This window comes from Melospiza melodia (assembly GCF_035770615.1).
Source record: "Melospiza melodia melodia isolate bMelMel2 chromosome 7 unlocalized genomic scaffold, bMelMel2.pri SUPER_7_unloc_1, whole genome shotgun sequence".
Taxonomy (NCBI): domain Eukaryota; kingdom Metazoa; phylum Chordata; class Aves; order Passeriformes; family Passerellidae; genus Melospiza; species Melospiza melodia.
This window is the reverse complement of record NW_026948497.1, coordinates 10929330-11051683: the sequence shown is the minus strand read 5'-3', so window position 1 is coordinate 11051683 and position 122354 is coordinate 10929330. Positions and strand designations below refer to the sequence as shown.

Sequence of the window (122354 nt, the reverse complement as noted above, 5' to 3'; positions counted from 1 at the left end):
GGCCCACCAGCATCTTCCACAGCCAAATGGTGATTGACTGGGGCAAAACCCAGGATTTTGGAGACAATGGAGTGGAAATCTTTCTAGAAAAGGTCCTTTCTACCCGCCCAGGCACACGGATACTCAGCCAGCATGGACACATAAATGCTTTTATTTTGGCCTTTATTTTCTTTCATTTTTCATTATCCTTCACCCAACATTGGGGTAAATATAAAGACATTCAACTAAGACATGGATGGTGACATTGTGGGACTTGGGTGGGGACATGGTAGGGATGGGGACAAGGACGTGGGTGGGGATATGGTGGGGATGGGGACAAGGACCTGGGTGGGGATGTGGTGGGGATGTGGACAAGGACCTGGGTGGGGATATGGTGGGGATGGGGACAAGGACATGGCTGTGGATGGCGATATTGGGCATGGGGGGTGTCACAGATAGAGATGGTGACATGGGGCTCTATGGCCATGGATGAGGAAATGGGGGACATGGCCATGGATGGTGACACAAGTGGCCTAGAGACAAGTCCATGGGTTGACATGTCCATGCCATGGGGTGTCCCATGGCCAAGGACAACACATCCCCACCACCACCATGATACTGTCCCTTTCATGCTGCCATTTATTCCCTGCTCCTCCCCATTGTCACCCCACTGTGAACCCAGCCAGGGACAGGGGTGACATTTGGGGACACTCCTGTCCCCACTCCAGCACATACCTGGGGCCAGCAGAGAAGGGGATGAAGGACGACGGGGACCGTTCCTTGCTGTTTTCCAGACTGAACCTCAGAGGACTGAACACCTGGGGTGACACCAACACAGTCACACCGAGGGGACACAGCTGTCACCACCATGGTGACAGGGACACCTCATAGGGTGGCCCTACCTCACGCTTGGGCCAGAGGTCTGGGTTGTGGTGGGTCCCATAGATGCTCATCAGGCAGATGACCCCTGCTGGGATGGGAATGGCCACTTTAGGGACAGCAGATGAGGATGGGTGGTGACACTGGGGACACCCTGGCCATGCCATACCCTTGGGGATGACACGGCCATCGCGCAGGGGGATGTCCTCGGTGCAGCGCCAGGACACAGCAGTGACAGGAGGGTGCAGCTGCAGGCTCTCCTTGATGCACGTGGTGGTGAAGGGCAGCTGGGACAGGTCGTCCCTGGAGACAAGCGGGGGTGGCATCGTGTCCCCAAGCCACATGACCGGGGTGGCCCTGGGGACATCTCACCATTCAATGTCTGCAGTGTCCCGGCCAGCCAGGAGCTCCTGTACCTGCTGGCGGCATCGCTCCTGGTGCTCAGGATGGCCGGCCAGGTTGTAGAAGAGCCATGCCAGGCCACTGGCCGTGGTGTCATGGCCTGTGGGGACACTGGGTGAGTGAGGGGACACTGGAGTGGCTCCTCCCCAGTGGCACCTGGGAGCTCGTGCTCGCCCTCAAACATGAAGGTGTCAGCCTCAGCCGCGATGTCCTCGTCCGACAGGGTGCGGCCATTCTCGTCCTGCAGAGGCAAGATGAGCCACGGGCCACTGGGGCCACCAGTCTGTGGGCCACCTGGGGCCAAATCCCATCCATGGCCACCACCCTATGGCACCACCATCCCACTGGCCACCAGCTCTATGGTCAATGCTGCCCATGGCCACCACTGTTCCCCTGTAGCCACCAGTCTATGTCCAAGCCTCCCATGGCCACCAGCATCCTACTGGCCTCTATGGTCAATCCTTCCATGGCCACCACCACTCTCTTGACCACTTTCATGCCCCATGGCCACCACCCCAGCCCCACCTTGGTGAGCAGCAGGATGTACTCGCTGGGCTGCCTGTACCAGGGACGATGTGGGGACACTGTGGCCACCAGCATGGATGATAGCAGGACCATTGGGGCCACCAGAATGGCCAACAGGGACAGTGATTGGACAGGATGGCCAGTGGGGACCATGGCAGAGCCAGCACAGCCACCAGGATGGCCAGCAGGGACAATGGTAGGGCCACCAGGATGGTGTCATGATCCGCTCGTACAAGCGAGGGTCATGATGGTTTGTTAACTGATCTGAGTGCAAAAGCAACACGGAAGGGGATTTTGGTATTAATCAAAACAAATGCACCTCTTGTTGAGTGCCCACAGCAGATGTGATGGAAGGATTAGAAAGGAGAATAAAGGAGAGAGAGAGAGAGAGAGAGAAAGAGGGGAGGAATAGCTGCCAGTGGAGAGATGAAACCCTTGTGGTCCAGCCAATAGATCCGTCTTGTCACGTCAGGGAGAATCTCAAAGTCTTGGTTCTGTTATAGTCCTCCACCAAGGGGGGGAGCAGGTAAGTCTATTGAAAGCACCGAGAAGGAACAGGTGAGTTTACAGACAGTCCATGTTCTCAGCAGTGAGTGAGACCAATTGTTTTCTTGGTCCAGGGAACACACCTGCAGGCAACACTTGGCAAACATCTGGCTTCAGTTCGGCCAGCCCCCTGTGTTAGAGTTATAGGGGTCTCAGTCTCAGCCCTTGGGAGGGGGCTTCAGTCTCCGTCACAGCGGTCGTGAGGCAGCTGAGGGAAACCTCAGAGTGTCTCTTACAGATGATCAGTGGGGACAGGTGTCAATCACTCCTGGCCGTGGGTCTCATAGCTGAAGATGCACTTCTGGAGCGTGTCCAGGGTGAGGAGGCTCAGGGGCTGCAGCTCCTCCAACTCCACCGGCCCCCACCAGCTGCCACTGCTGCAGCCGCCCACTTGGCCTGCGGGGAAGGGCTGGGTTGGGGAGGGAACAGGGAGGGGATCAGGGACATGGGATAAATTTGGGGGTGGGACAGGGGTGGGAGAGGGGGAGGAGTTGAAGAGAAGGTGTGGAACAGGAATGTGGTGATAAATGAGGGGTGGGGTTGGGGTTTGGGGGCAGCTTTCAGTTTGGGGTATGGGACAGTACAGAATTTGGGTACAGGACGGGGCTCGGGGTGCAGGACAGGACTCAGGATGCAGCAGTGGGTGCAGGACAGAATTTTGGGTGCAGGACTGTCCTATGGTGACGTTATGATGCCTGTATCCCCATCCATGTGTTCTGTTTATGCTGGATATTATGTTCTGTGCCTTCAAGACTGGCTCTGAAGAGCGAAGTTTTGTTTTGGTTTTGTTATCAGCCGCTCCCCCACGGCTGGCGGGACACAGAGACAGGGCAGTGCATGGTGCTGCTTTTGCTTTTTGCTTGGCTTTTTGCTTTGCTCTTGCTTTTGTTTCTGCTCATTACTTAGTTTAGCTAAGCACTCCGAATTTTTCCCTGGACTGTTTTTCCTTTCTCTTTTTTGGAACCACTCAAACCTGCTCCGGACTGGGACCTGGGAAACACTGAGAGTTTGCACCTTGTGGCTGCAGCAGCTGCCCCAGCACCAGAGGGACTGATAACAGAGCGACCACTCCCAAGAGAGACTTTCTGAATTTGTCATCTTTTTCAGAGTGGTGAAAGAGTGTTGTCACCTGGTATTGTTCATTTTGTGTGCTGGGGGTCCTTTGCCTGTTAAATAAACAGGTTCTTTCCACTTCTCTCCAGGGAATCCTTCGTGACCCAGTTGTGGGGAGGGGCAATGTGCGTTTGCTTTCTGGAGGAGCCCCTTTGGAGGTTTTCTCCCAAATTTGCCCTAAACCAGGACAAAATTTGGTGCCCAACGTGTGGGGCTTGAGAGAGAGTGGAAAAAACCCTGTTCTGACTGCATTTTGGTTGCCATTACTCTGTGTTGGTATAAAGCAGTTAATGGCCATGTTTTTTGAATTCATAATGTCTCTTGGGGTGGAGGCTTGCATGCATTTCTGGTCCCTAGGTGCAGAGGATCATTAATGGGACATCACACCATGATTAATATGATAAGGGAAACCAATTTATTACAAAAAGCAAGCCATATTTATATTGTTCTCTATTGTTCACCCCTCAAGCTGATACATGATTGGTTAAATCCTTTTTACGCACGCATTTTGATATTTCAGTTAATTTTAGTTAGTCTTTCTTCTTCATGCATCTCGCTGTGGTTTTCTTGTCTGCCTTTGCATCCTGAACCGTCTGCTGCTGAGCGTGTTCTCCTTTTGTGTCCTTCAAGGGCATGGTGACCTCACTCAGGTTCTATGAAGGCTGGATTGTGAACATGTTGCATATGTCCATTGTCCTCCAAAAAATCCTCAGCAATCCTCCCGGTGCTTTCTGGTCATTCAAGTGCCCTTCAGCTGACTGGTTTCATGCTTTGAGCTTCAGGGAATTGCCCAATCTTTCTGAAGCTGAAATAAATATCATATTAGTCAACATCTTAATTGTGTTTATATCTCACAGAATTGCCTTTTCTTTTGCCTTTGTCTAAAACTGTTCCTGTGCGGAAATCTCTGGGGGATGGTGGACATGTCAGATGCTGCTGGGACATCCCAGAGCACTTGGACCTTGGCTCTGCACAGGAGAGCTCTTCATCCCCTTTCTCTCTTTTCCTCCCTCTGGGCATGGAGGGAGCTCCTGACTTCAGTGTGTGACTCGTGTGTGCAAAGAGCAAATCTGGGCAGAATTGGGGCAGGGAGGGTTTGGGAGGACCTTGGGATCTGTGCTGGGCACAGAAGGTGCTTTCCATTTCTCTGAGGCTGTCTGCTGTGGAAAGTGGATTTAATATCCAGCAGAGGAATGACTTTTGCATTTGATGGAACTGTGTCTTCCCTTGGCTTTGTTGGCTGAAAAGATACAGAGGAGCACACACAGAGTTACCAACTGCTGGATTCCAGCAGTGTTCAGATAGAAATTACAAAAGGAGGCAGGGTCAAGATGTGTGCCTGCCTTGTGGTCAGTCTTCAATACCCCTTGGTCTCTCTGGGCCCTTCCCCCAGGTGGGGCTTGGGCTCATTTGGTCCCTCAGGAGCTGGGCTGGGGGCTGCAGAGGTGGCTGTGGAGCATTGTCTGTGCTGTGCCAGGGACTGGCAGCCACTGCTGGGCTGGGATAGAGGCTCTGGGGGGATTGGGGCTCCAGGGCAGGGCAAGGCTGGACCTGCCCCTTCCTCCCTCACACATTAAATGTTTAGAGCCAACAATCTCCTCCAGTCTGTCACAACAGGGAATGCTGGAAGTGAAATCCCTGTTGTGGCCATGGGCACCTGGCTGAGAAGGACAGTTTTGTTCCATAGGAAGGAAAGCACAGAGCCTCAGTGTTTGGAAGGCAGGTGAGAGTCTCACTAGGCCAAGGCCAGCCAGACTTGTCAGGAATGGCAGATTTTTTTTGGGAGCAGTCTTTGGATTTAGGGAATTCTGGAGGTGGAAGACCAATCTCAGCCATGCATGCCTGGAGAAGTAGGACAGTTCTTTCTCATAGGGAGGAAAGCACGGAGCCTTCCCCAGTGTTTTGGGGACAGATGGGAGGTGACTCTCCTGAAAACACTGCCTGCCACACTTGTCCTGGCAATATTCCTATGGGAAAAATTTGGAGTTGAAATCCCAGTTCTGGCCATGAGTAATTAGAAGAGATTGACAGTTCCTTTCCTAGCAAGGAAAGCACAGAGCCGCAGTGCTCCAGGAGCTGATGAAAGGCAGCCTTTGACATTCCAACATCAGCCAGAGCTGTCCAGTGGCCCCTGGGAGGCCAAGCCAGCCAGGCCTGTTCCATGTTCCCTCAGTTCCATGAGACCCAATGGTCCCTTGCTTCCATGTGTCCCTGAGGTGCCATAATGCCCCCTTGGTGACACGAGGCCCTGAAGGGTCCCAATGGTCTCCATGGTTCCATCAGGCCCCACAGAACCATAATGGTCTCTGAGTCCATGAAGCCCCGCTGTGTCACCAAGGCCCCTCGGTTCCATGGGCTCCAGGGGTGCCACAATGATCCCCTTGGTTCCATGAGGTTCCATAGTGCCACCACGGTGTCCTTGGACCTGCTGGGACTCTCAGTGTGTTCCCAGACACCCCCAGCATGGTTACAGACACTCCCAGTATATCCCAGTTGCCTTCAGCATACTCACAGTCATTCCCAGTCACATCCACTTGGCCCAGTAAGATTCCACTTTCCACCAGTATGATCCCAGTCACTCCCAGTGAAGGGAACGGACCGGGATGGACTGGGACAGGCTGGGATGGACTGGGACACCGGGATACACCAGGCAGGATACACTGGGACACACTGGGATACACTGGGACACACTGGGATATACTGGGATACACCGGGACATACCAAGACACACCAGGATACTCCAGGATACACCAGGACACCCTGGGATTCACCGTGCCCAGCACTGGGACCCACTGGGAGCAGGATCAGAGCACACTGGGACTCAGCAGGGCCAGAACTGGGGCAAAAGGGATCACAGTGGGACCCACTGGGATATACTGGGAGTGACTGCAACCATACTGGGGATGACTGGGAACACACTGAGAGTGACTGGAGTCACTGAGTCTACATTGGGGGCAACTGGGAAGACTGGGATCACAGTGGATTCCTACCGGGGTCATACTGGGAGTGACTGGGTCTGTGCTAGGGTGTCGTGGTTTTGGTTTGCTAATATAAGATCTCTTTAATTTTGAGATTTTTTTTGGCTAATGCACTAAAGAATGTGGTGGGTTTGGTGTTGGTTAATTACTAATACACTTATTTTTGGTTGTGAGATAGGATTAGGAGAAAGGTAAAGCAGGCTCAAAACTTTAAAAGGGTAGAAAGAAAAATTTTAATAATAGTAAGTAAAAAGAAAAAAAAAGGTAGTAAGAATCAAAGCAAACTTTTTAGAATACTTCTCCCCACAAGTTTTTCTTTCTCACTGACAATGTAAAGAAACTAAACTTAAGATTTCTAGTCAGTTTACTACCTCTCAAAGAGTCTTTTTTTAATTCACTTAGGGAGAGAAGTCCCTCTTGATAAAGTTATGGAGACTTTTCTACAAAAGGAAAAAAACAGTTTTCTCGTGGTTCTCAATTTTGTCATGAATAACAACTGCCAGGGGAACCTTGCTATCGTAAAATCTTTCTTATTTCTACAAACCTTCCCACAGCTTGGAGACGGGCTATGTTGATTGATGGGGTATTGTTTTAAAGATGAACTGTTCAAAGGCAAAAGTTCTCATTATCTATCTCTAAAATCATCTTCATCTCTGGGAGCACAGATCTTCATTTTTAGAAGCACAAGACTGTGCTCTTTCTTTGTGCAAACTTCTCATGAGATTACAGCTATTTCAACATCTGCTTACTTTAACATAGAAGCCTTTACCTAATATCAATTCAAACACTTTCATTTCCTTATAGTTTTATGTGTTATAAGGGAAAAGAGTCTTTTCTTTATAGCTTACAAGAGGATTTCAGCTCTAAAAACAAAGCATCTTCTCCCCCTCCCATCTGGGCCTTACTTACCTTCTTCTTTATTACCTTTAATATCTTCATCTTGTTTTTAATATACGTGCATGTTGTTCTTTTCTCTCACTCAGAAGAAGACTGAAGCACTGAAAAAGTTAACATCACGCCTGAAGCCTACCTAACCCACCAATAACTACTAACAGAAAGCTGTGGCTCAGTTGTGTTCAGATCAGCTTTGTAGTTAGTGTTTAGTTTTCTACACCAGCCACAGAAGTCTCTGGTCTCAGCCAGGCTAAGAAGAAGAAGCAGCAGCCTGACAGCGAGATCTTCGCAGCCACAGCCAGCCCTGCTCTGGCTAAAGCTCCGCAGCCTCCCCTGTCTCCTTGCCCGGCAGCTGCTGAAGCCCAGCCCAGCCAAACCAGAGCCCATGGAGAGAGAAGCCAGCAAGCAGCCCAGGAAATAGAAAAGAAGCCCAGCCTGCAGCAAGACGGCCCAGCCCAGCCCAGACACAGAGCTGAAGCCCAAACCGAAACCCAGCACCTCCCTGCCGACCAACAAAGAAAAGAAAAGTTTCTGAATTTTTTGGTCTTTACCATGTGTGTTTCACAAAAGCGTGTCTAGCTTTTCAGCAGCTCAACAGACTCTCAGATACACAAAAAACTTTGCATCACTTCCCTACATTTCCTCCCATTCCCAAACGTAACACAGGGGCCACTGGGAACAACTGGGATCAGACTGGGAGCAACTGGGAGCAGCTAGGACCAAGCTGGGAGCAACTGGGATCATCATGGCATCAGAGTAGGATCATACTGGGAGGGACTGGGTCTGTGCTAGAGGCAACTGGGATCACACTGGGAGGAAATGGGGACATGCTGGGGACCAATGGGATCATACTGGGAGCAACTGGCACCACACTGAGGGTGACTGGGATCCTTCTGGAATCATACTGGAAGTGACTAGGGGCAGGCTGAGGGCAATTGGGACCATGTTGGGGCAACTGGGATATACAGGAAATGACAGGAATCATGCTGGAGGTGACTGGGAGTGGCTGTGAGCAAATGGAATCATACCGGAAGCTACTGGGAGCAACTGGGAGTGAGTGGAAACACATTAGGGACAACTGGGATGTACTGGGAGAGACCAGGAGTGACTGGAATCACAAAAGAACCATAAAGGAAGTCACTGGAATAATACTGGGAGTATCTGGGATTGACTGGAATCCTACTGGGCGTGACTGGAATCCTACTGGGTGACTTGGAGTGACTGGGACCATACTGGGGGCAAATGGCACTGTACTGAGAGTGACTGGGTTCATCCTGAAATCATACTGGGAAGGACTGGAACCATACTGGGAGTGTCTGGAACTGTAGTAGGGCTGAATGGGAACACCTGGGATCATACTGGGAGTGACTGGGATGATACTGGGATCACACTGAGTGTAACTGGAAGTGACTGGGACCATCCTGGGGGTGACTGGGAGCCACAGGGCCCATGCTGGGAATGACCTGGGGGGAACTGGGGGAACTGGCCCGGCTGGGGCTCAGGGTTGTTCTCCCCCAGGGCTGCCCTGGCTCCTGCTGCCACCCTGGGCCCCACAGAGCCGAGGGACAGGGGACAGCTGAGGGACAGGAGACAGGGGCAGGGACGTGGAGAGGTAGAAGGGAGTTCCAGGGGGTCCTTGAGCCCAGGAAAGGGGAGTCCAGGGTTTCCCAAAAAGGGGGGACAAGAGTGGGGACAGCAGGGATGTTCGAGAACGAGGAGTTCAGGGGGTCTCTGGTTTTGCACACAGCTGGGGCTGGGGACTGGGAAAGGCAGGAATGGGGGACCAAGGCATTCCAGGGCATCCCAGGGTCAAGCCAATGGCCAGTCTGGAGGCTGGGAGCCATGGGATGGCCGGGAAAAGGGGAGCAGAGAGCCCTGATGTCCAGGAATGGGGTGTGAAAAATGCATGTATTTTATGATTGGCTTTTCACAAATATTAAAATGAATATTATATGTGTTGTATTAGAAAGCAATGCTGTATTAATTTTCTTAAGTACTGTGTTAAATATAGTTTTAGGTTATAAAAATTGTTAAAATAGAACTATGCTATGTAAGATGCTTTGTTTAAAAGAAAGGACTTGCAGCGAGATAACTTGCAGCCACAGGACACCTAGATCTTTCAGAGAAAAAGAATTTATGGCCTTCTTATCAGAAGAAACAAACTTCTTCCCACCTTGGAGGTGCTATTAGGATTAGAGGGAAGAAGTTGACACTGGTCAGACAGAATCCTGTGTTTGAATGGAATTTATGCATCATGTATGAAGTGTATGAATATGCAACGGGCTGTTGTTTTTAAGGGTTAATCCTTTGTTACCAGGGGTCCTTTTTTGGGCCGTGATGCCCAGAAAAAGGTACCTGGACGTCCATAACTCTTTGTTTTTATTGTCTCATATTGTCTTAATTCAATTTGTCCAAATTGTTATTACTCTAATTGTGTTACTATATAACCATCTTATTACTATTAAACTTTAAAAATTTTAAAAACAAGTGATTGGCGTTTTTCACAATTTGGTAGCAGAGGATGGTTACTAACTCCTCGCTGCCGGTGCTTTGGGAGAGTCAGAGTGGGGAAGGCGCGCCCTGCCCTCTTTGGCAGCCTCGCTCTGCTTCCCCTGAAGTGACCGACAGACGCAGGTTACGATCTGTGGACAAAAGGAGACAACAAAACAAAGAGAACGGGAAAAGGGTCCCTACAACTGCTGTAATTTGCCCCCTAAGAGTAGTAGTGCGCACGAAGAACCCGGGAAGGAAAAAGGATTGGTAAGTATTTCTCGGGGGGCAGGTACGGGGGGATGAATGTGTGTGAATGAGAGGCGGGCTGGTTGTCCCAGACCTGCCAAGTGAGTGCGGAGTCTCCCACGCTGCGTTTCCGACTTTTCGCTGGAAAAGCGGCCAGTAAAGAGACAAAGCGACTCATAAGAGAGTGAAAGAATCCCCGGGGGTGACTGGGACTGGGTCTCAGGGAGGGGTTGGACCCCTCGGTGGTGGGGAGCAAGGTTTCCTAGCCCAATCCACTAGGAAACAGGACAGGAGGGGCTCCTAAAACCTGCTGGGTTGAGGGATTTATATTCCAAGAGCATCCAAGAGCAGGGTTGAGCAGAATTCTGTCCGAGTGAGGATATGCCCGGGAACACTCAGGGTGGGACAACACAGCTAGATTGGGGGATAAAAAAATGCCCAAGAACATCCAGGGTTGGACAAGACAGCAGAACAAATTAAATGCCAAAGAGCATCTGTAGTTGTACCACACCGCTGGGTTGAGGGACAGAAAATGCCCAAGAGCATCTGAGGTTGAACAACACAGCTGGATTGAAGGAAAATTACCCGAGAGCATCTGGGGTTGGACAACACGACAGGATTGAGGGAGAAATTGCCCAAGAGCATTTGGGGTTGGATAACACAGCTGGGTTGAGGGATATCCAATAGCACCGGGACTGGCCAGTAACACCTAAACTTGTAATAGGCGATGTGAAAGTAAAAGGTACCTTATTGTTGTTTTGTGGTGTGTGAGAGTGACACACACACAGAGCCAGCCTCAACTTCCTGGGCAGGTGGGAAGGGGGAGGTGTGGAAAGAGCGAGTGACCTGCACACCAGGCTGCAGCTCCCGGCTGGGTGGGGGCTTCTGGGCCCAAGAGGAGCGAGTGACCTGCGAACCAAGCTAGCGTTCCCTGGGCGTGTGAGGGGCCGTAGCTGAAGAGTGTGAAAGACACGCAGACAGCCTCACAGGGGAACGGGCACCAGAGGCAGCCAGAGTCAGGGCCCTTCTAGGGGGCCTGGTGACACTGAGACCTGGAGGTAAACCCCAAAGCGAAAGAGGGGGCCACAAGGACCTGTGATTTCCTAGCAATAAGGATCCACTCTGTGTCTTGAGAGTGTGAAGGAATGTGTGAAAGTGAATGAGAAATAAAAGTGAGTGAATGTAGACGAATGAAAGTATAGGTAATGTCGATTGTGCATTTTAAGCCTTACCATATCTCCTTGGAGGGAGTTGGATTGTATTGAAAAGCAGTGTGAGAAAAAGGGGTTTTTTTGGGTGTAAGTAGTTGAAAGAAAAGTGGTATTTAAGTTGTTAGTAAAAAGTGAAAAACAGAAGCAGGGGACGAATAGATAGAAAACTGAAAAATGAGACAGAAATTCAGTAAGGTGGATACAGGAAAAGAAAAGCAGAAAAAAAATACCAACAGAAATACCCCAAGACAGCACTTTGGGAGTTATGTTAACAAACAGAAATACAACTCCTTGCAAAATACAGGGTATGCAGAAGTTGATGAGAAAAAACATGCAAACTTGTGAATTATATACTTAAAAACAGCATTAGAAAATTTAACACAAAAGAGTTATATATTGATTCAAGGTATGCCTTTAGAGTAGCACATACCTTAAGAAAAATTTTAAAAGGGAGATTGCTTAATTAAAGAAGAAAAAGATTAGTACATGAGAAACTTATTTTCGAGGTTTTAGAGGCATTACAATTACCTAAGAGAGATAGCAATAGTACATATTAAAGGACACCAAAAGGTAAAGACCTAGAAATAAGAAGAAATAAAATAAATAACTGGCAGATCAAGAAGCTAAAGATGCAGCAGAAAATAGAGCTGAAAGAGTTAATATTAACTCCAAATGAAGAAAAAAAAAGGGGGGGGGAATTAAAACAAGATTGTGGCGAACAAGATAAATCGGGGAAATAGAAACATCTTAATATGGAAGACAATTAGATAATAAAACGCTTACGAGGGAATAGCAGAGGACGTGTATCAAAAAGCCCGGTGGGATACACAGGCTAGGTGTGATCATTTTTTTAAAAGAACTATGGGTGCATTGAGACCTTTAGAGTAAAAAACAAGTACCTGAAACATGTATAATTTGCCAAAAGATAAATAAAAGGGTGATGAGAAAAACAATATGAGAAGGTCGTCAGTTAGCTCGTCGACCATTTCAAAGCATCCAAAAAGCAAAACGGGGAAAGTATAGAGCTGAGAACAAATTACCTCATCCATTCCCGTTCGTTCCCCCACTCGTTCGCACCAGCCCTCCCAGCCCCTCTGCCGGCTCCGGCACAGTCCGTCTGTCCCGGTCCGTCTGTCCCGGTCCGTCTGTCCCGGTCCGGCCGCCTGGCCCGCGTTCTTGCCGGGGGTGGGGGTCTGTCCTGCCGTGTGCACCGTGGTTACCGCGCTGATCGCACCGAGGGGAGTCCCGTCTGTCCCATCCCCGGCTGCCCTGACTCTGTCGGCTCCCGCCGCTGCAGCCGGGGTCAGTCCCGGCTTTGTCTCTGCCGGATCAGCCCCCGTGAGCCGAGTGAGGGCGATCCCCGCTCCAGCTCGGTCTGCACAGGAACAGCCCCTCGGGCGATCCCAGCCACAGACCCCGCCTTTGGAGCCCCCAGACCCTGAGCTGTGCCGATCCCCTCGGGCCATCCCGGCTGCAGACCCCGCCTCTGGAGCCCCCAGACCCTGAGCTGTGCCGATCCCCTCGGGCGATCCCAGCCACAGACCCCGCCTTTGGAGCCCCCAGACCCTGAGCTGTGCCGATCCCCTCGGGCCATCCCAACCACAGACCCCGCCTCTGGAGCCCCCAGACCCTGAGCTGTGCCGATCCCCTCGGGCCATCCCGGCTGCAGACCCCGCCTCTGGAGCCCCCAGACCCTGAGCTGTGCCGATCCCCTCGGGCCATCCCGGCTGCAGACCCCGCCTTTGGAGCCCCCAGACCCTGAGCTGTGCCGATCCCCTCGGGCCATCCCGGCTGCAGACCCCGCCTCTGGAGCCCCCAGACCCTGAGCTGTGCCGATCCCCTCGGGCCATCCCGGCTGCAGACCCCGCCTCTGGAGCCCCCAGACCCTGAGCTGTGCCGATCCCCTCGGGCCATCCAGCCACAGACCCCGCCTTTGGAGCCCCCAGACCCTGAGCTGTGCCGAGCCCCTCGGGCCATCCCAGCCACAGACCCCGCCTCTGGAGCCCCCAGACCCTGAGCTGTGCCGATCCCCTCGGGCAATCCCGGCTGCAGACCCCGCCTCTGGAGCCCCCAGACCCTGAGCTGTGCCGATCCCCTCGGGCCATCCCGGCTGCAGACCCCGACTTTGGAGCCCCCAGACCCTGAGCTGTGCCGATCCCCTCGGGGAATCCCGGCTGCAGACCCCGTCTCTGGAGCCCCCAGACCCTGAGCTGTGCCGAGCCCCTCTGGCCATCCCAACCACAGACCCCGCCTCTGGAGCCCCCAGACCCTGAGCTGTGCCGATCCCCTCGGGCCATCCCAGCCACAGACCCCGACTTTGGAGCCCCCAGACCCTGAGCTGTGCCGATCCCCTCGGGCCATCCCAGCCACAGACCCCGCCTTTGGAGCCCCCAGACCCTGAGCTGTGCCGAGCCTCCCCGTCCTGCCCTGAGCTCCATTCCCTTGGTAACCACAGCTCCGGCTGCTTAAGGAAACTCTCTAAAGGAATCACTTTATTGAAACACTAAAAAATCAGTTAGAAGAAAGCCCTCTCCTGATTCTTCCTAAAAATACGTGAGAAAGGCTGTAGAAGATAAAAATCCAAAAAGAATGGGATAAAGAGATTGGTCTATTTCCATTAAGAGAGGTTCTCAAAGGGGGGTGATGGATCAGAGTTTGTAAATGCTTCTTTGACTTTGTCTGTGGTCTGAAATTTTAAGAAATAAATAAAAGAGATATTTGGAGAATCCCATAGGCATAGCTGAACAATTAGACCAACTTTTAGGTCCAAACATGTATACTTGAGAACAGATGTGGTTGGTAATGAAAATAATATTTTTCTCAGGAAGAAAAGCAATTAAGCAGAGCAACTGAAATAAAAGCTTAAGAAAAAGATAATCTGCAGGGACCCCCAGAGAAGACAAAATGCCAACTGTACCTCCTGAATGGGGTTAAAATAATGAGGAGGGGAGTAAACACATGAACAGTTATTGTAATTACATAACCAAGAGAATAAATGAGACAGCATATCAAAGGCGAAATGTGAAAACAAAAGATTTTTGAGAGACAGCTTTTAGAGGGGAAAGAAAAAACTCCAACTAAATAGATAAACAAACTTTAGAGAAAAAGGAAAATGGTCCTAAGTAAGCAGAAGATCTGAAAATCTTTAAAGAAATGGGCCCATAAAAAAAAAAAAAAAAGTCATAGGCTTTAATTTTTTGGGGGGGAACAAATACCATCAGGAGCCTGTGATAACTTTAAAAGTAGGTCCCCAAGAAGAAGAATTGGAATTTGTTATAGACACAGGGGCAGAGAAAACCTGCCTGTTAAACGTTCCAAAAGGTTATAGTGTGAGCAAACATATAGTGAAAGTAACAGGGGCAAAAAGAGGAAGTTTTACATTTCTGGTCATTAAAGATGTGGTAATTGAGGGAACAAACTAAAATTTAGATGGGAGATGTGTTATTGGTCCCAGGGGCAGGTAGCAATTTATTGGGAAGAGTCTTACAAGTGCAATTAAGAGTAAGAGTTATATCAGAAAATAAGAAAATGACAGCTAGAGTTTTGAAATTAAGCCAAGAGGATGAAGAAAAAAAAATCAACAAAGAAGTTTGGGCTGGAGAAAGAAATAGGGGAAGAATAAATATCGACCCCATAAGGGTTACAACTGAGAGAGGAGAAAGAGAGAAGTTGAAGTAGAGAAGTAGTTAGGAAACTCTGAGATGTTAGAATGTGAAGTGATGACATCTTGGTGCTAGAAGAGAGCAGAAGTGTGAATGCAAGTTTTTTGCATGAAAGGCAGAGAAGTATCTTAACACATGGTTGTTAAGAGGTTATTCAATGCCACACTGGGGTCCGGAAAAGCCTTAGCAGAACGGGCCCTCCTTGAAGAGAAAAGAGGATAAGTTGACGAGAGAAAGAGAAAGAATGTCAGGAGCACCTGGGCACGCCAGGTTTGGGGTTGTCAAGGCTGGGAGGTGTCTGAGCGCTCCCTGCGATCGGCGGGGTCTCGGGGGCTGCGGCAGGGACCGATCCATGGAGGTGCCCCGGGCGGGGCTGGCAGCAGAGGACACAGGTTTGCGGCCAGGAGCGGGCTGGCTCCGGGGCAGAGCTGCCGGGGGGCTCCCAGACTGTCGGGGTGCCGAGCCCAGGATGGCAGCGTCAGCCTGGAAGTAGGCCGAGAGAGAGAAGGGGAGAGAGAGAAAGAGAGAGGGAGAGGGAGAGGGCAAAAGAGACCCAGGGCAGCCCCCAGGGTCCCCATGCCCGGGGCTGCTCTCCCCTGCCCCGGCCCTGCAGCCAAGGGGCCGCACCGGGGGAAGGGCCAAGAACAGCACTGACAGCAGGGCTGTGAAAAGAGGGGCAGGGGGGACTAGCACTAAAAGATAAAATCAAAGCAGAGATTGCTGACTCTCCAAACCTCACAAAGCGGTTTGTTTTTCTTAAGTAAGAAGTTTATTGGTTTTTTTTTCTTTTGTGTGTTTTGTTTGCCGTTAACGAGAAGGCTTTTTTCCTGAAGAAGAGGCTGCTGTAGAGAAAGCTTTTAGCTAAACCCAGAAAGTTTAGAAGGAAAGCGAATCGTAAAAGTTAATGCAGTATTATCTTTCTTTTATTATCTATGCTATTAAGAAGTCCTTTCCAGGTACTACTGAAGCAACAATCAAAATCACGGAAAGAGAGTGAATTCATGCCAGCAGAATCAAAGGACTTGTGAAGAAACTTGAGGAACGGACTATCATATTTAAACCGGGTGATACTGAACTCACTTTCCAATGGGGACTGAGTGGTAATGGTTTGAGAAAACCCAAATGATCCAAGAAATGTACAAAGAATAACACTGAATTAAGAAATAAGATAATGCTTATATCACTGGATTTGAGCACTGCCTGAATAAAACATCTCCTTGGGGGAGGAATACCTCAGATAGAAAGATCAAGAACGTTTTTGTATTCTGACCTTAGCCCTAGAATTGTACAAGGGAGAAGGGGAATTACTATTTCCATTAGTAAACTTTACTTGATTCATTCCAATACTGGACATGCTAGGTGGGTTATAAGTAAATGCTTAAATTGTAAGAGTAATTAGTGTTGTGATTCACAAAATTTATGCTCTTATTGCAAAAAGTGTTAAAGTACTGACTTGGTTTTGTGGATGGGAATTATTAGTGCCTGTTAAATGAGAGCTACCTGAGGAACAGTCAGAGACCACAGTTAAAGAGTGTCAAAAACAATTTGCCTAGCAATTAGTTAAGAGAAAGTGACAAGAAAATAGAGGGCAAGACCAGATTGGCCTCTGTATTTCACCACCAAGAAGATCAAATAAACCTGCTGTGGGTTGCAACCTCACAGGCATGGGAGGTGGGAGTATAAGCCATACTGGACCTCTGTTATTCCTGTTTCTGGCACTCACTTGTTGTCTTTTCCCTTTCGGGATACCAGCAGGATTGTGTCACAAATGCTACAGAAAGCATCACATAGAAAGAAACCAAAGTTCCTCCTTTATTACACACACCTATGTCAACAGCCACTGTTATAACCCATCCAAATTAAGAACTTGTAGGCAAAACAGAGTAAATTATTAGATTACAAGAAACTTAAGAAAAAGTGGCAATAGATTTAGAACTGAATGTCCAAAAGGAGAGAGAGGGATTTGTTTTAAATTTAATCTTGAAGATGCGGTTCAAGATTTGGAAAAAAAACCCCAAATAATAAAGGAAAAGGTAAAACCAGCACAGCAATCTAACTCTGTATTGACTCCAAATTATCTGTTGAATTGTATTACAAGACTCCAAGCAGTTATAGAAATGATAGCAAATAAGGCTGCCCAGGCATTAGAGTTAACATTAAGTCAGCTAAGCCAAACAAAAACTGTAGGGTATCAGAAAGGTTCGCTTTAGACTATTTATTGGCCAAAGAAGGGGGTGTTTGTGGAAAGTTCAATATATCAGATCGTTGAAAATTGATGACCACAGAAAAGTCATTCTAGCAAAAGCAAAAGAAATCAAAAAGAAAAATATATACGCATATAACAACCCAGGTACCAGTCCAAAAATTAGAAAACAATGTTAAAATCTAGCTGGTGGGGTAATGTATTAGAAGAAATTAAGATCTTTCATTTGTGTTACAACTGTTTTTATATTTCTTTCTTGTGTAATCCCGTGTTTTATTTTACCAGCATAGTCCAGAAGATATAAGTAGAAAAAAAATATTGCTCAAGCCAAATGATTTACAAAGAATAAGAGTGGGGATTGTGAAAAATGCATGTATTTTATGATTGGCTTTTTGCAAATATTAAAATGAATATTATATGTGTTGTGTGAGAAAGCAATGCAGTATTAATTTTCTTAAGCACTGTGTTAAATATAGTTTTAGGTTATAAAAATAGAAACTATGCTATGTAAGATGCTTTGTTTAACAGAAAGGGCTTGCAGCGAGATAGCAGCCACAGGACATCTAAATCTTTCAGAGAAAGGGAATTTATTGCCTTCTTATCAGAAAAAATGAACTTCTTCTCACCTTGGAGGCACTGTTAGGATTAGAAGGAAAGAAGTTGACAATGACCAGACAGAATCCTGTATTTGAATGGAATTTATGCATCATGTATGAAGTATATGAATATGCAACAGGCTATTGTTCTTAAGGGTTAATCCTTTGTTAATGGGTGTCCTTTTTCAGGCTCCTGATGCCCAGAAAAAGGTACCCGGACATCCGTAACTCTTTGTTTTTATTGCCTCATATTGTCTTAATTCAATTTATCCAAATTGTTATTACTCTAATTGTGTTACTATTTTTATAACTATTTTATTACTATGAAACTTTTTAACATTTTAAAAACAAGTGATTGGTGTTTTTCACACTGACTGTTCACCGCTGCCAATGCTCACAGTATTCTCCTAACACACTTGAGCTTCCTGTCTTTCAGTGAGAGAAAGATTCAGCTAAAGTCAAGGAAAGAGGGCAGGGGAGATGGAAACCTTCCCTTGAGATGCTTTTAGGAAGGCCTGAAGGGACCCTGCCTTTCCTTGGAACAGAGGTGGTCACCATGCATGGTGTTGCCTGACCTGCCCTAGGTGCTCCTCTATTCCAGAAGGACTTTTGCCCACTTCATCACTTGTCTGTCCCTCCAATTCCAGGGCCTCAAACCTGCTCTGTGAGATACTAAACCTGTAAGTCAGCTGTAAGTTTTCAGAATATGGCACTGACCGTGGCTCTAAGTAAGTTTTTTTAATCAGGCTTGCAATATATTTTGAGAAGAAGAAGGAACAGAAGGGGTAGATACCACACAAGAATCCAGCAGAGTCTTCCCAGCTTTTTTGTCTGGGTTCTATGAAGCACAATGCCCAGTGCTTGCATTATGCTGTCTTTTCATGTGTTCTGGTGACCAGAACCATCCCATGGCCAGGCCCAGGATAATTTGGGTGCCAAAGTCCCATTGCCTGCAAACATCACACTCTTTTTTACCCAGCTGGTGCTCAGCTCAGCATATTTGCTGAGACAACTTTAGGACTGTTTTCCTTAACTTGGCAGTTCTAGCAGATGTCCTTATGGCCCCTAAATTCTGCATCCTTTGTGTCCACTATCAATGGGCATCCTTCTTCCCAAGCTTTGTCAACCTCCCTCTGGGTCTGAGATCAGTGAAACGGGCCCAGCCCTGAGTCTTAAAGACAATTCTAGCAACAACTACTTTGCTTTTCTAATACCTGGCCATCACTTCGAGCTTGTAGGCTGCTATGTGTGTCACAGGTTAAATGTCTCTTCCTGTTGATCAGGCTTGGAAGCGTGGACAGCCCAGGCATGACAGGATATGTTTTCTTCAGGAAATGGGACGTAGGGCCCAGCTTGCACCAGGTCCAGGCCCGCGCCTTCCAGAGCGCCAGAAGGTTCGCGGCGCCATTGCAGGGCTCAGGGCGCCTCCTTGTGGGCAAGAGTCGCCTCGACAGCGCGGGCGCCGCGCGGCGGGGCCAGAGGGCGGGAAAGGGCGGGCGGGTGTGAGGGGCGGGGCGGTTCGTGCCTAGAGCCGAGCCCGCGCTGTACCTCGGCGCCTTCCCGGCTCGGTGTTGGGAGCGAGCCGCCGCTGCTCGGGCTCTGGGAGAAGCGTGCGGCCGCTGCGGAGTCCCAGCCCGCAGATCTGGCTGCTGGCCGAGGCTGCAGTGCAGAGCTGCCATGCCAGAGCTGCCGTGCGCCGTGGCACTGCCAGAGCCCCTGGCAGAGCCGGGCTGGAAGTGCCGACAGCTGAGGGAAGCCCTGCCATGGCAGCGCCCCAAGCTCTTGTTTATCCCACAGAAAGAGAGGATCAGCACCTGGAGGTGACTGCGTCATTCCTGGAAAGGGACTATCTGCTTACAGTTGCGATGTCTGGCAGCAAGCAGGACGGCGCTGGTGCCAGGGAGCCAAGTGAGGGCAAAGCAGCCCTGTGACAGCCTGGCCCAGGGGCTCTTGTGGCAGCAGGCAGCGTGGGGATCAGAACAGAGGCAGGGGGAGGCAGGAGCTGCTCGGCCATGCCAGGGCTGGGAGCCTCCTTCCTGCCCAAGTGGGGCCCAGCTGGGCCAGGGGGCAGCTCCTGGGACAGCCGTGCCCGCAATGGCCCCTGCTCTGCAAGGCCTCCAGCGCTGCCCATCAGCCAGGCAGGGACAGAGCAGCCTTGGGGCCGATGCTGCTGCAGGCTCAGAGCCCCGCACAGCTGCTCATGCCCGGTGCCATTGGCTCTGTCCCCTGCAGCCTGCATGCTGTGTCACCGTGCAGAGGCTGAGCCCTGTGCCTCCCCTGGCCCTGGCAACTGTTCCTGTGCTGCTCCTGCACTGCCCAGGGCACCCACGGGCCCTGCTTGGGCCGCACGCAGACCAGAACCAGCTGGGGCTGTGACAGCTCTGCTGCTCTGGGCCCAGCCCTTGGGCAAAGCACCCGCCTGTCCCTGGGCTGGGGGCAGTGCCCAGGCTGGGCTTGGCAGAGCCCGTCCGCTCCTGGAGGGCTGGGGGCACTGCTCTGGCCTGGCCTGGCCCGGCCCTGGGGTCCCTTGGCATTCCTGCTTGCCCTTGCATCCACCAGGGATGGGCTGCAGCTCAATGGCCCCGGCCTGGCCGCACACTCAGGCCTGGAGCCTTCCCATGGCTCCCCAGGGCACGAGAGCCTCAGCCCCAGCTCCCAAACACGACCTAACAGGGTTTGCTGATATTGATCCCTGTTAGACCTTTGAAAGCATGTTGAAAGTAACCTTGTTTGGCAACTCCTTCAAGGAACAAACGTGATTCGCTTCTAATCAGTAAAAACTTTATTGGTTTGCTTGCACTTCCTATAGGGTATCCTAATGCTTCCTTTGGCGTTCCAGAAAATAATGAAAATCTAACAAATTCTAAAGAGAAGTTCTTGAATCCACTATGAGGAGAAGTCTCTACATTCACTATCCTTACATACACTTAAGTAGCTGCTCCTGTAACACACAAAGATGTAGTGGTTTACCTGACTGGACCACACAACAGGATGTTATACACACCGCTACACTAAAAAACTTCTCTTCCCTGTTCATCACAAATTTAAAGCTCTTCTCGAGGTCCTGGCTTAATTTTACATGCACATTCATACCTGCAATCCCTCCCCATGCTCAGTTTTCACCTAGACTTACCAGGGAACAGATGTTCCATACTCACCTCAAGCAATAATCTACGTCTGTCTTCCTAACCCTCTTTTTCTTCACTGACTTCTACTAATCTACAAAATAACTTGGACCCTCTGCACAAAAGAAACATCCAATTAATAGCCTTAAACACTTGTGAATGTGCTGCTACTTCTAACAATCTTGACCACCACAGCACTAAAATCAGAAATCAATTCTTCACATCCTTCCTGTTCTCCTGCCCCCACCACGCCTTGGCTCCAGCAGAAATGTTCCCTACTGCAGCCTGGTGTGCTAAGAACAATCAAAGGCAGCAGCACTTTTCCTCAACATGCTGCAATCTGAATTGCAGTGAAATTGCAGCTGTTGCATTAGAAGCTCAGCACCAGCACCCCACATCTTCCCCCAGAACTGAGGCCTGCTGAGGCCTGAGCTCTCCATTTCAACACACCCTGTAAATCAGGCTGCCTGGAAGATTGCAGGCTGGTAACTGTGTGAACACAGCAGTGCATTTCAGCAGAGTTATGGAATCAGTCTCATGGAAGGCACATCCTTTAAGCTTAAGACTCTATTCTACAAAATCTAGCCAGCAATTGTTTTGGTGGCCTGTGCAGGTTTTGGGGACTGTGCATGTTTCCTTTGGATGTTGTTTTCTTTGTTTCTAAATACAAAATTCACTGGATTCAGAAGCGAAACCCCAGATTCATTAGAACAAAGAACCACAGGGACATATGTGTCTGACAAGAACACTCCTCATTTCTAATGGTAACACCAGAAAGAGAGGAAAAAGATAAAGATGATTTAAATACCCGAAAGGATCCGAAATGTCTACATAAGCTGTCAAGTGACTAAGTTTTTGGTAAACTCTAAAAGTCCAGATTCCTATTCGGTAATTGTCTGAAAGAAAAGAAAGCCAGAAAATCTGGTTGACCTTTATTTTGCCAGGACTTTCTCAAGGGATTCTACCACAACTTGGATCACAAGTGAGGGTGGCAAATTTTGACTAGAAAACTTTGATAACTAGGCAGCATTTTTTCCTCCTCACTGAATTACAGGAAGGGTTTAAAAGGAAAAAAAAATATAAAAGAGCGTAAAGAAATTCTATCATACCTCTTAGGCGTTCATCATCTTTGGAGAACAAAAAAAAAAAACTCTAGCACTTCCTGTGCATGGTAAAGAAAGAAACCTAGAAAAGGACAAAGGGATTTGAGCATCCTAAATTGTACTATCAAATTTCATGAACACAAGTTAATCCTGTAGTGCTTCAGAGAAATGCCATACATTGAAAAGCTTTATTCCCTAGAAACCAAATAAATCTTTTTATTTTCCAAATCCTCTTTTAAAGAGAAAACTGACTGTGTCTTTGGCTTTTGGCCAAACTCAGTTTGGAGTTGGTCAAACCAAAATGACCCAGTTAATTTCCTGTGCTCTGCTCTTTCTTTCCATATTCCCATTCACATCCAATGGGTTGCTGGGAGTTTTGACTCTGTGCAGCACAAACGGTTTTCTAAGATGACTTTCATTGCTCAGAGGTGTGCAATGTCAGTTTCCCATTCCCTGAGTGCTGCTATTAATATTCCCACAGCATCCAACTACTACAGCCAAGTAGACAACAAAGAAAAATGGAACTTGCATTTCTTGGTCCTGTTCAATTTCTGACATCTCAGGCTCATCGTCACCCTCAGAACTGCTGTCCTGGAAACGTGGATCCTCTTGCCATGTGGCTTTTACTGGCTTTATTGTCCCAAGCGCGTGAGGCTCTGCAATGACAGCACCAATAGAGAAAAAAAGCCAAAACCAGATTATTCCTCTAATCATCAGGAAAAATTCATCCTTTCACGTGAAATACTTACAGTGGAGAAGAGAGATTTAGGAAGGACAGAATCTGACCCTGCCAGATTTTCTAAGCTACATTTCTGCTCCACTTTGTATTTTCCACTTTGTTCCAGGGAGCCCTTATGTATTCTTAAACATTTCTCATTGCATTCAGAAGACACTGAATACCTTTTCAGTTCAGCGCAAGTCTGGGGGGCTCATTGCTTTGTGCTGTTGCGTTGGGTTTTTTAATATTTTGGGTAACTTCACGGGGTTTCTTTTCTCTCCTACATGACTGGGACTTGAGTTAATGTTGTTTCATCTTCATTTCAGACGGCCTCATTTTATCTAAGGTTAGGACACCCCAATGATCATGTGTCATTCCATTTCCTTTTTCTAAAGGTCCAAGAGTAGAATTCAGTAACAAACAGAATGTTCATGGATCTTGGGGCCAGCTCTCGGACTTTGCTCCTCCCTCTACATTAACGCACATTTCCTTAAAAGCCTTGTGAGTTCCTATGAAACTTGATATGACTGGTGTGTCACCTTTTTCCCTGTTTGAGGAATTCAGGGCATGAGAACAAGCTTTTTCACCACTCAGCAAAAACCCCCAATGCCTTCTCAAAGCATGCCTTTCAGAATTCCTGAGATGCAAGCATGAGGCACCTCTCAATAATCACAACCCTAGCAAGCAGAAATGAAGATCAAAATGCTTCTGCCTAATTACTGACTTCTGTTGCTGAAAATCCCCTGCATCCTGACCTTTTTTACACCATATTGCCCTACAGTGCCTGCCAGAAGCTCTTCCTTAGCAATGGCACTGTTAGAAGGGTTCTGCTGTTACCTTCTTTGATGCCCAACTCCTCTGTGCCTCCAAAGAAAGAAAACTTGAAGTAACTCGTCTCCTGAGCTGCATCATCCTCAGGCAAAGGTCCCAAATGGTCATCTGGGGCAGAGTCCTGTGCATCCTCTTTGTCCCAGGGTATTTCCTCAGTCTGGTTTGCTCTTTGAAGGTCTTTCAAAGAATAAACCAGAATAGACGGAGGAAATACCGTCTATTCTGGTTTGTTCTTTGAAAGGCCTCTTTCAAATCCGCAGCAATGGTGTAGGAGTTGTCTTCAGACAGTGAGGCAGTGTCTCATCTCTTTCTTCTTTTTTTGGCTTTACTGAAATGAGATTGTTCAAGGATAGCAACACAGCACACGTCCTTTTCGGACACAGCTTCCCTAAGAGCCACCTTGCTCTGAATGTCTCCCTAAGCATATCCAAGCCCATTAAGGAGTGGTTCATTATCAAGGGTAAGCAGTGGGGAAACATCTGAGGTTGAAGTCTAAAGGCCGGAACAAGAGTCCTTTTTAATTAGCCACATCCTTAAGTGACTTTTCACTGAATACACAGTTACACAGAAATCAAGGTATTTAGCCCAGACTTCTTCCTGCCAGTAGAAACATCAAGAGCTAATAGGGTTTGCCCACAGAGCTGCACATCTCAGGGTCCCTGCACTGACCGTTCTCACCTTCACTTCTGGCAAGGAACACACGGCCTAGAAAGAAAAGATGACGGCACTATGTGCTGCTGTTGGAGGTCCCAGTTGAGGTCCGACGTCGCTGGTGGGAGCGGCTGCTCCTGCGGGATGTCCCCGACCATGTCCCCCTACGCCTGGGCCTCTCAGCACTCGCTGCTGTCCTCCTGCTCCTGTCCTGGCGACTCCTGGACCGCACAGTTTGAGTCGAGGCCCGGCGCTGCTGGCGGGAGCGGCTGCGTCTGGGGAATGGCCCTGACCATGTCTCCCTTCGCCTGGGCCTCTCAGCCCTTGTCCCTGTGCCACTGCTGCTGCCGTGGCGACTCCTGGAACGGACAGGTGGACTCTGGGCCCAGCCTTGCTGGCGGGAGCGGCTGCGTCTGGGGGATGGCCCGGACCATGTCTCCCTTCGCCTGGGCCTCTCAGCCCTTGTCCCTGTCCCACTGCTCCTGTCACAGCAGCTCCTGGAGCGGACAGGTGGACTCCGGGCCCAGCCTTGCTGGCTTGAGCGCCTGCGTCTGGGGGATGGCCCTGACCATGTCTCCCTTCGCCTGGGCCTCTCAGTCCTTGGCCCTGTCCCTCTGTTCCTGTCATGGCAACTCCTGGAGCGGACAGGTGGACTCTGGGCACGACCTTGCTGGCGGGAGCACCTGCGTCTGGGGGATGTCCGTGATGGTGTCTCCCTTTGCTTGGGCCTCTCAGCCCTTGTACCTGTCCTACTGTTCCTGTCACGGTGACTCCTGGACCAGACAGGTGGACTCTGGGCGCGACTTTGCCGGCGAGAGGAGCTTCACCTGCGGCTGGGCCCAGCACGTCTGGAATGGACCCTGTCCTCAGGGTCAGGGGACGTGCTGCGTGTTGCCCTTGATCTGCTGATGCTGCTGGTGTCCAGTGAGGAAGATGGCAGCGCCTGCTGCCATGCTGCGTGTTGGGGCCTGCTGTGGCTGCCCATCTCTGGAGATGGAGGTGGGGAAACCAGCACCAATGGCACAGGGCTGTGGGAGCTGGGGCTGATGGCCTCAGATTCTGACCAGCCACGAGCAGATTGTAGTCCTGACTGTCTGGCCGGCCTGGGGCCATTGAGCTCTGTCTCATCCCTGGAGGCTGTAAGGGCAAGCAGGAATGTCAAAGATCACCCAGGCCCCGGCCAAGCCAGGCCAGAGCAGTGCCTCCAGCCCTCCAGCAGTGGATGCTGCGCTCTGCCAAGCCCGGCCTGGACACTGCCCCCAGCCCAGGGACACCGGGGACTTTGACTCATACATGTTCCGAGCCCAGCACAGCTGTCACACTCCCATCTCTGTGTGCTGTTCCTCAGGCCAGAGCAGCGCCTGTGGGTGCCCTCAGCAGCACAGGAGGAGCACAGGAGCAATTGCCAGGGCCTGGGGAGGCAAACAAGCTCATAGCACTGAGAACAAAAAGTGTACCAGCACGTGGTTGTCTAGCCAAGCGCTTCTGCTTCTTCCTGCTTTGAGCCCTTGTCGAGACACAGGTTCCCTGCAGAGCCCCAGGTGCAGCTTCCCAACTTACCCCTGTTCCTCTGCCTCCTCCCTGCCCCCAGGGTAAAGGCAATCCCTGGCATTGCATTGGCCGTGCCTCACTCCTAGATCTGCGAAGGCATCGTTGTCCTCCCACGTTGGCTGTCTGATGGAGAAAGGAAGAGATGATGAATTTCTGCTGCTCTCCCTCACGGAGGTCCAGGGTGTCCCAGCTCTTTCTCCAGCGCTTTTCCAAGTTGGGGGTGAAGCTGAAGCCCAGACTCACAGGACAGGGCAGGGCCAGGGCTCCTGGGGCAGGGCCTGGCACAGCACAGCACTTGCACCCTCCTGGCTGGTGGGCCAGGCAGAAGGACACCAACCTGAAGGGGACTCGGATCCCCAAGATGAACATTTCAACAGGGAATTCCCCACTGTCTCTGCACAGGGGGCACTGGAAATAGAAAGCACCAGCGCGCAAGGCCTGTCCCTGCAGGGCAAACACAGGCAGGGTGAGCGAGGCCCTGCTGCTGCTGCTGCTGCTGCTGAGCACCTGCTGTGCCCCAGGGCTCAGGGGAGGGCTCCTACCTGGATGCAGTCCCTGTGGAACCAGGCCTTTTTGCACGCTGGGCACACCAATGTTGTGAAGGTCTTTCTGTCCTCCACAGGTTCCATGCAGATGGGGCAAACGGTGTCCGGCTCAGGAGTCGCATCCACCTCCTGCTCTGGACGGTGCTCAGGGCAGAAAGAGCTGGGGGCAAAGGGATGGGGAAAGTGAGAAATGCTGGATCATTCCCCAGGGGTGGCCATAAAGAGAGATGAGGTACCTGAACGGAGTAACGTATAGATTGACACAGCCGCCCTCCTTGGTACAGGGCAAGTGGAACCATCTGTCACAGTTCTCCCTGCAGCACATGATGGTTGCCCCGCTCTGGCCGCAGACGCAGCAGCGCTGGAAAGAGCCAAGCAGCTGCATCAGCAGCAGCAGCAGCAGCAGCAGCCTCGAGGCCTCCCCAGGCAGCCCCAGGGCTAAGGGCAGGGCGCAGGACGTGGCCGCTGCCGGCTCCCAGCCCACAGAGCCGCCAGCTGGAGGAGGGAGGCTGCTGTGCCAGGGCCTCTGTGCCAGAGCTGCTGGGAGCCAGACTTTGTCCCGACTGTTGGGCCGGCCTTTCTTTCCTGCAGTCTGGGCTAAGCTCTGGCAAACCTCGCCAGGCACAAATCTCCCTGCTCTTGTCAGGCTCTCACCTTCTGTGCCGCCCGCCGCACTGCAATTAGGAGATCTCGAGGGAGAAAGTCCATGAGTCCCCCGCGGTCCGTCTCTTGCCGAAATAGTAGAGTGGCGAAGAACTACAGCCAAGGGGAGAAGCTGATGAGGAGGGGGCGGGAGGAGCTGCCCATTGCAAAGGTGGAGGGAGCGCCCGGAGCCACTCACCATGCAGAACACGTGGGCACAGAGCCCACCCTTCTGCAGTTTATCACCGCACATGACCGGGTCAGCCTCGGCACGGCGACACAGCATGCAGGCTGCAGGGGACAGAGCCAATGGCACTGGGCATGAGCAGCTGTGCGGGGCTCTGAGCCTGCAGCAGCATCGGCCCCAAGGCTGCTCTGTCCCTGCCTGGCTGATGGGCAGCGCTGGAGGCCTTGCAGAGCGGGGGCCAATGCGGGCACGGCTGTCCCAGGAGCTGCCCCCTGGCCCAGCTGGGCCCCACTTGGGCAGGAAGGAGGCTCCCAGCCCTGGCATGGCCGAGCAGCTCCTGCCTCCCCCTGCCTCTGTTCTGATCCCCACGCTGCCTGCTACCACAAGAGCCCCTGGGCCAAGCTATCAGAGAGCTGCTTTGCCTTCACCTGGCTCCCTGGCACCAGGACCCTCCTGCTTTCTGTCAGACATGGCGGCTGTCTACGCTGAGTCTATCTCCTCGAGGGACGTGGTCACTTCGAGGTGCTGTTCCTCTCTGTCTATGGGAGAAAGAAGGGGGGGGGGGGAGTTTGCAGAACAGGCCCAGAACCACGAGGCTCTACTCCCTGCTCAGCCCTGCGTGAGCCCTGCTCCTGTCTGTTTCTCCTCCCGTCGTCGCCTTGAGTAACACTGCAGTGTCCTCTGGCTGTTCCTCTGCTGATTCTGTGATTTTGGGAAGGGAGAGGCAGGTGAGCCTGCAGCACAGGCCCAGAGCCCCGAGGTGTGGGGCCCCTCTGGTCCCTGGGCAGCCACATCCCCGCCCTACCTTCTCCTCCCGTTGTCAGGTCGCACTGACACTCGGCTTGAGCCCCGCGTTCCCTTTTGTGGCCTTGGTGGCACAGGTCACAATGGCCACTCTGACATCAGCACCGTGTACCCAAAATCGGGGCAGCCATGGCCCCAGGTCCCTGGCAACCACTTGTGGCGGCCCCCTTGGGCACCGAGCTTCTAAAATGGTCCGAGCGTTTGCTCAGGGTGGAAGCAGGGCCAGGACTCCTGCAGCAAGTGCAGGGTCAAATGCCAGGCCCTGGGGCAGCCATCCAGGGTGGCACTGTAGGCAGGGAGGTGCTGTTCAGGCACTGCCACACTAGGGCTCCGGCCCCGGCCAAGGGAAATTTCTGCTCCTGCCCCTGGCAGGCGGTGGCCCAGAGAGCCCGTGCGGAGTCAGCTGCACTACAGGGATTCAAACCCTGTTCTAGGTGAACTGATGTTTTCATCAAGACCTGTCTGCAGAAAACTAAGATGAACCTGATTTGATGCTGCTGCTGATCACCATTGGGTACAGGAGATAAACCTGGACACCACCACAGCTGCCTCCGTTATCCTGCCATCATATGAACTAACAACTTTGACTTTCCATATAAATGGAAAAATTAGTATTAAGCTTCTGAGAAGCGTCATCTTTTATACTGACTCAGCAGAAAGACAGAAAATTCACTGAGAATTTTCTGTGTACATTTGACAGGAGAGCTTGCAACTGTCCTCAACTCAAGTCAAATACAGGAGGATGCTTTTCCTACATTATAGGAACTTTGCCAGTTTGGTCCATGCTTTCCTACTAGAAAATACATTGGAAAAAATTAGGAAGAGAAGCACAAACAATTCTTGTCAATTTTTCTCTTTCGTGTCTTTGCAAACATGCTCCTGGAAATGCAGATCCATGACTTCTGGAACAATCAGTGGCATCTCTGGGAAGCAGGGCAGGGACTGACAGGCAAGGACACACTGCACCTGCCTGATGCTGGGGCAGCAGGAGTTTGCCCATTTTCCTGTCTCCATGGGAGAGCCACCTTGGCTGGGAAACGATCCCTTCACTGGTCTAGGAGGGAGGCACAGCCAGTGCAATGCCAGGGAGCGCCTTTACCCTGGTGGCAGGGAGGAGGCAGAGGAAGAGGGGGGAAGTTAGGAAGCTGCACCCGGGGCTCTGCAGGGCTCCCGGCTAGGTCTCGAAGCACAAGGAGCCAGAAGAGCTTGGCCGGACAATCCCGAGCTCTGGACACCTTGTCCTCAGCACCGGGAACCCGTTTGCTTCTCCAGGCCCTGGGCACTGCTCCCGTGCTGCTCATGCAATTACACACAGACACAGAGCTACCTGCTCTGTCTCAACCCTCTTCAGCACTGAACAGCACAACACAGTAACATGTTCTCTTCAGTACATGGTCTAATTATTAATAGTCCTGCAAAGACTCACATTCAAAGCACACACAAAAACCCCAAACCCTGGTACAAACCTTGCATCAACACAAAATGCATGTTGCTGTTCAGAAACACAGGGCAGCACTTTTGGCCAATGCTTTTTCCTATAAGATCTTTCAAAGGATTGCAAAAGTGACATTGTTTGGCAACTTCTTCAAGGAACAGACAGGAGAGGCTTCTGAGTTTTTAAAGATTTATTGGTTTGCTTTCACTTTCCTTTTGGCATCCTTACACTTCACCCAGCATTCCAGAAAATCGTGAAAATCCAAAATAATATCAGGGGAAGTTTCTGAATTCATTCATGTTTCTCCCAAAGACTTTCTTGACATACATACAAGTGACTGGTCCTATGACATACAGAGACGCAGTGGTTTCCCTGACTGGACATTACAAGACAACGTTATAGACTCCACTATACTAAAACACTTCTGTTGCCTGGTAATTACAAAGCCTGAAGCTCTTCTAGAGGCTTTTCCCAGTGCAACTTCATTAGGTTCCTCTCTGCCCAACTCTCGAGCCTCTCCAGGTCTCACTGAAGGGCAGCAGAGCCTTGTGGTGCCTCAGGCCCTGCTCCCAATTCTGTCCCATCAGCAAACACTGAGGGAACACTCTGTCCCTTCTGCCAGGTCACTGGGGAATAAGGCAAACAAGGCTGGGCCCAGCACGGTGCCCTGAGCTCACAGCTACCTGAGTTTGGAGCTCCCCTGTCCACTTCTCTGCCCCACTGTCCCTGAGCTGCCTCAGGGGCCTGTTATGGGAGGCAGGGACAAAGCCTTGCTGAAGTCCCAGCTGGCAACAACCACTGCTCTCCCCTCACAAGCCCAGCCAGTCACTGCAGCACAGGTGGCTATGGGATTGGTCAAGCATGGTTTCCATTCCTGTTATTCCACAGGCTTAGAGATGGCATCCAAGAGGAGCTGTTCTGTCACCTTTCTGGGGATGGAGCTGAGGCTGATGGCCCTGCAGTTTCCTGGCTCTTTCTTGGTGCCCTTTTGCAAGACTGCAGTGATGTTGGCTTTCCTCCACTGCTCATGCCTCTCTCCAGGGCTGTCTCCTTCCCTGACCTGCTGGCAGAGCACCCTGTGCCAGAGGCAGGAGCAGAGATTTCCCTTGGCCCCAAAAGGGAACACTGGGCTCAGGCCGAGTGTCAGTGCGACCTGACAACGGGAGGAGAAGGCATGAAGGAGCAGAGCTCACACAGGGCTGAGCAGGCAGTAGAGCCCTCGTGGCTCTGGGCTTGCTCTGCAAGCTCCTTGGCCTCTACTTTCTCCACAGAGAGAGAGGAACAGCACCTCAAAGCGACCAGGAAACCCGGCCATGGAGCGAGGCTGGGGCTGTGACACCTCAGGGAAACCGGACACGGAGCGGGACTGGGGCTGTCAGCCCTCAGGGAAACTGGCAATGGAGCGGGGCTGGGGCTGAGATACCTCAGGGAAACTGGCCATGGAGTGGGGCTGGGGCTGTGACACCTCAGGAAACCGGCCATGGAGTGGGACTGGGACTGTGACACCTCAGGGAACCAGCCATGGAGCGGGACTGGGGCTGTCAGCCCTCAGGGAAACCGGCCATGGAGTGGGACTGGGGCTGTGACACCTCAGGAAACCAGCCATGGAGCGAGACTGGGACTGCCAGCCCTCAGGAAACCGGCCATGGAGCGAGACTGGGACTGCCAGCCCTCAGGGAAACTGGCCATGGAGCGAGGCTGGGGCTGTGACACCTCAGGGAAACCGGCCATGGAGTGGGACTGGGGCTGTGACACCTCAGGGAAAGCGGCCATGGAGCGAGGCTGGGGCTGTGACACCTCAGGAAACTGGCCATGGAGCGAGACTGGGACTGTGACACCTCAGGAAACCGGCCATGGAGCGGGACTGGGGCTGTCAGCCCTCAGGAAACCCGGCCATGGAGCGGGACTGGGGCTGTCAGCCCTCAGGGAAACCGGCCATGGAGTGGGGCTGGGGCTGTGACACCTCAGGAAACCGGCCATGGAGCGAGACTGGGACTGCCAGCCCTCAGGAAACCCGGCCATGGGGCTGGGGCTGCAGCTGTGACACCTCAGGGAAAGCAGCCATGGGTGTGGCTTGGCCTTTGACACCTCAGGGAACTCACCATGGCAGCCACCTCCAGGGGTTTTGAAGTACTTGTTTCTTGGTTTAATGCCCTTCCAAGATCAATTTTCCTGATCCTTATCCATGTTTTGGACAAGTATTGCCTCCTGAACAGGCCACCTCCTGGATGTGCAATGATTCCATCTGATCCAGCTGTGCCTCTTCCTTTCTCAAGGGATGGACAGAGGGGCTCTATTGAAGGTGGCATTTCCTGCAGGAAGGGAGGCGATGCCAGACACAGCCACAGGAGGTAGTTGCTCTGCTTCTGGGCCTGAGCCCTGCTGAGGCTTGAGCTGCCCTCTCTGCTGCTTGGCACTGCGGGCACAGCCCGGATAAGATGGGCACAGCCCAGAGGAATTGTCCCGAGCAGGCTCAGGGCACTCGGGTACTGAGCTGTCCTGCTGGGCTCCCTCCGTGGGAGACATGTCCCGAAACCTGGGAGCGGCTGCACAGGGTGCCCGTGGTGGGGAAAGGGCAGAGGGGGAGAGCAAGGCTCCAGTGTGTCCTGAGAGGGCCTGGCTATGTGCCCGTGGGCTGTGGGAGCTGTTCCATGGGCAGGTGGGCAAGCAGGAGGGAGGGACGGAGGTTGGGAGCGACAGCTGTGGCACTGCAGATTTCCCCAAGCATTTAGTGAGGGTTTCCTGTGTGGCAGGGAGAGAGCCCCAGGGCCCTGGGCTGCTCCAGCTGCCCCTCCAGGCATGTTGCACAGGACCTGCAAAGAGCGTACAGAGTGACCAGGAGCCACAGGCTCCCACACCCTTACCCCACCCCCTTGCAGTCCCCAATTCCCCAAGGGAGAAGGGGATCCCAACACACCATGGAAATGGTTCTGTAGCATCTGTGATCCCTCCTCGACTGGAATCATGACTTGGATTACTTGGAAATGCTGGTGAATGGTGCTTTGAAGACCTTGTCAGATGTTGGAGGCATGTTCTTAATGTACCTTTCCTGACAGAATAATCTGTGTCAGTATGCCAAGAGCTTACCATGAGCCAGTTCCCTTAAATTTCACTGAAGGTAGATCAGTTCTGGAAACCTTACCCTGCTCCCTTCTGGAGCCCTGAGGGATCCCACAGGATCACTGTCAGTGGGAGGAAGGGGCATTTAGCTGTCCATCCTCCTCCCGTGTGCAATGGCACTGTGTCCTTCTGTGTGCTCTGTGCAGCCACAGAGAAGAGCAGAGAGGGAAGGGGCTGGGCCCAGGGCTGTGCCTGGGGGCTGAGCCTTTCTCAGCTCCTTTGCAGCCCCCAGGGAGCCCGAGCTGCTTCTGCTGCCACTGCTAAGCCCTGGCCCTGCCTGGGGCTGGGTTTCAAGCTGCTGGCTGCTCCAGGGAGTCCTTTCTGCCCCGACTGCCCCACAAGGGGCTCCTTCCATCCCAGTATGGGGCCACTGCAGGCACGAGGTCCCCCTGGCCCTGCTCCTGAGTGGAAGGCAGAGCCAAGGGAGTGCCTTGGAGGGCACCAATCACCCAGATGCCCTCACTGCCACTCGGGCCTGAAGGAGAATCTTCAGCAGTGCCATTGGAGCTGTTGTGTCCTGCCTTTCTTTGCAGCTGAGCCTGTTGCTAAAGGTGATCTGGCTTCCCAGCCCACGTTCAGCATTGAGCCTCTGGGAGATGGTGAGGGTACGCCAAGGCCTTTCCCCTGTGAGACCTGCCAGCTCAGAGCCCAAAGCTCGGCCAGGGGGGCATCGCTGCAGGTGCCAGGACAGAGCCATGCATGTGTGTGCCCTCACCCTGCACGATCCACTCACAACTTCTGCTCAGCACTGGCAGGTGTTTGAAGGACGGTGGGCCATGGCCCAGCTGAAAAAGCCCAGATGATTTGTTGATTTTATCCGATTTTGCATAAGCATGACGTTCTGAACATGCCATTAAAGAAATGGAGAATTTCTCCATCTTTTAAGGTGTACTTTTTGTTTCTCAAGTGATGGGCCAAAAGTTAGGACAGAAGGAGGTGTTTCCCCAACAAAGCAGAGGCCGATTGGCAGCCCCTGCTGCAGGAAGGAAGTCCAAGCCAAACACAGGCATGGGCACAGGCACAGAAGGTAATTGCTGTGCCAGGCTCAGCAGGGCTCAGCCATTGGCAGAGCTGTGTGGCTGCAGCTCTTCTTCTTCTACCAGGGCCTCCCTTGCACAGCCCGGCAAAGCTGGAGGTGCCTTTGGAGCTCGTTCACAGCCCTGGGAAAAGGGGACTCGTGCACCAACGTCCCTCCCGCTGCAGCTGCTCTGGAGCTGGCCCTGAGTGCCCAGAGGCCCAAGGCACAGGAGCAGCCCCGAGCGGGAGCCCTGCCGCGAGCCCAGGGCCAGAGCCAGCCTTGGCTCCCGACTGGGCAGGGGCTGCACTGGGTCCTGACAGGGCCTGACTCTGTGCCCTGGGGCGGGGGGAGCTGTCACGGGGCAGGGAGGGCCAGGGCTGGCAGGGGCTGCTCAGGGATGGGTGTGGCCCGTGTCCCTCCAAGCAGCGACTGCCCAAAAAGCTGCGCTGCCCCCGGGCTCTCCTCTCGGCCTGCTGGGCTTTGTTGGGTGGCACAGCCTGTGCCACGGGGTGGCAAGGTCCCTGCAGGCCCCAGCTCTGGGGGAAACGGAGAATGTCCTGCCCGCATCCACCGTGCTGCCAGCTCAGCAGTGCAGCACAGCACGGGCTGACGATCCCCATCGCTCCCACAGGTGCAGCTGGAACCACAGCACATGTTCCTGATTCCCAGAAGGGCCTTGGAAGGGGTTTCTGTCAGGGAACAGGCTTCTGGCTAGGGTTACTGGCAGGCCTGCTTGTCTTGGAGCTGATCTTCATCTTATGCTCTGTCCGAAGTTGGACTTGCTGGAAGAGAAAAGGGTGAGTGTTTAGTTCACCTTTCCCTCAAAGAGCTTCTTTTGAAAGTCTACGTCAGACAGAAAACATTCCCAGTGAGGTTGCAGTGTAGGGGTGGCCAGTCCTTGATTGTCCAAAGAACTCTGCTGAGGGTTCTGCTGCTGCCCAGAGCTTTCATTGGCCTCCTAAATGCTGGGCCTTGTCCCGGGGCCCCGCTGGGGCTGCAGCCAGTGCTGGCTCCCACTGAGGCTGCCTGGCCAAGAGCAGCCCCAGGGGCACTGGGCAGAGGCAAAGCACGGTGGGGAGGAGAAAGAGCAGGGACGAGATTGCCCTTGAAAGGCAGAGGCGCTCTGGGGCCCGCTCCTGGCCAGGGAGCCTGACCAGAGCCGTGACCTGCGGGCCGGCGCCTTGAGGGACAGCTGTGCAGCTGGGCCAAGCTGTGCCAGCAGCTCCAGCCGTGTTGGGGAGCTTTGCCAGCTCTGGGCCCGGCTGTGCAGGAGGCTCCCTGTGTGCCACTGGCAGCTGGGGCCCCAGCCACCTCTTCTTTCCACAGTTCCACCTCTGGACAGGAGTTTTAAGATGGTGGCTGCATGTCACACCCAAACAGCAGGAGCACCTCCTCCAGCAGTTAGAAGGGCCTGGGCAGCCCTGTCATGAGTTCTGAGAAGAAGACTGCAGAACAGCCATCGACAAGGAAATCTCCTATTCTCCTGGATATCCCACTGCCACCTCCTCTCCCCATGTATATCCCCAAGCTACTTCCATCTCTTTTTTAATCCTCCTCTGTCCTGTCCCGACTTCTTCTATAGACCCCAGGAGCAGCCCAGCACCCTCCTGCCCCTCCTGAGTCCAACATGTCCCTTCCTCTGCCCCTGAGCCCCCTGGGCCTGCCCTCTAAACAACACTGAAGTTATCCCCGCTCTCTGCCAGGCTAGGTGATGGCCCTTTCTTTAGTTGCACTAAAGGGAAGGTGCCGTCACCCCAGTGTTTGGGTGGCAGCAGCAGCAAAGCCCGGCCGGCAGCACCACTGGCTGAGCTCCATGGCCAGGAGCAGCCGTGGATGCCCACGGTGTGGGCAGGCAGGAGCCAGGCAGGGGCTGCTGTGACCAGCGGCGGGGTCCCGAGGGCTGGGGGAGCCCAGTGGGCAGGCAGCAGCATGGGGCTCCCGAGAAAAAGCAAACCCATTTTCTTAATTTTTCACTTTTAGATATTAGAAATTTGTAGAAATATTTCAAAATATTTTTTCTGTAGACAGACACCCCCAAATATTTCTTCCCAATTCCTATAGTACTTAAAGATTTTTTAAAGTAGTTTTAGAATCCAAAAAAATGACCTCATTTTGTCTTCACTTCTCATTTTTAAAAATATTTAGAAATATCTCTTGTGTAGAGAAATCCTCATATGTTTCATTCCTTTTTCCACAACACATCTGTATTTTTGAAACTGGTTTTAGAGGTCTGGAAAATATTTTCCCCTTATACAATAAAAAATAAAATTGCATTTCAGTGGTAATCTTTATTCTAGGAAGAAGTAAGACCCCTTCAGCCAGCCAGCCTGCTGCAGAGGCTCTTTTCCCACAGGAGCTTTGTACCTAGTCACAACCAACATACATAAAACCTTTTCCCAGATATTTCCTGGGATTTTTGACAAGCTCACGTCCTAATCTTCTCAGACAAATTTTGAGCACAGTGGGAATGTCTTCAAATTACCATCTTTGTTTGCTTCTGGTGGAACTCCCTCCGTTCTAGAGCAGGGCCTTCTCTCAGCTTCCTGCTGCGCCCGGGCTCTCCTCTCGGCCTGCTGGGCTTTGTTGGGTGGCACAGCCTGTGCCAAGGGGCAGCAAGGTCCCTGCAGGCCCCAGCTCTGGGGAAATGGAGAACGTCCTGCCCGCATCCACCGTGCTGCCAGCTCAGCAGTGCAGCACAGCACGGGCTGACGCTCCCCATTGCTCCCACAGGTGCAGCTGGAACCACAGCACATGTTCCTGATTCCCAGAAGGGCCTTGGAAGGGGTTTCTGTCAGGGAACAGGCTTCTGGCTACGGTTACTGGCAGGCCTGCTTGTTTTGCAGCTTATCTTCATCTTATGCTCTGTCTGAAGTTGGACTTGCTGGAAGAGAAAAGGGTGAGTGTTTAGTTCATCTTTCCCTCAGACAGCTTCTTTTGAAAGTCTACGTCAGACAGAAAACATTCCCAGTGAGGTTGCAGTGTAGGGGTGGCCAGTCCTTGATTGTCCAAAGAACTCTGCTGAGGGTTCTGCTGCTGCCCAGAGCTTTCATTGGCCTCCTAATTGCTGGGCCCTGTCCTGGGGGGGCCCGCTGGGGCTGCAGCCAGTGCTGGCTCCCACTGAGGCTGCCTGGCCCAGAGCACCCCCAGGGGCACTGGGCAGAGGCAAAGCACGGTGGGGAGGAGAAAGAGCAGGGACGAGATTGCCCTTGAAAGGCAGGGGAAGGGAGAATGTTGCTTATCGGAAGAAGCCCCAAAGAGCGGCTGGAAGGGGTGCTGCCTGATCAAGGACCCCCGAGAAGCGGAGGGAGGGCGTATCGGCTGATGGGGTGTCCCGAGGAGCGGCTGGGGAGAGTGGGGGTGTCCCTTAGTGGGGAGGAGCAGCTGGAGCGCTTGCACGGTCCGGTGGTGGGGAGGCCGGCGGGGCAGTCGGAGTAGGCTCAGCCCGGCCGGTGGGCACGGCTCACACTGCCCGCCCGCAGGACCACGGTGCAGTTCCTGTTGGAGGCGGACCTGCACGGGCTGCTGAAGCTGGACACGCTGATCCCGAATGCGCCGCCTGCGCCATGGCAGCGCAAGGCCAAGGAGAGCGGCCCGGAGCCCAGCCCTGTCGGCGTGTCCCCCATAAAGCCGGCATGTCGCTCCCACAGCCCCAGCAAGACGCCGTCCAAGACACCCGGTGAGCGCCGGCCACCGGCGGCAGAGGTTGAGTGCGGGAGCCTGGCCCAGGCTGCTTGTCCGTAGCCATGGGGCCCTGGGCTCCCTGCCACGCTGCCCTACCGGCTGCTGCTCAGGCAGGAGGAGGTGGGCTGTGCTCCTGACAGCCACCCACCTCCTTGCCAGCATGAGGGGCAGAGCTCTGAGCACTGGGGCTGGCGAGCTGCTGTTCACCCAGCTGAGCCTTGCTGGCACAGCTGGATGCTAGGACAAGTGTGGGCAGGAATGTCAGCTGACAGCTTTACATCCTGTGAGCGTTTTTGTATCTTCCCCTTATCTCTGGACTCTGGAATTGTTGCACTAGACCCAAGGAGTTGCACCACACAGTCCCTAACCAACTTGGTGGCAGGGAGGAAAATATAAGTTAGTTGGGACTGGGTGGCATGAGACCTCAGAGTCCTACTTGTCTGGTGGGTGTGATGTGGAAGAGTGTTGGGTTTGCTCCCGTGAAAGCTCTAATACAGGCTGTTAAATAGCTGTAAGACAATATTTTCATATGTGAATGCAGGTAAATCTGGATCCAAAATTCAAAGCACCCCCACAAAGGCTGGGGGGGATCGCTACATTCCCAAACGCAGCACTATGCAGATGGAGATGGCAAATTTCCTCCTAACCAAAGAGAATGACCCTGCTGAGGATTCCCCTACCAAGAAGGTGAGCATGTTGCTAAGTTACAATTACTTCAATAACTGCTACTCCTTCCTGCCCCTTTACAGAGCAGTGAACAATAGGTTCTATCAAGGGGGCACACGGCACTGACAAGTCCCAGCCATCACTACTTGCAGCTCTGGGCTTCAGGAGCCTAGGATGAGACTGAAGCTGTAGAGACTGCCATGCACTCGAAGCCTATGCTGCTTCTGGTAGCAAAATTTAGCTTTTGACTAACGAGGCTTTAAAATGTAGCAGGCAACAAAAACACAAAGCTGTAAGCCTATGCAAAGTGAAACTGCTGGTGGTAGCTATTCTAGGACAATGTCTCCACAGGGAACACTTCTGGAATGTTTTACACTGTGTTCTGAAATCTGTTTGTGAAGCATTTGGTCGCTTTGTGGCTGTGGCTTTTCCCTCTGGCAATGACACTGAATTTGCCATTGTTTGAAAATGTGAGCAGGACAATGTATGAAAGTCTGAGGAAAACTGCTTTGACCTGCCTCTGTGTGACTGACCCTTGCAGCACAGTCAAACATCTTCAGATTCTAAGAGAAGGGGACTTAGGTGTCTGTTTAAATTGTTGTGTGGGAATTGTTTTAAATGCATTGCACTGAGGGTGATTTGTCTCTGTAGGAGCAACAGAAAGCCTGGGCAGTGAATCTGAATGGTTTTGATGTGGAAGAGGCAAAGATCCTCCACCTCAGCGGAAAACCACAGAATGCTCCAGAAGGTGTGATACAGGCTCCGTGTGAGCTGAATCAGCAGGAGGGATCAGGTCAGGGGAACAGCAACACAGAGGCTCTGTGTGTGGTCACAGGAGAAATCAACTGGTTTCTGAGAGCTGTACAGGCTGGAGTCTCCTTTCTTAAGGTTCCTGAGGTCGAGGGAGGGCATAACAGTTAAAGTGAATTTATTTAGGAGAGTTGCTATGACTGCCAGTTGGTCACCTGTTACAGGGCTTGCAAGGGTCTTCAGGGTGGAGAGAGAGATGAGAATCTTGACCTCATGTTCAGAAGGCTTGATTTAATATTTTATGATATATATTACATTATTACTATACTAAAAGAAATAGAAGGAAAGTTCTCAGAAGCTAGCTAAGCTAAGAATAGGAAAAGAATGAATAAACAAAGGGCTGTTTCTCAGCAGAGGGTGAGACCCAGCTCCGCTGTGAGTGGTCAGTAAATCCAAACATTCACCCAAGACTGATCATGCATCCACCTGTTGCATTCCCCAGCAGCAGATAACCATTGTTTACCTTTTGTTGCTGAGGCCACAGCTTCTCAGAAGGGGGAAAAATCCTAAAGAAAGGATTTTTATGGAAAGATGTCGGTGACAGTTACCGGTACTGCAGGTTCCAAACGTTCATGAAGTCTGTAAGAGCATCAAACCCTCTGCTGTGCACTTTCTAGCTTAAACTGCAACTAAATATAATGGGATTCAAAAACCCAAGTGTTTGTTAAATTTGTTTCCATGAATGAGGAAATTGTAGCTCACCCCTGCTCAGCAGTTCATTCTGCCAGTGATTTTAGTGCACTGCAGGCTTGTGAGTGTTTCTCTTAGGACTTTATTTTCACTCCAAGGGATTCCTAGTTGGGTGAGCAGCACTCAGCTGGGAGGAAACTAACTCAGGTTAACAAACCTGTTCCCCTGCACACAGACTATCAGAATAACCTGAAAGTGCTCTACAGTCAGAAAATGGCACCTGGATTGAGCAGGAAGAAGAGCAGATATATTCCCTCAAAGCCAGAACGGGTCTTGGATGCACCAGAGATATTCAACGACTACTGTAAGTAGGCTACAGGGTTGAGTGCTGGGCATCCAGAACATTCTGCACTGGATTGCTGTTCCTAGGACAGTGTAACTGGGCTATCTGTATTATTTTGTGTACCCAGGCTAGCACAGACCACTTCTGGAGTGTCCCTGTGTGGCCTTACAGGCACAGTGGTCTAGGGCACTGTGTAGGTGCCTTGGAGCAGGGTACCTGGCCCCAGCAGCTGGGCATAGTGACACTCAGAAGGCTGCCCCTCACCTGCACGTGTGTGTGTGCACGTGTGCACCCACACCTGCTGCAGCAGCACGGGTGAAGGGCAGGGCTCTCTAGCCATCATGGTGTGACCTGCATTGCTCTTTCAAAGTGTAGATCTGAATCTCATAGACTGGAGCTCCCAGAACTTCCTGGCAGTGGCTCTGGATGACACTGTTTATCTGTGGAATCACGCTACTAGGGAGATTATCCCCCTGCTGCAGACGGAGCATCCAGATGTTTACATTTCCTCTGCATCATGGATTAAAGAAGGAGACTACCTTGCTGTTGGCACAAGTAGTGCTGAGATTCAGGTGAATGCAGGAGTAAAACTAGAGGTGTTTTCTAGGGATTGACAGAACTGTGGGGCCTGGGGACAAAACCTTGGCTGGCAGAGGAAGGATGCCATGCACCTGACTTGTCTTCCCTGGTGTGGGGTGGAACTGCCCAGTGTGCAAGGCAGGGTTTGATTTGGGCGTTTTCTGATAAGCAGCGTTACCTTCTGTGCTATGGTCATGAGATACATATTTTCTCTGTTCCCTTACTGAGAAAGCTGAATGCCAGAGCCTGTGCAGTGAGGTTCCTAGGGCATAGAAACAGGATTTGGTTTCTTCTGAAGAACTTTTTACTTTGCCTCTCCAGCTATTGTTGCATTTACATTGTTGTATATAATATTTCTAGGGTCTCATACCTTCTGGGTGGTTTTCTCACAGCAGCTCTTCACAGCAGTGCTGTTGTTCCTTCTCAGCCAGGGCTCCTCTACAGCCCTCCCTGAATGCCCCACCCCCTTTTATCCCAGCTACCTCCACAGGCTACTGCCCAATCAAGGACAGTGCAGCTGCAGCCCATTTACAATAACTAGAATCAGGGCAGGGTCACTTATACAATACAGAGATCTTTTACTGCAATACATATATTTACTCAGGCCCCTATAAGCTATGGGACGTTGAGCAGCAGAAACGTCTCCGAACCATGACCAGCCATTGTGGCCGTGTGGGAACCCTCAGCTGGAACAGCTGCATCCTCTCCAGGTAAAGCAGTGGGTCAAGGGCAGTTTCCAGTTGTTGCAAACTCCTATCCCTCAATCTATGTGTGGCATGGGTTAGGGATGGCAGAGAAGTTTGTCCTGGCTTGGGATTCTTACTCAGCCTTATCTGTTGGGGCTGTGAGGAGAAGGCCTCTTTCCTGTATTGCAATTTGTGCTGGAGCTGTAAAGAGCTTGTGTGGGTGTTTCACTCACACCAACAGACCTGTGTTGCTGGTAACACTGGTTGAAACCCAGTGGCAGGTATAGCAGTCTTGCAACAACAAAAATGGATTTGGGTGAAAATGTGCAGCCTGGGGCTGGCTCTGGCATAAAGCCTGATGCAAAACAAAAGGTTAGCTCACACTGCAACACCCAGCCTGGATGTCATGCAAGAGCCACGCAAAGCACCACCAACCCTGTGCTCAGCCTTCAGTCATGTATTCTTCCAACAACTCTGATCTCCCTTCCCCTCCTGCTGACAGGAGGCCCTGGTTCCTCACTGAGGCTTCATGCAGGGGAGCAAGCACCAGGGCTCAGCTGACATTTATTGGAGCTTGACTCCCCTACACTTGGAAAAATGCCTTTTTTCCAGGCTGAACTGTGCTGGAGCAAGTTGCAGGAAATATATTTGAGCCCTTACCTGACCAACAACCAGCTCAGCCATGCTGCTTTGCACGGCGGAGCCGCAGTGTCTGAGCCACTCCACCAAGCCTGTGCCTCCCATCAGCCCTCAGTGATTAGCTGAGGGTGGATTATTAACTGTATTCACCTTTCCCTCAGCACAGTACCACACTGTGCCTAGCACCAGCTCTGCCTCCTGCGCCTCACAGCAGCTGGAACCTTCAAAGGTTCCCACTTGTGCTCTGCCAAGGCCAGTGAGTGTGTAACCACAGCCACCAGAGCACCCCCCCCCCCCCCACACACACATAAAGCTGATATGGGGGGCACAGTCTCAAAAAACAGCCACTGAGCCAGCACCTTCCCAGCAGTGCTGCTGGTGCATCCCCATTTGGCCACTTGGGAAAGATCAGGAGGTCCAAGGATGGAGCTCTCCCTCAGACGCAAATCCTAGGGCCACAGCTGTCTCCAAAGGGGAAGCAGGCAGGAAAAGACTGAAATGCTCTCTTTATGGGCAAAAGAGCTGGTGCAGTAATTCAAATGCCTGGTACAAAAATTCTGTTTAATATTTAGCTCCTATTTAAAACACAGCTTTTCATTTAATTCTATTTACAGAATACTTTCATTTCATTTGTTTCTTTAAAATTACTTAGTTCTCACCTGTTGTATGTCTAGGAATATTTTCTTCCAAAAATAGAAAAAAATAGATGATATCTTTTCAGCAGAAAACATTGGTTGATACAATTTTAAACCATCATGATATGGAAGAATTGTTCTGTCCCTCTCTAAGGTGGAAGAAGCATTTGGATCACAGATCATCTACAATGAAATACTTGACATGTTTAAGATGCTTTCAATCAATTGTGATCGTCAATTGCTTATTGGTTGTAAACAGTAATTTTTCAGTGAAGGGAAAGTGTGTGTGGTATATCTACATGATGTGTTCAAAGCCAGTTCCTACTAATGGCCAGGCTGAATTCCAGTCAATAATGTCCCGAATGATATTTTGCCGCCTTCTTTGGCACTTCATGAAATCTTACCATGATGAAGTGCTGAAACACAGAGATTTTCTCTTAGAGAGTGTCTCATGTTGTAACCCATCCCGTGGATTTTATGCTGTAATTCTTATCTCTTTTGAAATTTGCTATCTTCTGTACAGTTTTCATGAACCTTTCTGTTACAGTCGTGAATATCACAGATAAATGTCATTTTGTACAACTTTGAATTTACCCCAAGAGCTGAGAGAAAACTTGCTCCTATACTTCAGTCCGAGTTTCTTCTATAGTCCAACTTTGTTTCTCTACCGTCAAGCTTCTCCTTTGTTGCTGCTCCAAGCCCCGTCCAAGCTGACCTTGAATACTTTCAGGCATGGGACATCCACAACTTCTCTGGGCAACCTGTTCCAGTGTTCCAGCACTCCCTCAGTAAAAAAGGCCTTCCTTTCATCTAATATGTGTAGGAAATCATAAATCTAGGCATAGAAACTTGGAGTGCAAATTTGAAATTCTTTTGATTTGAAGCACATTTTATATGAATACTGACTTACAGATGACTAAAAGATGTAGATGGGCATTTGAGCTGACAAGTTTTGAAAAAGTGCACGGAAATTAAAATTGAAACCACTAAAATTAAAAACTTCTTGCCATTTTCTTTTTCCTCTCCAATTCAAAATTGCATATGTCAGATATCAGTGCTTCATGCAAACCTCTCAGATGCTCTCAGAGAAAAAGCTTTTCTTTCAGACTAAGTTGCGGTTGACGTAGAACACTAGCAGTAGTGAAAGTTTTTCTGGGCATCGGGCAGCACCTTCTCCTTGGATTTGTGTGCAGAATGCATTTTATCCAAACTGGAAAATAGATCCCAGCTCTGTTTTATTCATCGATCTTACTGCATCAGGCCTGAAGATTCTGTGAAAAGTAGCCTGTGGACCTTGAAGATAGCGCATGTGAAACAGATGAGAGGTGATGGAGAAGTTGAGGGAGAGAAGAAAGAGCATATGGGCCAGTACAGACACCAGAAAGTATTTCTTCATGTGATCATGGGAGATTGCAGGAGCCACTTGGTACTATCAAACCAGCCCGACTTGGCACTGGTGCCATCTTGGGTCTGGGAACCATCCTGCGTATCGTGGATTTTCAGGGGCCAGCCGGCCTCTTCCAGCCCCAGGCCCTCAAACATAATCAACAGCCCTTTTCCCTGGCAAACAAAACTCACCTGCCCCTCTTCTGGATGGCAGATTGCAGGAGCCACTTGGTACTATCAAACCAGCCCAACTTGGCACTGGAGCCACCTTGGGTCTGGGAACCATCCTGCGTATCGTAGATTTTCAGGAGCCAGCTGGCCACTCCCAGCCATAGGCCCCCAGACGCAAACTTCCGCCCGTTTCCCTGGCAAACAAAACTCACCTGCCCCTCTTCTGGATGGCAGATTGCAGGAGCCACCTCTTACTGCCAAACCAGCCTGACTTGGCACTGGTGCCACCTTGGGTCTGGGAACCATCCTGCGTATCGTGGATTTTCAGGAGCCAGCCGGCCACTCCCAGCCATAGGCCCTCAAACATAATCAACAGCCCTTTTCCCTTGCAAACAAAATTCAGCTGCCCCTCTTCTGGATGGCAGATTGCAGGAGCCACTTGGTACTATCAAACCAGCCCAACTTGGCACTGGAGCCACCTTGGGTCTGGGAACCATCCTGCGTATCGTGGATTTTCAGGGGCCAGCCGGCCTCTTCCAGCCCCAGGCCCTCAAACATAATCAACAGCCCTTTTCCCTGGCAAACAAAATTCAGCTGCCCCTCTTCTGGATGGCAGATTGCTGGAGCCACTTGGTACTATCAAACCAGCCTGACTTGGCACTGGTGCCACCTTGGGTCTAGGAGCCATGCTGCGTATCGTGGATTTTCAGGAGCCAGCCGGCCACTCCAATCCACAGGCCCCCAAACAAAAACCACGGCCCCTTTCCCTTGCAAACAAAACTCACCTGCCCCTCTTCTGGATGGCAGATTGCAGGAGCCACCTCTTACTGTCAAACCAGCCTGACTTGGCACTGGTGCCACCTTGGGTCTGGGAACCGTCCTGCGTATCGTGGATTTTCAGGGGCCAGCCGGCCTCTTCCAGCCCCAGGCCCTCAAACATAATCAACAGCCCTTTTCCCTTGCAAACAAAATTCAGCTGCCCCTCTTCTGGATGGCAGATTGCAGGAGCCACTTGGTACTATCAAACCAGCCCAACTTGGCACTGGAGCCACCTTGGGTCTGGGAACCATCCTGCGTATCGTGGATTTTCAGGGGCCAGCCGGCCTCTTCCAGCCCCAGGCCCTCAAACATAATCAACAGCCCTTTTCCCTGGCAAACAAAATTCAGCTGCCCCTCTTCTGGATGGCAGATTGCTGGAGCCACTTGGTACTATCAAACCAGCCTGACTTGGCACTGGTGCCACCTTGGGTCTAGGAGCCATGCTGCGTATCGTGGATTTTCAGGAGCCAGCCGGCCACTCCAATCCACAGGCCCCCAAACAAAAACCACGGCCCCTTTCCCTTGCAAACAAAACTCACCTGCCCCGCTTCTGGATGGCAGATTGCAGCAGCCACTTGGTACTATCAAACCAGCCCGACTTGGCACTGTGTTGAAAGCGAAGGGAAGCCTATCCACCTTGTCGTTGATCAGCATTGACTCCAATTTATTGATTAAATTAGCCATTTTATATAACAGTGTTATTTAACTTCATGCATATTGCAAAATCCAAGCTCACTATAGGTTAACAGAGAAAACTCTAACCCCTCCTTTTGTTTTACCATACCCATGATTGTTTATTGGAAACAAGACCAGCGTTCCCACTGTGATATTAAAGTCAAGTATTGGAGAGTGCTTTTGTTACTTCTTTAGAAGTTTAGAATATGCCAAAAAGATGCTAGCTGGGGACTTGCAATTAATGAATTATTTGCTGTAAGTAGGTCAAATGACATTAGCTTTCAAAAATGAAAAGTAGTCTTATTCCACGTGCCAATTCTAAAGTAGATTAATAAGCCTTAAGCAGAAGATGGATGTGAAGAGGGATATGACATGAAAGGTTAAGCAACACTGCTGACAGCAAAAGGCTTACCTGCTGCAGATACAGGAGACAAAATACTATTTTGACACAAACATTGCTATTCAGACGACAGCAAAATTTACTCAGTCATGACAGTAAAATTTGCTCGCATCAAAATGTGCTAATCAATTCTTAGTGTAAGCTAAGCACCTTAAGCAAAGGGTAGTTCAAGCGTAACTGGTATTTGATGGCAAAAAAGGCAACTTGGCCTGCGTTTCTCACCTCTACTCCATTCAAAATCTTACTCTGTCTCAGATTCCTTTGGAGGGATACCAACGCAAGCCGCGAAACTGCACGAAAATGATGATTGAAAGAAAGATAGATTAGAAAAATGGAATAATGGTTCATGTTCTTTTCCTTCCAACTGCTTTGTTTGCCCTTTTAAATTTTTGAAGTCCTTTCTGATGTCACCATGGTTGCACTGCAGCAAGTGTTCGGCTGTAAGCTGTCCATATTGCCAGCTTCTGGACTGCCTTCAGAAAACTTCCCGCTGGTTTTGTATAGAAATCACAAGCAGTAGAGATGACAAAGACTGCAGAAACCTTCTCATCTCCTTCTAGAGCAAGACCATGTCTTTCACCCACTCTTAAGTAGACAACTTTCATCAGTCATGAGGGAGTCTCATGTTCAAGAGCTAGGCAGTGACAGCTGTAAATGACAAAAAGCAGACTGAAATTCTCTTGGGACTCCAGCAGAGAGCAATGAAGGAGGTTGAATTCACCTTCTTGGGAAGTTCTAAAATGCACGTTCAATTGAGCACAGGAGCTAAGCCATCGTAACCTTTGTTGAGTATGTCTGCGTAGACAGAGTTTCCATCACTGCAGAAGCAATGTTATTTAACCCACGTTATCATCTCTAGCTGCTAAGCTGCACTTCTTGCAAAGTATCTGCAACGTATTTTACAGGGTGGGCTTTTATGTGTAATTCCTGAGTAACAGTGCAAAGAGAAGTACTTGGGGTGTGGGGTGGGGGGGGAACCGCAACTCTTAGGTTTTTCAAATCATGGTTCCATTTGAAAGTCAAACAAGATGTCAAACCTTTCTTTCCTAGATGTATTACCAGCACAAACTGTACCAGAAATTTATGACCCGTAACTGTACCATGGACGCTCTTTCTCTGGACTATTCCTTAAGAAACAAAGTCCTCACTAGAAATAAAACAAAATTAGCCAAAGTATTGGCCTGCATTAGTTCCAAGGCTCTGTACTAAAGGCCAAACACATGTAATAATAGTAATAATAATAGAGTGGACTAAAAGTTAAATCAATAGAGCATTACTCAGTTCAAAGACATCATGTGTCCTAATGTTCTCACAGAAGACTGTAAAAACCTGTCTATTTTTGTGGGTTTCTTTTATCCATTTAGCTGTACCTTCTACTTCCCTCCACTGTCTGAGAACATTGATGGTAAGGTTGGATGACCTCATGTCAACTTGTAGAAGTAAAGAAAGAGAAGCCAGTAAAGAAAGGCAAATTTGTTAATTGCAGGTGGAAAGAGGGAGGCCAACAAGAGAAAACAAAAGAACAGTAATAATGAAATGCTCCCCTGTCTTCTGTGAAAAGTAAAGGCACAGACAAGAAAGAACAAGAGCAAAATTCTCACTAGAGAAACGCACTTGATCTGACTCAAGTATTTTGCGGTACATTTCTTGCTGTTTTCTCATGCCAAACATATTAACCGTTGAAGGTATCCCTTTCCTCTTTCTGGAATACAGCTAGGAAGATGGCTGTGTCATTGCTGACAAGCTGCTATTCTCAGAGGTGTCCAGCTGAAAGTCCTAGATCAACTGATTTGCTCTGTCACTTTGATATGGCATGACTTACAGTTTCAGCACCTGAACTGGCCAGCCCTGCAATTCTTTGCCCCTTGAATGGTTAGATAGGCTCCTTGGCAACTGGCATTTGTAAGGACATGAAACTATGCAGAATTTGCACCGTGAGATGATGCCAAATGAGTCACGCCGGTAGATTAACTAGGGCATGCAAGGCAGAGAGAGGGAAATGAGAGCACAAGAAGAGAGTACACAAGAAGAGAGTACAATCTCCTTTTTTCTGAAACACTGTAGAGATCAAAGTGAACACAAATCCTCCTAGGGGTAGTTCTTGCAAAAGACTAAGAGTTCTTTTTGTGTTCACAGGCCTGGAATCACAGGCCTGGAAGCTTTGGATCACGGCAAAATGCAGATGACAAAACGAGGCCTTGAAGTCACATCCAGTATGAAGCAGTATGAAAGAGGAAAGAAAGCAGCTGAGAGCGTCAACCCTGCTAAGTAGTCTCAGTATTCTTCTTGACATGAGCAGAAATTTGAAATGAGTCTCTGAAAATGGCAAAGGAGGCAGAAGAAAAGGGAGCGATGACTCCTCTGGCATAGTGTTTCCTAACAGGGATCTTCAAAATGGAAAGGTTGTATCATCCTTTCAACTGAAGGAAGGTATGAAAACAACAGGAAGGAAATGGCATCAAATACTCTGGGCAGTGTACTTCTAGACAGAAAGGCCACTGATGGAAAACCAACTAAACTGGCACCAATGCAGCAGCATTGTAACTAAAGCCAGAAATGTCCAGCGCTTCGCTCTCTGCCATTCCATTCAGATGCACACAGCAGCTCTGCAACATTCCTACTGATCATCTCCTTGGCAAACTGGCAGTGAGGGTCCGTGGTGATGCAGAGTCTCCAGGCAGACGCAAAGGAGAGCTGCTTTCTTACAAAAACCAGGCTTTTGAAACACTTAGGCCTTTCTCAGTTCCATAGCTTTAAGACATAACAAACACAATTCAACCAACCACCATGCGCCACGCTGTGAACACACGATGGTTCTAGAACTTGTTGATCTACCTCGAATTCAGCTGCCTCACCTTCCCACAGTCCTTTTCTACTTAGCCAAAGTAATGGGCCTCAGCCCAAGGCCTTCCTTTTGTAAGCTTCTAGCTCTATGCAGCAGCAAACCACTACTTTCTTCTGTGCCAAGACTTCAGGTAGACCATTTGCATCTGCCCTTCCAGTGAAACCTAATGAGGAGAGAAAAGCCTCTCAGAGATGTTCAGTCATTCCATTTTCTAGACAGGCCAAATCCAAAGAAAAGCAAGCTATGGGATTGTGTACTTGCTCTTACAAAACACCTGCTGCCCTCTGACAATCAACTAGCAGAAAACCAGCCAAACTGAGACTTGAGGCAAACAACCCTTGGAAGGGAATAATGATGTGATCAATAAAGACAACACTTTTCCAGGCTACCGAGATATTGGAAATGTCAGCAAAGGCTTGAGAGCAAAGGCTGAACTAATGGGGAAAGGGTAAAAGAATCGCAAGAAAAACATGACCAAAGGTTAAAACAATTCCAAGAAAAACATAGGCAACTAACCTGTTGAAGCCTTCAGGAAATCAGTGGCCGCTGATTTACATAGGCCATTCAAGTTAATTGACCCGTGCACCTTCCACTCCTTTTTCGGCACCATAGGGTGAATTGAGACCATGGAATCACAATTCCTTGGATTCTGTTCTTAACTTTAGGAGAGAAGTACAGCAGCTGAAGTACCTGTTACTGATGTGAAACCCAAAAACACAGAGTTGACACATTTCATTCTTGGCCAATCACAACAAGCAAGACTAAGAGGATAAGGCTGGCTTATTTTCATGACACTTTTCTTCTTTTACAGCCTGCTCTGATTCCGGTGAAACTTTTCCATTAGCTTCTCTCTAAAAGGAGAAAGTCCAGTTCAATGTCCCGCCCTACTGCTGCAAGTATACCATTTCGTTTGTCGAGCCTAAAAATTGAATGGGAAGGTACGGTGCTCTCTGGAGCTAAGGGTCGCTCCCGGGCGTCTTTCGGCAGAAGCCGCGCTAAGGAGAGCACTGTGAGCGGCACAATCGTCTTTGCGCGAAGAAGCCGCTTCTTCCCCTCCAGGAGCCGGAGAGAGCGGCAACTTCGGAAAGGTGAAGAAGGAAGCTGTACAACACTGGGATTGTGTGCGCACCTTGCCAACTGATAGAAAACAGTGCCTTACCACTCTCCTGACTTTTCCAATCACATGAACATTCGATTGGAAGCTGTTTTGGACAACTTTCCTTTTCTCCCTGCCAAACACTTGGCAGATCTCCGTGCAAACTCTAGAACACGATGGGAGATGTTTTCTGTGCTGGCAGAATTTCTCCCTGCCAGAACTAGGGGATTTTTAGTGGTTTTTAAACCAGAAAGCCCTGAGTTCCAAGAACACAGCAGCTGCCAAGGACTACCCAAGAGGAGCGCAAAAGTACCACAACATGCCTGCCTCCACAGCTTTTTCCCTGGGACCATGCCTACCCCTAGGCTTATTTACATGCCTCCAGTTAGGGTTAGAGATAGGGTTTTTAAAGCAAGAGGCCCTGAGCTCCAGGAAGACTGCAGAGCTGCGAAAGTCATCCCAAGGGGAGAGCAAAAGTGGTGCAACATGGCTGCCTCCACCTCTTTTTCCTTGGCAACATCCCTATACCTAGTCTGATTTACCTGCCTCCAGTGCAGGATAGGGAAAGGGTTTTTTAAATGAGTAAGCTCTGAGCTCCAGGCCCACTGCAGCTGCGAAAGACTTCCCTAGGGCAGCGCAAAATTGCCTCAACTTGCTCCCTCCAGGGCTTTTTCCTTGGGAACATCCCTAATCCCAGCCTGATTTACCTTCCAAGGGTTAGCCTTAGGGATAGTCGTAGGATTATGATTTTTATAATGAAGAAGCCCTGATCTCAAGGCACACTGCAGCTGCGATAGACATCCCAAGGGGAGCTCAAAAGTGCAACAACATGCCTGCTTTCACAGCGTGTGGAGAGCATTATTAATAATTGGTTAGCTGAGAAAGGCCACACTGATATAATGCCGCTGGTTAAACTGAAGGAGAAATGTCAGCAGTCAGCAAGCTGAAAGGAAGAGTCAGCAGCGACCTTGCTGCAACATGAGGATAGGGAGTTGAGATTAGTCCTGAATACATCCTAAGAATATGTAGAAAGTATCAAAAGTAGAACCATAGGAATGTAGAAGTAGGCGTAGGTGCTGATATGTAAGCTGAACAATCCTGAGCTCAACTTTTGCAATATGTATGAAGCTCATTATTAACTGTATTTAACCCGCCGTACTGATCAATAAAATTGAGCCTGTGATGATCAAAATGATGTCCTGGTTCCCTTCCGTCGACAAATGGTGGAGAATGCGGGCATAACCGAAAGAGCCAGATCCCATCCCAGGGGCGCACCGTGATCCATGGGGGGAGATGGCTAAACAGAGGAGGGAAGCTTGGGCTGCTTTGGCGAAAGAAGTAATGCAAATGGGGGATGGTGAGGCGGTGGAAATAGCTTCTAGTCTTGCATGTCCAGTTACATACACACCACAGTATGATGCACAGGGGAACCTTACGCATAATATAGCAGAATATACTCCCTTAGATTGGAAGCTGTTAACTCAGCTACGTTCTACGGTTAGTCAGTTTGGAGTAAAAAGTGAACCTGTTAAGCAAATGTTAGATTATCTTTTTAATACTCAGGTTTTATGTCTTAATGATTTAAGAGGAATAGTTCGGTTGATATTCACTCAGCATCAGCAGTTATTGTTTAATGCACATGACGCATTACATGGAGTAATAGTAAAGGAGCTGATTGGCTTAGGGGCATTTTTACATTCAGAGGCACAGATGATATCGGGAGCAGATAAACTTACAGAGTCTATGCAGTTAGTGCATGCTGCAATAGACATGGTTAAAGAGCCAGGAGGGTTACCGGCTTATATGGGCATTAAACAAGGTAGAGAAGAATCATTTGGAAATTTTATCGATAGAGCAGCTACTGCTATAGATCGGGCTGGTGTTGCAGAGCGCTATTGAAAACGTGTGCCTTGCAAAATAGCAATCCAGCAACCCAAAGAGTGTTAGCTACTTTAGGGGCAAACTGGACTATTGAGGAAGCATTAGAGCGAATGGCATTAATGCCAACAGCTTCACAGGCATTTATAGCAGAAGCCTTAAAGGAATTAGGATTAGGGTTGCAAAAGCATAGTCTACTCAAAATCAGGTGTTAGCTGCTCTTGCTCCTCTCCAAAGCGGCTCACTGGCAGTCACGTAAAGAGGCTCGAGACCATTCATCAAGTGTTACCAATACAGCAATGAGGGACAGACACAAGTTGCCGCCCTGACATCGGAGACACCAGCTGCTGCCGTAACATCGCTGCTACCTCCTGTCTGCAACCCGCAACAACCGGGAGCCTCGGCTTGGACTTACCAGCAGCAGTAGACGTCACACTAATGACGAACCGGCCTGAGAGGATACCCACTGGAATAAAGGGTCCTCTTATATTAAATGGACAAACATGTGGAGCATTATTGCTGGGACGTTCCTCTATAACTATGTTGGGATTATTTGTTTTGCCTGGTGTTATCGATGCGGACTTTACAGGGGAAATACAAATTATGGCTTACACCCTTTATCCTCCGATTAAAATTACAAAAGGACAACGCATTGCACAATTGGTACCACTGTCACAAATGACATCAGGAATACAATCATTTACTGGGCAAGCACGGGATGAAAAAGGTTTTGGCTCTACTGGTGTTACCCTTTTAACTGTGGATTTACAAAATAGACCAAAACAAAAGGTTGAAATTACCTATGGGCATCAAAGCATAACCCTTTATGGATTATTGGATACAGGAGCAGATACTAGCATCATTTCTCCAGAAGCATGGCCACAACATTGGCCTCTATTTCCCTCATCAAACATGCTCACAGGAGTGGGAGGATTTACATTGGCAAGCAGGTCGCCGTCTTTGTCTGTGTGCATTGAGAATCAACAAATATCTGCTGTGTTTTCAATTGTTCAACTGCCTCCTACAGTTTCCTGCTTAATTGGAAGGGACATTTTAACACCATTGGGAGTGGTGTTAACTAATCAGCACCCTTTGTGGTAATTGCCATTGCTTGGACTTTCCCCATTCCACTCACCTGGAAAACGGATACACCGGTGGTGGTTAAGCAATGGCCATTAAAAGGGGAGAGTCTTATGCATGCCCATGAATTGGTACAGGAACAATATACGAAAGGGCACCTACGACTGTCCACAAGCCCTTGGAATACACCTATTTTTGTAATCAAAAAGAAATCAGGGAAATGTCATTTGATACATGATTTGAGGGCTGTAAATGACCAAATGGAACCAATGGGGGCCTTACAGCCTGGTCTTCCAAATCCAGCTATGATTCCAGAACACTGGCCACTTTTAATTATTGACCTAAAGGATTGTTTTTTCCTAAAGGATTGTTTTTTCACTATTGGCCTGCATCCTGATGACATGAAGAGATTTGCATTTACTTTACCAGCAGTAGATCGTGGGGAACCAGATAAAAGATTTGAATGGACATCTCTTCCGCAGGGCATGCGCAACTCCCCCACTTTATGTCAGCTTTATGTTGATGCTGCATTACAGCCACTACGTTGCAAATGGCCAGCAACTATAATATATCATTACATGGACGATATTTTGTTTGCACAGCAACAGCCATTCTCCTCTTTACAGATTAACACCATTAAAAATACTCTTGCTGCATATTCACTTGTTATTGCTGCAGAGAAAATTCAGACTACAAAGCCCTGGAAATATTTGGGATGGACTTTGACGGATCAAATAGTGATACCACAAAAATTGGAATTACAATTGGACATTAAAACTCTACATGATGCACAGAAGTTGCTGGGAGACTTACAGTGGCTGAAGCCTATTGTGGGAATACCAAATCACTTATTAGAAGCCCTACGGCCTTTGTTAAGAGGCGTGGACCCTACTACTCCTGTACACCTGACAAAGGAGCATCATCTTGCCTTGCAGCAAATTAGTAACTGTGTACAGCAAGGGTATGTGTCTCGTCGACAACTCGACCACCCCATTGACCTTACTATCTGGAATAGCCCTTGCCACTTGCTTGGTGCTCTCTCTCAGTTGCAAAAGAAAATGGGGGAGATACGGGTGTTGGAATGGTTGTCACCACCGCTACAGCACAAGAAAACAATATCTTCAAAAATTGAACAATTGGCTGCATTAATCAAAAAGGGGCGTCTCAGAATTCTTGAAGTGGATGGTAGAGAACCTGCTAATATTAGATTGCCTATGGAAAAAGAAACCTTGGACTGGTACTTGATAAATTCAAAGAATTTACAAGAAGCATTATTGATGTCACCTGCTAAAGTAGAGACTAGTAAATTAGTGCCTAGAGTTTTGCAATGGATGACAGAATGGAACTGGATTACTCGACCTTTGAGAGAAGAAAACCCCATAGAAGGAGCTATTACAGCTTTTACAGATGCAGGAAAGAAATCAAGGCGTGCTGCTGTTACCTGGCAAGAAAAGGGACAATGGAAGCATCAACTCCTCACAGCAGACCCTGCAGATAGCTTACAAACTTTGGAATTGTTAGCAGTAGTATGGACGGTGTCCAACTCACAGGAGCCTTTAAATGTGGTCACAGACTCTATGTATGTTGCAGGAGTAGTCAAACGAATAGAGGAAGCAGCAATTAAGGAAGTGAATAATAAACGATTGTATGAGGTACTGATACAGTTAAGGAAAGCTTTACGGGAAAGAGCAAACGGTACCCTTAAGCAGTATATTGAAAAACATCAAGATTTGGCAGATCCACAAGCATGTTTGGCTAAGGTTTTGTATGTGATTAACCATTTATGCATTTTTGGGGAAGATGATACCCCCCCTGCAATGAAACATCATCCGAGGTCAGGTCAGGAAAATACTAAGGAAACAGAGGTCTGGGTTAAGTATAAGAACCCAAGTACAGGATTATGGGAAAAACCTGCAAAAGTATTATATTGGGGTCGGGGGTATCTTTGTGTTTCCTCACCTACAGGGCCTTTGTGGGTGCCTGCTAAGTGGACTAAACCTGTTTTTGATGCAGCCTCTGGTGAGTCACCTTACGGAGGAGGACAAGGAGCGACTGGGGAAGAAACTGCTTCTAGTCCTACAACCACTACTGTTACAATTGAAGGGGTACTCGGAAGCGGTGGACAGAGCACTGACACGTCACTACCGGACGGCCCAGGAGTTGATTGGTTTCATTGACTCAATATCAACTTTTCACTTAACAGATCCAGCGAAACTACATTGCCTTGACTGTCACAATCCACATTGTGCTGCCTGGATAGCTCTACGTTGTGGGGGTTGTAAAAGAACTTTTTGGATAGAACAATCATTATTACGGGATTTGTGGTGTCATACTTGTGAACACGAGCATACGTGGGGAAAAAGCTGGCAAGATGAATTAAGGAGACAAACAGGGCAAAACGCATATATAGCTTTAAATCTTTATGAGTCTCCTGAACAGAAGGTTCTTGCTTATTATCGATGGGAAATACAATGTATTGTGAATAGAATTAAGGTTCAAAGTAAATCACGTATAGTTTCTATAAGGTGTAGGAAATTAGTGCCTTTAACACAGCATTCAGTTGTAGGACCCTTCCAAGGGGATCCTGATAGAGCATTAGATTGCTGCATTGATAAGTTGCAAAAATTAAGTTTGAAAGTGGCAGGACCAGTGAAATTAGGAGCAGCAAGATTGAAGACAGATAAGAAAAAGAAGGCAAAAAAGAGAACGGTCTCATTTGAATAGGGGTATCAGTGATTGCTAATTAATTTTCTATGATTAGAACACTTTTACAGTTGTGGGACCCTCAGGAAGATATAGTTGTTGAGGAGGATAACGAACAAGAACTACGATTACGAAATAAGATACACCTTGTGTTAAAGAAAGACCTTGAGCTGTTAGCCTCATATAGCAAAAAGGCTGAAGAGGCTTTGCGATCACCACCATTGAATTGGTTGCTTTGGGTTGAAGAACCAGAATTTTATACTGGTCCTTACTTACATTCGCTTCCTTGTTATGTTTGCAAAAAGGATAAAGATAAATGCTATGCATGGGTAGCTTTGCATTGTGCAGATTGTAATCAGGTTTATTGGTATCCACAGAGGTCATTGGGATATTTATGGTGTACATCTTGTTTTGGAAAGTGGATTCGAAATCATATCTGGGTTAGAGCTCTTGAACAAAGTACTGGCCTGCCAGGACGGACAGGATTACAGCTCTTTGAGAGTGCAGAACAAGTGGTTATAGCATATCTTAGGTGGAAGATACAGGAAAACCTTAGAATATTTGAAATTACTAAAGCCTCACGCATCATAGCAGCTCGCCGCAAAGCTGATTTGCCTTCAAACTTACCTCATGCTATACCTGTGAGCAAGGATGCTGATTTAGAATTAGATCAGTATATTCAAGAATTGACTCAGCCTTACAATAGACAATCTAGCAAACCAGGGAAAAGACAGCGAAGAAAGGAAAAACAATGTAAGCAGAAGGAAGAAAAGGAGAAGCAAAGCAAGCAGAAAGAAAAATGAGGTTTGTTTTTGTAATACTGCTCAATGCTGTAGCAAGTGAAGCAGTAGGAGTAACACACTTTAGTCAACCAAGGGAAAATTTATGGGTAACACTTGCTAATCAAACTAACCAATCATCACTTTGTCTTAGCCTTGGAGGAGTCACTAACCCATTTCGAACATGCCTGGTGGGACTTCCGGTGTGGTCTCCTGGAGAATTTTGTAGTTTGATAAACAATCAAACCTTATGTATGTCTAACATGTCAGACATCACATTGCCGGTGCAACAAGGATATACTGCAGGTCAGAGTGATGGCTATCGTCAATGCTTACTAATCCAATCACTTAACACCTCTTTGCATTCTCCTCCTGAAGAACTGGATCTTTTTGGAAGTACAAATGCCAGCATATCTAACACTACAGCTGGTGGATGGTTTAGCTTCAAACTTTTGGGTGCTCAGAATTTAAACCAACCTAAAGAAACATGGGCCACCCTAGATTCATCCCTGAATGTGAGTGAATTCTCTCCACAGCATTACAGTCAATGTAACGGCACAAATATCACAGCACCAATGAAATTACCCACAGGAATATTTTTGATTTGTGGAGACAGGGCATGGAATGGTATACCAGCTAAACCACAGGGTGGACCCTGTTTTTTGGGAAAATTGTCACTGTTTCATCCTAATGTGTCCTTGCTAATGCAGCTGAGTCAAAATTCAAACAGGAAAAAACGTAGCATACATGACTTAGACTGCAGCAAGATAGGAGATCCATGGTTTTGGGGCACATTCAAACAGGTGGTGGTTTCAACTATCTTACCAGGAGGATCTGCCAATAAAGCCATGAATTTAGCAAAACAATTAGGATGCTGGGCAAGGGATGAGCTGAACAAGACATCACAAATTCTAGACATGTTAACTGCAGATGTGCAAAGTGTTAACCATGCTGTTTTGCAAAATAGAGCTGCTGTAGATTTTTTGCTCTTAGCACAAGGGCATGGATGTGAAGAGTTCGAGGGAATGTGTTGCATGAATCTGTCTGATCATTCGGTGTCCATTCACACTAAGATAAAAGAATTACAACAGGGACTTCACAAACTTAAGGAAGAAGACGGTTTAGGAATTGACGAATGGCTTAAAGGCTTGGGACTCGGACCGTGGCTGAGGAACCTTGTGATCTATGCTATAGGACTGCTGGGTGTAATCTTACTGTTTTTGCTTATTTTGCCTTGTATCTTTAACTGTATTCAAAACATGGTCAGCCGTACAATAGCAAAAACATGGCAAACTAATCTCCTTGCACAAGAAGAAAACGGGGGAAATGTGGAGAGTATTATTAATAATTGGTTAGCTGAGAAAGGCCACACTGATATAATGCCGCTGGTTAAACTGAAGGAGAAATGTCAGCAGTCAGCAAGCTGAAAGGAAGAGTCAGCAGCGACCTTGCTGCAACATGAGGATAGGGAGTTGAGATTAGTCCTGAATACATCCTAAGAATATGTAGAAAGTATCAAAAGTAGAACCATAGGAATGTAGAAGTAGGCGTAGGTGCTGATATGTAACTGACCAATCCTGAGCTCAACTTTTGCAATATGTATGAAGCTCATTATTAACTGTATTTAACCCACCGTACTGATCAATAAAATCGAGCCTGTGATGATCAAATTGATGTCCTGGTTCCCTTCCGCCGACAAGCAAGATATTAGGAAGGTTAAAGCTTAAGAATGGAGCTCTGTGTGTTGTGTTTTAAGGCTTACAAGCAGGTATTGTATTCGAAATAAGCAAGCATTGTTTTAAGCAAAGGTACGTGTGCTTATGGTGTGTGAAAAATTGTAAAAGTTTAGTAGTAATAAAATGGTTCTAAAAATAGTAATACAATTAGAGTAATAATAATTTGGACAATTTGAATTAGGACAATACAAGACAACAAATACAAAGAGTTACGGACCTCTGGGTACCTTTTTCTGGGCAGCATGAGCCCGAAAAAGGACCCCCGCTAACAAAGATTAACCCTTAAAAACAATAGCCCATTGCATATTCATGCACTTCATACATGATGCATAAATTCCATTCAAACACAGGATTCTGTCTGGTCAGTGTCAGCTTCTTCCTCTGAATCCTAACAGCACCTTCGAGGCAGGAAGAAGTTTGTTTCTTCTGGTAAGAGAGCAATAAATTATTTTTCTCTGAAAGATTCAGGTGTCCTGTGGCTGCTATCTCGCTGGAAGTCCTTTCTTTAAAAAAGTATCCTACGTGGCATCGTTTCTATTTTAACAATTTTTATAACCTAAAACTATATTTAACATGGTACTTAAGAGATTTAATACAGCATTACTTTCTAACACAACACATAAAATATTCATTTAATATTTGCGAAAAGCCAATCATAAAATACAGGCATTTTCACATTTACCATATGTATTTTGGTGTATTGATTAGTAGTGCTGTATTAACAGTTTAATAATAAATGTAGTCTTGTAATTAAAAGGTAACTTTTGTAGTTAAAAGAAGAACTATGTCAGTGAGGTTTTTTTAAAGGAAGGAATGAGGCACTCGCATCAGATAGCAGCCACAGGACACCTGAATCTTTCAGAAAAAAGAATTTTTTGCTCTCTTACCAGAAGAAACGAACTTCTTCCCGCCTCAAAGGGGCTGTTAGGATTAGAAGGAAGAAGTTGATGATGGCCAGACAGAATCCTGTGTTTGAATGGAATTTATGCATCATGTATGAGGTGTATGAATATGCAACGGGTTATTGTTTTTAAGGGTTAATCTTTGTTAACCGGTGCCCTTTTTCAGGCTCGTGCTGCCCAGAAAAAGGTACCCGGACATCCATAATTCTTTGTATTTGTTGTCTCGTATTGTCCTAATTCAAATTGTCCAAATTATTATTACTCTAATTGTATTACTGTTTTTAGAACCATTTTATTACTATTAAACTTTTAAAATTTTAAAAACAAGTGATTGGCGTTTTTCACAGGAGTTGAGTCCCAAATATATTTTGGTGTCGCTGAGAGAGGTATTTTTAATTTATTTGATGAAGGGGGTACTTTTGGATCTCTCAGGAGTGCAAAGGGGAGCAGGGGAAGCGCTGAGTGCCTAGAGTGGGGGGATGCTGGAGAAAGGGGACCCTGGAACACCTGATGTAAAATTTCAATAGCGAATGTGAATTTTACTTCTATACCTTTTATTTTAAAGCAAGCACGCAGCGCTGGGTGGCTGGGGAGTCACTGCTCCACTCATAGCACACACAGTTCAGTAAATTATATATACTGTTTTTAAGCCTACAAAGCATTTTCCAATATGCTTGGTTAGTCCAAATTAGCAAATATCAATAAGCTGGGAGCAGTAATTTCACAATATTTCTAGGTGGTCATTGATTGCTATCCTTCTTGTGATTGTCTGGAGGGAGGCCTTGCACTGGTGTCTGCTACATGATTTGTCAAGTGCATCAAGCTTTTTATTATACATAAGCTTTTAATTGCTTTGTTACAATATCTCTTAGCTTTACCCCAACTTCCTCTATTTTATTCTAAGCATCAGTCGTCTTGCTGCCTCATCTCTTTTGCTCTACTATACTTCTTTGATTTTGATGCTTTATTTGTCTATTTGGTCAGAAAATTTCAAAACCTTTCTTTGTGTCTTGTTTTGGACACAGCAGATAGAAGCATTTGCTGATTCCATTCCCAATTGGCACGTGTCACAAAAACAATTTCCACAGAATCAGGGGAGGGTGAGCCCTGGGACCCCCAAAACCCCCTCAGCATGCCTGAGCAGGACCCGGGAGAGGGGGAATGCCCAGGACCCACAGGCCCCCCATCAGCTGTGAGAAGAGGGACCCCCATAAGCCCAAAATAAGGACACTGGAAACGGGGCACTCCTGGGAGAGGTTTTTGGAATTCCTGATTTTTGTAGGTATTTCTGGCCACCAGACACTCAGTGACTTCTAGAGATGGACTTGGCCAGTGGGACCTTCAAAGCCAATGTCCTGGCTTAGGGCAATTTTGGGAGGAAAAGCTCTAAAGGTGTTTCCTGTAGAAGAGCAAAGTCAAGTGGCCCCTCCTCCAGCTGGTTCTGGAAAAGTATTTTCTTTGAGAGAAGTGGAAAAAACTGTTTATTGAACAGGCAAAGCACTCACCAGCCCCCAAAATGAACAGTATTAAACAATAAAATCTCTTGCTGCTCCAAAAGAGATGACAAACTCACAAAGTCCCTCCGTGAGCTGTAGCATGGCTTGCTCAGTCTCTTATCAGTCTCTTATCAGTCTCTCTGGGGCTGGAAATGCCGTGGCCCAGCCCCGGTGGGGCACAGGTGTGAGCACCTGGTGCTCTTCTGGGTGTTCAATCCAGAGCAGGTTTAGACGGGTCCAAAGAAAAGGATAAACCAAAAACCATAGTTCAGGGAGCTTCTCTTCCTCTGCTAGCTCAAACTGACTAACAGCAAAGGAGGGCTCTGTCCCGCTGTCTGTCCATCTGCAGACAAGAGAGGAGCAGGAATGTGGAGGAGTGAGAGAGGTTCTGAAAACAAACTCCGTGCTTCTTCTTCCTCCCTCTCTGCTCTCAGAACCAGTGTTAAAGGTGCAAAGCTTATTTCAGACAAATGGGGATATGAACATCATAATTTCACCCCTGGGACCCCCAAAAGACCCTCAGCCTGTGTAAGCAGGACCCGGGAGAGGGGGAATGCCCAGGCCCCACAGCCCCCGCAGCAGCTCTGAGAAGAGGGACCCCCATAAGCCCAAAGTGAGGACACTGGAAACAGGGAACTCCTGGGAGAGGTTTTTGGACTCCTTGATTTTTGGAGGTATTTCTGGCCACCAGACGTCCGGTGACTTCTAGAGATGGACTTGGCCAGTGGGACCTCCGAAGGCAATGCACTCACATCTTGTTTTTCCCCCAAATCAGGATTTCCCACTCCCAAACCTCATCTGGATGGAGAAGGCTGTGAGGAAGAGGAAGATGCCCCAGGGCACTGAGGCAGGTGAGAAGGAAGTCAGTGCCCCTTTTCCCCTCTGTCCTGCTCCGTCTCCCAGCCCAGCACGGCCCCAGGTGCAGCACAGCCCCACTGCTGATGCTGTCCAGCCAGGGATGCTCTGGGGGATCTCCTTCCCCTTCCCTGTGGCACGGAGGCAAATCCCAGCCTCTCCTTGTCCTTCCTCCCCCAGGGAAGGAGCTGAGGATGGAGACCAGGGAGGACAAATCCTCACAGCAGAACCTGGTGGAAGAGGCCATTTTGAGCGGCTCCAGGGCACAGGAATCCACTGGGGAGGAAAAGCCCCGGAGATCCCTCAAGAGGAGGGGCTGCAAACCCAGCCCAGGGTGCTCCGAGGAGGAGAGACTCAGCCTGTGCCTGGAAGGCAGCCAGAGATCTGGCCAGAGCGCTGAAGTGGTGGTCCATGAGCAGCTTGATGAGGGCAAGAAGCCCCACCAGTGCTTGGAATGTGGGAAGAGTTTCGGCAGGAGCGACCACCTGCTCATCCACCAGAGGACCCACACCGGGGAACGGCCCTATGAGTGTAGGGAATGTGGGAAGAGCTTCAGGATCAGCTCCCACCTGACTGTCCACCAGAGGATCCACACCAATGAACGGCCCCACAAGTGTGGGGAATGTGGGAAGAGCTTCAGGATCAACTCCAACCTGATCGCCCACCAGAGGATCCACACCAATGAACGGCCCTATAAATGTGGAGAATGTGGGAAGGGCTTCAGGAGGAGCTCCAGCTTGAAACTCCACCAGATGATCCACACTGGGATACGACCCTTTGTGTGTGGGGAGTGTGGGAAGGGCTTCCGTGACAGCTCCCGCCTGATCATCCACCAGACAATGCACACTGGGGAGTGCCCCTACACGTGCTCAGAGTGTGGGAAGAGCTTCATTGAGAACTCCAGCCTGATTCTGCACCAGAGGATCCACACTGGGGAGAGGCCCTACAAGTGCAGGGAATGTGGGAAAAGCTTTAGGCAGAGCTGCCATCTGAATGCCCACCAGAGGATCCACACTGGGGAGAGGCCCTACAAGTGCAGGGAATGTGGGAAAAGCTTCATCGACCCCTCCGGCCTGAGTGTCCACCAGAGGATCCACACTGGGGAGAGGCCTTACAGGTGTGGGGAATGTGGGAAAAGCTTCAGTCAGAGCACTAGGCTGATTCTGCACCAGACGATCCACACCAGGGAGAGGCCTTACAGGTGTGGGGAATGTGGGAAATGCTTCAGGCAGAACTCTAGGCTGATTGCCCACCAGAGAATCCACACTGGGGAGAGATCCGATGAGTGTTCTGAGTGTCAGAGCCGATACCGTCTCCTCAAGCATCAGCAGATTCACACAGAATAGAGGCCCTTCTGCTGCCCTGACTGCAGGAAGGCCTTTTAGAAAAACTCCACTCTCATCACCCACCAGTGGATCCACACTGGGGAGAGGCCCTGACAGTGTCCCAAGTGTGGGAAGAACTTCTCCCAGAACTCTGCCATGACCCAACACCAAGGGAGGCAGCAGTAAGGGATGCCCAACAAGTGCCCTGTGTGCAGGAAGAGTGTTGCCTTGATTTTTAAAGATTTTCTGAGCCTTCTAATGTTTACATTCTTGTAGCAAACTTTCTCTAACACTTTCTGTAAATAACTTCTTGTTTGGCATTCTTTTATAGAAGAAGAAAAATATGATGGACTGTTAGTTTGTCCAGTGTCATTGGAGAGGTGGCACTTTCACCCTCCAATCCATGGTCGCTTTTAGAAAACTGTAAATGTTGGAGTCAGGAAATAAACTTCCCTTTTCTTCCCCTTGAGAGCAGCAGTGTGTGCACTCGTGTTGTTTTGTGTCCTACAGTGACAGGAAGAGCTTTGAGTGCTGCTTCAACTCCATCCCCCATTGGGGACCCCCACTGGATGGTCCACAGTGACCCTCGCTGGGCGGAGACTTGGTCATCCATGATCCTGGTGATCCATGTTGGGAAGACGCCTGGCTGGTGGTCCCCACATCTTCCTGGCTCTCCTTGGGCACTTGGACACGGCCAGAGAAAAATCCATTGGGATGCAAACAGACATCAGAATTTCATAGTGGACAGCACAGTTTTTTACTTTCGACCCCAAAACAGTCTCACCTTTTGTATCCAGTCATTGCTTCGAGTGGCATCCAGAATTCCAAATGGTGTTGGAGGTCTTTTCCAACCTGAATCATTCCATGATTCTAATTCTCTCTGGCCCACCAGCATCTTCCACAGCCAAATGGTGATTGACTGGGGCAAAACCCAGGATTTTGGAGACAATGGAGTGGAAATCTTTCTAGAAAAGGTCCTTTCTACCCGCCCAGGCACACGGATACTCAGCCAGCATGGACACATAAATGCTTTTATTTTGGCCTTTATTTTCTTTCCTTTTCCATTATCCTTCACCCAACATTGGGGTAAATATAAAGACATTCAACTAAGACATGGATGGTGACATTGTGGGACTTGGGTGGGAACATGGTAGGGATGGGGACAAGGACGTGGGTGGGGATATGGTGGGGATGTGGACAAGGACCTGGGTGGGGATGTGGTGGGGATGTGGACAAGGACCTGGGTGGGGATGTGGTGGGGATGTGGACAAGGACCTGGGTGGGGATATGGTGGGGATGGGGACAAGGACATGGCTGTGGATGGCGATATTGGGCATGGGGGGTGTCACAGATAGAGATGGTGACATGGGGCTCTATGGCCATGGATGAGGAAATGGGGGACATGGCCATGGATGGTGACACAAGTGGCCTAGAGACAAGTCCATGGGTTGACATGTCCATGCCATGGGGTGTCCCATGGCCAAGGACAACACATCCCCACCACCACCATGATACTGTCCCTTTCATGCTGCCATTTATTCCCTGCTCCTCCCCATTGTCACCCCACTGTGAACCCAGCCAGGGACAGGGGTGACATTTGGGGACACTCCTGTCCCCACTCCAGCACATACCTGGGGCCAGCAGAGAAGGGGATGAAGGACGACGGGGACCGTTCCTTGCTGTTTTCCAGACTGAACCTCAGAGGACTGAACACCTGGGGTGACACCAACACAGTCGCACCGAGGGGACACAGCTGTCACCACCATGGTGACAGGGACACCTCATAGGGTGGCCCTACCTCACGCTTGGGCCAGAGGTCTGGGTTGTGGTGGGTCCCATAGATGCTCATCAGGCAGATGACCCCTGCTGGGATGGGAATGGCCACTTTAGGGACAGCAGATGAGGATGGGTGGTGACACTGGGGACACCCTGGCCATGCCATACCCTTGGGGATGACACAGCCATCACACAGGGGGATGTCCTCGGTGCAGCGCCAGGACACAGCAGTGACAGGAGGGTGCAGCCGCAGGCTCTCCTTGATGCACATGGTGGTGAAGGGCAGCTGGGACAGGTCGTCCCTGGGGACAAGCGGGGGTGGCATCATGTCCCCAAGCCCATGACCGGGGTGGCCCTGGGGACATCTCACCATTCAATGTCTGCAGTGTCCCGGCCAGCCAGGAGCTCCTGTACCTGCTGGCGGCATCGCTCCTGGTGCTCAGGATGGCCGGCCAGGTTGTAGAAGAGCCATGCCAGGCCACTGGCCGTGGTGTCATGGCCTGTGGGGACACTGGGTGAGTGAGGGGACACTGGAGTGGCTCCTCCCCAGTGGCACCTGGGAGCTCGTGCTCACCCTCAAACATGAAGGTGTCAGCCTCAGCCGCGATGTCCTCGTCCGACAGGGTGCGGCCATTCTCGTCCTGCAGAGGCAAGATGAGCCACGGGCCACTGGGGCCACCAGTCTGTGGGCCACCTGGGGCCAAATCCCATCCATGGCCACCACCCTATGGCACCACCATCCCACTGGCCACCAGCTCTATGGTCAATGCTGCCCATGGCCACCACTGTTCCCCTGTAGCCACCAGTCTATGTCCAAGCCTCCCATGGCCACCAGCATCCTACTGGCCTCTATGGTCAATCCTTCCATGGCCACCACCACTCTCTTGACCACTTTCATGCCCCATGGCCACCACCCCAGCCCCACCTTGGTGAGCAGCAGGATGTACTCGCTGGGCTGCCTGTACCAGGGACGATGTGGGGACACTGTGGCCACCAGCATGGATGATAGCAGGACCATTGGGGCCACCAGAATGGCCAGCAGGGACAGTGATTGGACAGGATGGCCAGTGGGGACCATGGCAGAGCCAGCACAGCCACCAGGATGGCCAGCAGGGACAATGGTAGGGCCACCAGGATGGTGTCATGATCCGCTCGTACAAGCGAGGGTCATGATGGTTTGTTAACTGATCTGAGTGCAAAAGCAACACGGAAGGGGATTTTGGTATTAATCAAAACAAATGCACCTCTTGTTGAGTGCCCACAGCAGATGTGATGGAAGGATTAGAAAGGAGAATAAAGGGGAGAGAGAGAGAGAGAGAGAAAGAGGGGAGGAATAGCTGCCAGTGGAGAGATGAAACCCTCGTGGTCCAGCCAATAGATCCGTCTTGTCACGTCAGGGAGAATCTCAAAGTCTTGGTTCTGTTATAGTCCTCCACCAAGGGGAGGAACAGGTAAGTCTATTGAAACCACCGAGAGGGAACAGGTGAGTTTACAGACAGTCCATGTTCTCAGCAGTGAGTGAGACCAATTGTTTTCTTGGTCCAGGGAACACACCTGCAGGCAACACTTGGCAAACATCTGGCTTCAGTTCGGCCAGGCCCCTGTGTTAGAGTTATAGGGGTCTCAGTCTCAGCCCTTGGGAGGGGGCTTCAGTCTCCATCACAGTGGTCGTGAGGCAGCTGAGGGAAACCTCATAGTGTCTCTTACAGATGATCAGTGGGGACAGGTGTCAATCACTCCTGGCCGTGGGTCTCATAGCTGAAGATGCACTTCTGGAGCGTGTCCAGGGTGAGGAGGCTCAGGGGCTGCAGCACCTCCAACTCCACCGGCCCCCACCAGCTGCCACTGCTGCTGCCGCCCACTTGGCCTGCGGGGAAGGGCTGAGTTGGGGAGGGAACAGGGAGGGGATCAGGGACATGGGATAAATTTGGGGGTGGGACAGGGGTGGGAGAGGGGGAGGAGTTGAAGAGAAGGTGTGGAACAGGAATGTGGTGATAAATGAGGGGTGGGGTTGGGGTTTGGGGGCAGCTTTGAGTTTGGGGTATGGGACAGTACAGAATTTGGGTACAGGACGGGGCTCGGGGTGCAGGACAGGACTCAGGATGCAGCAGTGGGTGCAGGACAGAATTTTGGGTGCAGGACTGTCCTATGGTGATGTTATGATGCTTGTATCCCCATCCATGTGTTCTGTTTATGCTGGATATTATGTTCTGTGCCTTCAAGACTGGCTCTGAAGAGCGAAGTTTTGTTTTGGTTTTGTTATCAGCCGCTCCCCCACGGCTGGCGGGACACAGAGACAGGGCAGTGCATGGTGCTGCTTTTGCTTTTTGCTTGGCTTTTTGCTTTGCTCTTGCTTTTGTTTCTGCTCATTACTTAGTTTAGCTAAGCACTCCGAATTTTTCCCTGGACTGTTTTTCCTTTCTCTTTTTTGGAACCACTCAAACCTGCTCCGGACTGGGACCTTGGAAACACTGAGAGTTTGCACCTTGTGGCTGCAGCAGCTGCCCCAGCACCGGAGGGACTGATAACAGAGCGACCACTCCCAAGAGAGACTTTCTGAATTTGTCATCTTTTTCAGAGTGGTGAAAGAGTGTTGTCACCTGGTATTGTTCATTTTGTGTGCTGGGGGTGCTTTGCCTGTTAAATAAACAGGTTCTTTCCACTTCTCTCCAGGGAATCCTTCCTGACCCAGTTGTGGGGAGGGGCAATGTGCGTTTGCTTTCTGGAGGAGCCCCTTTGGAGGTTTTCTCCCAAATTTGCCCTAAACCAGGACAAAATTTGGTGCCCAACGTGTGGGGCTTGAGAGAGAGTGGAAAAAACCCTGTTCTGACTGCATTTTGGTTGCCATTACTCTGTGTTGGTATAAAGCAGTTAATGGCCATGTTTTTTGAATTCATAATGTCTCTTGGGGTGGAGGCTTGCATGCATTTCTGGTCCCCAGGTGCAGAGGATCATTAATGGGACATCACACCATGATTAATATGATAAGGGAAACCAATTTATTACAAAAAGCAAGCCATATTTATACTGTTCTCTATTGTTCACACCTCAAGCTGATACATGATTGGTTAAATCCTTTTTACGCACGCATTTTGATATTTCAGTTAATTTTAGTTAGTCTTTCTTCTTCATGCATCTCACTGTGGTTTTCTTGTCTGCCTTTGCATCCTGAACCGTCTGCTGCTGAGCGTGTTCTCCTTCTTTTGTGTCCTTCAAGGGCATGGTGACCTTACTCAGGTTCTATGAAGGCTGGATTGTGAACATGTTGCATATGTCCATTGTCCTCCAAAAAACCCTCAGCACTCCTCCCGGTGCTTTCTGGTCATTCAAGTGCCCTTCAGCTGACTGGTTTCATGCTTTGAGCTTCAGGGAATTGCCCAATCTTTCTGAAGCTGAAATAAATATCATATTAGTCAACATCTTAATTGTGTTTATATCTCACAGAATTGCCTTTTCTTTTGCCTTTGTCTAAAACGGTTCCTGTGCGGAAATCTCTGGGGGATGGTGGACATGTCAGATGCTGCGGGGACATCCCAGAGCACTTGGACCTTGGCTCTGCACAGGAGAGCTCTTCATCCCCTTTCTCTCTTTTCCTCCCTCTGGGCATGGAGGGAGCTCCTGACTTCAGTGTGTGACTCGTGTGTGCATAGAGCAAATCTGGGCAGAATTGGGGCAGGAAGGGTTTGGGGGGACCTTGGGATCTGTGCTGGGCACAGAAGGTGCTTTCCATTGCTCTGAGGCTGTCTGCTGTGGAAAGTGGATTTAATATCCAGCAGAGGAATGACTTTTGCATTTGATGGAACTGTGCCTTCCCTTGGCTTTGTTGGCTGAAAAGATACAGAGGAGCACACACAGAGTTACCAACTGCTGGATTCCAGCAGTGTTCAGATAGAAATTACAACAGGAGGTAGGGTCAAGATGTGTGCTTGCCTTGTGGTCAGCCTTCAATACCCCTTGGTCTCCCTGGGCCCTTCCCCCAGGTGGGCCTTGGGCTCATTTGGTCCCTCAGGAGCTGGGCTGGGGCTGCAGAGGTGGCTGTGGAGCATTGTCTGTGCTGTGCCAGAGACTGGCAGCCACTGCTGGGCTGGGATAGAGGCTCTGGGGGGATTGAGGCTCCAGGGCAGGGCAAGGCTGGACCTGCCCCTTCCTCCCCCCCACACAAAATGTTTAGAGCCAACAATCTCCTCCAGTCTGTCACAACAGGGAATGCTGGAAGTGAAATCCCAGTTGTGGCCATGGGCACCTGGCTGAGAAGGACAGTTTTGTTCCATAGGAAGGAAAGTACAGAGCCTCAGTGTTTGGAAGGCAGGTGAGAGTCTCGCTAGGCCAGGGCCAGCCAGACTTGTCAGGAATGGCAGATTTTTTTTGGGGAGCAGTCTTTGGATTTAGGGAATTCTGGAGGTGGAAGACCAATCTCAGCCATGCATGCCTGGAGAAGTAGGACAGTTCTTTCTCATAGGGAGGAAAGCACGGAGCCTTCCCCAGTGTTTTGGGGACAGATGGGAGGTGACTCTCCTGAAAACATTGCCTGCCACACTTGTCCTGGCAATATTCCTATGGGAAAAATTTGGAGTTGAAATCCCAGTTCTGGCCATGAGTAATTAGAAGAGATTGACAGTTCCTTTCCTAGCAAGGAAAGCACAGAGCCGCAGTGCTCCAGGAGCTGATGAAAGGCAGCCTTTGACATTCCAACATCAGCCAGAGCTGTCCAGTGGCCCCTGGGAGGCCAAGCCAGCCAGGCCTGTTCCATGTTCCCTCAGTTCCATGAGACCCAATGGTCCCTTGCTTCCATGTGTCCCTGAGGTGCCATAATGCCCCCTTGGTGACACCAGGCCCTGAAGGGTCCCAATGGTCTCCATGGTTCCATCAGGCCCCACAGAACCATAATGGTCTCTGGGTTCCATGAAGCCCCGCTGTGTCACCAAGGCCCCTTGGTTCCATGGGCTCCAGGGGTGCCACAATGATCCCCTTGGTTCCATGAGGTTCCATAGTGCCACCACGGTGTCCTTGGACCTGCTGGGACTCTCAGTGTGTTCCCAGACACCCCCAGCATGGTTACAGACACTCCCAGTATATCCCAGTTGCCTTCAGCATACTCACAGTCATTCCCAGTCACATCCACTTGGCCCAGTAAGATTCCACTTTCCACCAGTATGATCCCAGTCACTCCCAGTGAAGGGAACGGACCGGGATGGACTGGGACAGGCAGGGATGGACTGGGACACCGGGATACACCAGGCAGGATACACTGGGATACACCAGGATAAACTGGGATACACTGGGACACACCGGGACACACTGGGACACACCGGGATATACTGGGATACACCGGGACATACCAAGACACACCAGGATACTCCAGGATACACCAGGACACCCTGGGATTCACCGTGCCCAGCACTGGGACCCACTGGGAGCAGGATCAGAGCACACTGGGACTCAGCAGGGCCAGAACTGGGGCAAAAGGGATCACAGTGGGACCCACTGGGATATACTGGGAGTGACTGCAACCATACTGGGGATGACTGGGAACACACTGAGAGTGACTGGAGTCACTGAGTCTACATTGGGGGCAACTGGGAAGACTGGGATCACAGTGGATTCCTACTGGGGTCATACTGGGAGTGACTGGGTCTGTGCTAGGGTGTCGTGGTTTTGGTTTGCTAATATAAGATCTCTTTAATTTTGAGATTTTTTTTGGCTAATGCACTAAAGAATGTGGTGGGTTTGGTGTTGGTTAATTACTAATACACTTATTTTTGGTTGTGAGATAGGATTAGGAGAAAGGTAAAGCAGGCTCAAAACTTTAAAAGGGTAGAAAGAAAAATTTTAATAATAGTAAGTAAAAAGAAAAAAAAAGGTAGTAAGAATCAAAGCAAACTTTTTAGAATACTTCTCCCCACAAGTTTTTTTTTCTCACTGACAATGTAAAGAAACTAAACTGAAGATTTCTAGTCAGTTTACTACCTCTCAAAGAGTCTTTTTTTAGTTCACTTAGGGAGAGAAGTCCCTCTTGATAAAGTTATGGAGACTTTTCTACAAAAGGAAAAAACCAGTTTTCTCGTGGTTCTCAATTTTGTCATGAATAACAACTGCCAGGGGAACCTTGCTATCGTAAAATCTTTCTTATTTCTACAAACCTTCCCACAGCTTGGAGATGGGCTATGTTGATTGATGGGGTATTGTTTTAAAGATGAGCTGTTCAAAGGCAAAAGTTCTCATTATCTATCTCTAAAATCATCTTCATCTCTGGGAGCACAGATCTTCATTTTTAGAAGCACAAGACTGTGCTCTTTCTTTGTGCAAACTTCTCATGAGATTACAGCTATTTCAACATCTGCTTACTTTAACATAGAAGCCTTTACCTAATATCAATTCAAACACTTTCATTTCCTTATAGTTTTATGTGTTATAAGGGAAAAGAGTCTTTTCTTTATAGCTTACAAGAGGATTTCAGCTCTAAAAACAAAGCATCTTCTCCCCCTCCCATCTGGGCCTTACTTACCTTCTTCTTTATTACCTTTAATATCTTCATCTTGTTTTTAATATACGTGCATGTTGTTCTTTTCTCTCACTCAGAAGAAGACTGAAGCACTGAAAAAGTTAACATCACGCCTGAAGCCTACCTAACCCACCAATAACTACTAACAGAAAGCTGTGGCTCAGTTGTGTTCAGATCAGCTTTGTAGTTAGTGTTTAGTTTTCTACACCAGCCACAGAAGTCTCTGGTCTCAGCCAGGCTAAGAAGAAGAAGCAGCAGCAGCCTGACAGCGAGATCTTCGCAGCCACAGCCAGCCCTGCTCTGGCTAAAGCTCCGCAGCCTCCCCTGTCTCCTTGCCCGGCAGCTGCTGAAGCCCAGCCCGGCCAAACCAGAGCCCATGGAGAGAGAAGCCAGCAAGCAGCCCAGGAAATAGAAAAGAAGCCCAGCCTGCAGCAAGACGGCCCAGCCCAGCCCAGACACAGAGCTGAAGCCCAAACCGAAACCCAGCACCTCCCTGCCGACCAACAAAGAAAAGAAAAGTTTCTGAATTTTTTGGTCTTTACCATGTGTGTTTCACAAAAGCGTGTCTAGCTTTTCAGCAGCTCAACAGACTCTCAGATACACAAAAAACTTTGCATCACTTCCCTACATTTCCTCGCATTCCCAAACGTAACACAGGGGCCACTGGGAACAACTGGGATCAGACTGGGAGCAACTGGGAGCAGCTAGGACCAAGCTGGGAGCAACTGGGATCATCATGGCATCAGAGTAGGATCATACTGGGAGGGACTGGGTCTGTGCTAGAGGCAACTGGGATCACACTGGAAGGAAATGGGGACATGCTGGGGACCAATGGGATCATACTGGGAGCAACTGGCACCACACTGAGGGTGACTGGGATCCTTCTGGAATCATACTGGAAGTGACTAGGGGCAGGCTGAGGGCAATTGGGACCATGTTGGGGCAACTGGGATATACAGGAAATGACAGGAATCATGCTGGAGGTGACTGGGAGTGGCTGTGAGCAAATGGAATCATACCGGAAGCTACTGGGAGCAACTGGGAGTGAGTGGAAACACATTAGGGACAACTGGGATGTACTGGGAGAGACCAGGAGTGACTGGAATCACAAAAGAACCATAAAGGAAGTCACTGGAATAATACTGGGAGTATCTGGGCGTGACTGGAATCCTACTGGGTGACTTGGAGTGACTGGGACCATACTGGGGGCAAATGGCACTGTACTGAGAGTGACTGGGTTCATCCTGGAATCATACTGGGAAGGACTGGAACCATACTGGGAGTGTCTGGAACTGTAGTAGGGCTGAATGGGAACACCTGGGATCATACTGGGAGTGACTGGGATGATACTGGGATCACACTGAGTGTAACTGGAAGTGACTGGGACCATCCTGGGGGTGACTGGGAGCCACAGGGCCCATGCTGGGAGTGACCTGGGGGGAACTGGGGGAACTGGCCCGGCTGGGGCTCAGGGTTGTTCTCCCCCAGGGCTGCCCTGGCTCCTGCTGCCACCCTGGGCCCCACAGAGCCGAGGGACAGGGGACAGCTGAGGGACAGGAGACAGGGGCAGGGACGTGGAGAGGTAGAAGGGAGTTCCAGGGGGTCCTTGAGCCCAGGAAAGGGGAGTCCAGGGTTTCCCAAAAAGGGGGGACAAGAGTGGGGACAGCAGGGATGTTCGAGAACGAGGAGTTCAGGGGGTCTCTGGTTTTGCACACAGCTGGGGCTGGGGACTGGGAAAGGCAGGAATGGGGGACCAAGGCATTCCAGGGCATCCCAGGGTCAAGCCAATGGCCAGTCTGGAGGCTGGGAGCCATGGAATGGCCGGGAAAAGGGGAGCAGAGAGCCCTGATGTCCAGGAATGGGGTGTGAAAAATGCATGTATTTTATGATTGGCTTTTCACAAATATTAAAATGAATATTATATGTGTTGTATTAGAAAGCAATGCTGTATTAATTTTCTTAAGTACTGTGTTAAATATAGTTTTAGGTTATAAAAATTGTTAAAATAGAACTATGCTATGTAAGATGCTTTGTTTAAAAGAAAGGACTTGCAGCGAGATAACTTGCAGCCACAGGACACCTAGATCTTTCAGAGAAAAATAATTTATGGCCTTCTTATCAGAAGAAACAAACTTCTTCCCACCTTGGAGGTGCTATTAGGATTAGAGGGAAGAAGTTGACACTGGTCAGACAGAATCCTGTGTTTGAATGGAATTTATGCATCATGTATGAAGTGTATGAATATGCAACGGGCTGTTGTTTTTAAGGGTTAATCCTTTGTTACCAGGGGTCCTTTTTTGGGCCGTGATGCCCAGAAAAAGGTACCTGGACGTCCATAACTCTTTGTTTTTATTGTCTCATATTGTCTTAATTCAATTTGTCCAAATTGTTATTACTCTAATTGTGTTACTATATAACCATCTTATTACTATTAAACTTTAAAAATTTTAAAAACAAGTGATTGGCGTTTTTCACAATTTGGTAGCAGAGGATGGTTACTAACTCCTCGCTGCCTGTGCTTTGGGAGAGTCAGAGTGGGGAAGGCGCGCCCTGCCCTCTTTGGCAGCCTCGCTCTGCTTCCCCTGAAGTGACCGACAGACGCAGGTTACGATCTGTGGACAAAAGGAGACAACAAAACAAAGAGAACGGGAAAAGGGTCCCTACAACTGCTGTAATTTGCCCCCTAAGAGTAGTAGTGCGCACGAAGAACCCGGGAAGGAAAAAGGATTGGTAAGTATTTCTCGGGGGGCAGGTACGGGGGGATGAATGTGTGTGAATGAGAGGCGGGCTGGTTGTCCCAGACCTGCCAAGTGAGTGCGGAGTCTCCCACGCTGCGTTTCCGACTTTGCGCTGGAAAAGCGGCCAGTAAAGAGACAAAGCGACTCATAAGAGAGTGAAAGAATCCCCGGGGGTGACTGGGACTGGGTCTCAGGGAGGGGTTGGACCCCTCGGTGGTGGGGAGCAAGGTTTCCTAGCCCAATCCACTAGGAAACAGGACAGGAGGGGCTCCTAAAACCTGCTGGGTTGAGGGATTTATATTCCAAGAGCATCCAAGAGCAGGGTTGAGCAGAATTCTGTCCGAGTGAGGATATGCCCGAGAACACTCAGGGTGGGACAACACAGCTAGATTGGGGGATAAAAAAATGCCCAAGAACATCCAGGGTTGGACAACACAGCAGAACAAATTAAATGCCAAAGAGCATCTGTAGTTGTACCACACCGCTGGGTTGAGGGACAGAAAATGCCCAAGAGCATCTGAGGTTGAACAACACTGCTGGATTGAAGGAAAATTACCCGAGAGCATCTGGGGTTGGACAACACGACAGGATTGAGGGAAAAATTGCCCAAGAGCATTTGGGGTTGGATAACACAGCTGGGTTGAGGGATATCCAATGGCACCGGGACTGGCCAGTAACACCTAAACTTGTAATAGGCGATGTGAAAGTAAAAGGTACCTTATTGTTGTTTTGTGGTGTGTGAGAGTGACACACACACAGAGCCAGCCTCAGCTTCCTGGGCAGGTGGGAAGGGGGAGGTGTGGAAAGAGCGAGTGACCTGCACACCAGGCTGCAGCTCCCGGCTGGGTGGGGGCTTCTGGGCCCAAGAGGAGCGAGTGACCTGCGAACCAAGCTAGCGTTCCCTGGGCGTGTGAGGGGCCGTAGCTGAAGAGTGTGAAAGACACGCAGACAGCCTCACAGGTGAACGGGCACCAGAGGCAGCCAGAGTCAGGGCCCTTCTAGGGGGCCTGGTGACACTGAGACCTGGAGGTAAACCCCAAAGCGAAAGAGGGGGCCACAAGGACCTGTGATTTCCTAGCAATAAGGATCCACTTTGTGTCTTGAGAGTGTGAAGGAATGTGTGAAAGTGAATGAGAAATAAAAGTGAGTGAATGTAGACGAATGAAAGTATAGGTAATGTCGATTGTGCATTTTAAGCCTTACCGTATCTCCTTGGAGGGAGTTGGATTGTATTGAAAAGCAGTGTGAGAAAAAGGGGTTTTTTTGGGTGTAAGTAGTTGAAAGAAAAGTGGTATTTAAGTTGTTAGTAAAAAGTGAAAAACAGAAGCAGGGGACGAATAGATAGAAAACTGAAAAATGAGACAGAAATTCAGTAAGGTGGATACAGGAAAAGAAAAGCAGAAAAAAAATACCAACAGAAATACCCCAAGACAGCACTTTGGGAGTTATGTTAACAAACAGAAATACAACTCATTGCAAAATACAGGGTATGCAGAAGTTGATGAGAAAGAACATGCAAACTTGTGAATTATATACTTAAAAACAGCATTAGAAAATTTAACACAAAAGAGTTATATATTGATTCAAGGTATGCCTTTAGAGTAGCACATACCTTAAGAAAAATTTTAAAAGGGAGATTGCTTAATTAAAGAAGAAAAAGATTAGTACATGAGAAACTTATTTTCGAGGTTTTAGAGGCATTACAATTACCTAAGAGACATAGCAATACTACGTATTAAAGGACACCAAAAGGTAAAGACCTAGAAATAAGAAGAAATAAAATAAATAATTGGCAGATCAAGAAGCTAAAGATGCAGCAGAAAATAGAGCTGAAAGAGTTAATATTAACTCCAAATGAAGAAAAAAAAAGGGGGGGGAATTAAAACAAGATTGTGGCGAACAAGATAAATCGGGGAACTAGAAACATCTTGATATGGAAGACAATTAGATAATAAAACGCTTACGAGGGAATAGCAGAGGACGTGTATCAAAAAGCCCGGTGGGATACACAGGCTAGGTGTGATCATTTTTTAAAAAGAACTATGGGTGCATTGAGACTTTTAGAGTAAAAAAACAAGTACCTGAAACATGTATAATTTGCCAAAAGATAAATAAAAGGGTGATGAGAAAAACAATATGAGAAGGTCGTCAGTTAGCTCGTCGACCATTTCAAAGCATCCAAAAAGCAAAACGGGGAAAGTATAGAGCTGAGAACAAATTACCTCATCCATTCCCGTTCGTTCCCCCACTCGTTCGCACCAGCCCTCCCAGCCCCTGTGCCGGCTCCGGCACAGTCCGTCTGTCCCGGTCCGTCTGTCCCGGTCCGTCTGTCCCGGTCCGGCCGCCTGGCCCGCGTTCTTGCCGGGGGTGGGGGTCTGTCCTGCCGTGTGCACCGTGGTTACCGCGCTGATCGCACCGAGGGGGTCCCGTCTGTCTCATCCCCGGCTGCCCTGACTCTGTCGGCTCCCGCCGCTGCAGCCGGGGTCAGTCCCGGCTTTGTCTCTGCCGGATCAGCCCCCGTGAGCCGAGTGAGGGCGATCCCCGCTCCAGCTCGGTCTGCACAGGAACAGCCCCTCGGGCCATCCCAGCCACAGACCCCGCCTTTGGAGCCCCCAGACCCTGAGCTGTGCCGATCCCCTCGGGCCATCCCAGCCACAGACCCCGCCTTTGGAGCCCCCAGACCCTGAGCTGTGCCGATCCCCTCGGGCCATCCCGGCTGCAGACCCCGCCTTTGGAGCCCCCAGACCCTGAGCTGTGCCGATCCCCTCGGGCCATCCCGGCTGCAGACCCCGCCTCTGGAGCCCCCAGACCCTGAGCTGTGCCGATCCCCTCGGGCCATCCCGGCTGCAGACCCCGCCTCTGGAGCCCCCAGACCCTGAGCTGGGCCGATCCCCTCGGGCCATCCCGGCTGCAGACCCCGCCTTTGGAGCCCCCAGACCCTGAGCTGGGCCGATCCCCTCGGGCCATCCCGGCTGCAGACCCCGCCTTTGGAGCCCCCAGACCCTGAGCTGGGCCGATCCCCTCGGGCCATCCCGGCTGCAGACCCCGCCTCTGGAGCCCCCAGACCCTGAGCTGGGCCGATCCCCTCGGGCCATCCCAGCCACAGACCCCGCCTTTGGAGCCCCCAGACCCTGAGCTGTGCCGATCCCCTCGGGCCATCCCAGCCACAGACCCCGCCTCTGGAGCCCCCAGACCCTGAGCTGTGCCGAGCCTCCCCGTCCTGCCCTGAGCTCCATTCCCTTGGTAACCACAGCTCCGGCTGCTTAAGGAAACTCTCTAAAGGAATCACTTTATTGAAACACTGAAAAATCAGTTAGAAGAAAGCCCTCTCCTGATTCTTCCTAAAAATACGTGAGAAAGGCTGTAGAAGATAAAAATCCAAAAAGAATGGGATAAAGAGATTGGTCTATTTCCATTAAGAGAGGTTCTCAAAGGGGGGTGATGGATCAGAGTTTGTAAATGCTTCTTTGACTTTGTCTGAGGTCTGAAATTTTAAGAAATAAATAAAAGAGATATTTGGAGAATCCCATAGGCATAGCTGAACAATTAGACCAACTTTTAGGTCCAAACATGTATACTTGAGAACAGATGTGGTTGGTAATGAAAATAATATTTTTCTCAGGAAGAAAAGCAATTAATCAGAGCAACTGAAATAAAAGCTTAAGAAAAAGATAATCTGCAGGGACCCCCAGAGAAGACAAAATGCCAACTGTACCTCCTGAATGGGGTTAAAATAATGAGGAGGGGAGTAAACACATGAACAGTTATTGTAATTACATAACCAAGAGAATAAATGAGACAGCATATCAAAGGCGAAATGTGAAAACAAAAGATTTTTGAGAGACAGCTTTTTGAGGGGAAAGAAAAAACTCCAACTAAATAGATAAACAAACTTTAGAGAAAAAGGAAAATGGTCCTAAGTAAGCAGAAGATCTGAAAATCTTTAAAGAAATGGGCCCATTAAAAAAAAAAAAAAAAGTCATAGGCTTTAATTTTTTGGGGGGGAACAAATACCATCAGGAGCCTGTGATAACTTTAAAAGTGGGTCCCCAAGAAGAAGAATTGGAATTTGTTATAGACACAGGGGCAGAGAAAACCTGCCTGTTAAACGTTCCAAAAGGTTATAGTGTGAGCAAACATATAGTGAAAGTAACAGGGGCAAAAAGAGGAAGTTTTACATTTCTGGTCATTAAAGATGTGGTAATTGAGGGAAGAAACTAAAATTTAGATGGGAGATGTGTTATTGGTCCCAGGGGCAGGTAGCAATTTATTGGGAAGAGTCTTACAAGTGCAATTAAGAGTAAGAGTTATATCAGAAAATAAGAAAATGACAGCTAGAGTTTTGAAATTAAGCCAAGAGGATGAAGAAAAAAAAATCAACAAAGAAGTTTGGGCTGGAGAAAGAAATAGGGGAAGAATAAATATCGACCCCATAAGGGTTACAACTGAGAGAGGAGAAAGAGAGAAGTTGAAGTAGAGAAGTAGTTAGGAAACTCTGAGATGTTAGAATGTGAAGTGATGACATCTTGGTGCTAGAAGAGAGCAGAAGTGTGAATGCAAGTTTTTTGCATGAAAGGCAGAGAAGTATCTTAACACATGGTTGTTAAGAGGTTATTCAATGCCACACTGGGGTCCGGAAAAGCCTTAGCAGAACGGGCCCTCCTTGAAGAGAAAAGAGGATAAGTTGACGAGAGAAAGAGAAAGAATGTCAGGAGCACCTGGGCACGCCAGGTTTGGGGTTGTCAAGGTTGGGAGGTGTCTGAGCGCTCCCTGCGATTGGCGGGGTCTCGGGGGCCGCGGCAGGGACCGATCCATGGAGGTGCCCCGGGCGGGGCTGGCAGCAGAGGACACAGGTTTGCGGCCAGGAGCGGGCTGGCTCCGGGGCAGAGCTGCCGGGGGGCTCCCAGACTGTCGGGGTGCCGAGCCCAGGATGGCAGCGTCAGCCTGGAAGTAGGCCGAGAGAGAGAAGGGGGGAGAGAGAGAGAGAGAGAGAGAGAGAGGGAGAGGGCAAAAGAGACCCAGGGCAGCCCCCAGGGTCCCCATGCCCGGGGCTGCTCTCCCCTGCCCCGGCCCTGCAGCCAAGGGGCCGCACCGGGGGAAGGGCCAAGAACAGCACTGACAGCAGGGCTGTGAAAAGAGGGGCAGGGGGGACTAGCACTAAAAGATAAAATCAAAGCAGAGATTGCTGACTCTCCAAACCTCACAAAGCGGTTTGTTTTTCTTAAGTAAGAAGTTTATTGGTTTTTTTTTCTTTTGTGTGTTTTGTTTGCCGTTAACGAGAAGGCTTTTTTCCTGAAGAAGAGGCTGCTGTAGAGAAAGCTTTTAGCTAAACCCAGAAAGTTTAGAAGGAAAGCGAATCGTAAAAGTTAATGCAGTATTATCTTTCTTTTATTATCTATGCTATTAAGAAGTCCTTTCCAGGTACTACTGAAGCAACAATCAAAATCACGGAAAGAGAGTGAATTCATGCCAGCAGAATCAAAGGACTTGTGAAGAAACTTGAGGAACGGACTATCATATTTAAACCGGGTGATACTGAACTGACTTTCCAATGGGGACTGAGTGGTAATGGTTTGAGAAAACCCAAATGATCCAAGAAATGTACAAAGAATAACACTGAATTAAGAAATAAGATAATGCTTATATCACTGGATTTGAGCACTGCCTGAATAAAACATCTCCTTGGGGGAGGAATACCTCAGATAGAAAGATCAAGAACGTTTTTGTATTCTGACCTTAGCCCTAGAATTGTACAAGGGAGAAGGGGAATTACTATTTCCATTAGTAAACTTTACTTGATTCATTCCAATACTGGACATGCTAGGTGGGTTATAAGTAAATGCTTAAATTGTAAGAGTAATTAGTGTTGTGATTCGCAAAATTTATGCTCTTATTGCAAAAAGTGTTAAAGTACTGACTTGGTTTTGTGGATGGGAATTATTAGTGCCTGTTAAATGAGAGCTACCTGAGGAACAGTCAGAGACCACAGTTAAAGAGTGTCAAAACCAATTTGCCTAGCAATTAGTTAAGAGAAAGTGACAAGAAAATAGAGGGCAAGACCAGATTGGCCTCTTTATTTCACCACCAAGAAGATCAAATAAACCTGCTGTGGGTTGCAACCTCACAGGCATGGGAGGTGGGAGTATAAGCCATACTGGACCTCTGTTATTCCTGTTTCTGGCACTCACTTGTTGTTTTTCCCTTTCGGGATACCAGCAGGATTGTGTCACAAATGCTACAGAAAGCATCACATAGAAAGAAACCAAAGTTCCTCCTTTATTACACACACCTATGTCAACAGCCACTGTTATAACCCATCCAAATTAAGAACTTGTAGGCAAAACAGAGTAAATTCTTAGATTACAAGAAACTTAAGAAAAAGTGGCAATAGATTTAGAACTGAATGTCCAAAAGGAGAGAGAGGGATTTGTTTTAAATTTAATCTTGAAGATGCGGTTCAAGATTTGGAAAAAAAACCCCAAATAATAAAGGAAAAGGTAAAACCAGCACAGCAATCTAACTCTGTATTGACTCCAAATTATCTGTTGAATTGTATTACAAGACTCCAAGCAGTTATAGAAATGATAGCAAATAAGGCTGCCCAGGCATTAGAGTTAACATTAAGTCAGCTAAGCCAAACAAAAACTGTAGGGTATCAGAAAGGTTCGCTTTAGACTATTTATTGGCCAAAGAAGGGGGTGTTTGTGGAAAGTTCAATATATCAGATCGTTGAAAATTGATGACCACAGAAAAGTCATTCTAGCAAAAGCAAAAGAAATCAAAAAGAAAAATATATACGCATATAACAACCCAGGTACCAGTCCAAAAATTAGAAAACAATGTTAAAATCTAGCTGGTGGGGTAATGTATTAGAAGAAATTAAGATCTTTCATTTGTGTTACAACTGTTTTTATATTTCTTTCTTGTGTAATCCCGTGTTTTATTTTACCAGCATAGTCCAGAAGATATAAGTAGAAAAAAAATATTGCTCAAGCCAAATGATTTACAAAGAATAAGAGTGGGGATTGTGAAAAATGCATGTATTTTATGATTGGCTTTTCGCAAATATTAAAATGAATATTATATGTGTTGTGTTAGAAAGCAATGCTGTATTAATTTTCTTAAGCACTGTGTTAAATATAGTTTTAGGTTATAAAAATAGAAACTATGCTATGTAAGATGCTTTGTTTAACAGAAAGGGCTTGCAGCGAGATAGCAGCCACAGGACATCTAAATCTTTCAGAGAAAGGGAATTTCTTGCCTTCTTATCAGAAAAAATGAACTTCTTCTCACCTTGGAGGCACTGTTAGGATTAGAAGGAAAGAAGTTGACAATGACCAGACAGAATCCTGTATTTGAATGGAATTTATGCATCATGTATGAAGTATATGAATATGCAACAGGCTATTGTTCTTAAGGGTTAATCCTTTGTTAATGGGTGTCCTTTTTCAGGCTCCTGATGCCCAGAAAAAGGTACCCGGACATCCGTAACTCTTTGTTTTTATTGTCTCATATTGTCTTAACTCAATTTATCCAAATTGTTATTACTCTAATTGTGTTACTATTTTTATAACTATTTTATTACTATGAAACTTTTTAAAATTTTAAAAACAAGTGATTGGCGTTTTTCACACTGACTGTTCACCGCTGCCAATGCTCACAGTATTCTCCTAACACACTTGAGCTTCCTGTCTTTCAGTGAGAGAAAGATTCAGCTAAAGTCAAGGAAAGAGGGCAGGGGAGATGGAAACCTTCCCTTGGGATGCTTTTAGGAAGGCCTGAAGGGACCCTGCCTTTCCTTGGAACAGAGGTGGTCACCATGCATGGTGTTGCCTGACCTGCCCTAGGTGCTCCTCTGTTCCAGAAGGACTTTTGCCCACTTCATCACTTGTCTGTCCCTCCAATTCCAGGGCCTCAAACCTGCTCTGTGAGATACTAAACCTGTAAGTCAGCTGTAAGTTTTCAGAATATGGCACTGACCGTGGCTCTAAGTAAGTTTTTTTAATCAGGCTTACAATATATTTTGAGAAGAAGAAGGAACAGAAGGGGTAGATACCACACAAGAATCCAGCAGAGTCTTCCCAGCTTTTTTGTCTGGGTTCTATGAAGCACAATGCCCAGTGCTTGCATTATGCTGTCTTTTCATGTGTTCTGGTGACCAGAACCATCCCATGGCCAGGCCCAGGATAATTTGGGTGCCAAAGTCCCATTGCCTGCAAACATCACACTCTTTTTTACCCAGCTGGTGCTCAGCTCAGCATATTTGCTGAGACAACTTTAGGACTGTTTTCCTTAACTTGGCAGTTCTAGCAGATGTCCTTATGGCCCCTAAATTCTGCATCCTTTGTGTCCACTATCAATGGGCATCCTTCTTCCCAAGCTTTGTCAACCTCCCTCTGGGTCTGAGATCAGTGAAACGGGCCCAGCCCTGAGTCTTAAAGACAATTCTAGCAACAACTACTTTGCTTTTCTAATACCTGGCCATCACTTCGAGCTTGTAGGCTGCTATGTGTGTCACAGGTTAAATGTCTCTTCCTGTTGATCAGGCTTGGAAGTGCGGACAGCCCAGGCATGACAGGATATGTTTTCTTCAGGAAATGGGACGTAGGGCCCAGCTTGCAACAGGTCCAGGCCCGCGCCTTCCAGAGCGCCAGAAGGTTCGCGGCGCCATTGCAGGGCTCAGGGTGCCTCCTTGTGGGCAAGAGTCGCCTCGACAGCGCGGGCGCCGCGCGGCGGGGCCAGAGGGCGGGAAAGGGCGGGCGGGTGTGAGGGGCGGGGCGGTTCGTGCCTAGAGCCGAGCCCGCGCTGGGCCTCGGCGCCTTCCCGGCTCGGTGTTGGGAGCGAGCTGCCGCTGCTCGGGCTCTGGGAGAAGCGTGCGGCCGCTGCGGAGTCCCAGCCCGCAGATTTGGCTGCTGGCCGAGGCTGCAGTGCAGAGCTGCCATGCCAGAGCTGCCGTGCGCCGTGGCACTGCCAGAGCCCCTGGCAGAGCCGGGCTGGAAGTGCCGACAGCTGAGGGAAGCCCTGCCATGGCAGCGCCCCAAGCTCTTGTTTATCCCACAGAAAGAGAGGATCAGCACCTGGAGGTGACTGCGTCATTCCTGGAAAGGGACTATCTGCTTACAGTTGCGATGTCTGGCAGCAAGCAGGACGGCGCTGGTGCCAGGGAGCCAGGTGAAGGCAAAGCAGCCCTGTGACAGCCTGGCCCAGGGGCTCTTGTGGCAGCAGGCAGCGTGGGGATCAGAACAGAGGCAGGGGGAGGCAGGAGCTGCTCGGCCATGCCAGGGCTGGGAGCCTCCTTCCTGCCCAAGTGGGGCCCAGCTGGGCCAGGGGGCAGCTCCTGGGACAGCCGTGCCCGCAATGGCCCCTGCTCTGCAAGGCCTCCAGCGCTGCCCATCAGCCAGGCAGGGACAGAGCAGCCTTGGGGCCGATGCTGCTGCAGGCTCAGAGCCCCGCACAGCTGCTCATGCCCGGTGCCATTGGCTCTGTCCCCTGCAGCCTGCATGCTGTGTCACCGTGCAGAGGCTGAGCCCTGTGCCTCCCCTGGCCCTGGCAACTGTTCCTGTGCTGCTCCTGCACTGCCCAGGGCACCCACGGGCCCTGCTTGGGCCGCACGCAGACCAGAACCAGCTGGGGCTGTGACAGCTCTGCTGCTCTGGGCCCAGCCCTTGGGCAAAGCACCCACCTGTCCCTGGGCTGGGGGCAGTGCCCAGGCTGGGCTTGGCAGAGCCCGTCCGCTCCTGGAGGGCTGGGGGCACTGCTCTGGCCTGGCCTGGCCCGGCCCTGGGGTCCCTTGGCATTCCTGCTTGCCCTTGCATCCACCAGGGATGGGCTGCAGCTCAATGGCCCCGGCCTGGCCGCACACTCAGGCCTGGAGCCTTCCCATGGCTCCCCAGGGCACGAGAGCCTCAGCCCCAGCTCCCAAACATGACCTAACAGGGTTTGCTGATATTGATCCCTGTTAGACCTTTGAAAGCATGTTGAAAGTAACCTTGTTTGGCAACTCCTTCAAGGAACAAACGTGATTCGCTTCTAATCAGTAAAAACTTTATTGGTTTGCTTGCACTTCCTATAGGGTATCCTAATGCTTCCTTTGGCGTTCCAGAAAATAATGAAAATCTAACAAATTCTAAAGAGAAGTTCTTGAATCCACTATGAGGAGAAGTCTCTACATTCACTATCCTTACATACACTTAAGTAGCTGCTCCTGTAACACACAAAGATGTAGTGGTTTACCTGACTGGACCACACAACAGGATGTTATACACACCGCTACACTAAAAAACTCCTCTTCCCTGTTCATCACAAATTTAAAGCTCTTCTCGAGGTCCCGACTTAATTTTACATGCACATTCATACCTGCAATCCCTCCCCATGCTCAGTTTTCACCTAGACTTACCAGGGAACAGATGTTCCATACTTACCTCAAGCAATAATCTACGTCTGTCTTCCTAACCCTCTTTTTCTTCACTGACTTCTACTAATCTACAAAATAACTTGGACCCTCTGCACAAAAGAAACATCCAATTAATAGCCTTAAACACTTGTGATTGTGCTGCTACTTCTAACAATCTTGACCACCACAGCACTAAAATCAGAAATCAATTCTTCACATCCTTCCTGTTCTCCTGCCCCCACCACGCCTTGGCTCCAGCAGAAATGTTCCCTACTGCAGCCTGGTGTGCTAAGAACAATCAAAGGCAGCAGCACTTTTCCTCAACATGCTGCAATCTGAATTGCAGTGAAATTGCAGCTGTTGCATTAGAAGCTCAGCACCAGCACCCCACATCTTCCCCCAGAACTGAGGCCTGCTGAGGCCTGAGCTCTCCATTTCAACACACCCTGTAAATCAGGCTGCCTGGAAGATTGCAGGCTGGTAACTGTGTGAACACAGCAGTGCATTTCAGCAGAGTTATGGAATCAGTCTCATGGAAGGCACATCCTTTAAGCTTAAGACTCTATTCTACAAAATCTAGCCAGCAATTGTTTTGGTGGCCTGTGCAGGTTTTGGGGACTGTGCATGTTTCCTTTGGATGTTGTTTTCTTTGTTTCTAAATACAAAATTCACTGGATTCAGAAGCAAAACCCCAGCTTCATTAGAACAAAGAACCACAGGGACATATGTGGCTGACAAGAACACTCCTCATTTCTAATAGTAACACCAGAAAGAGAGGAAAAAGATAAAGATGATTTAAATACCCGAAAGGATCCGAAATGTCTACATAAGCTGTCAAGTGACTAAGTTTTTGGTAAACTCTAAAAGTCCAGATTCCTATTCGGTAATTGTCTGAAAGAAAAGAAAGCCAGAAAATCTGGTTGACCTTTATTTTGCCAGGACTTTCTCACGGGATTCTACCACAACTTGGATCACAAGTGAGGGTGGCAAATTTTGACTAGAAAACTTTGATAACTAGGCAGCATTTTTTCCTCCTCACTGAATTACAGGAAGGGTTTAAAAGGAAAAAAAAATATAAAAGAGCGTAAAGAAATTCTATCATACCTCTTAGGCGTTCATCATCTTTGGAGAACAAAAAAAAAAACTCTAGCATTTCCTGTGCATGGTAAAGAAAGAAACCTAGAAAAGGACAAAGGGATTTGAGCATCCTAAATTGTACTATCAAATTTCATGAACACAAGTTAATCCTGTAGTGCTTCAGAGAAATGCCATACATTGAAAAGCTTTATTCCCTAGAAGCCAAATAAATCTTTTTATTTTCCAAATCCTCTTTTAAAGAGAAAACTGACTGTGTCTTTGGCTTTTGGCCAAACTCAGTTTGGAGTTGGTCAAACCAAAATGACCCAGTTAATTTCCTGTGCTCTGCTCTTTCTTTCCATATTCACATTCACATCCAATGGGTTGCTGGGAGTTTTGACTCTGTGCAGCACAAACGGTTTTCTAAGATGACTTTCATTGCTCAGAGGTGTGCAATGTCAGTTTCCCATTCCCTGAGTGCTGCTATTAATATTCCCACAGCATCCAACTACTACAGCCAAGTAGACAACAAAGAGAAATGGAACTTGCATTTCTTGGTCCTGTTCAATTTCTGACATCTCAGGCTCATCGTCACCCTCAGAACTGCTGTCCTGGAAACGTGGATCCTCTTGCCATGTGGCTTTTACTGGCTTTATTGTCCCAAGCGCGTGAGGCTCTGCAATGACAGCACCAATAGAGAAAAAAAGCCAAAACCAGATTATTCCTCTAATCATCAGGAAGAATTCCTCCTTTCACGTGAAACACTTACAGTGGAGAAGAGAGATTTAGGAAGGACAGAATCTGACCCTGCCAGATTTTCTAAGCTACATTTCTGCTCCACTTTGTATTTTCCACTTTGTTCCAGGGATCCCTTATGTATTCTTAAACATTTCTCATTGCATTCAGAAGACACTGAATACCTTTTCAGTTCAGCACAAGTCTGGGGGGCTCGTTGCTTTGTGCTGTTGCGTTGGGTTTTTTAATATTTTGGGTAACTTCACGGGGTTTCTTTTCTCTCCTACATGACTGGGACTTGAGTTAATGTTGTTTCATCTTCATTTCAGACGGCCTCATTTTATCTAAGGTTAGGACACCCCAATGATCATGTGTCATTCCATTTCCTTTTTCTAAAGGTCCAAGAGTAGAATTCAGTAACAAACAGAATGTTCATGGATCTTGGGGCCAGCTCTCGGACTTTGCTCCTCCCTCTACATTAACGCACATTTCCTTAAAAGCCTTGTGAGTTCCTATGAAACTTGATATGACTGGTGTGTCACCTTTTTCCCTGTTTGAGGAATTCAGGGCATGAGAACAAGCTTTTTCACCACTCAGCAAAAACCCCCAATGCCTTCTCAAAGCATGCCTTTCAGAATTCCTGAGATGCAAGCATGAGGCACCTCTCAATAATCTACCACAACCCTAGCAAGCAGAAATGAAGATCAAAATGCTTCTGCCTAATTACTGACTTCTGTTGCTGAAAATCCCCTGCATCCTGACCTTTTTTACACCATATTGCCCTACAGTGCCTGCCAGAAGCTCTTCCTTAGCAATGGCACTGTTAGAAGGGTTCTGCTGTTACCTTCTTTGATGTCCAACTCCTCTGTGCCTCCAAAGAAAGAAAACTTGAAGTAACTTGTCTCCTGAGCTGCATCATCCTCAGGCAAAGGTCCCAAATGGTCATCTGGGGCAGAGTCCTGTGCATCCTCTTTGTCCCAGGGTATTTCCTCAGTCTGGTTTGCTCTTTGAAGGTCTTTCAAAGAATAAACCAGAATAGACGGAGGAAATACCGTCTATTCTGGTTTGTTCTTTGAAAGGCCTCTTTCAAATCCGCAGCAATGGTGTAGGAGTTGTCTTCAGACAGTGAGGAAGTGTCTCATCTCTTTCTTCTTTTTTTGGCTTTACTGAAATGAGATTGTTCAAGGATAGCAACACAGCACACGTCCTTTTCGGACACAGCTTCCCTAAGAGCCACCTTGCTCTGAATGTCTCCCTAAGCATATCCAAGCCCATTAAGGAGTGCTTCATTATCAAGGGTAAGCAGTGGGGAAACATCTGAGGTTGAAGTCTAAAGGCAGGAACAAGAGTCCTTTTTAATTAGCCACATCCTTAAGTGACTTTTCACTGAATACACAGTTACACAGAAATCAAGGTATTTAGCCCAGACTTCTTCCTGCCAGTAGAAACATCAAGAGCTAATAGGGTTTGCCCACAGAGCTGCACATCTCAGGGTCCCTGCACTGACCGTTCTCACCTTCACTTCTGGCAAGGAACACACGGCCTAGAAAGAAAAGATGACGGCGCTACGTGCTGCTGTTGGAGGTCCCAGTTGAGGTCCGACGTCGCTGGTGGGAGCGGCTGCTCCTGCGGGATGTCCCCGACCATGTCCCCCTACGCCTGGGCCTCTCAGCACTCGCTGCTGTCGTCCTGCTCCTGTCCTGGCGACTCCTTGACCGCACAGTTTGAGTCGAGGCCCGGCGCTGCTGGCGGGAGCGGCTGCGTCTGGGGAATGGCCCTGACCATGTCTCCCTTCGCCTGGGCCTCTCAGCCCTTGTCCTTGTCCCACTGCTGCTGCCGCGGCGACTCCTGGAGCGGACAGGTGGACTCTGGGCCCAGCCTTGCTGGCGGGAGCGCCTGCGTCTGGGGGATGGCCCTGACCATGTCTCCCTTCGCCTGGGCCTCTCAGCCCTTGTCCCTGTCCCACTGCTCCTGTCACAGCAGCTCCTGGAGCGGACAGGTGGACTCCGGGCCCAGCCTTGCTGGCGGGAGCGCCTGCGTCTGGGGGATGGCCCTGACCATGTCTCCCTTCGCCTGGGCCTCTCAGTCCTTGGCCCTGTCCCTCTGTTCCTGTCATGGCAACTCCTGGAGCGGACAGGTGGACTCTGGGCACGACCTTGCTGGCGGGAGCGCCTGCGTCTGGGGGATGTCCGTGATGGTGTCTCCCTTTTCTTGGGCCTCTCAGCCCTTGGCCCTGTCCTACTGTTCCTGTCACGGTGACTCCTGGACCGGACAGGTGGACTCTGGGCGCGACTTTGCCGGCGAGAGGAGCTTCGCCTGCGGCTGGGCCCAGCACGTCTGGAATGGACCCTGTCCTCAGGGTCAGGGGACGTGCTGCGTGTTGCCCTTGATCTGCTGATGCTGCTGGTGTCCAGTGAGGAAGATGGCAGCGCCTGCTGCCATGCTGCGTGTTGGGGCCTGCTGTGGCTGCCCGTCTCTGGAGATGGAGGTGGGGAAACCAGCACCAATGGCACAGGGCTGTGGGAGCTGGGGCTGATGGCCTCAGATTCTGACCAGCCACGAGCAGATTGTAGTCCTGACTGTCTGGCCGGCCTGGGGCCATTGAGCTCTGTCTCATCCCTGGAGGCTGTAAGGGCAAGCAGGAATGTCAAAGATCACCCAGGCCCCGGCCAGGCCAGGCCAGAGCAGTGCCTCCAGCCCTCCAGCAGTGGATGCTGCGCTCTGCCAAGCCCGGCCTGGGCACTGCCCTAGCCCAGGGACACCGGGGACTTTGACTCATACATGTTCCGAGCCCAGCACAGCTGTCACACTCCCATCTCTGTGTGCTGTTCCTCAGGCCAGAGCAGCGCCTGTGGGTGCCCTCAGCAGCACAGGAGGAGCACAGGAGCAATTGCCAGGGCCTGGGGAGGCAAACAAGCTCATAGCACTGAGAACAAAAAGTGTACCAGCACGTGGTTGTCTAGCCAAGCGCTTCTGCTTCTTCCTGCTTTGAGCCCTTGTCGAGACACAGGTTCCCTGCAGAGCCCCAGGTGCAGCTTCCCAACTTACCCCTGTTCCTCTGCCTCCTCCCTGCCCCCAGGGTAAAGGCAATCCCTGGCATTGCATTGGCCGTGCCTCACTCCTAGATCTGCGAAGGCATCGTTGTCCTCCCACGTTGGCTGTCTGATGGAGAAAGGAAGAGATGATGAATTTCTGCTGCTCTCCCTCACGGAGGTCCAGGGTGTCCCAGCTCTTTCTCCAGCACTTTTCCAAGTTGGGGGTGAAGCTGAAGCCCAGACTCACAGGACAGGGCAGGGCCAGGGCTCCTGGGGCAGGGCCTGGCACAGCACAGCACTTGCACCCTCCTGGCTGGTGGGCCAGGCAGAAGGACACCAACCTGAAGGGGACTCGGATCCCCAAGATGAACATTTCAACAGGGAATTCCCCACTGTCTCTGCACAGGGGGCACTGGAAATAGAAAGCACCAGCGCGCAAGGCCTGTCCCTGCAGGGCAAACACAGGCAGGGTGAGCGAGGCCCTGCTGCTGCTGCTGCTGAGCACCTGCTGTGCCCCAGGGCTCAGGGGAGGGCTCCTACCTGGATGCAGTCCCTGTGGAACCAGGCCTTTTTGCACGCTGGGCACACCAATGTTGTGAAGGTCTTTCTGTCCTCCACAGGTTCCATGCAGATGGGGCAAACGGTGTCCGGCTCAGGAGTCGCATCCACCTCCTGCTCTGGACGGTGCTCAGGGCAGAAAGAGCTGGGGGCAAAGGGATGGGGAAAGTGAGAAATGCTGGATCATTCCCCAGGGGTGGCCATAAAGAGAGATGAGGTACCTGAACGGAGTAACGTATAGATTGACACAGCCGCCCTCCTTGGTACAGGGCAAGTGGAACCATCTGTCACAGTTCTCCCTGCAGCACATGATGGTTGCCCCGCTCTGGCCGCAGACGCAGCAGCGCTGGAAAGAGCCAAGCAGCTGCATCAGCAGCAGCAGCAGCAGCAGCAGCAGCCTCGAGGCCTCCCCAGGCAGCCCCAGGGCTAAGGGCAGGGCGCAGGATGTGGCCGCTGCCGGCTCCCAGCCCACAGAGCCGCCAGCTGGAGGAGGGAGGCTGCTGTGCCAGGGCCTCTGTGCCAGAGCTGCTGGGAGCCAGACTTTGTCCCGACTGTTGGGCCGGCCTTTCTTTCCTGCAGTCTGGGCTAAGCTCTGGCAAACCTCGCCAGGCACAAATCTCCCTGCTCTTGTCAGGCTCTCACCTTCTGTGCCGCCCGCCGCACTGCAATTAGGAGATCTCGAGGGAGAAAGTCCATGAGTCCCCCGCGGTCCGTCTCTTGCCGAAATAGTAGAGTGGCGAAGAACTGCAGCCAAAGGGAGAAGCTGATGAGGAGGGGGCGGGAGGAGCTGCCCATTGCAAAGGTGGAGGGAGCGCCCGGAGCCACTCACCATGCAGAACACGTGGGCACAGAGCCCACCCTTCTGCAGTTTGTCACCGCACATGTCCGGGTCAGCCTCGGCACGGCGACACAGCATGCAGGCTGCAGGGGACAGAGCCAATGGCACCGGGCATGAGTAGCTGTGCGGGGCTCTGAGCCTGCAGCAGCATCGGCCCCAAGGCTGCTCTGTCCCTGCCTGGCTGATGGGCAGCGCTGGAGGCCTTGCAGAGCAGGGGCCATTGTGGGCACGGCTGTCCCAGGAGCTGCACCCTGGCCCAGCTGGGCCCCACTTGGGCAGGAAGGAGGCTCCCAGCCCTGGCATGGCCGAGCAGCTCCTGCCTCCCCCTGCCTCTGTTCTGATCCCCACGCTGCCTGCTACCACAAGAGCCCCTGGGCCAAGCTATCAGAGAGCTGCTTTGCCTTCACCTGGCTCCCTGGCACCAGGACCCTCCTGCTTTCTGTCAGACATGGCGGCTGTCTACGCTGAGTCTATCTCCTCGAAGGACGTGGTCACTTCGAGGTGCTGTTCCTCTCTGTCTATGGGAGAAAGAAGGGGGGGGGGGGGGGGAGTTTGCAGAACAGGCCCAGAACCACGAGGCTCTACTCCCTGCTCAGCCCTGCGTGAGCCCTGCTCCTGTCTGTTTCTCCTCCCGTCGTCGCCTTGAGTAACACTGCAGTGTCCTCTGGCTGTTCCTCTGCTGATTCTGTGATTTTGGGAAGGGAGAGGCAGGTGAGCCTGCAGCACAGGCCCAGAGCCCCGAGGTGTGGGGCCCCTCTGGTCCCTGGGCAGCCACATCCCCGCCCTACCTTCTCTTCCCGTTGTCAGGTCGCACTGACACTCGGCTTGAGCCCCGCGTTCCCTTTTGTGGCCTTGGTGGCACAGGTCACAATGGCCACTCTGACATCAGCACCGTGTACCCAAAATCGGGGCAGCCATGGCCCCAGGTCCCTGGCAACCACTTGTGGCGGCCCCCTTGGGCACCGAGCTTCTAAAATGGTCCGAGCGTTTGCTCAGGGTGGAAGCAGGGCCAGGACTCCTGCAGCAAGTGCAGGGTCAAATGCCAGGCCCTGGGGCAGCCATCCAGGGTGGTACTGTAGGCACGGAGGTGCTGTTCAGGCACTGCCACACTAGGGCTCCGGCCCCGGCCAAGGGAAATTTCTGCTCCTGCCCCTGGCAGGCGGTGGCCCAGAGAGCCCGTGCGGAGTCAGCTGCACTACAGGGATTCAAACCCTGCTCTAGGTGAACTGATGTTTTCATCAAGACCTGTCTGCAGAAAACTAAGATGAACCTGATTTGATGCTGCTGCTGATCACCATTGGGTACAGGAGATAAACCTGGACACCACCACAGCTGCCTCCGTTATCCTGCCATCATATGAACTAACAACTTTGACTTTCCATATAAATGGAAAAATTAGTATTAAGCTTCTGAGAAGCGTCATCTTTTATACTGACTCAGCAGAAAGACAGAAAATTCACTGAGAATTTTCTGTGTACATTTGACAGGAGAGCTTGCAACTGTCCTCCACTCAAGTCAAATACAGGAGGATGCTTTTCCTACATTATAGGAACTTTGCCAGTTTGGTCCATGCTTTCCTACTAGAAAATACATTGGAAAAAATTAGGAAGAGAAGCACAAACAATTCTTGTCAATTTTTCTCTTTCGTGTCTTTGCAAACATGCTCCTGGAAATGCAGATCCATGACTTCTGGAACAATCAGTGGCATCTCTGGGAAGCAGGGCAGGGACTGACAGGCAAGGACACACTGCACCTGCCTGATGCTGGGGCAGCAGGAGTTTGCCCATTTTCCTGTCTCCATGGGAGAGCCACCTTGGCTGGGAAACGATCCCTTCACTGGTCTAGGAGGGAGGCACAGCCAGTGCAATGCCAGGGAGCGCCTTTACCCTGGAAGCAGGGAGGAGGCAGAGGAAGAGGGGGGAAGTTAGGAAGCTGCACCCGGGGCTCTGCAGGGCTCCCGGCTAGGTCTCGAAGCACAAGGAGCCAGAAGAGCTTGGCCGGACAATCCCGAGCTCTGGACACCTTGTCCTCAGCACCGGGAACCCGTTTGCTTCTCCAGGCCCTGGGCACTGCTCCCGTGCTGCTCATGCAATTACACACAGACACAGAGCTACCTGCTCTGTCTCAACCCTCTTCAGCACTGAACAGCACAACACAGTAACATGTTCTCTTCAGTACATGGTCTAATTATTAATAGTCCTGCAAAGACTCACATTCAAAGCACACACAAAAACCCCAAACCCTGGTACAAACCTTGCATCAACACAAAATGCATGTTGCTCTTCAGAAACACAGGGCAGCACTTTTGGCCAATGCTTTTTCCTATAAGATCTTTCAAAGGATTGCAAAAGTGACATTGTTTGGCAACTTCTTCAAGGAACAGACAGGAGAGGCTTCTGAGTTTTTAAAGATTTATTGGTTTGCTTTCACTTTCCTTTTGGCATCCTTACACTTCACCCAGCATTCCAGAAAATCGTGAAAATCCAAAATAATATCAGGGGAAGTTTCTGAATTCATTCATGTTTCTCCCAAAGACTTTCTTGACATACATACAAGTGACTGGTCCTATGACATACAGAGACGCAGTGGCTTCCCTCACTGGACATTACAAGACAACGTTATAGACTCCACTATACTAAAACACTTCTGTTGCCTGGTAATTACAAAGCCTGAAGCTCTTCTAGAGGCTTTTCCCAGTGCAACTTCATTAGGTTCCTCTCTGCCCAACTCTCGAGCCTCTCCAGGTCTCACTGAAGGGCAGCAGAGCCTTGTGGTGCCTCAGGCCCTGCTCCCAATTCTGTCCCATCAGCAAACACTGAGGGAACACTCTGTCCCTTCTGCCAGGTCACTGGGGAATAAGGCAAACAAGGCTGGGCCCAGCACGGTGCCCTGAGCTCACAGCTACCTGAGTTTGGAGCTCCCCTGTCCACTTCTCTGCCCCACTGTCCCTGAGCTGCCTCAGGGGCCTGTTATGGGAGGCAGGGACAAAGCCTTGCTGAAGTCCCAGCTGGCAACAACCACTGCTCTCCCCTCACAAGCCCAGCCAGTCACTGCAGCACAGGTGGCTATGGGATTGGTCAAGCATGGTTTCCATTCCTGTTATTCCACAGGCTTAGAGATGGCATCCAAGAGGAGCTGTTCTGTCACCTTTCTGGGGATGGAGCTGAGGCTGATGGCCCTGCAGTTTCCTGGCTCTTTCTTGGTGCCCTTTTGCAAGACTGCAGTGATGTTGGCTTTCCTCCACTGCTCATGCCTCTCTCCAGGGCTGTCTCCTTCCCTGACCTGCTGGCAGAGCACCCTGTGCCAGAGGCAGGAGCAGAGATTTCCCTTGGCCCCAAAAGGGAACACTGGGCTCAGGCCGAGTGTCAGTGTGACCTGACAACGGGAGGAGAAGGCATGAAGGAGCAGAGCTCACTCAGGGCTGAGCAGGCAGTAGAGCCCTCGTGGCTCTGGGCTTGCTCTGCAAGCTCCTTGGCCTCTACTTTCTCCACAGAGAGAGAGGAACAGCACCTCAAAGCGACCAGGAAACCCGGCCATGGAGCGAGGCTGGGGCTCTGACACCTCAGGGAAACCGGACACGGAGCGGGACTGGGGCTGTCAGCCCTCAGGGAAACTGGCCATGGAGTGGGGCTGGGGCTGTCAGCCCTCAGGGAAACTGGCAATGGAGCGGGGCTGGGGCTGAGACACCTCAGGGAAACTGGCCATGGAGTGGGGCTGGGGCTGTGACACCTCAGGGAAAGCGGCCATTGAGTGGGGCTGGGGCTGTGACACCACAGGGAAAGCGGCCATGGAGCGGGGCTGGGGCTGTGACACCTCAGGAAACCGGCCATGGAGCGGGACTGGGACTGTGACACCTCAGGGAAACTGGCCATGGAGTGGGGCTGGGGCTGTCAGCCCTCAGGGAAACCAGCCATGGAGTGGGACTGGGGCTGTGACACCTCAGGAAACCGGCCATGGAGCGAGACTGGGACTGCCAGCCCTCAGGAAACCCGGCCATGGGGCTGGGGCTGCAGCTGTGACACCTCAGGGAAAGCAGCCATGGGTGTGGCTTGGCCTTTGACACCTCAGGGAACTCACCATGGCAGCCACCTCCAGGGGTTTTGAAGTACTTGTTTCTTGGTTTAATGCCCTTCCAAGATCAATTTTCCTGATCCTTATCCATGTTTTGGACAAGTATTGCCTCCTGAACAGGCCACCTCCTGGATGTGCAATGATTCCATCTGATCCAGCTGTGCCTCTTCCTTTCTCAAGGGATGGACAGAGGGGCTCTATTGAAGGTGGCATTTCCTGCAGGAAGGGAGGCGATGCCAGACACAGCCACAGGAGGTAGTTGCTCTGCTTCTGGGCCTGAGCCCTGCTGAGGCTTGAGCTGCCCTCTCTGCTGCTTGGCACTGCGGGCACAGCCCGGATAAGATGGGCACAGCCCAGAGGAATTGTCCCGAGCAGGCTCAGGGCACTCGGGTACTGAGCTGTCCTGCTGGGCTCCCTCCGTGGGAGACATGTCCCGAAACCTGGGAGCAGCTGCACAGGGTGCCCGTGGTGGAGAAAGGGCAGAGGGGGAGAGCAAGGCTCCAGTGTGTCCTGAGAGGGCCTGGCTATGTGCCCGTGGGCTGTGGGAGCTGTTCCATGGGCAGGTGGGCAAGCAGGAGGGAGGGACGGAGGTTGGGAGCGACAGCTGTGGCACTGCAGATTTCCCCAAGCATTTAGTGAGGGTTTCCTGTGTGGCAGGGAGAGAGCCCCAGGGCCCTGGGCTGCTCCAGCTGCCCCTCCAGGCATGTTGGACAGCACCTGCAAAGAGCGTACAGAGTGACCAGGAGCCACAGGCTTCCACAGCCTTACCCCACCCCCTTGCAGTCCCCAATTCCCCAAGGGAGAAGGAGATCCCAACACACCATGGAAATGGTTCTGTAGCATCTGTGATCCCTCCTCGACTGGGATCATGACTTGGATTACTTGGAAATGCTGGTGAATGGTGCTTTGAAGACCTTGTCAGATGTTGGAGGCATGTTCTGAATGTACCTTTCCTGACAGAATAATCTGTGTCAGTATGCCAAGAGCTTACCATGAGCCAGTTCCCTTAAATTTCACTGAAGGTAGATCAGTTCTGGAAACCTTACCCTGCTCCCTTCTGGAGCCCTGAGGGATCCCACAGGATCACTGTCAGTGGGAGGAAGGGGCATTTAGCTGTCCATCCTCCTCCTGTGTGCAATGCCACTGTGTCCTTCTGTGTGCTCTGTGCAGCCACAGAGAAGAGCAGAGAGGGAAGGCGCTGGGCCCAGGGCTGTGCCTGGGGGCTGAGCCTTTCTCATCTCCTTTGCAGCCCCCAGGGAGCCCGAGCTGCTTCTGCTGCCACTGCTAAGCCCTGGCCCTGCCTGGGGCTGGGTTTCAAGCTGCTGGCTGCTCCAGGGAGTCCTTTCTGCCCCGACTGCCCCACAAGGGGCTCCTTCCATCCCAGTGTGGGGCCACTGCAGGCACGAGGTCCCCCTGGCCCTGCTCCTGAGTGGAAGGCAGAGCCAAGGGAGTGCCTTGGAGGGCACCAATCACCCAGATGCCCTCACTGCCACTCGGGCCTGAAGGAGAATCTTCAGCAGTGCCATTGGAGCTGTTGTGTCCTGCCTTTCTTTGCAGCTGAGCCTGTTGCTAAAGGTGATCTGGCTTCCCAGCCCATGTTCAGGATTGAGCCTCTGGGAGAGGGTGAGGGTACGCCAAGGCCTTTCCCCTGTGAGACCTGCCAGCTCAGAGCCCAAAGCTCGGCCAGGGGGGCATCGCTGCAGGTGCCAGGACAGAGCCATGCATGTGTGTGCCCTCACCCTGCACGATCCACTCACAACTTCTGCTCAGCACTGGCAGGTGTTTGAAGGACGGTGGGCCATGGCCCAGCTGAAAAAGCCCAGATGATTTGTTGATTTTATCCGATTTTGCATAAGCATGACGTTCTGAACATGCCATTAAAGAAATGGAGAATTTCTCCATCTTTTAAGGTGTACTTTTTGTTTCTCAAGTGATGGGCCAAAAGTTAGGACAGAAGGAGGTGTTTCCCCAACAAAGCAGAGGCCGATTGGCAGCCCCTGCTGCAGGAAGGAAGTCCGAGCCAAACACAGGCATGGGCACAGGCACAGAAGGTAATTGCTGTGCCAGGCTCAGCAGGGCTCAGCCATTGGCAGAGCTGTGTGGCTGCAGCTCTTCTTCTTCTACCAGGGCCTCCCTTGCACAGCCCGGCAAAGCTGGAGGTGCCTTTGGAGCTCGTTCACAGCCCTGGGGAAAGGGGACTCCTGCACCAACGTCCCTCCCGCTGCAGCTGCTCTGGAGCTGGCCCTGAGTGCCCAGAGGCCCAAGGCACAGGAGCAGCCCCGAGCGGGAGCCCTGCCGCGAGCCGAGGGCCAGAGCCAGCCTTGGCTCCTGACTGGACAGGGGCTGCACTGGGTCCTGACAGGGCCTGACTCTGTGCCCTGGGGCTGGGGGAGCTGTCACGGGGCAGGGAGGGCCAGGGCTGGCAGGGGCTGCTCAGGGATGGGTGTGGCCCGTGTCCCTCCAAGCAGCGACTGCCCAAAAAGCTGCGCTGCCCCCGGGCTCTCCTCCCGGCCTGCTGGGCTTTGTTGGGTGGCACAGCCTGTGCCACGGGGTGGCAAGGTCCCTGCAGGCCCCAGCTCTGGGGAAATGGAGAATGTCCTGCCCGCATCCACCGTGCTGCCAGCTCAGCAGTGCAGCACAGCAGGGGCTGACGATCCCCATCGCTCCCACAGGTGCAGCTGGAACCACAGCACATGTTCCTGATTCCCAGAAGGGCCTTGGAAGGGGTTTCTGTCAGGGAACAGGCTTCTGGCTAGGGTTACTGGCAGGCCTGCTTGTCTTGGAGCTGATCTTCATCTTATGCTCTGTCCGAAGTTGGACTTGCTGGAAGAGAAAAGAGTGAGTGTTTAGTTCACCTTTCCCTCAAACAGCTTCTTTTGAAAGTCTACGTCAGACAGAAAACATTCCCAGTGAGGTTGCAGTGTAGGGGTGGCCAGTCCTTGATTGTCCAAAGAACTCTGCTGAGGGTTCTGCTGCTGCCCAGAGCTTTCATTGGCCTCCTAATTGCTGGGCCCTGTCCTGGGGGGGCCCGCTGGGGCTGCAGCCAGTGCTGGCTCCCACTGAGGCTGCCTGGCCAAGAGCAGCCCCAGGGGCACTGGGCAGAGGCAAAGCACGGTGGGGAGGAGAAAGAGCAGGGACGAGATTGCCCTTGAAAGGCAGAGGCGCTCTGGGGCCCGCTCCTGGCCAGGGAGCCTGCCCAGAGCCGTGCCCTGCGGGCCGGGGCCTTGAGGGACAGCTGTGCAGCTGGGCCAAGCTGTGCCAGCAGCTCCAGCCGTGCTGGGGAGCCTTGCCAGCTCTGGGCCCGGCTGTGCAGGAGGCTCCCTGTGTGCCACTGGCAGCTGGGGCCCCAGCCACCTCTTCTTTCCACAGTTCCACCTCTGGACAGGAGTTTTAAGATGGTGGCTGCATGTCACACCCAAACAGCAGGAGCACCTCCTCCAGCAGTTAGAAGGGCCTGGGCAGCCCTGTCATGAGTTCTGAGAAGAAGACTGCAGAACAGCCATCGACAAGGAAATCTCCTATTCTCCTGGATATCCCACTGCCACCTCCTCTCCCCATGTATATCCCCAAGCTACTTCCATCTCTTTTTTAATCCTCCTCTGTCCTGTCCCGACTTCTTCTATAGACCCCAGGAGCAGCCCAGCACCCTCCTGCCCCTCCTGAGTCCAACATGTCCCTTCCTCTGCCCCTGAGACCCCTGGGCCTGCCCTCTTAACAACACTGAAGTTATCCCCGCTCTCTGCCAGGCTAGGTGATGGCCCTTTCTTTAGTTGCACTAAAGGGAAGGTGCCGTCACCCCAGTGTTTGGGTGGCAGCAGCAGCAAAGCCCGGCCGGCAGCACCACTGGCTGAGCTCCATGGCCAGGAGCAGCTGTGGATGCCCACGATGTCAGCAGGCAGGAGCCAGGCAGGGGCTGCTGTGACCAGCGGCGGGGTCCCGAGGGCTGGGGGAGCCCAGTGGGCAGGCAGCAGCATGGGGCTCCCGAGAAAAAGCAACCCCATTTTCTTAATTTTTCACTTTTAGATATTAGAAATTTGTAGAAATATTTCAAAATATTTTTTCTGTAGACAGACACCCCCAAATATTTCTTCCCAATTCCTATAGTACTTAAAGATTTTTTAAAGTAGTTTTAGAATCCAAAAAAATGACCTCATTTTGTCTTCAGTTTTCATTTTTAAAAATATTTAGAAATATCTCTTGTGTAGAGAAATCCTCATATGTTTCATTCCTTTTTCCACAACACATCTGTATTTTTGAAACTGGTTTTAGAGGTCTGGAAAATATTTTCCCCTTATACAATAAAAAATAAAATTGCATTTCACTGGTAATCTTTATTCTAGGAAGAAGTAAGACCCCTTCAGCCAGCCAGCCTGCTGCAGAGGCTCTTTTCCCACAGGAGCTTTGTACCTAGTCACAAGCAACATACATAAAACCTTTTCCCAGATATTTCCTGGGATTTATGACAAGCTCACGTCTTAATTTTCTCAGACAAATTTTGAGCACAGTGGGAATGTCTTCAAATTACCATCTTTGTTTGCTTCTGGTGGAACTCCCTCCGTTCTAGAGCAGGGCCTTCTCTCAGCTTCCTGCTGCGCCCGGGCTCTCCTCCCGGCCTGCTGGGCTTTGTTGGGTGGCACAGCCTGTGCCAAGGGGCAGCAAGGTCCCTGCAGGCCCCAGCTCTGGGGAAATGGAGAACGTCCTGCCCGCATCCACCGTGCTGCCAGCTCAGCAGTGCAGCACAGCACGGGCTGACGATCCCCATCGCCCCCACAGGTGCAGCTGGAACCACAGCACATGTTCCTGATTCCCAGAAGGGCCTTGGAAGGGGTTTCTGTCAGGGAACAGGCTTCTGGCTAGGGTTACTGGCAGGCCTGCTTGTTTTGCAGCTTATCTTCATCTTATGCTCTGTCCGAAGTTGGACTTGCTGGAAGAGAAAAGCGTGAGTGTTTAGTTCACCTTTCCCTCAAACAGCTTCTTTTGAAAGTCTACGTCAGACAGAAAACATTCCCAGTGAGGTTGCAGTGTAGGGGTGGCCAGTCCTTGATTGTCCAAAGAACTCTGCTGAGGGTTCTGCTGCTGCCCAGAGCTTTCATTGGCCTCCTAAATGCTGGGCCCTGTCCTGGGGGGGCCCGCTGGGGCTGCAGCCAGTGCTGGCTCCCACTGAGGCTGCCTGGCCAAGAGCAGCCCCAGGGGCACAGGGCAGAGGCAAAGCACGGTGGGGAGGAGAAAGAGCAGGGACGAGATTGCCCTTGAAAGGCAGGGGAAGGGAGAATGTTGCTTATCGGAAGAAGCCCCAAAGAGCGGCTGGAAGGGGTGCTGCCTGATCAAGGACCCCCGAGAAGCGGAGGGAGGGCGTATCGGCTGATGGGGTGTCTTGAGGAGCGGCTGGGGAGAGTGGGGGTGTCCCTTAGTGGGGAGGAGCAGCCGGAGCGCTTGCACGGTCCGGTGGTGGGGAGGCCAGCGGGGCAGTCGGAGTAGGCTCAGCCCGGCCGGTGGGCACGGCTCACCCTGCCCGCCCGCAGGACCACGGCGCAGTTCCTGTTGGAGGCGGACCTGCACGGGCTGCTGAAGCTGGACACGCTGATCCCGAACGCGCCGCCTGCGCCATGGCAGCGCAAGGCCAAGGAGAGCGGCCCCGGGCCCAGCCCTGTTGGCGTGTCCCCCATAAAGCCGGCATGTCGCTCCCACAGCCCCAGCAAGACGCCATCCAAGACACCCGGTGAGCGCCGGCCACCGGCGGCAGAGGTTGAGTGCGGGAGCCTGGCCCAGGCTGCTTGTCCGTAGCCACGGGGCTCTGGGCTCCCTGCCACGCTGCCCTACCGGCTGCTGCTCAGGCAGGAGGAGGTGGGCTGTGCTCCTGACAGCCACCCACCTCCTTGCCAGCATGAGGGGCAGAGCTCTGAGCACTGGGGCTGGCCAGCTGCTGTTCGGCCAGCTGAGCCTTGCTGGCACAGCTGTATGCTAGGACGAGTGTGGGCAGGACTGTCAGCTGACAGCTTTACATCCTGTGAGTGTTTTTGTATCTTCCCCTTATCTCTGGACTCTGGAATTGTTGCACTAGACCCAAGGAGTTGCACCACACAGTCCCTAACCAACTTGGTGGCAGGGAGGAAAATATAAGTTAGTTGGGACTGGGTGGCATGAGACCTCAGAGTCCTACTTGTCTGGTGGGTGTGATGTGGAAGAGTGTTGGGTTTGCTCCCGTGAAAGCTCAAATACAGGCTGTTAAATAGCTGTAAGACAATATTTTCATATGTGAATGCAGGTAAATCTGGATCCAAAATTCAAAGCACCCCCACAAAGGCTGGGGGGGATCGCTACATTCCCAAACGCAGCACTATGCAGATGGAGATGGCAAATTTCCTCCTAACCAAAGAGAATGACCCTGCTGAGGATTCCCCTACCAAGAAGGTGAGCATGTTGCTAAGTTACAATTACTTCAATAACTGCTACGCCTTCCTGCCCCTTTACAGAGCAGTGAACAATAGGTTCTATCAAGGGGGCACACGGCACTGACAAGTCCCAGCCATCACTACTTGCAGCTCTGGGCTTCAGGAGCCTAGGATGAGACTGAAGCTGTAGAGACTGCCATGCACTCGAAGCCTATGCTGCTTCTGGTAGCAAAATTTAGCTTTTGACTAACGAGGCTTTAAAATGTAGCAGGCAACAAAAACACAAAGCTGTAAGCCTATGCAAAGTGAAACTGCTGGTGGTAGCTATTCTAGGACAAGGTCTCCACAGGGAACACTTCTGGAATGTTTTACACTGTGTTCTGAAATCTGTTTATGAAGCATTTGGTCGCTTTGTGGCTGTGGCTTTTCCCTCTGGCAATGACACTGAATTTGCCATTGTTTGAAAATGTGAGCAGGACAATGTATGAAAGTCTGAGGAAAACTGCTTTGACCTGCCTCTGTGTGACTGACCCTTGCAGCACAGTCAAACATCTTCAGATTCTAAGAGAAGGGGACTTAGGTGTCTGTTTAAATTGTAGTGTGGGAATTGTTTTAAATGCATTGCACTGAGGGTGATTTGTCTCTGTAGGAGCAACAGAAAGCCTGGGCAGTGAATCTGAATGGTTTTGATGTGGAAGAGGCAAAGATCCTCCACCTCAGAGGAAAACCACAGAATGCTCCAGAAGGTATGATACAGGCTCCGTGTGAGCTGAATCAGCAGGAGGGATCAGGTCAGGGGAACAGCAACACAGAGGCTCTGTGTGTGGTCACAGGAGAAATCAACTGGTTTCTGAGAGCTGTACAGGCTGGAGTCTCCTTTCTTAAGGTTCCTGAGGTCGAGGGAGGGCATAACAGTTAAAGTGAATTTATTTAGGAGAGTTGCTATGACTGCCAGTTGGTCACCTGTTACAGGGCTTGCAAGGGTCTTCAGGGTGGAGAGAGAGATGAGAATCTTGACCTCATGTTCAGAAGGCTTGATTTAATATTTTATGATTTATATTACATTATTACTATACTAAAAGAAATAGAAGGAAAGTTCTCAGAAGCTAGCTAAGCTAAGAATAGGAAAAGAATGAATAAACAAAGGGCTGTGTCTCAGCAGAGGGTGAGACCCAGCTCCGCTGTGAGTGGTCAGTAAATCCAAACATTCACCCAAGACTGATCATGCATCCACCTGTTGCATTCCCCAGCAGCAGATAACCATTGTTTACCTTTTGTTGCTGAGGCCACAGCTTCTCAGAAGGGGGAAAAATCCTAAAGAAAGGATTTTTATGGAAAGATGTCGGTGACAGCTACCGGTACTGCAGGTTCCAAACGTTCATGAAGTCTGTAAGAGCATCAAAGCCTCTGCTGTGCACTTTCTAGCTTAAACTGCAACTAAATATAATGGGATTCAAAAACCCAAGTGTTTGTTAAATTTGTTTCCATGAATGAGGAAATTGTAGCTCACCCCTGCTCAGCAGTTCATTCTGCCAGTGATTTTAGTGCACTGCAGGCTTGTGAGTGTTTCTCTTAGGACTTTATTTTCACTCCAAGGGATTCCTAGTTGGGTGAGCAGCACTCAGCTGGGAGGAAACTAACTCAGGTTAACAAACCTGTTCCCCTGCACACAGACTATCAGAATAACCTGAAAGTGCTCTACAGTCAGAAAATGGCACCTGGATTGAGCAGGAAGAAGAGCAGATATATTCCCTCAAAGCCAGAACGGGTCTTGGATGCACCAGAGATATTCAACGACTACTGTAAGTAGGCTACAAGTGTGGAGAGTATTATTAATAATTGGTTAGCTGAGAAAGGCCACACTGATATAACGCCACTGGTTAAGCTGAAGGAGAAAAGTCAGCAGTCAGCAAGCTGAAGGGAAGAGTCAGCAGTGACCTTGCTGCAACATGAGGATAGGGAGTTGAGATTAGTCCTGAATATATCCTAAGAATATGTAGAAAGTATCAAAAGTAGAACCATAGGAATGTAGAAGTAGGCGTAGGTGCTGATATGTAAGCTGACCGATCCTGAGCTCAACTTTTGCAATATGTATGAAGCTCATTATTAACTGTATTTAACCCGCCGTACTGATCAATAAAATTGAGCCTGTGATGATCAAACTGATGTCCTGGTTCCCTTCCGCCGACAAATGGTGGAGAATGCGGGCATAACCGAATCTCTGCCCTTTTTCTCGGATTAAAAGAAAAAGGGATTACGCCACGGTCGAGGAAGTTGGATTTCGGTCCTTGCAGCTGGGATGGTGCCGGAATTTGAAGCACCCTTAAGGTTCACAACTGTGACTTAAGCCAATACGTGTCCGCCGGAGCCTGGAGAGCTGCAACAGCGCGCGCTGATTAATAGGTATGGATAGGCAAGCGGCATATGATTTATTTACTGCCTATTTAGAGCGGCGTGGGATAAAAGGGATAGATTTAAAAAAGGAGTTACCAGAGTTATTAGCTTATGGCCATGCTAAGGGTATCTTTTCTAATCCTCATACAGTTCATGAGCTAGCAGAGTGGAAGATGTTTGGGGAAATATTGTGGGATACAATACTAGACGATGATAAGTCAGCAAAGAAATTCGGGAAGTTATGGCGGGTGGTGTATAACACATTACTTCAGCAGGTCTCTGAGAGAAAGGCAGCAGAAACGGCAACAGAAGCTCATAAGAGGAATATAGGGTATGGTCATGAAGATGATCCCCTGGCACCTTCTGTAACTAAGGTACTTATGCCTAAGAGTCCCCAGCAAAGTGGTGTGGAGGATTTCTCTATAGGCGCAGTGGAACCGTCTGCACCTTTCCTGTCAGAGGGGGAGGGCGAGTCGGATGGTGGAGGTAGGAGCAAGCCAGCTTTGCCTCCGCCACCAGCTTCAAGCGGGTCGGATGGTGGGGGTGGGAGCAAGCCAGCTTCGCCTCCGCGGCCAGCCTTGCCTCCGCTGCTTCCCCCGAGTGAGCCGGCTCCAGCGGGGGGGCTGATTGCACCCGCAGGCCGGCTCCGCTTGAGTCGGCTCTGGTTCCACTGTCAGCTCCAGCGGGGAAGCCGCTTCCCCCGCGCGAGCCAGCCCCTGCTTCACTGCCTTCCCCGTGCGAAACCTCGGTGTCTGCACCGAAGCGCCAGCAGCATAGCACCCTTAAAGAGCCAGATCCCATCCCAGGGGCGCACCGTGATCCATGGGGGGAGATGGCTAAACAGAGGAGGGAAGCTTGGGCTGCTTTGGCGAAAGAAGTAATGCAAATGGGGGATGGTGAGGCGGTGGAAGTAGCTTCTAGTCTTGCATGTCCAGTCACATACACACCAAAGTATGATGCACAGAGAAACCTTACGCATAATATAGCAGAATATACTCCCTTAGATTGGAAGCTGTTAACTCAGCTACGTTCTACGGTTAGTCAGTTTGGAGTAAAAAGTGAACCTGTTAGGCAAATGTTAGATTATCTTTTTAATACTCAGGTTTTATGTCCTAATGATTTAAGAGGAATAGTTCGGTTGATATTCACTCAGCATCAGCAGTTATTGTTTAACGCCCATTGGCAAGCGTTGGTAAATGAATCGGTTGCTGTACAACGAGCCCAGGGAGACCCATTACATGGAGTAACAGTAGAGGAGCTGATGGGCTTAGGGGCATATTTGCGTACAGAGGCACAGATGATATCGGGAGCAGATAAACTTAGAGAGTCTATGTGGTTAGTGCGTGCTGCAATAGATATGGTTAAAGAGCCAGGAGGGTTACCGGCTTATATGGGCATTAAACAAGGTAGAGAAGAATTATTTGGAAATTTTATCGATAGAACAACTTCACAGGCATTTATAGCAGAAGCCTTAAAGGAATTAGGATTAGGGTTACAAAAGCAAGCAGAGTCCACTCAAAATCAGGTGTTAGCTGCTCTTGCTTCTCTCCGAAATGGCTCACTGGCATTCACGCAAGGAGGCTGGAGACCATTCATCACACAAGTTGCCGCCGTGACATCGGAGACACCAGCAGCTGCCGTGACATTGCTGCTACCTTCTGTCTGCAACCCGCAACAACCGGGAGCCTCGGCTTGGACTTACCAGCAGCAGTAGACGTCGCACTAAGGACGAACCGGCCTGAGAGGATACCCACTGGAGTAAAGGGTCCTCTTATATTAAATGGACGAACATGTGGAGCATTATTGCTGGGACGTTCCTCTATAACTATGTTGGGATTATTTGTTTTGCCTGGTGTTATCGATGCGGACTTTACAGGGGAAATACAAATTATGGCTTACACCCTTTATCCTCCGATTAAAATTACAAAAGGACAACGCATTGCTCAATTGGTACCACTGTCACAAATGACATCAGGAATGCAATCATTTACTGGGCAAGCACGGGATGAAAAATGTTTTGGCTCTACTGGTGTTACACTTTTAACTGTGGATTTACAAAATAGACCAAAGCAAAAGGTTGAAATTACCTATGGGCATCAAAGCATAACCCTTTATGGATTATTGGATACAGGAGCAGATACTAGCATCATTTCTCCAGAAGCATGGCCACAACATTGGCCTCTATTTCCTTCATCAAACATGCTCACAGGAGTGGGAGGATTTACATTGGCAAGCAGGTCGCCATCTTTGTCTGTGTGCATTGAGAATCAACAAATATCTGCTGTGTTTTCAATTGTTCAACTGCCTCCTACAGTTTCCTGCTTAATTGGAAGGGACATTTTAACACAATTGGGAGTGGTGTTAACTAATCAGCACCCTTTGGGGTAATTGCCATTGCTTGGACTTTCCCCATTCCACTCACCTGGAAAACGGATACACCGGTGATGGTTAAGCAATGGCCATTAAAAGGGGAGAGTCTTATGCATGCCCATGAATTGGTACAGGAACAATATACAAAGGGACACCTACGACTGTCCACAAGCCCTTGGAATACACCTATTTTTGTAATCAAAAAGAAATCAGGGAAATATCGTTTGATACATGATTTGAGGGCTGTAAATGACCAAATGGAACCAATGGGGGCCTTACAGCCTGGTCTTCCAAATCCAGCTATGATTCCAGAACACTGGCCACTTTTAATTATTGACCTAAAGGATTGTTTTTTCACTATTGGCCTGCATCCTGATGACATGAAGAGATTTGCTTTTACTTTACCAGCAATAAATCGTGGGGAACCAGATAAAAGATTTGAATGGACATCTCTTCCGCAGGGCATGCGCAACTCTCCCACTTTATGTCAGCTTTATGTTGATGCAGCATTACAGCCACTACGTCGTAAATGGCCAGCAACTATAATATATCATTGCATGGACGATATTTTGTTTGCACAGCAACAGCCATTCTCCTCTTTACAGATTAACACCATTAAAAATACTCTTGCTGCATATTCACTTGTTATTGCTGCAGAGAAAATTCAGACTACAAAGCCCTGGAAATATTTGGGATGGACTTTGATGGATCAAATAGTGATACCACAAAAATTGGAATTACAATTGGACATTAAAACTCTACATGATGCACAGAAGTTGCTGGGAGACTTACAGTGGCTGAAGCCTATTGTGGGAATACCAAATCACTTATTAGAAGCCCTACGGCCTTTGTTAAAAGGTGTGGACCCTACTACTCCTGTACACCTGACAAAGGAGCATCGTCTTGCCTTGCAGCAAATTAGTAACTGTGTACAGCAAGGGTATGTGTCTCGTCGACAACTCGACCACCCCATTGACCTTACTATCTGGAATAGCCCTTGCCACTTGCTTGGTGCTCTCTCTGAGTTGCAAAAGAAAACGGGGGAGATACGGGTATTGGAATGGTTATCACCACCACTACAGCATAAGAAAACAATATCTTCAAAAATTGAACAATTGGCTGCATTAATCAAAAAGGGGCGTCTCAGAATTCTTGAAGTGGATGGTAGAGGACCTGCTACTATTAGATTACCTATGGAAAAAGAAACCTTGGACTGGTACTTGATTGATTCAAAGAATTTACAAGAAGCATTATTGATGTCACCTGCTAAAGTGGAGACTAGTAAATTAGTGCCTAGAGTTTTGCAATGGATGACAGAATGGAACTGGATCACTCGACCTTTGAGAGAAGAAAACCCCATAGAAGGAGCTATTACAGCTTTTACAGATGCAGGAAAGAAATCAAGGCGTGCTGCTGTTACCTGGCAAGAAAAAGGACAATGGAAGCATCAACTCCTCACAGCAGACCCTGCAGATAGCTTACAAACTTTGGAATTGTTAGCAGTAGTATGGGCGGTGTCCAACTTACAGGAGCCTTTAAATGTGGTCACAGACTCTATGTATGTTGCAGGAGTAGTCAAACGAATAGAGGAAGCAGCAATTAAGGAAGTGAATAATAAAGGATTGTATGAGTTACTGATACAGTTAAGGAAGGCTTTACGGGTAAGAGCAAACGGTACCCTTAAGCAGTATATTGACAAACATCAAGATTTGACAGATCCACAAGCATGTTTGGCTAAGGTTTTGTATGTGATTAATCATTTATGCATTTTTGGGGAAGATGATACCCCCCCTGCAATGAAACATCATCCGAGGTCAGGTCAGGAAAATACTAAGGAAACAGAGGTCTTGGTTAAGTATAAGAACCCGAGTACAGGATTATGGGAAAAACCTGCAAAAGTATTATATTGGGGTCGGGGGTATCTTTGTGTTTCCTCACCTACAGGGCCTTTGTGGGTGCCTGCTAAGTGGACTAAACCTGTTTTTGATGCAGCCTCTGGTGGATCGCCTTACGGAGGAGGACAGGGAGCGACTGGGGAAGAAACTGCTTCTAGTCCTACAACCACTACTGTTACAATTGAAGGGGTACTCGGAAGCGGTGGACAGAGCACTGACACGTCACTACCAGACAGCCCAGGAGTTGATTGGTTTCATTGACTCATTATCAACTTTTCACTTAACAGATCCAGCGAAACTACATTGCCTTGACTGTCACAATCCACATTGTGCTGCCTGGATAGCTCTACGTTGTGGGGGTTGTAAAAGAACTTTTTGGATAGAACAATCATTATTACGAGATTTGTGGTGTCATACTTGTGAACACGAGCATACGTGGGGAAAAAGCTGGCAAGATGAATTAAGGAGACAAACGGGGCAAAACGCATATATAGCTTTAAATCTTTATGAGTCTCCTGAACAGAAGGTTCTTGCTTATTATCGATGGGAAATACAATGTATTGTAAATAGAATTAAGGTTCAAAGTAAATCACGTATAGTTTCTATAAGGTGTAGGAAATTAGTGCCTTTAACACAGCATTCAGTTGTAGGACCCTTCCAAGGGGATCCTGATAGAGCATTAGATTGCTGCATTGACAAGTTGCAAAAATTAAGTTTGAAAGTGGCAGGACCAGTGAAATTAGGAGCAGCAAGATTGAAGACAGATAAGAAAAAGAAGGCAAAAAAGGGAACGGTCTCATTTGAATAGGGGTATCAGTGATTGCTAATTAATTTTCTATGTTTAGAACACTTTTACTGTTGTGGGACCCTCAGGAAGATATAGTTGTTGAGGAGGATAACGAACAAGAACTACGATTACGAAATAAGATACGCCTTGTGTTAAAGAAAGACCTTGAGCTGTTAGCCTCATATAGTAAAAAAGCTGAAGAGGCTTTGAGACCACCACCATTGAATTGGTTGCTTTGGATTGAAGAACCACAATTTTATACTGTTCCTTTCTTATACTCACTTCCTTGTTATGTTTGCAAAAGGGATAATGATAAATGCAATGCATGGGTAGCTTTGCATTGTGCAGATTGTAATCAGGTTTATTGGTATCCACAGAGGTCATTGGGATATTTATGGTGTACATCTTGTTTTGGAAAGTGGATTCGAAATCATATCTGGGTTAGAGCTCTTGAACAAAGTACTGGCCTGCCAGGACGGACAGGATTACAGCTCTTTGAGAGTGCAGAACAAGTGATTATAGCATATCTTAGGTGGAAGTTACAGGAAAACCTTAGAATATTTGAAATTACTAAAGCCTCACGCATCATAGCAGCTCGCTGCAAAGCTGATTTGCCTTCAAACTTACCTCATGCTATACCTGTGAGCAAGGATGCTGATTTAGAATTAGATCAGTATATTCAAGAATTGACTCAGCCTTACAATAGACAATCTAGCAAACCAGGGAAAAGACAGCGAAGAAAGAAAAAACAACGTAAGCAGAAGGAAGAAAAGGAGAAGCAAAGCAAGCAGAAAGAAAAATGAGGTTTGTTTTTGTAATACTGCTCAATGCTGTAGCAAGTGAAGCAGTAGGAGTAACACACTTTAGTCAACCAAGGGAAAATTTATGGGTAACACTTGCTAATCAAACTAACCAATCATCACTTTGTCTTAGTCTTGGAGGAGTCACTAACCCATTTCGAACATGCCTGGTGGGACTTCCGGTGTGGTCTCCGGGAGAATTTTGCAGTTTGATAAACAATCAAACCTTATGTATGTCTAACATGTCAAACATCACATTGCCGGTGCAACAAGGGTATACTGCAGGTCAGAGTGATGGCTATCGTCAATGCTTACTAATCCAATCACTTAACACCTCTTTGCATTCTCCTCCTGAGGAATTGGATCTTTTTGGAAGTACAAATGCCAGCATATCTAACACTACAGCTGGTGGATGGTTTAGCTTCAAACTTTTGGGTGCTCAGAATTTAAACCAACCTAAAGAAACATGGGCCACCCTAGATTCATCCCTGAATGTGAGTGAATTCTCTCCACAGCATTACAGTCAATGTAACGGCACAAATATCACAGCACCAATGAAATTACCCACAGGAATATTTTTGATTTGTGGAGAAAGGGCATGGAATGGTATACCAGCTAAACCACAGGGTGGACCCTGTTTTTTGGGAAAATTGTCACTGTTTCACCCTAATGTGTCCTTGCTAATGCAGCTGAGTCAAAATTCAAACAGGAAAAAACGTAGCATACATGACTTAGACTGCAGCAAGATAGGAGATCCACGGTTTTGGGGCACATTCAAACAGGTGGTTGTTTCAACTATCTTACCAGGAGGATCTGCCAATAAAGCCATGAATTTAGCAAAACAATTAGGATGCTGGGCAAGGGATGAGCTGAACAAGACATCACAAATTCTAGACATGTTAACTGCAGATGTGCAAAGTGTTAACCATGCTGTTTTGCAAAATAGAGCTGCTGTAGATTTTTTGCTCTTAACACAAGGACATGGATGTGAAGAGTTTGAGGGAATGTGTTGCATGAATCTGTCTGATCATTCAGTGTCCATTCACACTAAGATAAAAGAATTACAACAGGGACTTCACAAACTTAAGGAAGAAGACGGTTTAGGAATTGACGAATGGCTTAAAGGCCTGGGACTCGGACCGTGGCTGAGGAACCTTGTGATCTATGCTATAGGACTGCTGAGTGTAATTTTACTGTTTTTGCTTATTTTGCCTTGTATCTTTAACTGTATTCAAAACATGGTCAGCCGTACAATAGCAAAAACATGGCAAACTAATCTCCTTGCTCAAGAAGAAAACGGGGGAAATGTGGAGAGTATTATTAATAATTGGTTAGCTGAGAAAGGCCATACTGACATAATGCCACTGGTTAAGCTGAAGGAGAAAAGTCAGCAGTCAGCAAGCTGAAAGGAAGAGTCAGCAGTGACCTTGCTGCAACATGAGGATAGGGAGTTGAGATTAGTCCTGAATATATCCTAAGAATATGTAGAAAGTATCAAAAGTAGAACCATAGGAATGTAGAAGTAGGCGTAGGTGCTGATATGTAAGCTGACCAATCCTGAGCTCAACTTTTGCAATATGTATGAAGCTCATTATTAACTGTATTTAACCCGCCGTACTGATCAATAAAATCGAGCCTGTGATGATCAAATTGATGTCCTGGTTCCCTTCCGCCGACAAGCAAGATATTAGGAAGGTTAAAGCTTAAGAATGGAGCTCTGTGTGTTGTGTTTTAAGGCTTACAAGCAGGTATTGTATTCGAAATAAGCAAGCATTGTTTTAAGCAAAGGTACGTGTGCTTATGGTGTGTGAAAAATTGTAAAAGTTTAGTAGTAATAAAATGGTTCTAAAAATAGTAATACAATTAGAGTAATAATAATTTGGACAATTTGAATTAGGACAATACGAGACAACAAATACAAAGAGTTACGGACCTCTGGGTACCTTTTTCTGGGCAGCATGAGCCCGAAAAAGGACCCCCGCTAACAAAGATTAACCCTTAAAAACAATAGCCCATCGCATATTCATGCACTTCATACATGATGCATAAATTCCATTCAAACACAGGATTCTGTCTGGTCAGTGTCAGCTTCTTCCTCTGAATCCTAACAGCACCTTCGAGGCAGGAAGAAGTTCGTTTCTTCTGGTAAGAGAGCAATAAATTATTTTTCTCTGAAAGATTCAGGTGTCCTGTGGCTGCTATCTCGCTGGAAGTCCTTTCTTTAAAAAAGTATCCTACGTGGCATCGTTTCTATTTTAACAATTTTTATAACCTAAAACTATATTTAACATGGTACTTAAGAGAATTAATACAGCATTACTTTCTAACACAACACATATAATATTCATTTAATATTTGCGAGAAGCCAATCATAAAATACAGGCATTTTCACATTTACCATATGTATTTTGGTGTATTGATTAGTAGTGCTGTATTAACAGTTTAATAATAAATGTAGTCTTGTAATTAAAAGGTAACTTTTGTAGTTAAAAGAAGAACTATGTCAGTGAGGTTTTTTTAAAGAAAGGAATGAGGCACTCGCATCAGATAGCAGCCACAGGACACCTGAATCTTTCAGAAAAAAGAATTTTTTGCTCTCTTACCAGAAGAAACGAACTTCTTCCCGCCTCAAAGGGGCTGTTAGGATTAGAAGGAAGAAGTTGATGATGGCCAGACAGAATCCTGTGTTTGAATGGAATTTATGCATCATGTATGAGGTGTATGAATATGCAACGGGTTATTGTTTTTAAGGGTTAATCTTTGTTAACCGGTGCCCTTTTTCCGGCTCGTGCTGCCCAGAAAAAGGTACCCGGACATCCATAATTCTTTGTATTTGTTGTCTCGTATTGTCCTAATTCAAATTGTCCAAATTATTATTACTCTAATTGTATTACTGTTTTTAGAACCATTTTATTACTATTAAACTTTTAAAATTTTAAAAACAAGTGATTGGCGTTTTTCACAGGAGTTGAGTCCCAAATATATTTTGGTGTCGCTGAGAGAGGTATTTTTAATTTATTTGATGAAGGGGGTACTTTTGGATCTCTCAGGAGTGCAAAGGGGAGCAGGGGAAGCGCTGAGTGCCTAGAGTGGGGGGATGCTGGAGAAAGGGGACCCTGGAACACCTGATGTAAAATTTCAATAGCGAATGTGAATTTTACTTCTATACCTTTTATTTTAAAGCAAGCACGCAGCGCTGGGTGGCTGGGGAGTCACTGCTCCACTCATAGCACACACAGTTCAGTAAATTATATATACTGTTTTTAAGCCTACAAAGCATTTTCCAATATGCTTGGTTAGTCCAAATTAGCAAATATCAATAAGCTGGGAGCAGTAATTTCACAATATTTCTAGGTGGTCATTGATTGCTATCCTTCTTGTGATTGTCTGGAGGGAGGCCTTGCACTGGTGTCTGCTACATGATTTGTCAAGTGCATCAAGCTTTTTATTATACATAAGCTTTTAATTGCTTTGTTACAATATCTCTTAGCTTTACCCCAACTTCCTCTATTTTATTCTAAGCATCAGTCGTCTTGCTGCCTCATCTCTTTTGCTCTACTATACTTCTTTGATTTTGATGCTTTATTTGTCTATTTGGTCAGAAAGTTTCAAAACCTTTCTTTGTGTCTTGTTTTGGACACAGCAGATAGAAGCATTTGCTGATTCCATTCCCAATTGGCACGTGTCACAAAAACAATTTCCACAGAATCAGGGGAGGGTGAGCCCTGGGACCCCCAAAACCCCCTCAGCATGCCTGAGCAGGACCCGGGAGAGGGGGAATGCCCAGGACCCACAGGCCCCCCATCAGCTGTGAGAAGAGGGACCCCCATAAGCCCAAAATAAGGACACTGGAAACGAGGCACTCCTGGGAGAGGTTTTTGGAATTCCTGATTTTTGGAGGTATTTCTGGCCACCAGACACTCAGTGACTTCTAGAGATGGACTTGGCCAGTGGGACCTTCAAAGCCAATGTCCTGGCTTAGGGCAATTTTGGGAGGAAAAGCTCTAAAGGTGTTTCCTGTAGAAGAGCAAAGTCAAGTGGCCCCTCCTCCAGCTGGTTCTGGAAAAGTATTTTCTTTGAGAGAAGTGGAAAAAAACTGTTTATTGAACAGGCAAAGCACTCACCAGCCCCAAAAATGAACAGTATTAAACAATAAAATCTCTTGCTGCTCCAAAAGAGATGACAAACTCACAAAGTCCCTCCGTGAGCTGTAGCATGGCTTGCTCAGTCTCTTATCAGTCTCTTATCAGTCTCTCTGGGGCTGGAAATGCCATGGCCCAGCCCCGGTGGGGCACAGGTGTGAGCACCTGGTGCTCTTCTGGGTGTTCAATCCAGAGCAGGTTTAGACAGGTCCAAAGAAAAGGATAAACCAAAAACCACAGTCCAGGGAGCTTCTCTTCCTCTGCTAGCTCAAACTGACTAACAGCAAAGGAGGGCTCTGTCCCGCTGTCTGTCCATCTGCAGACAAGAGAGGAGCAGGAATGTGGAGGAGTGAGAGAGGTTCTGAAAACAAACTCCGTGCTTCTTCTTCCTCCCTCTCTGCTCTCAGAACCAGTGTTAAAGGTGCAAAGCTTATTTCAGACAAATGGGGATACGAGCATCATAATTTCACCCCTGGGACCCCCAAAAGACCCTCAGACTCTGTAAGCAGGACCCGGGAGAGGGGGAATGCCCAGGCCCCACAGCCCCCCCAGCAGCTCTGAGAAGAGGGACCCCCATAAGCCCAAAGTGAGGACACTGGAAACAGGGAACTCCTGGGAGAGGTTTTTGGACTCCTTGATTTTTGGAGGTATTTCTGGCCACCAGACGTCCGGTGACTTCTAGAGATGGACTTGGCCAGTGGGACCTCCGAAGGCAATGCACTCACATCTTGTTTTTCCCCCAAATCAGGATTTCCCATTCCCAAACCTCATCTGGATGGAGAAGGCTGTGAGGAAGAGGAAGATGCCCCAGGGCACTGAGGCAGGTGAGAAGGAAGTCAGTGCCCCTTTTCCCCTCTGTCCTGCTCCGTCTCCCAGCCCAGCACGGCCCCAGCTGCAGCACAGCCCCACTGCTGATGCTGTCCAGCCAGGGATGCACTGGGGGGATCTCCTTCCCCTTCCCTGTGGCACGGAGGCAAATCCCAGCCTCTCCTTGTCCTTCCTCCCCCAGGGAAGGAGCTGAGGATGGAGACCAGGGAGGACAAATCCTCACAGCAGAACCTGGTGGAAGAGGCCATTTTGAGCAGCTCCAGGGCACAGGAATCCACTGGGGAGGAAAAGCCCCGGAGATCCTTCAAGAGGAGGGGCTGCAAACCCAGCCCAGGGTGCTCCGAGGAGGAGAGACTCAGCCTGTGCCTGGAAGGCAGCCAGAGATCTGGCCAGAGCGCTGAAGTGGTGGTCCATGAGCAGCTTGATGATGGCAAGAAGCCCCACCAGTGCTTGGAATGTGGGAAGAGTTTCGGCAGGAGCGACCACCTGCTCATCCACCAGAGGACCCACACCGGGGAACGGCCCTATGAGTGTAGGGAATGTGGGAAGTGCTTCAGGATCAGCTCCCACCTGACTGTCCACCAGAGGATCCACACCAATGAATGGCCCCACAAGTGTGGGGAATGTGGGAAGAGCTTCAGGATCAACTCCAACCTGATCGCCCACCAGAGGATCCACACCAATGAACGGCCCTATAAATGTGGAGAATGTGGGAAGGGCTTCAGGAGGAGCTCCAGCTTGAAACTCCACCAGATGATCCACACTGGGATACGACCCTTTGTGTGTGGGGAGTGTGGGAAGGGCTTCCGTGACAGCTGCCGCCTGATCATCCACCAGACAATGCACACTGGGGAGTGCCCCTACACGTGCTCAGAGTGTGGGAAGAGCTTCATTGAGAACTCCAGCCTGATTCTGCACCAGAGGATCCACACTGGGGAGAGGCCCTACAAGTGCAGGGAATGTGGGAAAAGCTTTAGGCAGAGCTGCCATCTGAATGCCCACCAGAGGATCCACACTGGGGAGAGGCCCTATAAGTGCAGGGAATGTGGGAAAAGCTTCATCGACCCCTCCGGCCTGAGTGTCCACCAGAGGATCCACACTGGGGAGAGGCCTTACAGGTGTGGGGAATGTGGGAAAAGCTTCAGTCAGAGCACTAGGCTGATTCTGCACCAGACGATCCACACCAGGGAGAGGCCTTACAGGTGTGGGGAATGTGGGAAATGCTTCAGGCAGAACTCTAGGCTGATTGCCCACCAGAGAATCCACACTGGGGAGAGATCCTATGAGTGTTCTGAGTGTGGGGAGAGGTTTCAGAGCCGATACCGTCTCCTCAAGCATCAGCAGATTCACACAGAATAGAGGCCCTTCTGCTGCCCTGACTGCAGGAAGGGCTTTTAGAAAAACTGCACTCTCGTCACCCACCAGTGGATCCACACTGGGGAGAGGCCCTGACAGTGTCCCAAGTGTGGGAAGAACTTCTCCCAGAACTCTGCCGTGACCCAACACCAAGGGAGGCAGCAGTAAGGGATGCCCAACAAGTGCCCTGTGTGCAGGAAGAGTGTTGCCTTGATTTTTAAAGATTTTCTGAGCCTTCTAATGTTTACATTCTTGTAGCAAACTTTCTCAAACACTTTCTGTAAATAACTTCTTGTTTGGCATTCTTTTATAGAAGAAGAAAAATATGATGGACTGTTAGTTTGTCCAGTGTCATTGGAGAGGTGGCACTTTCACCCTCCAATCCACGGTCGCTTTTAGAAAACTGTAAATGTTGGAGTCAGGAAATAAACTTCCCTTTTCTTCCCCTTGAGAGCAGCAGTGTGTGCGCTCGTGTTGTTTTGTGTCCTACAGTGACAGGAAGAGCTTTGAGTGCTGCTTCAACTCCATCGCCCATTGGGGACCCCCACTGGATGGTCCACAGTGACCCTCGCTGGGCGGAGACTTGGTCATCCATGATCCTGGTGATCCATGTTGGGAAGACACCTGGCTGGTGGTCCCCACATCTTCCTGGCTCTCCTTGGGCACTTGGACACGGCCAGAGAAAAATCCATTGGGATGCAAACAGACATCAGAATTTCATAGTGGACAGCACAGTTTTTTACTTTCGACCCCAAAACAGTCTCACCTTTTGCATCCAGTCATTGCTTCGAGTGGCATCCAGAATTCCAAATGGTGTTGGAGGTCTTTTCCAACCTGAATCATTCCATGAGTCTAATTCTCTCTGGCCCACCAGCATCTTCCACAGCCAAATGGTGATTGACTGGGGCAAAACCCAGGATTTTGGAGACAATGGAGTGGAAATCTTTCTAGAAAAGGTCCTTTCTACCCGCCCAGGCACACGGATACTCAGCCAGCATGGACACATAAATGCTTTTATTTTGGCCTTTATTTTCTTTCATTTTTCATTATCCTTCACCCAACATTGGGGTAAATATAAAGACATTCAACTAAGACATGGATGGTGACATTGTGGGACTTGGGTGGGGACATGGTAGGGATGGGGACAAGGACGTGGGTGGGGATATGGTGGGGATGGGGACGAGGACCTGGGTGGGGATGTGGTGGGGATGTGGACAAGGACCTGGGTGGGGATGTGGTGGGGATGGGGACAAGGACATGGCTGTGGATGGCGATATTGGGCATGGGGGGTGTCACAGATAGAGATGGTGACATGGGGCTCTATGGCCATGGATGAGGAAATGGGGGACATGGCCATGGATGGTGACACAAGTGGCCTAGAGACAAGTCCATGGGTTGACATGTCCATGCCATGGGGTGTCCCATGGCCAAGGACAACACATCCCCACCACCACCATGATACTGTCCCTTTCATGCTGCCATTTATTCCCTGCTCCTCCCCATTGTCACCCCACTGTGAACCCAGCCAGGGACAGGGGTGACATTTGGGGACACTGCTGTCCCCACTCCAGCACACCTGGGGCCAGCAGAGAAGGGGATGAAGGACGACGGGGACCGTTCCTTGCTGTTTTCCAGACTGAACCTCAGAGGACTGAACACCTGGGGTGACACCAACACAGTCGCACCGAGGGGACACAGCTGTCACCACCATGGTGACAGGGACACCTCATAGGGTGGCCCTACCTCACGCTTGGGCCAGAGGTCTGGGTTGTGGTGGGTCCCATAGATGCTCATCAGGCAGATGACCCCTGCTGGGATGGGAATGGCCACTTTAGGGACAGCAGATGAGGATGGGTGGTGACACTGGGGACACCCTGGCCATGCCATACCCTTGGGGATGACACGGCCATCGCGCAGGGGGATGTCCTCGGTGCAGCGCCAGGACACAGCAGTGACAGGAGGGTGCAGCCGCAGGCTCTCCTTGATGCACGTGGTGGTGAAGGGCAGCTGGGACAGGTCGTCCCTGGGGACAAGCGGGGGTGGCATCGTGTCCCCAAGCCACATGACCGGGGTGGCCCTGGGGACATCTCACCATTCAATGTCTGCAGTGTCCCGGCCAGCCAGGAGCTCCTGTACCTGCTGGCGGCATCGCTCCTGGTGCTCAGGATGGCCGGCCAGGTTGTAGAAGAGCCATGCCAGGCCACTGGCCGTGGTGTCATGGCCTGTGGGGACACTGGGTGAGTGAGGGGACACTGGAGTGGCTCCTCCCCAGTGGCACCTGGGAGCTCGTGCTCACCCTCAAACATGAAGGTGTCAGCCTCAGCCGCGATGTCCTCGTCCGACAGGGTGCGGCCATTCTCGTCCTGCAGAGGCAAGATGAGCCGCGGGCCACTGGGGCCACCAGTCTGTGGGCCACCTGGGGCCAAATCCCATCCATGGCCACCACCCTATGGCACCACCATCCCACTGGCCACCAGCTCTATGGTCAATGCTGCCCATGGCCACCACTGTTCCCCTGTAGCCACCAGTCTATGTCCAAGCCTCCCATGGCCACCAGCATCCTACTGGCCTCTATGGTCAATCCTTCCATGGCCACCACCACTCTCTTGACCACTTTCATGCCCCATGGCCACCACCCCAGCCCCACCTTGGTGAGCAGCAGGATGTACTCGCTGGGCTGCCTGTACCAGGGACCATGTGGGGACACTGTGGCCACCAGCATGGATGATAGCAGGACCATTGGGGCCACCAGAATGGCCAGCAGGGACAGTGATTGGACAGGATGGCCAGTGGGGACCATGGCAGAGCCAGCACAGCCACCAGGATGGCCAGCAGGGACAATGGTAGGGCCACCAGGATGGTGTCATGATCCGCTCGTACAAGCGAGGGTCATGATGGTTTGTTAACTGATCTGAGTGCAAAAGCAACACGGAAGGGGATTTTGGTATTAATCAAAACAAATGCACCTCTTGTTGAGTGCCCACAGCAGATGTGATGGAAGGATAAGAAAGGAGAATAAAGGAGAGAGAGAGAGAGAGAGAAAGAGGGGAGGAATAGCTGCCAATGGAGAGATGAAACCCTCGTGGTCCAGCCAATAGATCCGTCTTGTCACGTCAGGGAGAATCTCAAAGTCTTGGTTCTGTTATAGTCCTCCACCAAGGGGGGGAGCAGGTAAGTCTATTGAAACCACCGAGAGGGAACAGGTGAGTTTACAGACAGTCCATGTTCTCAGCAGTGAGAGAGAGCAGTGAGTTTTCTTGGTCCAGGGAACACACCTGCAGGCAACACTTGGCAAACATCTGGCTTCAGTTCGGCCAGCCCCCTGTGTTAGAGTCATAGGGGTCTCAGTCTCAGCCCTTGGGAGGGGGCTTCAGTCTCCGTCACAGCGGTCGTGAGGCAGCTGAGGGAAACCTCAGAGTGTCTCTTACAGATGATCAGTGGGGACAGGTGTCAATCACTCCTGGCCGTGGGTCTCATAGCTGAAGATGCACTTCTGGAGCGTGTCCAGGGTGAGGAGGCTCAGGGGCTGCAGCTCCTCCAACTCCACCGGCCCCCACCAGCTGCCACTGCTGCTGCCGCCCACTTGGCCTGCGGGGAAGGGCTGGGTTGGGGAGGGAACAGGGAGGGGATCAGGGACATGGGATAAATTTGGGGGTGGGACAGGGGTGGGAGAGGGGGAGGAGTTGAAGAGAAGGTGTGGAACAGGAATGTGGTGATAAATGAGGGGTGGGGTTGGGGTTTGGGGGCAGCTTTCAGTTTGGGGTATGGGACAGTACAGAATTTGGGTACAGGACGGGGCTCGGGGTGCAGGACAGGACTCAGGATGCAGCAGTGGGTGCAGGACAGAATTTTGGGTGCAGGACTGTCCTATGGTGACGTTATGATGCCTGCATCCCCATCCATGTGTTCTGTTTATGCTGGATATTATGTTCTGTGCCTTCAAGACTGGCTCTGAAGAGCGAAGTTTTGTTTTGGTTTTGTTATCAGCCGCTCCCCCACGGCTGGCGGGACACAGAGACAGGGCAGTGCATGGTGCTGCTTTTGCTTTTTGCTTGGCTTTTTGCTTTGCTCTTGCTTTTGTTTCTGCTCATTACTTAGTTTAGCTAAGCACTCCGAATTTTTCCCTGGACTGTTTTTCCTTTCTCTTTTTTGGAACCACTCAAACCTGCTCCGGACTGGGACCTTGGAAACACTGAGAGTTTGCACCTTGTGGCTGCAGCAGCTGCCCCAGCACCAGAGGGACTGATAACAGAGCGACCACTCCCAAGAGAGACTTTCTGAATTTGTCATCTTTTTCAGAGTGGTGAAAGAGTGTTGTCACCTGGTATTGTTCATTTTGTGTGCTGGGGGTGCTTTGCCTGTTAAATAAACAGGTTCTTTCCACTTCTCTCCAGGGAATCCTTCCTGACCCAGTTGTGGGGAGGGGCAATGTGCGTTTGCTTTCTGGAGGAGCCCCTTTGGAGGTTTTCTCCCAAATTTGCCCTAAACCAGGACAAAATTTGGTGCCCAACGTGTGGGGCTTGAGAGAGAGTGGAAAAAACCCTGTTCTGACTGCATTTTGGTTGCCATTACTCTGTGTTGGTATAAAGCAGTTAATGGCCATGTTTTTTGAATTCATAATGCCTCTTGGGGTGGAGGCTTGCATGCATTTCTGGTCCCTAGGTGCAGAGGATCATTAATGGGACATCACACCATGATTAATATGATAAGGGAAACCAATTTATTACAAAAAGCAAGCCATATTTATACTGTTCTCTATTGTTCACCCCTCAAGCTGATACATGATTGGTTAAATCCTTTTTACGCACGCATTTTGATATTTCAGTTAATTTTAGTTAGTCTTTCTTCTTCATGCATCTCGCTGTGGTTTTCTTGTCTGCCTTTGCATCCTGAACCGTCTGCTGCTGAGCGTGTTCTCCTTCTTTTGTGTCCTTCAAGGGCATGGTGACCTTACTCAGGTTCTATGAAGGCTGGATTGTGAACATGTTGCATATGTCCATTGTCCTCCAAAAAACCCTCAGCACTCCTCCCGGTGCTTTCTGGTCATTCAAGTGCCCTTCAGCTGACTGGTTTCATGCTTTGAGCTTCAGGGAATTGCCCAATCTTTCTGAAGCTGAAATAAATATCATATTAGTCAACATCTTAATTGTGTTTATATCTCACAGAATTGCCTTTTCTTTTGCCTTTGTCTAAAACTGTTCCTGTGCGGAAATCTCTGGGGGATGGTGGACATGTCAGATGCTGCTGGGACATGCCAGAGCACTTGGACCTTGGCTCTGCACAGGAGAGCTCTTCATCCCCTTTCTCTCTTTTCCTCCCTCTGGGCATGGAGGGAGCTCCTGACTTCAGTGTGTGACTCGTGTGTGCAAAGAGCAAATCTGGGCAGAATTGGGGCAGGGAGGGTTTGGGGGGACCTTGGGATCTGTGCTGGGCACAGAAGGTGCTTTCCATTTCTCTGAGGCTGTCTGCTGTGGAAAGTGGATTTAATATCCAGCAGAGGAATGACTTTTGCATTTGATGGAACTGTGCCTTCCCTTGGCTTTGTTGGCTGAAAAGATACAGAGGAGCACACACAGAGTTACCAACTCCTGGATTCCAGCAGTGTTCAGATAGAAATTCCAACAGGAGGCAGGGTCAAGATGTGTGCTTGCCTTGTGGTCAGCCTTCAGTACCCCTTGGTCTCTCTGGGCCCTTCCCCCAGGTGAGCCTTGGGCTCATTTGGTCCCTCAGGAGCTGGGCTGGGGCTGCAGAGGTGGCTGTGGAGCATTGCCTGTGCTGTGCCAGGGACTGGCAGCCACTGCTGGGCTGGGATAGAGGCTCTGGGGGGATTGGGGCTCCAGGGCAGGGCAAGGCTGGACCTGCCCCTTCCTCCCCCCCACACAAAATGTTTAGAGCCAACAATCTCCTCCAGTCTGTCACAACAGGGAATGCTGGAAGTGAAATCCCAGTTGTGGCCATGGGCACCTGGCTGAGAAGGACAGTTTTGTTCCATAGGAAGGAAAGCACAGAGCCTCAGTGTTTGGAAAGCAGGTGAGAGTCTCACTAGGCCAAGGCCAGCCAGACTTGTCAGGAATGGCAGATTTTTTTTTGGGAGCAGTCTTTGGATTTAGGGAATTCTGGAGGTGGAAGACCAATCTCAGCCATGCATGCCTGGAGAAGTAGGACAGTTCTTTCTCATAGGGAGGAAAGCACGGAGCCTTCCCCAGTGTTTTGGGGACAGATGGGAGGTGACTCTCCTGAAAACACTGCCTGCCACACTTGTCCTGGCAATATTCCTATGGGAAAAATTTGGAGTTGAAATCCCAGTTCTGGCCATGAGTAATTAGAAGAGATTGACAGTTCCTTTCCTAGCAAGGAAAGCACAGAGCCGCAGTGCTCCAGGAGCTGATGAAAGGCAGCCTTTGACATTCCAACATCAGCCAGAGCTGTCCGGTGGCCCCTGGGAGGCCAAGCCAGCCAGGCCTGTTCCACGTTCCCTCAGTTCCATGAGACCCAATGGTCCCTTGCTTCCATGTGTCCCTGAGGTGCCATAATGCCCCCTTGGTGACACCAGGCCCTGAAGGGTCCCAATGGTCTCCATGGTTCCATCAGGCCCCACAGAACCATAATGGTCTCTGAGTCCATGAAGCCCCGCTGTGTCACCAAGGCCCCTTGGTTCCATGGGCTCCAGGGGTGCCACAATGATCCCCTTGGTTCCATGAGGTTCCATAGTGCCACCACGGTGTCCTTGGACCTGCTGTGACTCTCAGTGTGTTCCCAGACACCCCCAGCATGGTTACAGACGCTCCCAGTATATCCCAGTTGCCTTCAGCATACTCACAGTCATTCCCAGTCACATCCACTTGGCCCAGTAAGATTCCACTTTCCACCAGTATGATCCCAGTCACTCCCAGTGAAGGGAACGGACCGGGATGGACTGGGACAGGCTGGGATGGACTGGGACACCGGGATACACCAGGCAGGATACACTGGGACACACTGGGATACACTGGGACACACTGGGATATACTGGGATACACCGGGACATACCAAGACACACCAGGATACTCCAGGATACACCAGGACACCCTGGGATTCACCGTGCCCAGCACTGGGACCCACTGGGAGCAGGATCAGAGCACACTGGGACTCAGCAGGGCCAGAACTGGGGCAAAAGGGATCATAGTGGGACCCACTGGGATATACTGGGAGTGACTGCAACCATACTGGGGATGACTGGGAACACACTGAGAGTGACTGGAGTCACTGAGTCTACATTGGGGGCAACTGGGAAGACTGGGATCACAGTGGATTCCTACCGGGGTCATACTGGGAGTGACTGGGTCTGTGCTAGGGTGTCGTGGTTTTGGTTTGCTAATATAAGATCTCTTTAATTTTGAGATTTTTTTTTGGCTA

General features: G+C 49.7%; 1 protein-coding gene across 1 annotated transcript; it reads left to right on the top strand.

Moving 5' to 3' along the window:
• The first annotated feature begins 27144 nt into the window (after positions 1-27144).
• Positions 27145-115412, top strand: LOC134432889 (zinc finger protein 160-like). The gene is made up of 3 exons (XM_063181762.1): positions 27145-27152; positions 61459-62223; positions 114041-115412. The coding sequence occupies exons 1-3, from the start codon at positions 27145-27147 to the stop codon at positions 114960-114962; spliced, it is 1695 nt and encodes a 564-aa protein (XP_063037832.1). The 3' UTR covers positions 114963-115412.
• Positions 115413-122354: the final 6942 nt, after the last annotated feature.

Coding starts and splice junctions, on each gene's coding strand:
- LOC134432889 (XM_063181762.1), top strand. Junction 62,224..114,040: donor AGAATCCACACTGGGGAGAG/ATCCGATGAGTG, acceptor TGATGGCAAGAA/GCCCCACCAGTGCTTGGAAT.